This window comes from Saccoglossus kowalevskii, chromosome 13 (genome assembly GCF_978046115.1).
Source record: "Saccoglossus kowalevskii chromosome 13, keSacKowa6.1, whole genome shotgun sequence".
Classification (NCBI taxonomy): Eukaryota; Metazoa; Hemichordata; class Enteropneusta; family Harrimaniidae; genus Saccoglossus; species Saccoglossus kowalevskii.
Genome location: NC_140653.1, coordinates 14,607,291 through 14,751,469, shown reverse-complemented (window position 1 = coordinate 14,751,469; position 144,179 = coordinate 14,607,291). Strand labels below are relative to the sequence as shown.

The following is a 144,179-nucleotide window of genomic DNA, read 5'->3' as shown; positions in this document are numbered from 1 at the left end:
TTCTCCATACTACCTCTAAGTCCATGACTGAATTTCATATACACGTGGTTCGCCATACTACATCCCAGTTCATGACTGAATTCCATATACAAATGGTTCGCCACACTACCTCTAAGTCCATGACTTCATTCCATATACACATGGTTCGCCACACTCCCTCCAAGCCCATGACTGAATTCCATATACACATGGTTCGCCACACTCCCTCCAAGTCCATGACTGAATTCCATATACACTTGGTTCGCCACACTACCTCCAAGTCCATGACTGAATTCCATATACACATGGTTCGCCACACTACCTCCAAGTCCATGACTGAATTCCATATACACTTGGTTCGCCACACTACCTCCAAGTCCATGACTGAATTCCATATACACATGGTTCGCCACACTACCTCCAAGTCCATGACTGAATTCCATATACACTTGGTTCGCCACACTACCTCCAAGTCCATGACTGAATTTCATATACACGTGGTTTGACACAATACCCCCGAGTCCATGACTGAATTCAATATACACTTGGTTCGCCACACTACCTCCAAGTCCATGACTGAATTCCATATACACTTGGTTCGCCACACTACCTCCAAGTCCATGACTGAATTCCATATACACGTGGTTTGCCATACTACATCCCAGTTCATGACTGAATTCCATTTACAAATGGTTCGCCACACTCCCTCTAAGCCCATGACTGAATTCCATATACACATGGTTCGCCACACTACCTCCAAGTCCATGACTGAATTCCATATACACATGGTTCGCCACACTACCTCTAAGCCATGACTGAATTCCATATACACATGGTTCGTCACACTACCTCCAAGTCCATGACTGAATTCCATATACAAATGGTTCGCCACAGTACCTCTAAGTCCATGACTGAATTCCTTATACACATGGTTCGCCACACTACCTCCAAGTTCATGACTGAATTCCATATACACATGGTTCGCCACAGTCCCTCCAAGTCTATGACTGAATTCCATATACACATGGTTCGCCACACTACCTCTAAGCCCATGCCTGAATTCCATATACATTTGGTTCGCCACACTACCTCCAAGTTCATAACTGGATTCCATGCACACGTGGTTCGCCACACTACCTCCAAGCACATGATTTAATTCCATTTACACATGGTTCGCCACACTCCCTCCAAGTCCATGACTGAATTTCATATACACGTGGTTTGCCACATTACCACCAAATCCTTGACTTTATTTCATATACAGGTGTTTCGCCACACTACCTCCAAGTCCATGACTGGATTCCATATACAGGTGTTTCGCCACACTACTTCCAAGTCCATGACTGAATTCCATATACATTTGGTTCGCCACACTCCCTCCAAGTTCATAACTAGATTCCATATACACGTGATTCGCCACACTACCTCCAACTCCATGACTGAATTCCATATACACATGGTTCGCCACACTACCTCTAAGCCCATGCCTGAATTCCATATACATTTGGTTCGCCACACTACCTCCAAGTTCATAACTGGATTCCATGCACACGTGGTTCGCCACACTACCTCCAAGCCCATGATTTAATTCCATTGACACATGGTTCGCCACACTCCCTCCAAGTCCATGACTGAATTTCATATACACGTGGTTTGCCACATTACCACCAAATCCTTGACTTTATTTCATATACAGGTGTTTCGCCACACTACCTCCAAGTCCATGACTGGATTCCATACACAGGTGTTTCGCCACACTACTTCCAAGTCCATGACTGAATTCCATATACATTTGGTTCGCCACACTCCCTCCAAGTTCATAACTGGATTCCATATACACGTGATTCGCCACACTACCTCCAACTCCATGACTGAATTCCATATACACTTGGTTCGCCACACTATCTCCAAGTCCATGACTGAATTCCATATACACTTGGTTCGTCACACTACCTCCAAGTCCATTACTGAATTGCATATACACTTGGTTCACCACACTACCTCCAAGTCCATGACTGAATTCCTTATACACATGGTTCGCCACACTACCTCTAAGCCCATGACTGAATTCCATATACACATGGATCGCCACACTACCTCCAAGTCCATGACTGAATTCCATATACAAATGGTTCGCCACACTACCTCCAAGTCCATGACTGAATTCTATATACACTTGGCTTGCCGCATTACCCAAGTCCATGACTGAATTCCATATACACATGGTTCACCACACTACATCTAAGTCCATGACTGAATTCCATATACACATGGTTCGCCACACTACCTCTAAGTCCATGACTGAATTCCATATACACATAGTTCTCCATACTACCTCTAAGTCCATGACTGAATTTCATATACACGTGGTTCGCCATACATCCCAGTTCATGACTGAATTCCATATACAAATGGTTCGCCACACTACCTCTATGTCCATGACTTCATTCCATATACACATGGTTCGCCACACTCCCTCCAAGCCCATGACTTCATTCCATATGCACTTGGTTCGCCACACTACCTCCAAGTTCATGACTGAATTCCATATACTCATGGTTCGCCACAGTCCCTCCAAGTCTATGACTGAATTCCATATACACATGGTTCGCCACACTACCTCTAAGCCCATGCCTGAATTCCATATACATTTGGTTCGCCACACTCCCTCCAAGTTCATAACTGGATTCCATATACACGTGATTCGCCACACTACCTCCAACTCCATGACTGAATTTCATATACACTTGGTTCGCCACACTATCTCCAAGTCCATGACTGAATTCCATATACACTTGGTTTGCCACAGTACCTTCAAGTCCATTACTGAATTGCATATACACTTGGTTCACCACACTACCTCCAACTCCATGACTGAATTCCATATACACTTGGTTCGCCACACTACCTCCAAGTCCATGACTGAATTCCATATACACGTGGTTTGCCATACTACATCCCAGTTCATGACTGAATTCCATTTACAAATGGTTCGCCACACTCCCTCTAAGCCCATGACTGAATTCCATATACACATGGTTCGCCACACTACGTCCAAGTCCATGACTGAATTCCATATACACGTGGTTTGCCATACTACATCCCAGTTCATGACCGAATTCCATTTACAAATGGTTCGCCACACTCCCTCTAAGCCCATGACTGAATTCCATATACACATGGTTCGCCACACTACCTCCAAGTCCATGACTGAATTCCATATACACATGGTTCGCCACACTACCCCTAAGCCATGACTGAATTCCATATACACATGGTTCGTCACACTACCTCTAAGCCCATGCCTGAATTCCATATACACATGGTTCGCCACACTACCTCCAAGTCCATGACTGAATTCCATATACAAATGGTTCGCCACACTACCTCTAAGTCCATGACTGAATTCCTTATACACATGGTTCGCCACACTACCTCTAAGCCCATGACTGAATTCCATAAACACATGAATCGCCACACTACCTCCAAGTCCATGACTGAATTCCATATACAAATGGTTCGCCACACTACCTCCAAGTCCATGACTGAATTCTATATACGCTTGGTTTGCCGCATTACCCAAGTCCATGACTGAATTCCATATACACATGGTTCACCACACTACATCTAAGTCCATGACTAAATTCCATATACACATGGTTCGCCACACTACCTCTAAGTCCATGACTGAATTCCATATACACATAGTTCTCCATACTACCTCTAAGTCCATGACTGAATTTCATATACACGTGGTTCGCCATACATCCCAGTTCATGACTGAATTCCATATACAAATGGTTCGCCACACTACCTCTATGTCCATGACTTCATTCCATATACACATGGTTCGCCACACTCCCTCCAAGCCCATGACTTCATTCCATATACACATGGTTCGCCACACTCCCTCCAAGTCCATGACTGAATTCCATATACACTTGGTTCGCCACACTACCTCCAAGTTCATGACTGAATTCCATATACACATGGTTCGCCACAGTCCCTCCAAGTCTATGACTGAATTCCATATACACATGGTTCGCCACACTACCTCTAAGCCCATGCCTGAATTCCATATACATTTGGTTCGCCACACTACCTCCAAGTTCATAACTGGATTCCATGCACACGTGGTTCGCCACACTACCTCCAAGCCCATGATTTAATTCCATTTACACATGGTTCGCCACACTCCCTCCAAGTCCATGACTGAATTTCATATACACGTGGTTTGCCACATTACCACCAAATCCTTGACTTTATTTCATATACAGCTGTTTCGCCACACTACCTCCAAGTCCATGACTGGATTCCATATACAGGTGTTTCGCCACACTACTTCCAAGTCCATGACTGAATTCCATATACATTTGGTTCGCCACACTCCCTCCAAGTTCATAACTGGATTCCATATACACGTGATTCGCCACACTACCTCCAACTCCATGACGGAATTTCATATACACTTGGTTCGCCACACTATCTCCAAGTCCATGACTGAATTCCATATACACTTGGTTTGCCACAGTACCTTCAAGTCCATTACTGAATTGCATATACACTTGGTTCACCACACTACCTCCAAGTCCATGACTGGATTCCATATACACGTGGTTCGCCACACCACTCAAAGTTCATGACTGAATTCCATATACATGTGGTTTGCCACACTACTCCCAAGCCCATGATTTAATTCCATTTACACATGGTTTGCCACACAACCTCCAAGTCCATGACTGGATTCCACATGCACGTGGTTCGCCACACCACTCCAAGTTCATGACTGAAGTCAATATACACATGTTTCGCTACACTACCACCAAATTGTTGACTTTATTTCATATACACATGGTTCGCCACACTACTTCCAAGTCCATGACTGAATTCCATATACACATGGTTCGCCACACTACCTCCAAGTTTATGACTGAATTCCATATACACATGGTTCGCCACACTACCTCCAAGTCCATGACTGAATTTCATATACACATGGTTCGCCACACTACCTCCAAGTTCATGACTGAATTCAACATACACGTGGATTGCCATACTACCTCCGAGTTCATGACTGAATTCCATATACACGTGGTTCGCCACACTACCTCCAAGTCCATGACTGAATTCCATATACACATGGTTCGCCACACTACCTCTAAGTTCATGACTGAATTCCATGTACACATGGTTCGCCACACTACTTCCAAGTCCATGACATAATTCCATATAAACAAGGTTCGCCACACTGCCTCCAAGTTCATGACTGAATTTCATATACACGTGGTTTGCCATACTACCTCCAAGTTCATGACTGAATTCCATATACACGTGGTTCGCCACACTACCTTCAAGTTCATGACTTAATTCAATATGCACATGTTTTGCCACACTACCACCAAATTGTTGACTTTATTTCATATACACATGGTTCGCCACACTACTTCCAAGTCCATGACTGAATTCCATATACACATGGTTCGCCACACTACCTCCAAGTTTATGACTGAATTCCATATACACATGGTTCGCCACACTACCTCCAAGTCCATGACTGAATTCCATATACACATGGTTCGCCACACTACCTCCAAGTTCATGACTGAATTCAACATACACGTGGATTGCCATACTACCTCCGAGTTCATGACTGAATTCCATATACACGTGGTTCGCCACACTACCTCCAAGTCCATGACTGAATTCCATATACACATGGTTCGCCACACTACCTCTAAGTTCATGACTGAATTCCATGTACACATGGTTCGCCACACTACTTCCAAGTCCATGACATAATTCCATATAAACATGGTTCGCCACACTGCCTCCAAGTTCATGACTGAATTTTATATACACGTGGTTTGCCATACTACCTCCAAGTTCATGACTGAATTCCATATACACGTGGTTCGCCACACCATTCCATGCCCATGATTTAATTCCATAAACACATGGTTCGCCACACTACCTCCAAGTCCATGACTGGATTCCATATACACATGGTTCGCCACACTACCTTCAAGTTCATGACTTAATTCAATATGCACATGTTTTGCCACACTACCACCAAATTCTTTACTTTATTTCATATACACGTTGTTTGCCACACTACTTCCCAGTTCATGACTTTATTCCATATACACGTGGTTCGCCACACTACCTTCAAGTTCATGACTGAATTCAATATGCACATGTTTTGCCACACTACCACCAAATTCTTGACTTTATTTCATATACACGTGGTTCGCCACACTATCTCCCTGTTCATGACTTTATTCCATATACACGTGGTTCGCCACACTACCTTCAAGTTCATGACTCAATTCAATATGCACATGTTTTGCCACACTACCACCAAATTCTTGATTTTATTTCATATACACGTGGTTCGCCACACTATCTCCCAGTTCATGACTTCATTCCATGTACACGTGGTTCGCCACACTACCTCCAAGTCCATGACTGAATTCTATATACATTTTGTTCGCCACACTACCTCCAAGTCCATGAATGAATTCCATATACACATGTTTTGCCACACTACCACCAAATTGTTGACTTTATTTCATATACACATAGTTCGCCACACTACCTCCAAATCCTTGACTGAATTCCATATACACATGGTTCGCCACACTACCTACAAGTTCATGACTGAATTCCACATACACGTGGTTCGCCACACTACCTTCAAGTTCATGACTGAATTCAATATACACATGTTTTGCCACACTACCACCAAATTGTTGACTTTATTTCATATACACATGGTTCGCCACACTACCTCCAAGTCCATGACTGAATTCCATATACACATGGTTCGCCACACTACCTCCAAATTCATGACTGAATTCCATGTACACATGGTTCGCCACACTACTTCTAAGTCCATGACATGATTCCATATAAACATGGTTCGCCACACTGCCTTCAAGTTCATGACTGAATTCAATATACACGTGGATTGCCATACTACCTCCGAGTTCATGACTGAATTCAATATACACGTGGATTGCCATACTACCACCAAATTGTTGACTTTATTTCATATACACATGGTTCGCCACACTACCTCCAAGTCCATGACTGAATTCCATATACACATGGTTCGCCACACTACTTCCAAGCCCATGATTTAATTCCATATACACGTGCTTCGCCACACCACTCCAAGTTCATGACTGAATTCCACATACACGTGGTTCGCAACACTACCTTCAAGTTCATGACTGAATTCAATATACACGTTTTGCCACACTACCACCAAATTGTTGACTTTATTTCATATACACATGGTTCGCCACACTACCTCCAAGTCCATGACTGAATTCCATATACACATGGTTCGCCACACTACCTCCAAATTCATGACTGAATTCCATGTACACATGGTTCGCCACACTACTTCTAAGTCCATGACATGATTCCATATAAACATGGTTCGCCACACTGCCTTCAAGTCCATGGCTGAATTCCATATACACATGGTGTGACACACATCTTCCAAATTCATGACTGATTTTCATATACATTTGGTTCGCCGCACCCCCTCCAAGTTCATGACAGAATTCCATGCATATTGTTCAGTACACTCCTCCCAATTCCATCACTGGATGCCATATAGTGATTCGCAAAAGCCGCAAGTTCATGACTGAATGCAACATAAGTGGTTCGCCACACCCCTCCAAGTCCATGACTGAATGCGATACTAATACCATAGATCGATCTCATTTGATGTTCTCTTCAAAGCATAAGAATTACTGAAAGTGTAATTTATGCAAAATATCTGATTAGTCATATATAATTGTTTGTTTATCATTAGGATGACAAATAAGATATTTATAAGACAAGTCTGAGGTGTGACGATAGTAAATACAAATATTGTAAGACGTGTTTCAAATAATTTAAAGGGCAAAACATTTATTATGTATTTATTTCTTAAAATTTATTGTTGAAGTAGACACAAGTAATAAAGTATTTGGCTATTTTATCCATTACTAATTATTTTGTTGATGAATCAAAACATGCAAAAAAAATATATATTTTGGATAGAATATTTTCATTCTTAGTATTCACCAGAATTCATTAGTACCTATTAAGGTAGCTTGCAACCATTAAAAATACTCAGAAATCCTTGAAATCCAGCAGGAGGGATTGCGTCACTGTAATGTTCAAAATTCTGAAATAAAAATATATGGTCACCGAACAAAGTTTTCCATAAAACGACCTCGAAAATTGATCAAAAATGTGTTTGTTTTTTTAATTAGTTTTTAATTAGTTCCTATGGCAAAAATATTCCATCATATTGCAAAAATGTCCGGTGACCTATGCTAAAGACTGATATGTTGTGTTATGTTAGTATAAGTTATTCATGGAATAATATCTCTACATAGAATCTTATAGAAGATGTTCCAAAATGGTCGCTTTTTAGATTATTTCGCATATGTTTCCTTAGAAAAACATCTTTCTTACTCCGTAACAACTTTATATATAATATAATTAAAGGGCGGTAGTCGTCGTGCCGCGTCCTGTTCGATATGGGACTCATAGCGACGTATACAACGCATGTAAAATACATTGTTTATTTACATGAAATTCGAACACGCGCTGCGCGACGACCACCGCCCCTTTAATAATAGGGAGAAATGAAACAATTATGTGGTTTCATATAATAATGCAAATACAACTGCAATGCAAAAAAACAACGTATAGAATAATCACGGGCAACGACAGTATTCTTCTGTGAGATCATATTTCGAAGGTTCATGGGAAATATCGCAGGATACAAAAATAAAATTGATGGCCAATTACAAATTTGGAAATTGGAAATTGATGCTAGATTCTGGGAAAAGGAACCCCATAAAGGAACCCTCCAAGTCCATGACTGAATTCCATATACAAATGGTTCGCCACACTACCTCTAAGTCCATGACTGAATTCCTTTTACACATGGTTCGCCACACTACCTCCAAGTCCATGACTGAATTTTATATACACTTGGTTTGCCGCATTACCCAAGTCCATGACTGAATTCCATATACACATGGTTCACCACACTACCTCTAAGTCCATGACTGAATTCCATATACACATGGTTTGCCACACTACCTCTAAGTCCATGACTGAATTCCATATACACATAGTTCTTCATACTACCTCTAAGTCCATGACTGAATTTCATATACACGTGGTTCGCCATACTACATCCCAGTGCATGACTGAATTCCATATACAAATGGTTCGCCACACTACCTCTAAGTCCATGACTTCATTCCATATACACATGGTTCGCCACACTCCCTCCAAGCCCATGACTGAATTCCATATACACATGGTTCGCCACACTCCCTCCAAGTCCATGACTGAATTCCATATACACTTCGTTCGCCACACTACCTCCAAGTCCATGACTGAATTCCATATACACATGGTTCGCCACACTCCCTCCAAGTCCATGACTGAATTTCATATACACGTGGTTTGCCACATTACCATAAAATCCTTGACTTTATTTCATATACACGTGGTTCGCCACAATACCCCCAATTCCATGACTGAATTCCATATACACTTGGTTCGCCACACTACCTCCAAGTCCATGACTGAATTCCATATACACGTGGTTTGCCATACTACATCCCAGTTCATGACTGAATTCCATTTACAAATGGTTCGCCACACTCCCTCTAAGCCCATGACTGAATTCCATATACACATGGTTCGCCACACTACCTCTAAGCCATGACTGAATTCCATATACACATGGTTCGTCACACTACCTCCAAGTCCATGACTGAATTCCATATACAAATGGTTCGCCACACTACCTCTAAGTCCATGACTGAATTCCTTATACACATGGTTCGCCACACTACCTCTAAGCCCATGACTGAATTCCATATACACATGGATCGCCACACTACCTCCAAGTCCATGACTGAATTCCATATACAAATGGTTCGCCACACTACCTCCAAGTCCATGACTGAATTCTATATACACTTGGTTTGCCGCATTACCCAAGTCCATGACTGAATTCCATATACACATGGTTCACCACACTACATCTAAGTCCATGACTGAATTCCATATACACATGGTTCGCCACACTACCTCTAAGTCCATGACTGAATTCCATATACACATAGTTCTCCATACTACCTCTAAGTCCATGACTGAATTTCATATACACGTGGTTCGCCATACATCCCAGTTCATGACTGAATTCCATATACAAATGGTTCGCCACACTACCTCTATGTCCATGACTTCATTCCATATACACATGGTTTGCCATACTACATCCCAGTTCATGACTGAATTCCATATACACTTGGTTCGCCACACTACCTCCAAGTCCATGACTGGATTCCATATACACGTGGTTCGCCAAATAAATAAAAATATATGATCACCGAACAAAGTTTTCCATAAAACGACCTCGAAAATTGATCAAAAATGTGTTTTTTTTTTAATTAGTTTTTAATTAGTTCCTATGGCAAAAATATTCCATCATATTGCAAAAATGTCCGGTGACCTATGCTAAAGACTGATACGTTGTGTTATGTTAGTATAAGTTATTCATGGAATAATATCTCTACATAGAATCCTATAGAAGATGTTCCAAAATGGTCGCTTTTTAGATTATTTCGCATATGTTTACTTAGAAAAACATCTTTCTTACTCCGTAAAAACTTTAAATATAATATAATTAAAGGGCGGTAGTCGTCGTGCCGCGTCCTGTTCGATATGGGACTCATAGCGACGTATACAACGCATGTAAAATACATTGTTTATTTACATGAAATTCGAACACGCGCTGCGCGACGACCACCGCCCCTCTAATAATAGGGAGAAATGAAACAATTATGTGATTTCATATAATAATGCAAATACAACTGCAATGCAAAAAAACAACGTATAGAATAATCACGGGCAACGACAGTATTCTTCTGTGAGATCATATTTCGAAGGTTCATGGGAAATATCGCAGGATACAAAAATAAAATTGATGGCCAATTACAAATTTGGAAATTGGAAATTGATGCTAGATTCTGGGAAAAGGAACCCCATAAAGGAACCCTCCAAGTCCATGACTGAATTCCATATACAAATGGTTCGCCACACTACCTCTAAGTCCATGACTGAATTCCTTATACACATGGTTCGCCACACTACCTCCAAGTCCATGACTGAATTTTATATACACTTGGTTTGCCGCATTACCCAAGTCCATGACTGAATTCCATATACACATGGTTCACCACACTACCTCTAAGTCCATGACTGAATTCCATATACACATGGTTCGCCACACTACCTCTAAGTCCATGACTGAATTCCATATACACATAGTTCTCCATACTACCTCTAAGTCCATGACTGAATTTCATATACACGTGGTTCGCCATACTACATCCCAGTTCATGACTGAATTCCATATACAAATGGTTCGCCACACTACCTCTAAGTCCATGACTTCATTCCATATACACATGGTTCGCCACACTCCCTCCAAGCCCATGACTGAATTCCATATACACATGGTTCGCCACACTCCCTCCAAGTCCATGACTGAATTCCATATACACTTGGTTCGCCACACTACCTCCAAGTCCATGACTGAATTCCATATACACATGGTTCGCCACACTACCTCCAAGTCCATGACTGAATTCCATATACACTTGGTTCGCCACACTACCTCCAAGTCCATGACTGAATTCCATATACACATGGTTCGCCACACTACCTCCAAGTCCATGACTGAATTCCATATACACTTGGTTCGCCACACTACCTCCAAGTCCATGACTGAATTTCATATACACGTGGTTTGCCACAATACCCCCAAGTCCATGACTGAATTCAATATACACTTGGTTCGCCACACTACCTCCAAGTCCATGACTGAATTCCATATACACTTGGTTCGCCACACTACGTCCAAGTCCATGACTGAATTCCATATACACGTGGTTTGCCATACTACATCCCAGTTCATTACTGAATTCCATTTACAAATGGTTCGCCACACTCCCTCTAAGCCCATGACTGAATTCCATATACACATGGTTCGCCACACTACCTCCAAGTCCATGACTGAATTCCATATACACATGGTTCGCCACACTACCTCTAAGCCGTGACTGAATTCCATATACACATGGTTCGTCACACTACCTCCAAGTCCATGACTGAATTCCATATACAAATGGTTCGCCACACTACCTCTAAGCCCATGACTGAATTCCATATACACATGGTTCGCCACACTACCTCTAAGCCCATGACTGAATTCCATATACACATGGATCGCCACACTACCTCCAAGTCCATGACTGAATTCCATATACAAATGGTTCGCCACACTACCTCCAAGTCCATGACTGAATTCTATATACACTTGGTTTGCCGCATTACCCAAGTCCATGACTGAATTCCATATACACATGGTTTACCACACTACATCTAAGTCCATGACTGAATTCCATATACACATGGTTCGCCACACTACCTCTAAGTCCAAGACTGAATTCCATATACACATGGTTCGCCACACTCACTCCAAGCCCATGACTTCATTCCATATACACATGGTTCGCCACACTCCCTCCAAGTCCATGACTGAATTCCATATACACTTGGTTCGCCACACTACCTCCAAGTTCATGACTGAATTCCATATACACATGGTTCGCCACAGTCCCTCCAAGTCTATGACTGAATTCCATATACACATGGTTCGCCACACTACCTCTAAGCCCATGCCTGAATTCCATATACATTTGGTTCGCCACACTACCTTCAAGTTCATAACTGGATTCCATGCACACGTGGTTCGCCACACTACCTCCAAGCCCATGATTTAATTCCATTTACACATGGTTCGCCACACTACCTTCAAGTTCATGACTCAATTCAATATGCACATGTTTTGCCACACTACCACCAAATTCTTGATTTTATTTCATATACACGTGGTTCGCCACACTATCTCCCAGTTCATGACTTCATTCCATGTACACGTGGTTCGCCACACTACCTCCAAGTCCATGACTGAATTCTATATACATTTTGTTCGCCACACTCCCTCCAAGTCCATGACTGAATTTCATATACACGTGGTTTGCCACATTACCACCAAATCCTTGACTTTATTTCATATACACGTGGTTCGCCACAATACCCCCAAGTCCATGACTGAATTCAATATACACATGGTTCACCACACTCCCTCCAATTCCATGACTGAATTCCATATACACTTGGTTCGCCACACTACCTCCAAGTCCATGACTGAATTCCATATACACGTGGTTTGCCATACAACATCCCAGTTCATGACTGAATTCCATTTACAAATGGTTCGCCACACTCCCTCTAAGCCCATGACTGAATTCCATATACACATGGTTCGCCACACTACCTCTAAGCCATGACTGAATTCCATATACACATGGTTCGTCACACTACCTCCAAGTCCATGACTGAATTCCATATACAAATGGTTCGCCACACTACCTCTAAGTCCATGACTGAATTCCTTATACACATGGTTCGCCACACTACCTCTAAGCCCATGACTGAATTCCATATACACATGGATCGCCACACTACCTCCAAGTCCATGACTGAATTCCATATACAAATGGTTCGCCACACTACCTCCAAGTCCATGACTGAATTCTATATACACTTGGTTTGCCGCATTACCCAAGTCCATGACTGAATTCCATATACACATGGTTCACCACACTACATCTAAGTCCATGACTGAATTCCATATACACATGGTTCGCCACACTACCTCTAAGTCCATGACTGAATTCCATATACACATAGTTCTCCATACTACCTCTAAGTCCATGACTGAATTTCATATACACGTGGTTCGCCATACATCCCAGTTCATGACTGAATTCCATATACAAATGGTTCGCCACACTACCTCTATGTCCATGACTTCATTCCATATACACATGGTTCGCCACACTCCCTCCAAGCCCATGCCTGAATTCCATATACATTTGGTTCGCCACACTCCCTCCAAGTTCATAACTGGATTCCATATACACGTGATTCGCCACACTACCTCCAACTCCATGACTGAATTCCATATACACTTGGTTCGCCACACTATCTCCAAGTCCATGACTGAATTCCATATACACTTGGTTTGCCACAGTACCTTCAAGTCCATTACTGAATTGCATATACACTTGGTTCACCACTACCTCCAAGTCCATGACTGAATTCCATATACACTTGGTTCGCCACACTACCTCCAAGTCCATGACTGGATTCCATATACACGTGGTTTGCCACAGTACCTTCAAGTCCATTACTGAATTGCATATACACTTGGTTCACCACACTACCTCCAAGTCCATGACTGGATTCCATATACACGTGGTTCGCCAAATAAATAAAAATATATGATCACCGAACAAAGTTTTCCATAAAACGACCTCGAAAATTGATCAAAAATGTGTTTTTTTTTTAATTAGTTTTTAATTAGTTCCTATGGCAAAAATATTCCATCATATTGCAAAAATGTCCGGTGACCTATGCTAAAGACTGATACGTTGTGTTATGTTAGTATAAGTTATTCATGGAATAATATCTCTACATAGAATCCTATAGAAGATGTTCCAAAATGGTCGCTTTTTAGATTATTTCGCATATGTTTCCTTAGAAAAACATCTTTCTTACTCCGTAAAAACTTTAAATATAATATAATTAAAGGGCGGTAGTCGTCGTGCCGCGTCCTGTTCGATATGGGACTCATAGCGACGTATACAACGCATGTAAAATACATTGTTTATTTACATGAAATTCGAACACGCGCTGCGCGACGACCACCGCCCCTCTAATAATAGGGAGAAATGAAATAATTATGTGGTTTCATATAATAATGCAAATACAACTGCAATGCAAAAAAACAACGTATAGAATAATCACGGGCAACGACAGTATTCTTCTGTGAGATCATATTTCGAAGGTTCATGGGAAATATCGCAGGATACAAAAATAAAATTGATGGCCAATTACAAATTTGGAAATTGGAAATTGATGCTAGATTCTGGGAAAAGGAACCCCATAAAGGAACCCTCCAAGTCCATGACTGAATTCCATATACAAATGGTTCGCCACACTACCTCTAAGTCCATGACTGAATTCCTTATACACATGGTTCGCCACACTACCTCCAAGTCCATGACTGAATTTTATATACACTTGGTTTGCCGCATTACCCAAGTCCATGACTGAATTCCATATACACATGGTTCACCACACTACCTCTAAGTCCATGACTGAATTCCATATACACATGGTTCGCCACACTACCTCTAAGTCCATGACTGAATTCCATATACACATAGTTCTCCATACTACCTCTAAGTCCATGACTGAATTTCATATACACGTGGTTCGCCATACTACATCCCAGTTCATGACTGAATTCCATAAACAAATGGTTCGCCACACTACCTCTAAGTCCATGACTTCATTCCATATACACATGGTTCGCCACACTCCCTCCAAGCCCATGACTGAATTCCATATACACATGGTTCGCCACACTCCCTCCAAGTCCATGACTGAATTCCATATACACTTGGTTCGCCACACTACCTCCAAGTCCATGACTGAATTCCATATACACATGGTTCGCCACACTACCTCCAAGTCCATGACTGAATTCCATATACACTTGGTTCGCCACACTACCTCCAAGTCCATGACTGAATTCCATATACACATGGTTCGCCACACTACCTCCAAGTCCATGACTGAATTCCATATACACTTGGTTCGCCACACTACCTCCAAGTCCATGACTGAATTTCATATACACGTGGTTTGCCACAATACCCCCAAGTCCATGACTGAATTCAATATACACTTGGTTCGCCACACTACCTCCAAGTCCATGACTGAATTCCATATACACTTGGTTCGCCACACTACGTCCAAGTCCATGACTGAATTCCATATACACGTGGTTTGCCATACTACATCCCAGTTCATTACTGAATTCCATTTACAAATGGTTCGCCACACTCCCTCTAAGCCCATGACTGAATTCCATATACACATGGTTCGCCACACTACCTCCAAGTCCATGACTGAATTCCATATACACATGGTTCGCCACACTACCTCTAAGCCATGACTGAATTCCATATACACATGGTTCGTCACACTACCTCCAAGTCCATGACTGAATTCCATATACAAATGGTTCGCCACACTACCTCTAAGCCCATGACTGAATTCCATATACACATGGTTCGCCACACTACCTCTAAGCCCATGACTGAATTCCATATACACATGGATCGCCACACTACCTCCAAGTCCATGACTGAATTCCATATACAAATGGTTCGCCACACTACCTCCAAGTCCATGACTGAATTCTATATACACTTGGTTTGCCGCATTACCCAAGTCCATGACTGAATTCCATATACACATGGTTTACCACACTACATCTAAGTCCATGACTGAATTCCATATACACATGGTTCGCCACACTACCTCTAAGTCCAAGACTGAATTCCATATACACATGGTTCGCCACACTCACTCCAAGCCCATGACTTCATTCCATATACACATGGTTCGCCACACTCCCTCCAAGTCCATGACTGAATTCCATATACACTTGGTTCGCCACACTACCTCCAAGTCCATGACTGAATTCCATATACACTTGGTTCGCCACACTACGTCCAAGTCCATGACTGAATTCCATATACACGTGGTTTGCCATACTACATCCCAGTTCATTACTGAATTCCATTTACAAATGGTTCGCCACACTCCCTCTAAGCCCATGACTGAATTCCATATACACATGGTTCGCCACACTCCCTCCAAGTCCATGACTGAATTCCATATACACTTGGTTCGCCACACTACCTCCAAGTCCATGACTGAATTCCATATACACATGGTTCGCCACACTACCTCCAAGTCCATGACTGAATTCCATATACACTTGGTTCGCCACACTACCTCCAAGTCCATGACTGAATTCCATATACACATGGTTCGCCACACTACCTCCAAGTCCATGACTGAATTCCATATACACTTGGTTCGCCACACTACCTCCAAGTCCATGACTGAATTTCATATACACGTGGTTTGCCACAATACCCCCAAGTCCATGACTGAATTCAATATACACTTGGTTCGCCACACTACCTCCAAGTCCATGACTGAATTCCATATACACTTGGTTCGCCACACTACGTCCAAGTCCATGACTGAATTCCATATACACGTGGTTTGCCATACTACATCCCAGTTCATTACTGAATTCCATTTACAAATGGTTCGCCACACTCCCTCTAAGCCCATGACTGAATTCCATATACACATGGTTCGCCACACTACCTCCAAGTCCATGACTGAATTCCATATACACATGGTTCGCCACACTACCTCTAAGCCATGACTGAATTCCATATACACATGGTTCGTCACACTACCTCCAAGTCCATGACTGAATTCCATATACACATGGATCGCCACACTACCTCCAAGTCCATGACTGAATTCCATATACAAATGGTTCGCCACACTACCTCCAAGTCCATGACTGAATTCTATATACACTTGGTTTGCCGCATTACCCAAGTCCATGACTGAATTCCATATACACATGGTTTACCACACTACATCTAAGTCCATGACTGAATTCCATATACACATGGTTCGCCACACTACCTCTAAGTCCAAGACTGAATTCCATATACACATGGTTCGCCACACTCACTCCAAGCCCATGACTTCATTCCATATACACATGGTTCGCCACACTCCCTCCAAGTCCATGACTGAATTCCATATACACTTGGTTCGCCACACTACCTCCAAGTTCATGACTGAATTCCATATACACATGGTTCGCCACAGTCCCTCCAAGTCTATGACTGAATTCCATATACACATGGTTCGCCACACTACCTCTAAGCCCATGCCTGAATTCCATATACATTTGGTTCGCCACACTACCTTCAAGTTCATAACTGGATTCCATGCACACGTGGTTCGCCACACTACCTCCAAGCCCATGATTTAATTCCATTTACACATGGTTCGCCACACTACCTTCAAGTTCATGACTCAATTCAATATGCACATGTTTTGCCACACTACCACCAAATTCTTGATTTTATTTCATATACACGTGGTTCGCCACACTATCTCCCAGTTCATGACTTCATTCCATGTACACGTGGTTCGCCACACTACCTCCAAGTCCATGACTGAATTCTATATACATTTTGTTCGCCACACTCCCTCCAAGTCCATGACTGAATTTCATATACACGTGGTTTGCCACATTACCACCAAATCCTTGACTTTATTTCATATACACGTGGTTCGCCACAATACCCCCAAGTCCATGACTGAATTCAATATACACATGGTTCACCACACTCCCTCCAATTCCATGACTGAATTCCATATACACTTGGTTCGCCACACTACCTCCAAGTCCATGACTGAATTCCATATACACGTGGTTTGCCATACAACATCCCAGTTCATGACTGAATTCCATTTACAAATGGTTCGCCACACTCCCTCTAAGCCCATGACTGAATTCCATATACACATGGTTCGCCACACTACCTCTAAGCCATGACTGAATTCCATATACACATGGTTCGTCACACTACCTCCAAGTCCATGACTGAATTCCATATACAAATGGTTCGCCACACTACCTCTAAGTCCATGACTGAATTCCTTATACACATGGTTCGCCACACTACCTCTAAGCCCATGACTGAATTCCATATACACATGGATCGCCACACTACCTCCAAGTCCATGACTGAATTCCATATACAAATGGTTCGCCACACTACCTCCAAGTCCATGACTGAATTCTATATACACTTGGTTTGCCGCATTACCCAAGTCCATGACTGAATTCCATATACACATGGTTCACCACACTACATCTAAGTCCATGACTGAATTCCATATACACATGGTTCGCCACACTACCTCTAAGTCCATGACTGAATTCCATATACACATAGTTCTCCATACTACCTCTAAGTCCATGACTGAATTTCATATACACGTGGTTCGCCATACATCCCAGTTCATGACTGAATTCCATATACAAATGGTTCGCCACACTACCTCTATGTCCATGACTTCATTCCATATACACATGGTTCGCCACACTCCCTCCAAGCCCATGCCTGAATTCCATATACATTTGGTTCGCCACACTCCCTCCAAGTTCATAACTGGATTCCATATACACGTGATTCGCCACACTACCTCCAACTCCATGACTGAATTCCATATACACTTGGTTCGCCACACTATCTCCAAGTCCATGACTGAATTCCATATACACTTGGTTTGCCACAGTACCTTCAAGTCCATTACTGAATTGCATATACACTTGGTTCACCACTACCTCCAAGTCCATGACTGAATTCCATATACACTTGGTTCGCCACACTACCTCCAAGTCCATGACTGGATTCCATATACACGTGGTTTGCCACAGTACCTTCAAGTCCATTACTGAATTGCATATACACTTGGTTCACCACACTACCTCCAAGTCCATGACTGGATTCCATATACACGTGGTTCGCCAAATAAATAAAAATATATGATCACCGAACAAAGTTTTCCATAAAACGACCTCGAAAATTGATCAAAAATGTGGTTTTTTTTTAATTAGTTTTTAATTAGTTCCTATGGCAAAAATATTCCATCATATTGCAAAAATGTCCGGTGACCTATGCTAAAGACTGATACGTTGTGTTATGTTAGTATAAGTTATTCATGGAATAATATCTCTACATAGAATCCTATAGAAGATGTTCCAAAATGGTCGCTTTTTAGATTATTTCGCATATGTTTCCTTAGAAAAACATCTTTCTTACTCCGTAAAAACTTTAAATATAATATAATTAAAGGGCGGTAGTCGTCGTGCCGCGTCCTGTTCGATATGGGACTCATAGCGACGTATACAACGCATGTAAAATACATTGTTTATTTACATGAAATTCGAACACGCGCTGCGCGACGACCACCGCCCCTCTAATAATAGGGAGAAATGAAATAATTATGTGGTTTCATATAATAATGCAAATACAACTGCAATGCAAAAAAACAACGTATAGAATAATCACGGGCAACGACAGTATTCTTCTGTGAGATCATATTTCGAAGGTTCATGGGAAATATCGCAGGATACAAAAATAAAATTGATGGCCAATTACAAATTTGGAAATTGGAAATTGATGCTAGATTCTGGGAAAAGGAACCCCATAAAGGAACCCTCCAAGTCCATGACTGAATTCCATATACAAATGGTTCGCCACACTACCTCTAAGTCCATGACTGAATTCCTTATACACATGGTTCGCCACACTACCTCCAAGTCCATGACTGAATTTTATATACACTTGGTTTGCCGCATTACCCAAGTCCATGACTGAATTCCATATACACATGGTTCACCACACTACCTCTAAGTCCATGACTGAATTCCATATACACATGGTTCGCCACACTACCTCTAAGTCCATGACTGAATTCCATATACACATAGTTCTCCATACTACCTCTAAGTCCATGACTGAATTTCATATACACGTGGTTCGCCATACTACATCCCAGTTCATGACTGAATTCCATAAACAAATGGTTCGCCACACTACCTCTAAGTCCATGACTTCATTCCATATACACATGGTTCGCCACACTCCCTCCAAGCCCATGACTGAATTCCATATACACATGGTTCGCCACACTCCCTCCAAGTCCATGACTGAATTCCATATACACTTGGTTCGCCACACTACCTCCAAGTCCATGACTGAATTCCATATACACATGGTTCGCCACACTACCTCCAAGTCCATGACTGAATTCCATATACACTTGGTTCGCCACACTACCTCCAAGTCCATGACTGAATTCCATATACACATGGTTCGCCACACTACCTCCAAGTCCATGACTGAATTCCATATACACTTGGTTCGCCACACTACCTCCAAGTCCATGACTGAATTTCATATACACGTGGTTTGCCACAATACCCCCAAGTCCATGACTGAATTCAATATACACTTGGTTCGCCACACTACCTCCAAGTCCATGACTGAATTCCATATACACTTGGTTCGCCACACTACGTCCAAGTCCATGACTGAATTCCATATACACGTGGTTTGCCATACTACATCCCAGTTCATTACTGAATTCCATTTACAAATGGTTCGCCACACTCCCTCTAAGCCCATGACTGAATTCCATATACACATGGTTCGCCACACTACCTCCAAGTCCATGACTGAATTCCATATACACATGGTTCGCCACACTACCTCTAAGCCATGACTGAATTCCATATACACATGGTTCGTCACACTACCTCCAAGTCCATGACTGAATTCCATATACAAATGGTTCGCCACACTACCTCTAAGCCCATGACTGAATTCCATATACACATGGTTCGCCACACTACCTCTAAGCCCATGACTGAATTCCATATACACATGGATCGCCACACTACCTCCAAGTCCATGACTGAATTCCATATACAAATGGTTCGCCACACTACCTCCAAGTCCATGACTGAATTCTATATACACTTGGTTTGCCGCATTACCCAAGTCCATGACTGAATTCCATATACACATGGTTTACCACACTACATCTAAGTCCATGACTGAATTCCATATACACATGGTTCGCCACACTACCTCTAAGTCCAAGACTGAATTCCATATACACATGGTTCGCCACACTCACTCCAAGCCCATGACTTCATTCCATATACACATGGTTCGCCACACTCCCTCCAAGTCCATGACTGAATTCCATATACACTTGGTTCGCCACACTACCTCCAAGTTCATGACTGAATTCCATATACACATGGTTCGCCACAGTCCCTCCAAGTCTATGACTGAATTCCATATACACATGGTTCGCCACACTACCTCTAAGCCCATGCCTGAATTCCATATACATTTGGTTCGCCACACTACCTTCAAGTTCATAACTGGATTCCATGCACACGTGGTTCGCCACACTACCTCCAAGCCCATGATTTAATTCCATTTACACATGGTTCGCCACACTACCTTCAAGTTCATGACTCAATTCAATATGCACATGTTTTGCCACACTACCACCAAATTCTTGATTTTATTTCATATACACGTGGTTCGCCACACTATCTCCCAGTTCATGACTTCATTCCATGTACACGTGGTTCGCCACACTACCTCCAAGTCCATGACTGAATTCTATATACATTTTGTTCGCCACACTCCCTCCAAGTCCATGACTGAATTTCATATACACGTGGTTTGCCACATTACCACCAAATCCTTGACTTTATTTCATATACACGTGGTTCGCCACAATACCCCCAAGTCCATGACTGAATTCAATATACACATGGTTCACCACACTCCCTCCAATTCCATGACTGAATTCCATATACACTTGGTTCGCCACACTACCTCCAAGTCCATGACTGAATTCCATATACACGTGGTTTGCCATACAACATCCCAGTTCATGACTGAATTCCATTTACAAATGGTTCGCCACACTCCCTCTAAGCCCATGACTGAATTCCATATACACATGGTTCGCCACACTACCTCTAAGCCATGACTGAATTCCATATACACATGGTTCGTCACACTACCTCCAAGTCCATGACTGAATTCCATATACAAATGGTTCGCCACACTACCTCTAAGTCCATGACTGAATTCCTTATACACATGGTTCGCCACACTACCTCTAAGCCCATGACTGAATTCCATATACACATGGATCGCCACACTACCTCCAAGTCCATGACTGAATTCCATATACAAATGGTTCGCCACACTACCTCCAAGTCCATGACTGAATTCTATATACACTTGGTTTGCCGCATTACCCAAGTCCATGACTGAATTCCATATACACATGGTTCGCCACACTCCCTCCAAGTCCATGACTGAATTCCATATACACTTGGTTCGCCACACTACCTCCAAGTTCATGACTGAATTCCATATACACATGGTTCGCCACAGTCCCTCCAAGTCTATGACTGAATTCCATATACACATGGTTCGCCACACTACCTCTAAGCCCATGCCTGAATTCCATATACATTTGGTTCGCCACACTACCTTCAAGTTCATAACTGGATTCCATGCACACGTGGTTCGCCACACTACCTCCAAGCCCATGATTTAATTCCATTTACACATGGTTCGCCACACTACCTTCAAGTTCATGACTCAATTCAATATGCACATGTTTTGCCACACTACCACCAAATTCTTGATTTTATTTCATATACACGTGGTTCGCCACACTATCTCCCAGTTCATGACTTCATTCCATGTACACGTGGTTCGCCACACTCCCTCCAAGCCCATGCCTGAATTCCATATACATTTGGTTCGCCACACTCCCTCCAAGTTCATAACTGGATTCCATATACACGTGATTCGCCACACTACCTCCAACTCCATGACTGAATTCCATATACACTTGGTTCGCCACACTATCTCCAAGTCCATGACTGAATTCCATATACACTTGGTTTGCCACAGTACCTTCAAGTCCATTACTGAATTGCATATACACTTGGTTCACCACACTACCTCCAAGTCCATGACTGAATTCCATATACACTTGGTTCGCCACACTACCTCCAAGTCCATGACTGGATTCCATATACACGTGGTTTGCCACAGTACCTTCAAGTCCATTACTGAATTGCATATACACTTGGTTCACCACACTACCTCCAAGTCCATGACTGGATTCCATATACACGTGGTTCGCCAAATAAATAAAAATATATGATCACCGAACAAAGTTTTCCATAAAACGACCTCGAAAATTGATCAAAAATGTGTTTTTTTTTTAATTAGTTTTTAATTAGTTCCTATGGCAAAAATATTCCATCATATTGCAAAAATGTCCGGTGACCTATGCTAAAGACTGATACGTTGTGTTATGTTAGTATAAGTTATTCATGGAATAATATCTCTACATAGAATCCTATAGAAGATGTTCCAAAATGGTCGCTTTTTAGATTATTTCGCATATGTTTCCTTAGAAAAACATCTTTCTTACTCCGTAAAAACTTTAAATATAATATAATTAAAGGGCGGTAGTCGTCGTGCCGTGTCCTGTTCGATATGGGACTCATAGCGACGTATACAACGCATGTAAAATACATTGTTTATTTACATGAAATTCGAACACGCGCTGCGCGACGACCACCGCCCCTCTAATAATAGGGAGAAATGAAACAATTATGTGGTTTCATATAATAATGCAAATACAACTGCAATGCAAAAAAACAACGTATAGAATAATCACGGGCAACGACAGTATTCTTCTGTGAGATCATATTTCGAAGGTTCATGGGAAATATCGCAGGATACAAAAATAAAATTGATGGCCAATTACAAATTTGGAAATTGGAAATTGATGCTAGATTCTGGGAAAAGGAACCCCATAAAGGAACCCTCCAAGTCCATGACTGAATTCCATATACAAATGGTTCGCCACACTACCTCTAAGTCCATGACTGAATTCCTTATACACATGGTTCGCCACACTACCTCCAAGTCCATGACTGAATTTTATATACACTTGGTTTGCCGCATTACCCAAGTCCATGACTGAATTCCATATACACATGGTTCACCACACTACCTCTAAGTCCATGACTGAATTCCATATACACATGGTTCGCCACACTACCTCTAAGTCCATGACTGAATTCCATATACACATAGTTCTCCATACTACCTCTAAGTCCATGACTGAATTTCATGTACATGTGGTTCGCCATACTACATCCCAGTTCATGACTGAATTCCATATACAAATGGTTCGCCACACTACCTCTAAGTCCATGACTTCATTCCATATACACATGGTTCGCCACACTCCCTCCAAGCCCATGACTGAATTCCATATACACATGGTTCGCCACACTCCCTCCAAGTCCATGACTGAATTCCATATACACTTGGTTCGCCACACTACCTCCAAGTCCATGACTGAATTCCATATACACATGGTTCGCCACACTACCTCCAAGTCCATGACTGAATTCCATATACACTTGGTTCGCCACACTACCTCCAAGTCCATGACTGAATTCCATATACACATGGTTCGCCACACTACCTCCAAGTCCATGACTGAATTCCATATACACTTGGTTCGCCACACTACCTCCAAGTCCATGACTGAATTTCATATACACGTGGTTTGCCACAATACCCCCAAGTCCATGACTGAATTCAATATACACTTGGTTCGCCACACTACCTCCAAGTCCATGACTGAATTCCATATACACTTGGTTCGCCACACTACCTCCAAGTCCATGACTGAATTCCATATACACGTGGTTTGCCATACTACATCCCAGTTCATTACTGAATTCCATTTACAAATGGTTCGCCACACTCCCTCTAAGCCCATGACTGAATTCCATATACACATGGTTCGCCACACTACCTCCAAGTCCATGACTGAATTCCATATACACTTGGTTCGCCACACTACCTCTAAGCCATGACTGAATTCCATATACACATGGTTCGTCACACTACCTCCAAGTCCATGACTGAATTCCATATACAAATGGTTTGCCACACTACCTCTAAGTCCATGACTGAATTCCTTATACACATGGTTCGCCACACTACCTCTAAGCCCATGACTGAATTCCATATACACATGGATCGCCACACTACCTCCAAGTCCATGACTGAATTCCATATACAAATGGTTCGCCACACTACCTCCAAGTCCATGACTGAATTCTATATACACTTGGTTTGCCGCATTACCCAAGTCCATGACTGAATTCCATATACACATGGTTCACCACACTACATCTAAGTCCATGACTGAATTCCATATACACATGGTTCGCCACACTACCTCTAAGTCCATGACTGAATTCCATATACACATAGTTCTCCATACTACCTCTAAGTCCATGACTGAATTTCATATACACGTGGTTCGCCATACATCCCAGTTCATGACTGAATTCCATATACAAATGGTTCGCCACACTACCTCTATGTCCATGACTTCATTCCATATACACATGGTTCGCCACACTCACTCCAAGCCCATGACTTCATTCCATATACACATGGTTCGCCACACTCCCTCCAAGTCCATGACTGAATTCCATATACACTTGGTTCGCCACACTACCTCCAAGTTCATGACTGAATTCCATATACACATGGTTCGCCACAGTCCCTCCAAGTCTATGACTGAATTCCATATACACATGGTTCGCCACACTACCTCTAAGCCCATGCCTGAATTCCATATACATTTGATTCGCCACACTTCCTCCAAGTTCATAACTGGATTCCATGCACACGTGGTTCGCCACACTACCTCCAAGCCCATGATTTAATTCCATTTACACATGGTTCGCCACACTCCCTCCAAGTCCATGACTGAATTTCATATACACGTGGTTTGCCACATTACCACCAAATCCTTGACTTTATTTCATATACAGGTGTTTCGCCACACTACCTCCAAGTCCATGACTGGATTCCATATACAGGTGTTTCGCCACACTACTTCCAAGTCCATGACTGAATTCCATATACATTTGGTTCGCCACACTCCCTCCAAGTTCATAACTGGATTCCATATACACATAGTTCTCCATACTACCTCTAAGTCCATGACTGAATTTCATGTACATGTGGTTCGCCATACTACATCCCAGTTCATGACTGAATTCCATATACAAATGGTTCGCCACACTACCTCCAAGTCCATGACTGAATTCTATATACACTTGGTTTGCCGCATTACCCAAGTCCATGACTGAATTCCATATACACATGGTTCACCACACTACCTCTAAGTCCATGACTGAATTCCATATACACATGGTTCGCCACACTACCTCTAAGTCCATGACTGAATTCCATATACACATAGTTCTCCATACTACCTCTAAGTCCATGACTGAATTTCATGTACATGTGGTTCGCCATACTACATCCCAGTTCATGACTGAATTCCATATACAAATGGTTCGCCACACTACCTCTAAGTCCATGACTTCATTCCATATACACATGGTTCGCCACACTCCCTCCAAGCCCATGACTGAATTCCATATACACATGGTTCGCCACACTCCCTCCAAGTCCATGACTGAATTCCATATACACTTGGTTCGCCACACTACCTCCAAGTCCATGACTGAATTCCATATACACATGGTTCGCCACACTACCTCCAAGTCCATGACTGAATTCCATATACACTTGGTTCGCCACACTACCTCCAAGTCCATGACTGAATTCCATATACACATGGTTCGCCACACTACCTCCAAGTCCATGACTGAATTCCATATACACTTGGTTCGCCACACTACCTCCAAGTCCATGACTGAATTTCATATACACGTGGTTTGCCACAATACCCCCAAGTCCATGACTGAATTCAATATACACTTGGTTCGCCACACTACCTCCAAGTCCATGACTGAATTCCATATACACTTGGTTCGCCACACTACCTCCAAGTCCATGACTGAATTCCATATACACGTGGTTTGCCATACTACATCCCAGTTCATTACTGAATTCCATTTACAAATGGTTCGCCACACTCCCTTTAAGCCCATGACTGAATTCCATATACACATGGTTCGCCACACTACCTCCAAGTCCATGACTGAATTCCATATACACTTGGTTCGCCACACTACCTCTAAGCCATGACTGAATTCCATATACACATGGTTCGTCACACTACCTCCAAGTCCATGACTGAATTCCATATACAAATGGTTTGCCACACTACCTCTAAGTCCATGACTGAATTCCTTATACACATGGTTCGCCACACTACCTCTAAGCCCATGACTGAATTCCATATACACATGGATCGCCACACTACCTCCAAGTCCATGACTGAATTCCATATACAAATGGTTCGCCACACTACCTCCAAGTCCATGACTGAATTCTATATACACTTGGTTTGCCGCATTACCCAAGTCCATGACTGAATTCCATATACACATGGTTCACCACACTACATCTAAGTCCATGACTGAATTCCATATACACATGGTTCGCCACACTACCTCTAAGTCCATGACTGAATTCCATATACACATAGTTCTCCATACTACCTCTAAGTCCATGACTGAATTTCATATACACGTGGTTCGCCATACATCCCAGTTCATGACTGAATTCCATATACAAATGGTTCGCCACACTACCTCTATGTTCATGACTTCATTCCATATACACATGGTTCGCCACACTCACTCCAAGCCCATGACTTCATTCCATATACACATGGTTCGCCACACTCCCTCCAAGTCCATGACTGAATTCCATATACACTTGGTTCGCCACACTACCTCCAAGTTCATGACTGAATTCCATATACACATGGTTCGCCACAGTCCCTCCAAGTCTATGACTGAATTCCATATACACATGGTTCGCCACACTACCTCTAAGCCCATGCCTGAATTCCATATACATTTGGTTCGCCACACTACCTCCAAGTTCATAACTGGATTCCATGCACACGTGGTTCGCCACACTACCTCCAAGCCCATGATTTAATTCCATTTACACATGGTTCGCCACACTCCCTCCAAGTCCATGACTGAATTTCATATACACGTGGTTTGCCACATTACCACCAAATCCTTGACTTTATTTCATATACAGGTGTTTCGCCACACTACCTCCAAGTCCATGACTGGATTCCATATACAGGTGTTTCGCCACACTACTTCCAAGTCCATGACTGAATTCCATATACATTTGGTTCGCCACACTCCCTCCAAGTTCATAACTGGATTCCATATACACGTGATTCGCCACACTACCTCCAACTCCATGACTGAATTCCATATACACTTGGTTCGCCACACTATCTCCAAGTCCATGACTGAATTCCATATACACTTGGTTTGCCACAGTACCTTCAAGTCCATTACTGAATTGCATATACACTTGGTTCACCACACTACCTCCAAGTCCATGACTGGATTCCATATACACGTGGTTCGCCACACCACTCAACGTTCATGACTGAATTCCATATACATGTGGTTTGCCACACTACTCCCAAGCCCATGATTTAATTCCATTTACACATGGTTTGCCACACTATCTCCAAGTCCATGACTGGATTCCACATGCACGTGGTTCGCCACACCACTCCAAGTTCATGACTGAAGTCAATATACACATGTTTCGCCACACTACCACCAAATTGTTGACTTTATTTCATATACACATGGTTCGCCACACTACTTCCAAGTCCATGACTGAATTCCATATACACATGGTTCGCCACACTACCTCCAAGTTTATGACTGAATTCCATATACACATGGTTCGCCACACTACCTCCAAGTCCATGACTGAATTCCATATACACATGGTTCGCCACACTACCTCCAAGTTCATGACTGAATTCCATATAAACATGGTTCGCCACACTACCTCCAAGTTCATGACTGAATTCAACATACACGTGGATTGCCATACTACCTCCGAGTTCATGACTGAATTCCATATACACGTGGTTCGCCACACTACCTCCAAGTCCATGACTGAATTCCATATACACATGGTTCGCCACACTACCTCTAAGTTCATGACTGAATTCCATGTACACATGGTTCGCCACACTACTTCCAAGTCCATGACATAATTCCATATAAACATGGTTCGCCACACTGCCTCCAAGTTCATGACTGAATTTCATATACACGTGGTTTGCCATACTACCTCCAAGTTCATGACTGAATTCCATATACACGTGGTTCGCCACACCATTCCATGCCCATGATTTAATTCCATAAACACATGGTTCGCCACACTACCTCCAAGTCCATGACTGGATTCCATATACACATGGTTCGCCACACTACCTTCAAGTTCATGACTTAATTCAATATGCACATGTTTTGCCACACTACCACCAAATTCTTTACTTTATTTCATATACACGTGGTTTGCCACACTACTTCCCAGTTCATGACTTTATTCCATATACACGTGGTTCGCCACACTACCTTCAAGTTCATGACTGAATTCAATATGCACATGTTTTGCCACACTACCACCAAATTCTTGACTTTATTTCATATACACGTGGTTCGCCACACTATCTCCCTGTTCATGACTTTATTCCATATACACGTGGTTCGCCACACTACCTTCAAGTTCATGACTCAATTCAATATGCACATGTTTTGCCACACTACCACCAAATTCTTGATTTTATTTCATATACACGTGGTTCGCCACACTATCTCCCAGTTCATGACTTCATTCCATGTACACGTGGTTCGCCACACTACCTCCAAGTCCATGACTGAATTCTATATACATTTTGTTCGCCACACTACCTCCAAGTCCATGAATGAATTCCATATACACATGTTTTGCCACACTACCACCAAATTGTTGACTTTATTTCATATACACATAGTTCGCCACACTACCTCCAAATCCTTGACTGAATTCCATATACACATGGTTCGCCACACTACCTCCAAGTTCATGACTGAATTCCACATACACGTGGTTCGCCACACTACCTTCAAGTTCATGACTGAATTCAATATACACATGTTTTGCCACACTACCACCAAATTGTTGACTTTATTTCATATACACATGGTTCGCCACACTACCTCCAAGTCCATGACTGAATTCCATATACACATGGTTCGCCACACTACCTCCAAATTCATGACTGAATTCCATGTACACATGGTTCGCCACACTACTTCTAAGTCCATGACATGATTCCATATAAACATGGTTCGCCACACTACCTCCAAGTCCATGACTGGATTCCATATACACATGGTTCGCCACACTACCTTCAAGTTCATGACTTAATTCAATATGCACATGTTTTGCCACACTACCACCAAATTCTTTACTTTATTTCATATACACGTGGTTTGCCACACTACTTCCCAGTTCATGACTTTATTCCATATACACGTGGTTCGCCACACTACCTTCAAGTTCATGACTGAATTCAATATGCACATGTTTTGCCACACTACCACCAAATTCTTGACTTTATTTCATATACACGTGGTTCGCCACACTATCTCCCTGTTCATGACTTTATTCCATATACACGTGGTTCGCCACACTACCTTCAAGTTCATGACTCAATTCAATATGCACATGTTTTGCCACACTACCACCAAATTCTTGATTTTATTTCATATACACGTGGTTCGCCACACTATCTCCCAGTTCATGACTTCATTCCATGTACACGTGGTTCGCCACACTACCTCCAAGTCCATGACTGAATTCTATATACATTTTGTTCGCCACACTACCTCCAAGTCCATGAATGAATTCCATATACACATGTTTTGCCACACTACCACCAAATTGTTGACTTTATTTCATATACACATAGTTCGCCACACTACCTCCAAATCCTTGACTGAATTCCATATACACATGGTTCGCCACACTACCTCCAAGTTCATGACTGAATTCCACATACACGTGGTTCGCCACACTACCTTCAAGTTCATGACTGAATTCAATATACACATGTTTTGCCACACTACCACCAAATTGTTGACTTTATTTCATATACACATGGTTCGCCACACTACCTCCAAGTCCATGACTGAATTCCATATACACATGGTTCGCCACACTACCCCCAAATTCATGACTGAATTCCATGTACACATGGTTCGCCACACTACTTCTAAGTCCATGACATGATTCCATATAAACATGGTTCGCCACACTGCCTTCAAGTTCATGACTGAATTCAATATACACGTGGATTGCCATACTACCTCCGAGTTCATGACTGAATTCAATATACACGTGGATTGCCATACTACCACCAAATTGTTGACTTTATTTCATATACACATGGTTCGCCACACTACCTCCAAGTCCATGACTGAATTCCATATACACATGGTTCGCCACACTACTTCCAAGCCCATGATTTAATTCCATATACACGTGCTTCGCCACACCACTCCAAGTTCATGACTGAATTCCACATACACGTGGTTCGCAACACTACCTTCAAGTTCATGACTGAATTCAATATACACGTTTTGCCACACTACCACCAAATTGTTGACTTTATTTCATATACACATGGTTCGCCACACTACCTCCAAGTCCATGACTGAATTCCATATACACATGGTTCGCCACACTACCTCCAAATTCATGACTGAATTCCATGTACACATGGTTCGCCACACTACTTCTAAGTCCATGACATGATTCCATATAAACATGGTTCGCCACACTGCCTTCAAGTCCATGGCTGAATTCCATATACACATGGTGTGACACACATCTTCCAAATTCATGACTGATTTTCATATACATTTGGTTCGCCGCACCCCCTCCAAGTTCATGACAGAATTCCATGCATATTGTTCAGTATACTCCTCCCAATTCCATCACTGGATGCCATATAGTGATTCGCAAAAGCCGCAAGTTCATGACTGAATGCAACATAAGTGGTTCGCCACACCCCTCCAAGTCCATGACTGAATGCGATACTAATACCATAGATCGATCTCATTTGATGTTCTCTTCAAAGCATAAGAATTACTGAAAGTGTAATTTATGCAAAATATCTGATTAGTCATATATAATTGTTTGTTTATCATTAGGATGACAAATAAGATATTTATAAGACAAGTCTGAGGTGTGACGATAGTAAATACAAATATTGTAAGACGTGTTTCAAATAATTTAAAGGGCAAAACATTTATTATGTATTTATTTCTTAAAATTTATTGTTGAAGTAGACACAAGTAATAAAGTATTTGGCTATTTTATCCATTACTAATTATTTTGTTGATGAATCAAAACATGCAAAAAAAATATATATTTTGGATAGAATATTTTCATTCTTAGTATTCACCAGAATTCATTAGTACCTATTAAGGTAGCTTGCAACCATTAAAAATACTCAGAAATCCTTGAAATCCAGCAGGAGGGATTGCGTCACTGTAATGTTCAAAATTCTGAAATAAAAATATATGGTCACCGAACAAAGTTTTCCATAAAACGACCTCGAAAATTGATCAAAAATGTGTTTGTTTTTTTAATTAGTTTTTAATTAGTTCCTATGGCAAAAATATTCCATCATATTGCAAAAATGTCCGGTGACCTATGCTAAAGACTGATATGTTGTGTTATGTTAGTATAAGTTATTCATGGAATAATATCTCTACATAGAATCTTATAGAAGATGTTCCAAAATGGTCGCTTTTTAGATTATTTCGCATATGTTTCCTTAGAAAAACATCTTTCTTACTCCGTAACAACTTTATATATAATATAATTAAAGGGCGGTAGTCGTCGTGCCGCGTCCTGTTCGATATGGGACTCATAGCGACGTATACAACGCATGTAAAATACATTGTTTATTTACATGAAATTCGAACACGCGCTGCGCGACGACCACCGCCCCTTTAATAATAGGGAGAAATGAAACAATTATGTGGTTTCATATAATAATGCAAATACAACTGCAATGCAAAAAAACAACGTATAGAATAATCACGGGCAACGACAGTATTCTTCTGTGAGATCATATTTCGAAGGTTCATGGGAAATATCGCAGGATACAAAAATAAAATTGATGGCCAATTACAAATTTGGAAATTGGAAATTGATGCTAGATTCTGGGAAAAGGAACCCCATAAAGCCTCTAATCTTTCTGGTGTACTAGGAAAACAGAATGCGTCTGTATAAAAACAAACGAATAATTCCGATTGTAAACATTGCCTCTTGGTGGCAGTATTAACAAAACGGGCACTCTCACGCGAGAATCACCGAGAGTTCAATGGGGCAAGAAAGCAATATGGCGGCTGTTGTACCTCAGATTCAACAGAATGATTCGTGGTATCTCTCTTTACTGGGACTGGCTGAGGCTTTCAGGACTGCGAGTCCGCCAAAAATCAAGTTGTGTATCCACTGTCTTGAGTCGATATTTCAGTTCAAGCCGCCGCCTCAGATCGAAATGAGAACGCACGTCCAACTGGGCACGTTATTGTTCACACATACTAAAAACACAGATCTGGCAAGGTCGCATCTCGAAAAAGCGGTGAGTAAACCGGGAATTCTTCATCTCATGAACATCGTTCTGACTTCCAAGTAGTCTTTAATAACTATCCAATCTTACGATGCAATCTTTTCTTTTTTCTACAGTGGCATCTTTCGCAGAGTGTATCCTTTTTATTGGACAAGCGGGTCATATCGGGAATGCAATGTTCATAGCGTAGTTGTAGCAATATCGCGTAGAATCACGGCAACTAAAAACGAAATTTGCATATAATTACCGTCGGCTAACGGCGCATAATTTCGTGATTATACCCGATTTTATTTTTCAAAGTTTATCACCTGTTTTAAATCCGTCCAGTGTCGTCGGTTCCACGTCCGCCCGGATAGTCGGTGGCTTGGCTAATTTTAATTTTATTCAAATTTGACATGTGTTTGAATTTGGCGTTCATTGTTGCGTCAATTTCAAGTAAATGACACCACACTTGTCAGTGTCGTGGATAATCAGTAACTTCGCAGCGCCAGACGCTACTGCATCGAACTGTTTGAGTAATATCAGTTTATAGTAACATTTCACTGTGTAAACAATAATAAAATGCATAATTAAGTCAAAGACAATACCAAATATTATCTACTATATATCATATTTATCGATCCGAACAGCGTTTATTTATTTACTTTTATCAAATAGCAATGTTTTGTCTATGAAAAACTAAATGAGTGACCAGAGGCATGGTAAGTATCTGTATGAACTTTACACCTTGACCTTGTTTGTTACAGAATTGTTTTTATAAGTAATACTAATAATGTCCCTTAATGAAAATTCAGCTAAATTCATTTGATGATGTCAAATTTGAAGCTGCCAGCATTTTAGCAGAGATATATCAACACATGGTGAGTGCCTTGTCAAATCTTTAGAGCCACTTTAAGGTGGTGATCAAAACGAATCACAAGGGAGGGAGAATTTTTTTTCACCATGTGATTCTTGCACATTAGCTATGACTTTTTCTAATATTGAGTAACGCATGTTAATTTCTACATGCACAGTGTGCACATAAAATTTTGAGTTTACTTGCACTAGCTAATAATCTATGTGCATAGTGCAGTGTGCACCAGAGTATTTCGATCCCTGTTGTAGCATTGAATTTGGACCTTTATGATTTGTCGCAATTAATTTCTTGAAATTTAGTCTTTTATGAACGAACTCAAATTATCATTTTGTGAAAATTGATAAAAAAAAATTATATTAAGAAAAAAGGACTACTAAATACTGTAAAATGATTATTATTGAGGGGAAGCACATTTTCTAAAATTTTGAAGGGAATAAAACTACATGTAGCATTTTTAATGTCATTAGAAACTCTTTGGTCATGGTGACCTTTGTGATGTCCTGGGGTTGGATTATTAAATATTAAACTGCTGTGACAGTAAAAAATTACAAGATTTACAATATTTACATAACAAGTTTTACAAGCCAAGCTAACACCACTTCCTATAAAACAAGTGGTGCAAACAGTGCGTTCTATCACTAGGACATAACCACGAACAAAAATGTGTTTAGTTTCTCACCATATTTTGCTGTCATAAAATATCGGATATGTACACATGTCCATTTTTTGTGCATGAATGCGTTAAGTAATTCTATGTGTGTTTTTAGGACGCAAGTACATATTTTTCTGCGTCCATATTCCAATTATTGGGGCATTTCAGATGAATATTTTTGTTATCTCTGTATACCTTGTAGTTGAAGAATTATTGTTTACGTTACAGAACCAACCACAGTTAGCGAAACCTGTGTTACGCAAAGCTATTGGAATATCACAACAGTCGGCATACTGGCATTGTAGGCTTATATTCCAGCTGGCAGTAAGTTGGTTATTATTGGCAAGGATATTTTGGGAATGGCATGGCGTTGGGGTGTGAGGTGTAGGAGGCATGCCGTTGGGGTGTGAGGTGTAGGAGGCATGGCGTTGGGGTGTGAGGTGTAGGAGGCATGGCATTGTGGCGTGAGGTGTAGGAGGCATGGCGTTGGGGTGTGAGGTGTAGGAGGCATGGCGTTGGGGTGTGAGGTGTAGGAGGCATGGGGTTGGGGTGTGAGGTGTAGGAGGCATGGCATTGGGGTGTGAGGTGTAGGAGGCATGGCATTGGGGTGTGAGGTGTAGGAGGCATGGCGTTGGGGTGTGAGGTGTAGGAGGCATGGCGTTGGGGTGTGAGGTGTAGGAGGCATGGCGCTGGGGTGTGAGGTGTAGGAGGCATGGCGTTGGGGTGTGAGGTGTAGGAGGCATGGGGTTGGGGTGTGAGGTATAGGAGGCATGGCGTTGGGGTGTGATTTGTAGGAGGCATGGCGTTGGGGTGTGAGGTGTAGGAGGCATGGCATTGGGGTGTGAGGTGTAGGAGGCATGGCGTTGGGGTGTGTGGTGTAGGAGGCATGGCGTTGGGGTGTGAGGTGTAGGAGGCATGGCATTGGGGTGTGAGGTGTAGGAGGCATGGCGTTGGGGTGTGAGGTGTAGGAGGCATGGCATTGGGGTGTGAGGTGTAGGAGGCATGGCGTTGGGGTGTGATTTGTAGGAGGCATGGCGTTGGGGTGTGAGGTGTAGGAGGCATGGCATTGGGTGTGAGGTGTAGGAGGCATGGCGTTGGGGTGTGAGGTGTAGGAGGCATGGCATTGGGGTGTGAGGTGTAGGAGGCATGGCATTGGGGTGTGAGGTGTAGGAGGCATGGCGTTGGGGTGTGAGGTGTAGGAGGCATGGCGTTGGGGTGTGAGGTGTAGGAAGCATGGCATTGGGTTGGTAGCGTTACATACATTGATTTACATACATTTTTGAGGCTTAACATGAAAATATAGGACCGGATTATACACAAGATTTCAATGAGACTTGAATGAAACCTAATTATGGCTAAACTGGGAAAACTAAGTCACTTGAGTTGGTGTTAATCATCTAGCATAAAGTTAAAAAAAAAATCTGACCTGCCTTACCTACATGTTTTTGTTTATTTATTTGTGGGCAAGTCTTCAGTTGTTTAACTTATGTCAATTTCTTTCTTCCAGCAAATCCATACATTTGAAAAGGATTATATATCGTCATGCGAGTTACTTGGTCTAGGCGCTGACTACGCTTGCATGGCAAACTCGGAATACACACGATGTCTCTTTCTACTCAGCAAGGGCATGGTAAGTGCTTTTCTGCCGTTGGTATATATATACAAATGTTTCACATAGTTGGGGTGCTGTGGATATCTCAGAACTACAGTATTTGAGCAACACCACGCAATAATTGCATTTGTAACATTTCGCCTTGGATTTGAATAAGTAGCAGAACTGATACAAGAAAATGTAGATTTACCATGCTCAGTCTATTCGCTCCCAAGCATGATGAGTGGCAATGAATGATTAACATGAATGCGATGAATAAGTTACACGAATAGTATAAATACACAAATCTGGATTACAGGCAAATGTCGCACTGTATACCATCCCAGTGTCATTCTGTTCCCATTCATCCTATTCAAATCTGTTTCATGGAGCCCCTAAACGGTTGTTTCAAATATCACACTTTCTTACATTGTGGGAATAGCATTTCATTATTTGTTTAAAAAAATCTTGTCTTTAAGTAATGACTCTTCATTTCCCTGGTAAATTCATGATATTTAAACCCAGTGATACGCTCTAAGTACTCTGTATCTGGTTAAATAGCCCAAACAGCTGTTTCAAGTGTCCCAGTAAAATAACTCCTACATATGTAATTGTTAAATAATCACATTATTCTTCAAATTTGTTTGCAGCTTTTATTATTAGAAAAGAAATTAACAGAAGTTCATCAAGTGTTGTCAACGTGTGGAGGATTAATTGAGTCTTGTCGGAACAATCCGACACACCAGGAATCACTCAAAGTATTTTTCCTAGTTCTACAAGTCTGCCATTTTCTCGTAGCTGGGCAGGTACGTCATTGAATTTTAAACTAGTAAAATAAAACACAACAGAAAGGACACCTTTCTCTTTTGTGTTAAATAATTGATTTGAACAGTGCTTCTTTAATTTCTTCTGTGTGCTGCCCTCTATGGTCAGATTCATAAACTGTATTTATTCTTTGTTTACAGGTGAAAAGTGTCAAACCATGTTTAAAACAATTGCAGCAATCGATACAGGCCATTACAGTCTTGCATTCAGACGACGGTGAGTCTTCGAAGAATTTTGAGAATCGTCCTGGTCTGTACATGCTGCTCATTCATTTCATTTTCCATGTTCAATTGATATTGTTCATTTCATTGTATGAAGTGAATTCTGATAAGGCATTCATTAACATATTTATTATTTACTGTAGAATACTTTATTTTCGCTACTTTCGCTGAAGGGATGATTCCGTGAAAATAAAAACCAGCGAACATACTTTTTTCCCCTATATTTCACATTAAACTTGTCAAAATTCAGTGAAAATAAATTCCATACAAAAGGCCCAAAAAGCCTTTTCAGCGAAAATGAATTCCAGCAAAAAATTCCACAGTATTTATTGGACCTTCTTGTACGAGGTTATGCTGGTAAGCCTCACCTCAGTGTCCCCCATTTTGTTCAAACATTTTGCCATTGGGAAATTGTGTCTATTTCATCCAAAATAGGATTTCATAGAAAAATACCTGAAAACGTTGCTTTACAATTATGGATCTGATGGTATATTAAAATCACATTTGCACTGAGGAAAGTTTATTATTATTATACAAAAGCCAATTATCATATATTTTGTAATATTATCATGCTAATCAGAATATCTTGATTTCAATTCATAGAGCCACCCTCCAGTAACCCAGCTGATCTGTTTCATTGGTTGCCAAAAGAACACATGTGCGTACTGGTATATTTGGTAAGTGTTTTCTTGTACATTTATTTATCCAAACCTTCAGCATACCAGCATGTTTGAACTGGTTTTTGATGTGATTGAGAAAATTTTCGCTATTACATTATGTGCTGTTTTCCTAATTTACAATTTTATTTTATTTTGTTTTGTTTGAATTTCCAAGATGTGTGACACAAATCACACTGGTCAACTTGGACCAGTTCTTGGATTCACAAAAATCCTACCTACCTACCTACTTACTTCTGATCAATTAGCTTACCTCTCTTCTGATCCTTAGCCCTTTTCAGCGCCCTCAGTGTTGGACTTCAATTGTTTTTACTCTGATCATTCAAATCTTTGTGTCCTTTGTGTTTGACCTAACTTTTTATAGTGTCCTCCTTGGTCATTCATATGTCATGTCTTTTCAACAGCGCCCTCTGTGTTCAGCTTAACTTCAAAATTACCTCTCTGTGGATTTACATGATCATGATTAGTTTGATGTCATTAGGCCAGACTTTTTTTATTCCTTGTTTCTCGAGTTTTTATAAGGCAATTTTTCTGAAGAGGGCGATTAGATTAGATTTGTGTGATTCTCAAAGAATTGTAAGTGAGATCATTGATCTGAGAGAAGAAATGAAATAAAATTTTATTCCATGTATAACCTTGTCTCATCTGCGCGAGACTTCGGTAGTTTGATCATGATACTCCCACGAAAATGCAACTTGGATTTGTTATGCGGTGGGCGGTAAAAAAATGAAGATAAAAATTATATTTTTTTAGCATTTTTTTGCGCTTACAAGTCGACGGGCACGAGAAATTACGCTGAAATAAAATTTTATTTTTATTTCATTTTCGGCACCTGTTCGGCGGGTTCGCGAAACAAGGGATAGTAAAAGTCTGGCCTTACTGAAACGAGGCTATGTGCATTCACCGTAAAGGGCAATAATATAACACAATAAACATTGCCCAGAGTTTGATTATTCTGACTGAACCTAATCTAACAAGCAAACGTGATTGGTTAATCACAAGCAAATGCACCCCTGGTTATTCAAATTTTGCCTTTTCAACAGCGCCCTCAACTTTGTCCTCTTTGTTCATTCAAATGTCACATCTTTTAAACAGCACCTTCTGTGTTCGGCAAGCAAATTTTGACAGTTCTGTTCAAATTTTTATATCCATAACATTCTGACTATATATATTGTTTTCGTTACGTTACTAGGTGACAGTAATGCATTCAATGCAGGCGGGGTATATGGACAAAGCCCAGAAGTACACAGACAAAGCCTTGCTCCAAATTGGCAAATTAAAAATATTAGATTCCCATCCAATACTGTCAGCATTTCAACTTATGTTACTTGAGCATATTATTATGTGTCGGCTGGTCTTGGGAAATAAATCATTGGCAATACAAGAGGTATGGGTTGTTTTCTCATGCATTGTGTCTGCTGTGGTAGTATGTGCCTGATCACTCGGAGAATCAGTCACTGCTCCATAGCTGTTGTTATATGTTCAAAGATAATTCTACTGTTTTCCCTGAACAGTATTTGGAATTTTTCTGTTATGAAAATGAAGAGTGACTCTTCAGTAACTAATATCAACGAAAACAGAACCAGTTCGAATTGCCGGTCTGCTTTTGTAAATGGCTGTGCATTACAGCATAAGATCCTGTTTATCACAAGAATTTTGTGCTCATTCTCCATCAAATACAGGTCATATTTTATGATCTAAAGTCTGTAAATGTATCACAGAGTGATCTTCTGTTTAGCAATAATAAGGAGTTATTACCAACCAATTTGAATAAATTACCCACTTTGAAATAAATATTTGTGAAAGTATCAAATTTGGGCAAAAATGTTGATTAAAATCGGTCTGAAACCTGCCATCCATTATCTGTAATCTGCTTCTGTGTGTGGACTGTACTACGACGTGTACATCGTGACAGGAACACACACACAATGTTTAATTGTAGAGTTATAAATATTTCATCGCAAGGGCATAGAAATTGAAAAAATGGCAAAATCTAAGCATGAATCTGTGTTTTAATGTGCCAGGTGAAACTCTAAAAATCCATAAAAAAGTCGCCAATTAAAAACAAAACCTAGCTAGCTGGGTCTAGCTATAACAAATACATTATATATCTGGGTATTATCATTTATTCAATAAATGATATTTATTCAATAAATGATGTCAGCTTGAAGCTAGAATGCAGATAATAGCTAATCTAAGTGATTCTGAAAAATCACTTAGTTTACTGGATAGCCATGAAATGTTAACGAAAATTCTGATAGACCCTGCCGGGAAACTGTCATTTGTCTTAGACACCCTTACAGTAGAATTTACGAACTGTTTTTTTCTGTTTATCTTTTTTAGATTTCCCAGGCATGCCTAGTTTGTCAGCAACAACCAAGACTATTTACATTGCACGGAGCGCAGCTACATACATTACTAGGACTCTACTCAATGTCAATGAATTGTATGGAAAGTGCAGAAGCACAGTTTACTACGGCACTTCGGGTAGGACACTGTCTCCTTATTCCCACCTACCGTGTTTCTTATCTGCTCAGGTTATGGGGTTAACCAAATGAGCGTCAAAGTCGACTTTGTCATTAATAGACAAAATTAAACACTTAATTTTTAAATCTTTTCAAAAATTCCTTTTTTGGTCCAAAATTAACAATAAACATTTGCAAATTGTTGCATCACAGTTTTGGTGAGAAAAATGATGGTATTCATATAAGAATGAAGTGTGGGAAGACTATTTTTATTGTGTTTACAATTTAACAATTTGAATGTTCCAAAACTCGCATATGAATCTACAATATTGATTAAAATGCTGTTTTCTGTAATTTCATAATTGAGTTTTATCATTTTTTTGATGGAGAATTCTATTGCAAAAAATACAGTGTAAGTTTAGTTCACATAATTGTAAAATTTTATCTTAAATGGTTTCACTCCCCTGACTCCCCTGGTGGTCCTAAGAAACTACAAAATGTGGCCATTTTCTCTAAATTAGTTACGGTACTGCATATCTTGTTATATTTGAAACCTGCAAAACGAAAGTTTTTCTAACAATTCAAACGAAAGTTTTGCTCTGTTAATTCAATTGCATAAGCAATATTGCTTTTATTAGAACTGCTTACAAACTGAACATTACATTTATTGTAATACTGCCCTGCAAAATACTTTATTTTCGCTTTGAATTAATTTTCGCTGAAAGGATGATTCAGTGAAAATAAAATCTAGCGAATATAACTTTTTTTCCTATATTTTACATTCAACTTATCAAAGATCAGTGAAAATAAATTCCATACAAAACACCCAAAAAGCCTTTTCAGCGAAAATTAAATCCAGCGAAAATAAATTATTTTACAGTATCATTCTAATTGTAGAGTATTTTATGTAAACACATGCACTACTAATAGAACAAATACAGTAATATCTAATCTTCCATTATTCATACTCTGTATATTATATTGATTTCAGTTAACCTCACAGACAGAATTATGGATTTTTATATCATTAAATCTTGCTATTGTGTATCTCAGGTGTGGCAAACAACATGAGGTAAGAGAGGGTATTTAATATCATCGTCTATTGACATTGTTGGCTTGTAGCGATTCTCTAAAATAGACCATTTCCCGTTCACTGTGAAATCCTGCTTTATGCATGAAATTGAACGTAAAAACAGGACAAACAACGGTCATAGCGCTGTAGCGTGTTGGATTCGACAAATGCGAACATACTTTGGGGGATATTTCCACCCTCAATAATGTTCTGTACATGGTTAATTTCGATGAAGTTAAGGGTATCTAAACAGAATATTCCCCTTTTAAAGATCGGCCTTTTGACTTTGAGCTAGAAGAAATTTTTGGCCTGCATCTTTCAAATCAATACACGAAATCTTGCAGTTGAACAAAAAATCTATTTTACATTAAAAACTAGTGGGTGAAAATTAGGTGGCTGGGCATTCCATTATAAATATGAACAGACATAATGACTATGTAAACTGTTGAATGTTTTCATTTCATCAGTTGATTTTGTGAGTTAAATTTTGTAGCATTGAATATTTCAATAGTGTCTTGAATACGTCACAGAACATCTTTCCAAATTTTCGTTCCCGCAAACATCAAACTGTAATTACGCATTATCAATGCAATATTACAGATTCTATTTTGTACATTAACGTTGATATTTCATTTAATTTCAGACGATAACGTTGCTGGAACGAATTAATCCAGAGAATCTTGCCACAAGTTCGCACAGTCTAAAGGCAGCCGCATTTTACGTCAAAGGACTACAGTCATTCTTTCAAACTAGATATAATGAAGCAAAGTAAGTCATAAATTATTGTTTGATTTTGTAGGACAGTTTAACTCTCTAAACTTCTGCTTATTTTTCACAAAATATACTAATTTTTTTCTGTATTGTGTATTAAAACAATAAATAGTCAATGGTCAGTGCAAAGTTGACAATTTTGGCGGGAAAAATGATTGCTGGTTAACTAATGTACAGTGTTAACATTTGTAGCTGCAGCCCCTGTCAGTGAAAACCGTACACTGAGCAAAACTGAGATTAGCCCTGATATATGTAGTTCATTCAACAATATTTTTTATTTTGTTTTACTTGCAGGAGGTACCTTAGAGAAGCATTAAAATTGTCAAACACGGAAGACCTTAATCGATTGACAGCGTGTTCTTTAGTTTTATTGGGACATATATTTTTATCATTGGGAAATTCAAGGGTAAGTGGCCCCTATTTATTGTCTCTGTCTGTCCATGCGTCTGTCTGTTTAACTCAAATTGTTTAACTTCTGACTGCATGCATACATGTTTCCAGGAAGGGTGACTCTTGAAAAATGGTTTCTTTTATTTCATAGTTGTGTTTTTGACTTTTTGTCTGAGCAATTGTCACTGTAATATTTTAAATCTTAATTTTTGCTACTGTTGAATACAGTGAAAGCATTTATTTGGCGGTATTGAATTACAATATTTTTGTCTTTGATCAATTCCAATGAAACATTGTAATTTTAAATGTTCCTGTGAATTTAATTTAGCAGATTTCACTCACCAGCGAAATTTGAATAAAATTGTATAGTCAATGCTTGATGGTTGACCTCTACCAATACGTGTGAAAATAATTTATTGGATAGTTTTTGTGTCGTATAACTGAGAATGAAAGGGAGGAAGGGATAAGATACACAGATACATTTGGTAATTTACTAGTCACATACTATAATATTTACCAGATCTTCTGTTGTAAGCAGACGTTTTAAGACCAGGTAGTGATGCATGAAATTTCCTCTGTTTTTGTCACTGACAGGAGAGTTTAAATATGGTTATGCCTGCCATGCAGCTTGCCAGCAAAATACCAGATGTCCATGTGCAACTCTGGGCATCAGCACTACTTAAAGGTAAGCAAAATACCAGATGTCCATGTGTAACTCTGGACATCAGCACTAATAAAGGTAAGCAAAATACCAGATGTCCATGTGCAGCTCTGGGCATCAGCACTACTTAAAGGTAAGCAAAATACCAGATGTCCATGTGTAACTCTGGGCATCAGCACTACTTAAAGGTAAGCAAAATACCAGATGTCCATGTGCAGCTCTGGGCATCAGCACTACTTAAAGGTAAGCAAAATACCAGATGTCCATGTGTAACTCTGGGCATCAGCACTACTTAAAGGTTAGCAAAATACCAGATGTCCATGTGTAACTCTGGGCATCAGCACTACTTAAAGGTAAGCAAAATACCAGATGTCCATGTGCAACTCTGGACATCAGCACTACTTAAAGGTAAGCAAAATACCAGATGTCCATGTGTAACTCTGGACATCAGCACTACTTAAAGGTAAGCAAAATACCAGATGTCCATGTGTAACTCTGGGCATCAGCACTACTTAAAGGTTAGCAAAATACCTGATGTCCATGTGCAACTCTGGACATCAGCACTACTTAAAGGTAAGCAAAATACCAGATGTCCATGTGTAACTCTGGACATCAGCACTACTTAAAGGTAAGCAAAATACCAGATGTCCATGTGTAACTCTGGGCATCAGCACTACTTAAAGGTTAGCAAAATACCTGATGTCCATGTGCAACTCTGGGCATCAGCACTACTTAAAGGTAAGCAAAATACCTGATGTCCATGTGTAACTCTGGACATCAGCACTACTTAAAGGTAAGCAAAATACCAGATGTCCATGTGCAACTCTGGGCATCAGCACTACTTAAAGGGTAAGCAAAATACCAGATGTCCATGTGCAACTCTGGGCATCAGCACTACTTAAAGGGTAAGCAAAATACCAGATGTCCATGTGTAACTCTGGGCATCAGCACTACTTAAAGGTAAGCAAAATACCTGATGTCCATGTGCAACTCTGGACATCAGCACTACTTAAAGGTAAGCAAAATACCAGATGTCCATGTGCAACTCTGGACATCAGCACTACTTAAAGGTAAGCAAAATACCAGATGTCCATGTGCAACTCTGGGCATCAGCACTACTTAAATGTAAGCAAAATACCAGATGTCCATGTGTAACTCTGGGCATCAGCACTACTTAAAGGTAAGCAAAATACCAGATGTCCATGTGCAACTCTGGACATCAGCACTACTTAAAGGGTAAGCAAAATACCAGATGTCCATGTGTAACTCTGGACATCAGCACTACTTAAAGGTTAGCAAAATACCAGATGTCCATGTGCAGCTCTGGGCATCAGCACTACTTAAAGGTAAGCAAAATACCAGATGTCCATGTGTAACTCTGGGCATCAGCACTACTTAAAGGGTAAGCAAAATACCTGATGTCCATGTGCAACTCTGGGCATCAGCACTACTTAAAGGTAAGCAAAATACCAGATGTCCATGTGCAACTCTGGACATCAGCACTACTTAAAGGTAAGCAAAATACCAGATGTCCATGTGTAACTCTGGGCATCAGCACTACTTAAAGGTAAGCAAAATACCAGATGTCCATGTGCAACTCTGGGCATCAGCACTACTTAAAGGTAAGCAAAATACCAGATGTCCATGTGTAACTCTGGACATCAGCACTAATAAAGGTAAGCAAAATACCAGATGTCCATGTGTAACTCTGGACATCAGCACTACTTAAAGGTAAGCAAAATACCAGATGTCCATGTGTAACTCTGGACATCAGCACTACTTAAAGGTAAGCAGGTAAAAAAGAGATAACTTGCAATGTCAGCAAGGTGGTAATTCAAACATGTTGAGTGGCAATTATTGCATTTTCTGCCATAACCACATAATATTTCATTGCATTTATATTTGGCACTAAAATGGGATATGTTCTTGTCTTATTAGTACCTGGAGTTTGAGAACGCCCATTCATGCTTCGCTCAAAACCTACCAAAAATGCTATATAGTATAAAACAAGCACATTTTTCTGCTTCTCTGCATCTTTTTGATGGTTACCCATTAGCTGTAATTTGTGAAGCTCCTTTTGAAAACTGCAAAATGAAATTTCCTACTGTAATCTGATTATATGCAACAAAAATATTTATTTAACTTTATTTTATTGGGAGACAAAAGACGAACAAGTCACGTTCCCTGGGATTAAACCTGATTTCACTTACATATTATATTTTTGTAACGTCGTAGATATAACTGGTTAATATGTCACTCAGTGTGTGCCAGCATCAATTCTGCAATCAGATTGTGGGGGGGTTAAGTGTAACACATGTTCTCAGTTGCCTTTCCGAAGGGAGTGTATAGGCATGTACTAAGGATACAAAGATGGCATCATTAATATGCAAGAATAAAATATTATTCTTGCCAGTAAAACTGGTTATTAAAATATCTGTATAAACTACTTAATGGCAATATTTGGTAGCAACATGCGAGAAACCTAGCAACTAGAACCTAAAACATTTAAACTAATGCAGAATTTATCTCTTCCAATCAGATTTATATCAGATTAGCGGTGATTCAATCAGAGAGGGGGAAGGATACCAGATGCATGCCACATTCTCACAACAACTACTCAAGGACCATTTCCAGTCATCACAACAGCCAGAACATAACCTTATACAGGTGAGTATTAAACAGCGCCCTCTACATGAATTTTGAGAAATCTGTTTTAAAGTCATTACTGCTAAAAACAGTTCATGAGTTGTCTCTTTTTATTATCATGCGCATATTCAAAGGTTTAGTTTAGCCTTTTCAATACCACACTTTCTCTGCCAAATTTGCATTTTTTTTTATATTATTCAATATTTCTGGAAATGAACCCTAATTTTGGAGCCAACAGATAAAATTGAGGTAAATTTTTGTTTTTTTGTTCCAATCTTCTGAATGAAAGTTCAGACTATAAACGGAACTGTTTTGTGAATTTGTGATGAAAAGAGGGAACTGGTGGTGAAGGATAAGCTATATGATAAGCCTTATCTGTGCTTGAGCTCAATCAATGTTAGTTGCATGATCAGTGTTCTCCCCAGGATTATTTTTAACAGTTCAGATAATTTACATAATAGAATTAGCATGATAAAGAGTATGCAAATTTAAGTTTTAATTACCATATCTATTGTTATGCTAACCATGCAGGGTCTAGGGCATGACAATTCACATATACATCACATTTATGTAATAAAGACAACTGTAATGAAGTTTCAGATTAATTTTTATTATTAAATCATGGTTATAATCATCGTCATCATAATCGATAGTCTGTTAATTTAATCGAGGACATAATGTGTCCAAAGTACTGCGTGCTTGTATACTGCTTCAATTATTAGTCCCCGTTCAGACGAAGTCCGAAAACGGGGACATATAATTTGGTCTCCGTCCGTCCGTCCGTGCGTCCGTCCGTCCGGAGTCCTATCTCAGAATCCCTTGGACCGATTCCGTTCATTCTTTGCATGTGCCTAGTACTTTATGTGGGACATATGCACATGCAGTGGTTTAGCGATTCGATTCAAAATGGCCGACTGGCAGCCATCTTGTTTTTTGAAAATGTTGTATTTTGGACATGCTTTGTCAGTTTTCATTCAAACTTGGTACATAGATTATACATGTTAGGATACATGTCCATGATGATTTATTTCACAATTGGATCAAAGATGGTCGACTGGCAGCCATCTTGTTTTTTGAAAATGTCGTATTTTGGACATGCTTTGTCAGTTTTCATTCAAATTTAGTACATAGATCATACATGTTAGGATACATGTCCCCGACCGTCCGTGAGTTCCTGAGTCTGTCCGTCCGTCCATCCGTCCGACCGTCCGTGTGTCCGTCTGTCCGTGCGTCAGTCTATCCAACGTCATATTTCAGAATTCTGTGGACCGATTCCGTTCATTCTTTGCATGTGCCTAGTACCTTATGTGGGACATATGCACATGCAGTGATTTAGCGATTCGATTCAAAATGGCCGACTGGCAGCCATCTTGTTTTTTGAAAATGTTGTATTTTGGACATGCTTTGTCAGTTGTCATTCAAGCTTGGTACATAGATTATACATGTAAGGAGGATACATGTCCATGACGTTTTATTTTGCAATTGGATCAAAGATGGTCGACTGGCAGGCATCTTGTTTTTGTTTTTTTATGCGGTATCTTGGATGTGCTCTGTCAGTTTTCATTCAAATTTGGCACATACATGTACTTTATACAGGTTAGGATGCATGTCCATGACATTTTGTTTCAAAATCTGGTCAAGGATGGCCGATTGACAGCCATCTGACTTTTTGGCCTTACTACTATATTTCCACAATTCATGTACCATTTTCATTCGTATTTGGCACATACATCATACATATCAGTGTGTTTCATAATCAGATCAAAGATGGCTGAATAACGGCTGTTTTTATTTTGGCCATATTACTATGACACGAAACACGCGTGTTGATGTAAATAAACAATTCTGTTGTATACACCACTTGGAACTCAAGTTTCAAGGACACGCTCGCGACAACTCCTCCGCTTTAATATGACGAGCACAAAGAGAACTTAACGGGGACTGTGTCATTTTCAATGACTTGTTCACTGTGATTTTATTGCGCTATTTTTGCTGACAAGTACAATCTGCTAAATTAAACTTATGTGAACATGTAAAATAACAATAAAACAGATTGTTTCCTTGACAAATTCATGAAATATGCAGTGAATATGCTCAAAACATAAAAATAATGAAATTAATTAAATTTCGTACAACTACAAAGTCTGCACAACATACCTAGATAAAGTAAAGAAAAATATTGCGGTTTAAAGTTCGTCCGGACTTCAAGCCCTTGATATTAAGTGGTCCAGCACTTTCACACTCCAACGATCAAAATTTGTTTAGTTGCTATCAAATTATCGTTCGTAAAAAAAATACCTCACTTGTGAGACGTGCTTTTGATACAAACAGAAGATTGTGATCGACTCAACACAAAACTGCCGCTATTTTGTCTTCCTTGTCCTCGTTCGATAAAAACAAAAAACATGCATATTTATTAATTATTTAATGAATGCATATTTTGTTTAAAAATATCAAACGAGAATAAAAATTGAGTAAAATAGAAACTTTTATTTGAGAAAAATGGAAACCACACAAAAACAAACGTGGAACATAACTGTCTGCGAGTTGTGTGCAAATAGATTGTTTACAAATTAGGACTTTCTGTAACATTGTGTAGCTCCAATGCGTAAAACAGAAAATTTATATCCTGAATATTAAAAACTGACAAACTTCCTTGCCGTTGTTGTCGGGTGTTTGCCTTATCTATAGATAAGTTTAGCCACTTTGAATCTAAATTGCTAGACGCGGGGGATTCAGCCTTCCGTTTCTCTGCTCGTGGCGTCGCAACAGTGATGAAGGTCAGTACTGGGTTGAACCATGAATGTACTAACACCTTTCGATTGTTGGGGATAAAGAATTGTTTTCTTGACACAGACTACCTAGTGGACTCTTTTTTTTGTTGGTGACAAGAGGTGTGAGACATGAACGGTGCCACACTTTAGGTGTCTCTTTAACATTGTCGACTTTCTGAGTGTGTACTGCAGTCGATCGCTAAGGTGTCGATCACCACTAAAAGTACCTTTGTTTTGAGGCGTGGGCGTTGACAATAGCGAAACAATGCGCCATGGTAAACAATAGAAAAAGGTTGAAAGTGAATTAAATCTGATGCACATTTTAAAAATAAATAAGACATTCAAATTTTATTGTTTTCGGTGTCAGATGTATAAAAATAATCATAGCTGGAACTGAAGCCCTTCAAGATAAATGTCTCGCGATATTATTAGGAGTTTTTGAATCAGAAATAGGGGTTTAGCGCACTTCCAGAAATGCGTGTAGCTGCAAGTACCAGTAAGTATTCTGGTCTTAATTGTACCAAATGCTTAAAAACTTACTGGCTGCTACAATAGGTGATTATCCGTTCACTGCAAGACATCGCATAATGCACAGACCAAAAGTCTGCTGTAAATGTCTAATTATTTTGATTTTGAACTTTTGTTTTTTAAGAATTTCATGTAAAAAATTTTATCTTTCAGAAGGGAAATATGGAGCAGAGATCCTTCTACGTCATCAAAGTTGACCCTTATCAAATGTGTATAGCACATTATTACCGTGGAAATACTCCCAAAATATTGCCAAATCCCATGCAATGTTTTAAAAAAGATACGAGTCTATGGCCTTAGTTTGTTCTGTAAGATTTGCTTTAATGTATAACACAGGATCTCGCAGTGAACAGAATTTTTAGGGTGTTTTCCGAAACTATTTCGTCAATGTACCACAATTGTATGTTTTCCCCACTAACATTTTGTAAATTTCATTTTGTGTCTAAATGAGGGAAAACTTGTATGCCCAATATCTTTTCAGTCCCAGTTTGGACGCAGTCTGAAAATGGAGACTTATGTTTTGACCTTTGTGCGTCCATGCGTCAGTGTGTTCGTGCATGCGTGTGTCCGGACCTGTATCTTAGAAATGTCTGGACTAATCACAATCCAACTTCACACATACATCATACATGATATTATACATATGCACATTAATTTGTTTTAACGATCTGATTCAAGATGGCCGAATGGTGGCCATTTTTGTGCTAAAAAATCATCAAAATCAAGCATTTATGGATGGATTTTGTTTAAACTTGTTAAATTTAGGCTCATCTAACAAACTTGAATTTATTTGCAGTGGACGGAAGGTCCTTGTCCTGTTCAGCAACCTCCTGATGGTGCAAGTACAAGTTTATTATAGATGCAATCTTCTTCCTTTGCCGTGCTGTACATATTAACGCCTCCAAGTTCAGCGCCTACTTAAAGCCACCAACTACAAGTCTAGTCTCGTCACTGTGACATCTTCAGGAAAGAAAAGGCAACTGTGTTGACTATTTTCTTCATATAATAAACTTTTTTTAAAACTATTTTGAGGGTTGAGACGGGCAGGGTTTATTTTTTAATTGAAGATATTTATGGGGTACGCATTATTGTGATGTAAAATCAAGTTAGTAGAACTAAATTTCCCATTTTTCACTTACGTCTCGCAGTTTTCAATTATGTCAGTGATTTATGAGCAGCATCAAAGTACATGCCATTGTTGAACGGTTTTGTATAGTGCCCTCTAGTGGCCAAATGTAACACTTTCTACCCTTTTTACATGTGTGGCAATTTGTTGTCGCATGACATATTTGTATTTATTGTACATAGTTTTATGGTCCTTGTTGTCTGTGACAATTGTGTAGAAAAGAGTGTTTAGTTCAAAATCACAAGGACAAAGTATATTTTTATGACATCAACTAGTTGTGAAAAAAAAAAGATTATGGTATTTTACATGTTTCATCTTTTCCTTACTCTTTCGTAGCTGGCCCTGCTGTAAATATGGTATATATTTGGGTCGGGAACGTCAATTTATTTCGATTGTTGCTAGTATTTCAGTCAAATTTTGTCTTATTCAAAGATCTATTGCAATTTGCTAGAGATTTTTTTTTCTCAAAAATAATTTAATATCACTTTTTTTTTTAAAGATATTGTTATCTGTTTAATTCTCGCTGATACCAAAATTTTCACTTCCACAAAATTTCAAGTCCTCTCCTGATTGGTGCATCATCGTCGTCATCGAGCTGAGTCGCGTTCGATATAGAACCCCTAGCTACATACACAACACGTGTAATAATGCCTACATGTGCTGTGCGACCACCACCGCTCGTTAAATCGCCAGTTTTATTTTTTACACATGTTGTATATGTCACATGGAACGTATATCGAACATGACTCAATGATACTTTAAAACTGTGTACAGTGGTTCAGCTCTTTAGCTCTAATATTTTTGAGGTCAACATTACTTTTATTATAATTTCAGCAGAGTGTTTTCGTCACTGATCCTCTTTGATCTCATCTGCCATGTGATAATAATTAATGCAACGGTTTATTAGATAAGGATATGTGAATTAGATGTTCATTTACAATGACATGCGATGCGATGAAAAACTTATTTTATGCACGCTTTACATGAATTATTCTGACTAATGGCATCGCGCGTTACGAAAACAAAAATGTGCAAGGTTATTCAATTGAAAAATCAACAACAATAATGAATATATTCTGCTCCACAAGTATGCAAAAATGCAAGAAAAACATCATGAGACAAACACGTAACTATTTATTTCACAAATGCATTTGCATAATTGTAATTCTAGAAATGTTCATTTGATTTGGTGAACATCTCGCAATTTGCGCGACTTCAAACGAGATCGCATATCACCCACGCTGGCATATCTTTATCTTATACAATGTTGATGAAACTAATACAGCAGCAATTTCCTGCCTTTAAAAACTTTGACGTAATGCATGTAAATTGTACAGCCTTATCACATTACTCTACGATACCCAGATAAAAATGATTGTTATGCTAATTCTATGAAAGAAACAAGTTGATGACTGGTATCTACAATGTTAACATCAATCATGGACAGAGAAAAGACCCAAGTACGTTTGTGTTAAAGAATCTGGTTACGAAAAAAATCACTATATGCCATCATTTATGCTGTGTGCGGACGAATTGAACCAAAAAAAGTTTTGAAACTGTATGTCACATATCTGTTTCATATACATGTAGCTGTTTTCATCAGAAAACAGTGAAATATAGGTTTTATTAATCCAAATAACTAGATGAACCCATATTTCACTGTTTACTGATAAAAAACAGCTGCAAATGTCAGATCATGTTTTGTAAAATTATTTAATGATATTGCAAGTGAAAAAAAAGACTAAATGAAAAATTCACTAAACAAATTACGTTTCAAATTTAGGCTTTAAAATTTGATTTTTGATGTTTCATTTTTACGTTGCTGGGGAAATGTGATGTAGTGTGGTGACAATCAATGTCAATAGTACGTGATTTTTCATTCACTGAAAACTCTCTTTTTGTGTGAAAGGAGCTGACCTTCTGCAAAAATCAAATGATTTGATTTTGAACTTGAATTTTTTTTATAGCTCAATGTCGAAATGATGATCGTTCAGAGTAACAGCCTTACTTCATCAAAATTCACCATCATCAAATAAGTACTGTAAAATACTTTATTTTTACTGGAATTTATCTTCGCTGAAAAGATTTTTTAGGTGTGTTATATGGAATTTATTTTCACTGATTTTTGGCAAGTTGAATGTAAAAGATAGGAAAAAAGGTATATTCACTGGATTTTATTTTCACTGAATCAGTCCTTCAGCGAAAATTAATTCCAAGCGAAAATAAAGTATTCCACAGTATAGCACATTTTTAAGTATGGAAATATCCCCCAAAATACTTTCTAGATTGTTGAATGCATGTGACGTTTTAATGTCCTTGATTTCACTCATTGTATGAAATTTCACCAAAAACGAAAAATGTTTTTATTATCACACATGGAGCCCTTTGATCTGACAATAAAATATGGCCTGACATTTGAAAAACCTGTCCAATATGGAAAATATTTTTACAGATTTTAAAAACCTTAATCCAGCATGGTTAAGTGTTTTTAACAAATGTTTGATTCACTGATCGATATTCTTCGTACTTGGCATGTTCTAGCAGGCGCTCCACTGAGAACGTGTATTCAATCATTGGTGGGGGGGGGGGGTGTTTAAAATTTAAAGGGGCACCTTCCAGCTAAGCCTAATCTCACAACAAATTTACTTTCTGGATTAACAATGGATAACAAAAGATAGATTAACATTGTAAACAACATAAACAATAGTGTCCCATGATTCTTTGGTGCAATCCAAGGGATTAAGCAGTTCCCCTATACTGCATTACATTTAGAATGTTACATAATAACTTTATGTCAACGATATGTTCTATTAACCACACAGGAATATACAAACCTTGTATCAATGTGTGAAGTTTGATACAAATTTAACACTTTTCAAAATCGTAACTAAAAGTTATGAGTTGTCATGATCAACAACTTTGCATTGCTAGTTTTAAATTGAGCGTATGTAATTTACTCAGTGATCTTGGTATTTTGACTAGTTGCTTCACAACTCGTAAATTTGTTGCAATATCACAAGGATTATTATGTAATCACTCTTCACTGTAATTCAAAGAACAATTGTTAATTGCATGAATTTTGCACAACTTAAAAATACATTTCTGTTTATGAAAAAAAAATCATTGAAAATCATCAATTGAGGGACGGTGTCTGAAGTAATTGTTGGAAAAAAATTCATTTGCCTTGTTAAGTTGTCAATATTTTGTAAAATATTGATTCATGTTCATTATTTGTATGCGACTAAATGAACAAAACATAAATTATAAAATTATACATTTTTTTAAGTTTAATTAAAAAAAAAAGTATACTTCATATTTTTATAGATATATATATATTGACAGTGATTACTTACGATGAACCAGAATGACAGTTATGGGAAAAAAAAAATATTCCAATAGTTACGTTACATTGCATCTCTGTTTTGAGTGTGGCCTTAAACACTTGAATAAATGTAGTCTTTTCACGTGTGACAAATTCAAACTTCAACATCCCACTAACCCTTCGCAAGTTCCTAATGGGAATTAACTTTTGTAACCAGTAGCTAAAGATAAACCATTTGAAAATACTTCATCGTCCACAAAAATCTAAATTAAACATCAGGAAAACAGGTGTAGATATAACCAGTAGATGTTGCATGATGAGAAGTGTTTTTCAATTTGTCACTTGAGCAGTAAAAAGTAGACCCTCTTCTCTGTATTATTTTAGATAAACGATAGAATTCACCTTGGCTTATGTGCTGTGCTATTTGTCCTGGCTGAACATTGAATTAAAAAAAACAAAAAAAACGCTTTTCCTGTTACCTGATCAATGTGTCGATTTTTACATTTCAACCCCTGTCTCTTTTTGTGGCCACTGACTGGTTCTCACTTTCTGTTTCCACAAACGCTTCACACAAAATTGGCTGGCTCACAATCACAAAAAAAAAGGGGTCAAGGTCAACCTTCGTCACATTTTGCAAAATAAACTTGTGTAAATTCATTCATATCAAGATCTTTAGACAACAGGAAATTATATCCTTTTGGTCTAAAATTATAAAAAAAAATATGAGTAAATTTACATTGGCAGAAAAAAATTGATCAATTAGTTCACTAAATTAAAACATTTTCACTGACTGATACCGATTCAAATATTTTCAGCATAAAAAGAAAACAAACTCCATTATTTTGGTTTATATATTAATGTATCTAACGTTTTATCCTTGTAGATGACCCAACCAACCATGTACACTGGCCCAAACTTGACAATACATATTCAAATTAACTTGTATTTCTTATTAAATTTATTGTATCAATGATTATTAGTTAATTGCAATGTTTCTGCTGTTTTTCCTGAATTTAAGTTTGTTTTTGTTTGGTTACCAATATGTATAATTGTTGTAAATAATTTTGTTAGTACGTTGTTAACGGGTCTCTAAGCGATAAATCAACAATGGGGGTCATCAACTGTACAGTGGATTGTTGTCGTATTTCACCCAAACATCCAATCTTTGTTCTTTCCAACAGTCAAGAAAAATGACCTGAAATAATTAAAGCTATTTGAAATGAAATATTAAGATTTTGAAGTTAAAAATTTTAAATTAGACATTGCTGCACCAAGGAAAAAAGTACCAGGATGTGTGACCTTTTAGGGGTCATGCATATTTTCATTCTTCACTGTTTCCAGGTGATATGTAAACAATTTTTTTTTTAACAACTTCATTTCTGCTAACTTGAGTGTGTTCAAACTGTTTTATTCTCGCCCAAGAATGTGACAAGAATGTTGCGTTACTTCAAGTTCATATTTACGGTATTGTGCATGTCTAATGTATCAAAAACGAACGTTGGAGTAGCTTAATTAGGGAACAGCTGTATGACTTGAAGGCTGTGTACATCTCTCTTCTTAGAATAACCTTACTGAGTTGGGGTCTGCTATTTTTTAATAATAACAAAACACGAGAAGTCACTGTTTCATACCCCAAATTGCTATACTGTTGACACAAAAAACCTATTTCATTGATTTTTTATAAATATTTATAAATTTCAATGCCAGTTGAAGCCAATCAACGAGTGCAGTTAACAATGAAGTCATTTGAACATGTTTCAATTGGCCAATAGACATCTTTCATTTCTGTTTAAATTGTGACATTTATAAATGTTTATAAATGTTGTGTCAACAGTAGGAGTTAATTCTCATTGCATAAATTCTTTACAAATTTGTTTGAAATTATTTTTGCTCAAAGTGATAGAAAAGCAACAATCAAATCAGACAAAAAAATGTTTTTAGAAAGCTATTTTTGCATGCATTTGGTGCATTTTACTATTGTCCCGAACGTATAAGGCTGTGAAACCTGAACCCTGTTTTTTTTTTGCATTGTTGATTCCTAAAGACACTGTAATATTTGTTAAAATAATCCTAATTATCATTTTTTGTATATCTTTCCATTTATCAAAGAAACTTTTGTAAGTTTTTCTTCATATATTTATTGCTGCCAGCTGTCTTTTTCTTTTTTTGATTTTAGTTAATACATTCAGTAATTGTAATAAAATTGACAATTTTTTCATGAAAAAGTTTGCCTTCCATGGATTGATAACTTCTGTTGTAAATGTGTGCAAAACTTTTTTCAAACCAATTATATAAAACAACAATGTTAACTAGTATCTGAGAATGATGCAAGAATATCATCTTTCGATACTGAGACAGCAGCCGAAATTATTTGCTTAATATTATTTATAAGGAAGGAAGTAAAAATGGCATGTTTCATGTTTATTTCATGTGATTCCGATCCATCTGTGTAATATCGTACTTCTGATACATGATTTCAGTACAACGGGTAACCATGACGAATTCTGGATACTTGAAGAATTGCTTATAGTTCCATGTAAGAAATTCTGAAGACATGAAAATAATTAAATTTCCAATGTGATTCAATAAATTTTTGCTGAAATATTTAGCTGTTTTTTAGAATATTAAATTCGGCAACAATTTGAAAGGATGAAATGTACAGTAATTTGAAATCTACAAATGTAACTGGTATGTGTAATACAAATAAACAAAGCAGTGTTGAAACATGTCACATGACCTCAGTAATATATAAACCTGTTGTAAACAGGCGTTGATGTCATGTGGGCGGAGCCAGCGATGGTCATGTGACCATTGACACATCTGCATAAAGATGCTGCAGAGGCTCATGGGTAATAACCATTGATTGCTGAGGTGAAGCAGGTCATGTGATGAAGGCATGTTACACTTGACGTCATTTGCATATGAATATCAGTTGCAAATGTGCTGTGCCATGCCATCTAAACACAAACAAAGGAGAAATGAGTCGTAGAGACACAAGCATTTTCCTTTGTGTTGCAACTACATTCAATCTTTTTTTCTCGTATGTGATAAGGCAATGGTAATGATGCATGGCAATCACTGTAACATCTTTCCTTCTTACACCGTGAAGAGAAAAATCTACAAAATCTGACGCCTGAATATAAACCAGACTTCATTTATTTTTTTCCCCTGACAACCAGAATTTAAGTGAGACATACTATAATTTTGCAATACTTTATGTCAGTGTATTATAGTCATTTGTCTAATAAAATACACTACTTTAATTATATCAATGTCCTTAGTGAATAAAAGGATGTAAATGCTCTAGCACCCATCCACATTCTCCACCCCAAAACTGGCCTGGCCATGGTAATTTTATTCTCTTTTTTTTTCTTTTAAATCTTGGTCCAATGCAAAATTGTGTATCAACACAGATTCTACAAATTTGTCTTGAAAGGAATTATCATATAAAACAATGAAAATGTCATGACTGGACCAGTCTACATCACCCCCACATCCCCACCACCTGACTCCAAGGTTCTTCTGAAAGATGCATACAACTCAAGCAAACCAATGTGATTTTTACCCTAAAAAATAATTGACTTGAATGGCACCTTCCTAATACTTTAAATCGCTTTGATGGTTTCTGTACTTTTTCACTGGTCATTCAGCAACAAATTTAATCAATACCCAGTGTTTTAGAAACATTTAATAGTTTGCGAAATTGATAATTAAATATTAAAAAAAAAAACTTTGATACTGTACATGTATTTGTTGAAATGCATAAAAGATAACTGGAACTTTAAAAAAAAAAAAACTATATAAAAGTCAGGCATTAGTTTGATAGTGCTAGCTTAGGGTGCATGCATAAACAATAGTAGGTTTTGCTTTTATTTTTTTTTAAACATGAATAGTTCATGATTATAGTTCAGAAATCAAAATTTTATTAAATGGTTTTAAACTACACAATTTTTTTTTTTGATTCCCATGTATGAACTGCTTATTTGCACGTTTTTGCTAACGCAAGTAATGTTGCGAGTTGTAAAGGAAAACATTTCTAAGACATTTATTTCTAAACAAGATTTAAATAATCACATAGATGGAAAATATGTCGGCAGAAAAAAATAATAATAAACAAACTCGAGATTTGTGGGATTCTGCAGCAATGAAAACAAAATTAGACATGGCTGATTTTTTTTAATTTGGTGGTTACCAAGGCAACAAAATTGATACACACATTGAATTACAGAATCAGAAACCAAGTCCACTTAGTCATCTTCTGCAGTAGGCGGAGTTACGATGAAAGCAAAAGATGCTTAGAGGTGGGTTTGTATTCCCACAAGCTGTCATTTATGATAATTAAGTACATAAAAAATAATCATTTTTAGAATTGATATCTGACACCCAATTATCCAACACAGTCTTGGAAATGTGCCCCATCCAGGAATCACCAACTAGCCACTCTCTGCAAGTCCTGTAATTGTTGACAAAACTGTGATGTAAGCAGATGTTCAGACACAACAAGAACAACAGTTGATATGACAACATGGTGATGTCTGACAGTTAGCTAGGCCTGATTGGATGAGTTACACGGTCATGTGACCCATCATTCCATATTAGGTCATTACCACATGTTTACAAGTAAATAATTTGTTTTCTTTACCCCTGATGTCCACTATTTGAAACCCCGTAGTAAACAGTAAACCACCACACGCCATTTTCTCCCCAAAACGGTCCTTTTTGTGGAAAGATTAGTTGGGGCGCTCCTGGCTTTGTCTTGCCCCTTAATTTTACTACTCGTATTTCGAAATAAGCCCCCTCCGCATCTTCCCGAGTCTGGGTTTTTCGCAGCATCTACACTCAGTACATCTGAGGCCCTCGTGTGTTCGTGATTGGCGAATCAAGTCGCTGGCATAACAATTTTTTGTTCGTCACCTTGAATGGCCAGCCATCCAGCGCCAAAGGTCATCTTTATAGGAAATAGAAATTGACTGACCGGGTGAGTTACTTTTGCTTCGTCTTTGGTAGTTGCGCCCCAATAATAACTAAGAGCAAGTTATTATAACTAATATTGCCAAACTTTCGCAATTGCCGATCAATTTTACATGTGCAACTTGCAAAACTCGCGCCATTTGCCGGCGAGACGGAGCTTTGTACGAGGAGAGCTACGTAATGGTATATCCCAACCTTTGGTGAGAAGAAAATCTTTATGACTAGTAAATTATTTCATTCATCTGAGTACAATATTTCTCACTGTTAGCTTAGTTTACATGTAACATTTTCGTAACTCCAAATTCCAGGAAAATTTATTGGTTTACATTAAGAAATTACAGTTCATAAGTTGCTGGGTCGACATATTAAATGAGCCATTATTTGATCTGATGTAAATTCTCCTTACTCAGAAAACCTTTTCCCACGCAACACACCATACTCTGACTTTTTACTTGGAAATTTCTCGCCGCAAATCTCCAATGAACACGTTAATTACCCACCTGGGTTGGTTTGTAGTATTCGAATCCCAAAACGTGGGCCTGATTTAAGCATTTTAATGCAAGAAATCGCGTTTTATCGTTCAGGGATGAGCCAATATGTTGCCGAAGTATTTTTTCCGGGTGGCGAGGAAACCCATTCATGTCAGTGTTACGACTGTACTCTACGGCAAATCAGTGTTGTTCATTTTTACGCCAACTGTTATGTCAGTCTAAATTTGGTGTCTGCTAAACTTGCCTTCCGTTCTATTATTTGCTGGCTTTGATACATCTGCATCTAGCCGCCATTTAATTGTGTTTTTGTCGGTAAATAACGCTTTTCATGGAATCCCCGACAACAACGCACGTTGCACTAGTACACGTGAGCCTAGTGTCCTGCAATACTACTTTACTTGCATGCAAATTTGCCGGCTTGATACCAAGGAAGTATTTTGCTAATGTAAGTGTCCAATGTTTGATCAGACTGCTCAATTTGATTATGTAAAAACAACAACTTCAACTTCAAGTTCAATTAAATTTGATTATAATTTGCATAAACATTACAAATTAAGTTTATCTTGGTACAGTTATCTTATTACCACATTGGCAACACATTATTACCTAATTAAACAGTTCTCACTAACTCTATTCACTGATTTTCGTTGTTTTTTGTGTGTGTTTAGATTATATGATTGAAACTATATTATTTGGATCCTGTATTTTTAATGCATGCTTTTTGAACCCTGACCCTGAATTTAGTTAGTTGTTTTCCACTTGTAGCAGTGGCAAAGAAAAATTTCCTTGTCCAGGTAATATTTTCTCTGAAATTATCGTAGTTTCATATCTACACAAGTCCTGCACGCTCGTTTTTTTATCCACAATTGTTGCCTTCTGGTTTGAAGGGAACATGTTCATGTCTTTACCAAGGCATATCTTTCAATGATTTAATATAAAGTTACCTGAATGGGAAATGTATGCTGATCTGTATAACAAGTAATATCTTAGGAAATACTTATTTTTTTTTGGTTCGTTAATACATGTAGTTTAATATATTCAATAATTTAAAATCTAAAATAAGGATTAACTTGTTTAAATATTTTTATTGTTGCTATTGCTTTTATTTTGTTGTCCATTTATCAGCTTGCCTACCAGATCCAGCACGTCCTGGCAAGATGTGAATCCATCGACCAATCAGGCTCAACCTTTTCTGAATTGATACCCCACTTTCCTTATTTGGGCACAAGAGACACTTCAGCCAATGGGTATGCAGATAACAGGCTTATCAGGGTTGCAAAAAAAAAACAGTCTTCCCATCATGCTTTGCTTTGTGTTTGTTATTCTAATCGTGTTGAGTGAGCCATAACCCCACCCTTTTGTGATGTGTACAGTTGCCCCCTGCGAAGTCATCAATTATGCTTAGCTTTGTTTTCCTGAGTGACAGGCTGCAGCAATAAACATAACCTCATGCAGGTTGCATATGCAGTAACTTGTTCTGTTTCAACATAATTTATAATAAAAATACAAAACAATTCAAAATTCAAGAAAACTGAGATAGCCAGAACAACACTTGAATTTTTAAAATTGAATTTGTCATATATGATATCAATTCCATATTTTTCTCATCATGATAAATATGGATTGAATTTGGCTCTCTGATTTTTTGAACCTCACTAAACTTTTGTAACATTCATATTGCAGGTCTTACATGTAAAACAATGTCTGACGATGCGAGTGAAAGAGTGACAAGAAGTGGGAGAAGGTCCATGCCCTCATCGCCTACTAAACTATCTGAACGGTGAGTTGTCATGGTAACTGTTTTCAATTTAACAGTGTCCTTGCTAGATTGTGAACTGGGGCTGTCCCTCACTATGCAATGCTCGTCAAAAAAGGTCCTTGAACGACAGATAGAAGTAGGTTATATAAATGTAGGTTTTCACATTAATATTTCCTCACCGAAAAACAATTACTGAAGAAGGGGAATATTCACTGGATTTAGTATTTAATATGGATTTGATTTAGCAGGGATTTTTAATAGGTTTTAAACTCACAGGTTTGTGAAAGAAATGATGTATTCTATTGTCAGCCTTGCATGTTCACTGTGTTAATTTAGCTCATTTAGGCATAAGTGAAAAAAGCCAGTGAATAATTAAGCAATATACAGTACTCGCTACTGTGCATATTGTAGAAAAAGTTATAGCAACAAATCTTTTAAACAAATTATTGTATTTTTACCAGTCACTTGCCAATGGTTACACAAAAATAAAATGTGGGTAAATACAGTATTTCACATATAGTATGTCATAATTTCATGATAAATTAATGCTAGATGACCAGTTGGCTACAATTTTACCAGTTGTCTTAAGAGAAGGCCTTGTTTACACCCCCTCAAAAACACAACTAAAATCTATTTTTAAAAATATGAATAAATTATAATTTGGCACATGCTGTGTGTAAATTAATAAAAGGAATTAACATTTTGAGTGTCTAGAGATTACCAATATTATTTTCAACTCGAACAAAATTGGCCCCCAAACATGCATACTGGGATGTATATGTTTAAAAGTAGTGAATATTCATAAAACCAAATGATCACAAACATCAGGATTTAGTGGGTACTGAAATAAATTCATCTGGGGAATAAATTTGTCTATTCATACAGGAATATCGCAATGTAAAACTTTTGAAAGTGTAGAAAATTTCTAAGCTATTCAAAGTCTTGTTGTACGTAGCTTGTGGTCTTTGTACTGCATGCCTGGATCAATGTTTATAAAGAAAGTTGTACTGGTTACTAATTTTAAACTATTTTCAGGCCACTTCACAAGGTGGATTTTACATGTTGCCATGTACCGGTACTTGTACATTATTTTGTGTAAACTCTGGTAATCTCAACCTGGAATCTTCATTGATGCTCTGAAATTCAACAATGCTACCTCGTGGATCATTTGTTTCCTGGACGAGAAGTTCAGTTTTAGGAAGGTGTACCTTAGTTTAAAATCAGAAATTGTGAAGATAACTTTTTCAAATTAAGAAACCGCTTATGCAAAACTCAGTAGTTATTTCTTATCGTAATATGATTAAATTACTTAAGTTATTCATACAATAATTATAAAAGTAAAAAAAAATGTCAAATAAAAAAAAGTGTTACCTAAATTTTGCATGTTGACCTTTGTGGTTTAGTTGAGGGTGCTCACTTTCTCTTTCTAGATTGTAGGCACATTCTTCACAACAAAATATTAGCTTGTATATTGATGTCCCTCCCATATAATGAAAATTTAATTTGTGAAATTCTCTTATATAACAGTATGAACCAACACTCCCAGCACTTTCTTGTTGTTAACAATTGCAAAACTAATTCAAGAAAAATGTTGTTCCTACATATCTGCTCTATTTTTGTTTTCATTGTTACCAGAAACATACTTTTCTTTGGCCTCAATCAAATATTTCCATCAGTTGTTCATTTTTAGCCATATTTATGATTATCTTTCAGGAGATCATCAGCTGACTCTTCGTCAAGTGAGAGATGTACCCTCACCGGTAAAAGACAAAGAACATGTGATTCTGAAGATGACAATCCAGGCTCTCCTGGAAAGTCTAGTCTGTCTTCTTTAGCAAAAAGGTATAAACCTGAGTATTTGATAAACATATATATAATGACTTCACATTTCAACTGATCCCTGAACAAAACTTGATAGTACTGTCTACTGAAAACTTCCACCTCCAGTCCTATGTGACATCTGGCTTCTTTAATCTGTCCAGTGCCATGTACAAAATAAACTGTACGTGCCTCTCGAGTTTGTACTATCGTGTATAGAGAAAGCCATGATACTGAAGTTCCACATTTTTTAAATTCATAAAATTGTCATATTGTCTACACACTGATATAGGATGTTTTGTGAGAATAAATCAATTTGATTGAATATCTTATAAAACTTTTTGGCAACACAGTACAAAAATGGTCACTGCCTGTAAGGGTAAAAAAAAATAGACTAGAATATACCTGATTAACTTTTAATTCCAGACAAATTGAAGTTTACAAATATTACTTCTAATATGTTTGAAATAATACATAACTTTGACATTGCTTGAATATTAATTTGATTAAAAATTCATAAATCATTTTTTTTTTTTTCCATTGGAATGCGAAATTTGATAGCCTGAGGTCATTAAACATGTCTAAATGTTTAGACTCTCCAGTGAAATTTTTCAATACTAAAAAATATTCTGATAGCAAAATTGAAATAGATTACATTAGTCTTGACAACTTGGTATTGATGTGACAATTTCTTTCTGTTTGAGTGACCGCTGTATCTGCTGCAGCTTCATAAAAGAATGACCTTGAGATGGTGCTGATTCCAAATTTTGAGCTGAGCGACATACTGAGCATTGTTCTTGTTTATGTGTGTGAAAAACCCTCATTGAATTTAATGGGGTAATTTTATTACTATTTTATTAGTCACTGAATTTCAATGAGAATGTTCTGAAAATTTGTATCAATTTTAGAATGCATATACGTAACTATAATTAGTTTTTGACCCTATGCCACAGAAATTTCTATATTAAATGAGAAAAGACGTTCAGCATAGAAACCCATGCATTTAATACAGATAAAATAAAAATACAATTTCCTAATTCTCAAAAAATGTTCAGTGAACCCATAATTTTCTGCATCTCATTGTTGTGAATGCATATTATTATGAAGCAACTACATTGAATTTTTTTAAATGTCATGAAAAGTAAAAATATTCATATTCAGCTGAAATATTTATTGTTTTCCTTAACTCCATAGGAGTGATCCAGACCAGTGTGACGGTCTTCATAGCAGTAAACGTGCCCGTACCTCTGATGATGACCATTCTGTGAGTTCGCAGGAACTTTCATCAAACCGTGAAAATAACGGGGATCATTATTCTGTCCAAAACGTTGATGGAGAGAACTTTATCATGGACGACAGTGATCCTGAAGTTTCATTTAAGGAAAACAGCTTTAGAGTGACTGAGGAGGATGTGAAATCGGATAATGAAGGGGAGGCAGAGACAAATGTGGATGTGGACAAAAGTGATGTTCCTTTAACAAAGGAACCTACCAAAGTGGAAAGTCTTAGTGTGAGTGATGTACTCTCCAATGATGATCAGGGAAATAGTCAAGATTCAGAGAATGGCGTCAAAAATACAGATATACTTGAAAAGGAGCCAGTTAAAACTGGTGATAATGATGTTAAATCAATTTCAGCTGATGTACTTGACATTAATGCAAAGGAGGAAAGTGTCGAGAGTGTTCCCGAGATATCAGAATCTAAAACAGAACCTAAAAATTCAGAGAAGGATTTTGATAAAAAATTGAATGATAAGTCAAAGGAACCAGAGAAAAAGGTTGCCTTGGCCGATGAACAGGAGACTGTGTGTGAAAAAGATGAAACTACAGAATTGAAAGAAACTACATCTGAAAAAGATGAAACTAAGGAATCGAATACATCTGAAAAAGATGAAACTAAGGAATCAAAGAATGTTTCTGTAAAAAATATAGAGGCAGTAGAAAATACAGCAACTGAAATAGGTGATGAAAGTGGTAAAGACAAGGGAGAACAGAAAGATGTTGAAATGATGGAGGTGATAGAGGATGAGTCTTCAGACAAGCCACAAAGTGAATCTTGTAAAGAACCACAGAATTTATCAGTTATCAACGATGCAAGTGAAAATAAGGACGAGGCACACAACAAAGAAAACGATTCCCAATGCGCCAATACAGATAGTTCAGCGGAAAGTGAGCGTATTCAGCGGTAAGTATGAAAAGCCTTCTTATGTTCAGTATGTCACTAACATGGCAGCTTTCATAAAATAGGTGAGCCAGCTGTCAGTTGAGATTGTATCCCTGGTTGATGCATGTTAAGCTTGTCTGTAATCCAAAAGTGAGTGTGTCTCTAACATCACGCTTGGGCGAGTCTGTGGTACCACAGCTGAAGTGACATACATACAAATGTGCATATTTTTGGAACCTATGATTCACTCTTATGCTCAGTAAATATTCATGTTCTGGTCACTGTGCATCAGTTTCATTACCTTGTCTCATAACTTTTTTCACGTTTTTGTGAAAAGTTAATTGTAATGACAAATTAAAATTCAGCAGAATTTTAATAATAATTTTAAAATCAAAATAAATTTACTATAAATGTTATTCCTACCTGGCCTTGCTTTCTCAGTGGTAACATAGTTATCCTTTATCCTGCCAGCCCCATGTCCGTTTACATTCACTTGGCCAGAAAGATCAAGTACTGCTCTAAGGACAACCTAGACTGGCAAAGTCGGGACTTATTTTGGACTCCCATGTGCGAAGCACAAAATGGGAGTCTTTGCGGTTAGTGTGTCTGTATATGTGTCCGTCTGTTCCACTGATATCTCAAGAACCATACATCAGTTTTTGATGAAACTTGGTGCATAGATGCTCTGGGCTAATGCGCAGATTTGATTAGGTTTTGGTAAAATTTCATGCATATTAATTATCTAATTTGCATGATAATAAGCTAATTTTTAGCTGTTCCATGATTGTTCTATTGATATCTAAAGAACCACTTATTGGATTTTGATGAAACTTGGTACATGGATGCTCTGAACTAATGCTTGGTTTTGATTAGTTTTTGGTAAAAATTACCTAATTACTAATTACCTAATTTGCATAAAGATTAGTCAATTTTCGTTTTTTCCACTATCTCAAGTACTAATCATCACATTTCAATGAAACTTGGTACATAGATGTCATAGGACACTGCACAGACCTGATAGTTTTTAGGGTAATGTCAGTGCATATTAATTACCTAATTTGCATAATTAATTTTCAGCTTTTGATGTTTCAACTAGTAAGCATCACATTTCAATAAAACTTGGTACATAGATACTCAAGGACTATGCAGATTAATTGTTTTGGTATAAATATTTGTGCATATTAATTACCTAATTTGCATAATTAGTTAATTTTTCAGCTTTTCCACAGATATCTCAAGTACTAATTATCACATTGCAATGAAACTCGGTACATAGATCCTTTAGGACTATCCAGAGACCTGATTAGCTTAAGGGTTAATAATTGTGTATATTAATTACCTAATTTGCATAATTAATTAATTTTCAGCTTTCACACTGATTTCTCAAGTACTAATCATCACATTTCAATGAAACTTTGTACATGGATGCAGTAGGACAATAGACAGACCTTGATAATTGTGGGTTGAAATCTGTACATATTATTAATTTACATAATTAACCACTTTTAAGCTATCACACTGATATCTAAAGTACTAATTATTCCATTTCAATGAAACTTAGTGCAAAGATGCTTTAGGATAATGTACAAACCTGATTAGTTTGGGGTTAAAATCTGTTTATATTTATTCCCTAATTAGCATAATAATTTATAATTTTTTGGGGTTCCAATTATTCCATTTCAATGAAACTTAGTGCAAAGATGCTTTAGGATAATGTACAAACCTGATTAGTTTGGGGTTAAAATTTGTTTATATTTATTCCCTAATTAGCATAATAATTTATAATTTTTTGGGGTTCCAATCACATTTCAATAAAACTTGGTCTGTTACATTGCGCAGACCTCATTAGTTTTCCATTAAAATCTGTTCATATTAATTTTCTGATATGCATTATTAGTTTTTGGCTTTTCCATCACTATCACTATCTTTGACAAGTAATTTTGAATTATATTTAATGTGTCTCCAATACTCTCAGCACATGGGAGTTCTTTCTAAGCTTTCTTTGATTTGTTTTACAAAAAGAAATAATTAATTGTTCTTTTATTCCTTTTAGCGTGATCGCGAAAACTGACCTGACCAGTAAAGAAATCCCGACTGGACGCATCTGCGGGCATCTGACTGCTATTAATTATTTCATTGATTATTCATGAGTGGGTGGGTGATAGTAAACGTGACCCTTTTAAAGGTTGATTTGATTCGATCGCAGAGATGGGTACTTAAACTGTTCATGCTCACTGAAAACAAGTCCATCTTAATGTTCAATGTATATGCACTCTGATTCGTTGTCAAAGCTAGTCAACATCTTTTAATTAGCATAATCGCCGGAGTAATTCCGCTCCGGTTTTCACTCCAACGCAAGGGGACGCCTGCAGATGCGTCCAGTCGGAATTTCTTTCGCAGTTGCTAGTTTTCGCAATCACGTTAAAAAGGCTGAATTGACAATTAATTATATATTTTTTGTAAAACAAAAAAGAAGTCCCGACTTTGCCAGTCTAAGGACAACCCTGCACTCGCTTGAAACTCCATGCTACGTTATTATTTCAGTAACAATTTTGGAAAGTTAAATTGGTTATCAAACAAAATATCTTTTACCTTTTGGTGGTACAAATGTACCTGCAATATGTGGGAGAAAGCGGATACAGAGTTATAACGTTATAATGTGATGAGGTAGTTTGCACTGTTCAGTTTTTGTACATTTTTGATTACTTGTTCTCAGTTGACCATGGAATGCCAGCTAGAACATGCCAAGTATTTACAACATATAGTTGTTGATCAGTGGAAAGAAGCAGTCTCAAGTATAACATTGAAATACACTGGTTGAATTTTCAATATAATGTTGCGTTAACAAATAGTTTAGGTCAAACTGAAAATATTTGATCTGGTAGGGTATATTAGTATATTGTTATAATTATGAATCTTAATATTGTTAGCAATTTTCAGCATATATATTTTGTATGCTACAGTAATACCATTTATTTTGATGTTTTTAGCATATTCAGCGTGTTTTAATTTCACGAATTTGTCAAGGAAACAATGAGTTTTATTATTTTACATGTTCACGTAGATTTAATTTAGTGGATTGTACTTATCAGCGAAAATCAGTGAATATTTAATGCATTTTACAGTATGAAGATCAGAAATATTGAGTGAATTGTAATAAATTAGCTGAAATATTCACATGTGCAGATATGATACTGTCAAGTTTCAATCTAACTTTAGAGAACACACAAGGTAAAAATTATCAAAATTGTCTGGGTATTATTGTAGGAATAATATAGAGTAAACCAGAGGTCACCAAGGCTTGTAAGCATCAAGGCAATTACTTCTGATGCCTTTGTGCAGTTTAAACCAAGAGTTCACACTCATTTTTTTATTAGCTCCTGTGTCGAGTGGAGCTTGTATGAGTGATTGTCTGTCGTCGTCCGTGTCAATGTTTTACTTTTTCGACTTCTTCTTGAAAACTACAAGCCTGAATGCTTTGATACTTGGTGTATATGTATCTTGGGTAGACCTCTCTTAGGTTTGTTCATTTCATGTTGATATCTTCAATTCTCTAATTTTGGTGAATATTTTTGTCATTTTTGGTAAAAAGTGATATTTTCGACTTCTTGTTAAAAACCGCAAGTGCAATTACTTTGATATTACATATATAGGTACTACATGTGGACCTCTCTCAGATTTGTTCATTTCGTGATGATATCTTCAATTCTCTAATTTTGGTGAATATTTTTGTCATTTTTGGTAAAAAGTGATATTTTCGACTTCTTGTTGAAAACCACAAGTCCGATTGCTTTGATACTATTCATATTGTGCATTTTCTAATGATGTCTTCAGTTCTTTAATTGAAATGTGCATTACTAACAGCGGAGCTATCTCAGCCGATAGGCTGCTTGTTTATTTTACTAGTGGTCACTGCTGCTCTTCAACAACACTGCAGTCAATAATGTTAATTTGTTGATAGCAGTTTTCCACACATAATCACCTGCCAACTAAATTTATTTTCATAATTTTCTTGTCTCTTCTGTTTTCAAATTAAATTGCCAAGAACATAATAAAATTCAGTTTGGAAAATTGGGAAGTTACACTACTCTATCAATTCTGTGAATAACAAAATTAATATTGTGATAAATATTTTGTACTATGTCCAGTGAACATATATTAATTCCCAATAGCATCTTCGTTTGCATGTATCATTCAGCAAATCACTGAGAAACACCTGAATTTTAATTTAGCAAAATGATTGACTTGCAGCAATGCACTTGTGAAAATAATTATGCTCTTGAATTAGTGGGAATGCTGGTTTAATGTCAAGATAAAAATAATTTTTAGAAAGTGGTAGTTGGTAATGTTGGTCCTTAGTTGTTACTCAAAATGAGCAAACATTTGTTTTGAAAATTTGTCCTTCATCAGAAATGTCTAAATGCATGTAGATAGCTGTTACCTAATTACTATTGTTAGGTATTATAAGAATCTATGTCAACACTAGAGGGCGCTGTTTATTATTATCTTTAAAGTGGGTGCCTGCAAATCAGTATGAAAGGTTTCATACATGTAATTGCGACCCATTTTCAAAAGCAATTTTTGTTGTTTTTTTTGTGTTGTATAAATACTAATTTCAGAAATTTGTTAGTTAACCGTCTTTGTCTTTGAATTGGAAATTCAGTGAGAAATTAGTAGTGTGTGGAAAAACAATTCTGATTTGTTTTATTTTGTATTGTTACAGATTGAGAGAAGAAAGAAAAAACTCGTCATCACCAGAGGATATTATAGTGTTGTCAGATGACTCGTCTGGCCCAATGATGAATGGTATCGAAGATGATAGTTCAGATGCATCATCACCTAGACCTCCCAAAAATGGAATTAAAACACTTACCCCTGAACAGAACGGCGAACGTGATAAACTTATTAGACGATTACAAGAAGAACTCAGGAACGAAGAAGCAAAATTACTACTTTTGAAAAGATTGCGTCAGAGTCAATTACAGCCAGCTGTAGTGAAGGATCAGTCAACTGCACAAAGCGGTGTTGCGGGTAAACTGCCAATTCCTCGTAACCCTACTGCTGCACCTCCACCACTAGTACGCGGTGGTCAGGTACCAAAGCAGCAACAACAGGTAATAATGCCACAGCTTGTGAGAGGAAATCAGCTACAGACTTTAAGAACACAAGGAGGAGCACAGGGTCCCCCACCACTCATGCTAGGGCCTCGCAGTGGATTACACATTCAGCAGCCTCAGTTGGTAAGACCACCCATTGTGAGAGTGGGGAATAGCTCTAATCTGGTGACATATGCTACTACTCCCACCACGTACACTTCAATGCAACAAATGGTGCAGTCGCAGCAGATCAAAGTCTCCACACCTATGTCTTCTATGTCGAATGAGTCGCCTGCAAGTCGTCAGGCTGCGGCTAAGTTGGCATTGAGAAAACAACTAGAAAAAACATTGTTACAGATTCCACCACCAAAGCCACCACCACCAGAACTACACTTCCTGCCAAGTGCTGCAAACAATGAATTCATCTACTTAGTCGGCTTAGAAGAGATTGTAAATAGATTAATGGAAGATCCCAATAAGGTAAAAGAGTTCATAGAACCATTTATCTGCACTCAATGTAAGACTGACTTTAGTACAGTCTGGAAGAGAGACACAAAGAGAACCACTGGTGTCGTTTGTGAGAATTGCGTGGTAACAAACCAGAAGAAGGCACTGAAAGCAGAACACACTAACCGTCTCAAAACTGCCTTTGTCAAAGCTCTACAACAGGAACAGGAGATTGAGCAGAGGATGAGCCAGTCTACTGCTTCAACCAACAATTCTACTCACACCACACATCGAGAACACCTACAAAAAGTGCAGCAAGAGCAGATGAGACAACATCAGCAGTTAGTACAGGCTCATCAGCAGCAAATGCAGCAACGTCAGCAGGCGAGGCAGGTGTATACACATATACCTCAGGCTCATCTCCAGCCTGGTATAACATATGCGTATATCCCACAGGTATGTTATATTCAATGCTTTCTGGGCAAAATTCAGGCCTTAATGGTTCTTATTTCACTTACCTAATACTTGCAGCGTGTTAATTCCCCTGTTATTGTACTTGGACAGTCTGAACAAATAAATTCTTGTTCTGGGAATTTATTGCTGTAAAATATACTAGACAGGATTTTTCAAACTATAGCTCCTGACATAGACATTAAGTTATGAGTACCAGCTCCATATTTAAAGATTTGGTATGATTTGGGTTAACTACATATGGAAGCATTTTAAATTTTAACATACATTTGAAGAAAAATTAGGCATCTGACTGGTCCAAGCACAGCTGAGCAAGTTTTTTGTCCGTATCTACTAGATGATTGTAATTCAAAATAATGCAAAGTATGAGTTCATATAGTAATATATTGATGATGTATTTACTTTGATCCCATCAGATATTGCCCAAGTCTCAAGTAATAACTACCACTGCCCAAGCTAACGACAGACAACGAGAATATCTATTGGATATGATACCATCAAGAACAATACAGACTGTAAACTGGAAGCAGTAAATGCCTTATTTGGTGAATTTCTGCACAACTGGAGTCGCTGTTAAGATTTGGAATTTTGACTCGAGACTTGGGAGACGCTATACAGTTCACAAATCCCTTGTCTCTAGATATTAAGATGTTTATAAATAGATATTCGTAATTTATTTATGGTGGTTCAATATTTAAACGCCTGTAGTGTTGGAATCGAACATGTCCTAGTGAGAATTAGGTTTCAGTGACCATGTAAAGGCAAAGAATTCTGCCCACCCTACTTTACAAACAAATTAGCCCATCATTGATTACTGCAGTGATAATTTTCTCTTATTATAATTATTCGAGGAACAATGTTTTCAAAGCAGCATAAACTAAATTTTGGTTGCAATTGTGTGAACTTGTGATTATTATTACTGTATCAAGTGCAGCTTTATTAAAAATAAAACAAGGCAGCTTATTTCACTCTATACTTTTAACACTACAGGAACATTTTCCTTGTGGTCACTGTATTGCACCAATTCTGAAAATAAAATATCTTTTGGTGAATTTCTTCAAATTTGAACAAATTATTGCATTTGTCCATTCACTCCAACACTGTACACAGTGATGTATAAAAAAAATACAAGGTTGCATTGACAAATCAATTTATCCATTATTAAGAACATCTGATCTTGCTTAATCCCCCCCCCCCCCACTCTGAGAAATTGCAAGAGCACCCCTAATTTATGCTCTCATTTCTTGGTGGAAGAAATTTAAGAATTTTTTTTTGGGGGGGGGGGGGGGTTATTTTCATATTTCTGGCTTCAATGTTATGTAGCTCAAATCAGCTCAGATTTTAGTTATTTATTGATACAATTAAAAAAAAAAAACTTGTTACATTTCCTGTGAATGATGGGAGAATTACTGATAAGGTTTCTGTCATTTGTTTATTGCCAAAATAGATAACGGAATTTTTTATTTAGGGCCAAAAACGTTTTTAACCATAAAGACAGGTTATATGCAAAGAATGAGGGTTGTACAATCTTTGGTGACAAACCTATGTTGAATAAATAAAATGTACATTATTCAATACTATATTTACAGTATTGTTAGGTCAATGTATCAATATACCATATTTACTCTATTAGAAGCACATTTCAATAAAATAACATATAAACCAAAAATTGTATTTGATATATGCTGAATCATTGAAATGTAACATTTTTCGACCTTGGAAATTCCTGTAATATTCCCGAGCCCATGTGCTACTAAATGGAGCAAATAAGAAATCAACATTTTGTAGAATTAACCTTTACTGCCCGTTTTCTATATGGAAAATATAAACTAACATCCATACATCCCAAATTTAGATTTTAATGACATTGAATCGAATCATTTGAATAGGTATAATAACAGTACATGCTTTGCATGTGATTTCTGATAATGTGCTTTAAAAATTATCAGTTACAACATCAAGGTTTTGTCTAAATTTAGAGGTTAAAAAAATAGAGTTGATCAAAGAAACTAATGAAATTTTAATTTTTTTTTAGCAAAAAAAAGTTTCATTGAAAAGTCTTTAGTAAAAAATTCTTGTGTAGCCACCAGGTCTACTTTACTGGACCCTCTATGTACTTGTCTGCTGGTGTAAGAACTAGTGATTAACTCAGTCGGGATGATAGGATAGGCTGTATGTAAATCGGTGAAAATTCTCAAAATTGTATACCAGACAACTGTAAAAACAGATGTTTAATTTTTAAAATTGTTTCATTTTTTGTTTCATTATCTTTGTATCAGTCATCGTAGGAGAATGAGGTTCAATTTTATCCAATAATATTTAAAGTTGTATTTTCAAATTTTTTTTAATAGCCTAACTAGAAAATTTCCCGTCTCTGGTGTGCCAGTAAACATTACATAAATGTTTGTATTATACTATTATTTGAATTCTATTCTTTAATAAGAGTACATGCACTTGCCATTACAAGATTCTCAGATTGGCAATGAAAAAAAAAATTCTCCTATCTGGCTAATGCGTTTGATGAATATTCAGGCATTTATTATTCAAAGGTAAGAGCATTGCTGTTGCCCGCTGTAAATTCATTTTCATGTAAACAGAAGTAGTTTCATCTGGAAATTTGTGAACATAAAACCCAGTGAATATGATCAAAATGTTGAACAGTCTATAGAACTATTGTGTTTACTAGCTTGCAGCAGGAATTTTTCACTATAACTGCCAAAAAAGAAGAAATGTACCACAAACCTGGGTTGAGGGTTTGTCCAGTTAATATTTTGGCTATGCTCTAGACATCTTCGTCTTGGTATAGCCAAGAAAACACTACTCCTGCAGTGACATCTTGTGGATATGTGCCCTCTACTAAAGTTAGCAACTTGCCTTTGTTTTTATGATAACCATTAGATGCAGAAACCCAATTTTGCTGTCTGGTCTGAACATCTTGTAGTTATTAAAGTTCCTTGATAGCTTTTTTGCTAGACTTGTTTAAAGTCTTAATATACTAGTACATAGTAAATGGAACTGTGGACTAAAACCAGTAATTAAGGTGTTCCTGAGCTATGCGTGTCAGAACTAGGTGGCTAATTTATATATCTGGAGAACCTGTTAATGTTGGGCTATTGACAAAATGCTCCTGGCCTGTGCGTCTTTCAAATGGCCCAATTGTTGCATTATGGAACAAGGTACCACATCAAAAGCGTCAGACAAAGTATGTTCCATAATGAAGACTTGTGTGCACACACTAGATAAATAGTGGTGAAGTTCGTTTGCTACATTGTTAATTTGCAAATTTCTTATAGCCGATTCAGTGATCTGACAGATGTCAATGCAAGAAATATTCAACACTTCATTGAAGCATGTAGATTCGTTATTGTCTACAAAAATAAATACAATACATTCCTTATGAAACTATTTATTTACAAATTATTTTTCACATGATTCCAGTATTCTTACATGTCAGTCAATGGTTGCACGTTTTCTCTTTCCTCCAATAGCTGAAATAAATAATTAAAACAAATCTGTTATTTTAAGTATTCTACGGTATCTAAACATGACGTTGGCCAATGTAGGGAGCAATCTGTGACATTTGCATAACTTGCTGCTTACCTGTGACGTAACAAACCTCTGCAGTCGCACCAACAGAATTCAAATAATCTATCCACAGTATTTGTTTGGGAGCAAGGCGATCATTGGGACCCTTTACTTCAACAACCTGTAATAAACAATATATAAACATTCCAATATCCTAGGCCCAAGATAGACATTGAGATTGCATTTTTTTTTTCTCTCCTGAAATGTACATTGCTGCTCATTATTGCTTGTGTTAAATCTATCAGAATTCGAGGTGTTTATGATATCATAGCTTTACACTATCACCAATAATGTAAAAAAATGTAACAAAAAGCCCCCAAATTTAACTAAATTTGTTTAATTCTGATCGTGTTGATTTATAACTACAATAGTGAATCTCTTACCGCACCATATTGGATTCAAAGTAGGGTTTAGATGCGATAATGTGTTCCGCTTCATTCAATATGGTGCTGTGGGAGATTCATTATTGTTTGACTTACACGCCAAAGATGGGATGTGAGCTATAATAAATGAGACGCAATTAAGCCCATTATTCAAGTATACATCTCCATCCAAGCACTGTTATCACGTAATAATGGGCTGTGCGGCATCCTTTAGTTCAATTATAAGACCCTGAAACGTCTAAAAATTACACAAAAAAATATACATGCAGTGCTTCATACACTTGAGAAAAAGGTTATCCGTGGTTATCATAAGGTTAGCGACACGGGAGCCAACAAGCAAATGGCATGCAAAAATAACCAAAGAAAGCGATTAGGATTTCTGGAATCATAATGGGTTTATTGTTTAAACTATCCTTACAAATGTGGTCAAACATTGGATATTGGATTTACACTTAATCTTTTTTGTATGTTGTGTGCACATGGTAGCAAATAACCAATGAGAACGTGATGTAATGCACAATATCATAATCTACTACAACACGTAACTAGAAACAAATTATGATTTGTCAACAGAGGGCGCTGTGCAGTGGTGAAATAATGAAAAAAAAAAAGCCTGCACTATTTTGGTGGTGTGCATGTTGAAGAAAAACATTAATTGTTATTTACTGGAAAGGATAGATGTTTATTAATAAGTATTATGCAACAATATAACTAAGTCACATTTCCTGAGTGTTTAATTTTTAAGGATTTTCATCTGTAAAAAGTTTTGTACCGTATTAGTGAACAATTCTCTGTGGTTCTTTGGTAAAAGTACATATGCCTATCAAAAAATTTGAAACCAATGCTCTCAAATTACTTTTAATTATTAAATCAATTGTTTGAATGGTTTACATTACATCATGTCATGAATAATAATTATTGAATCCTTGCCATATACGGTAAAATATTACAATCGTTTACAGTCACAACATTGAAATTGTCTTACCCTGAATGTCTTATTTTCTGTATTCCAAACCACTAAGTCTGGTACACCTCCCCGGCAATGACGATGATCTCGTAGTATGCGTTTCCCAATAGAGCTGATAATATCACCACCCATGCAGGCAGCTAAACCCTATAAGCACAATGTACACAGTTGTATTATATTAGGAATTGCGAAAAAAAAAAATATTTCTGATTGAACTGCTTCTCAAAAATGGGCCAGTGAAAGCACTACAGTGGTGAAATAAGAACCAAGCCACAGCATAAATTAAAACCACGAGAACTTTCCGTTCACTGTGCTAGTGTTGCATTTGCTTTATTACAATCCAATAGCATCTAAAGCATGTGAGCCAAAAAAAAAAAAACTAGTCGTTGATACTTTTTCAAATTTTTTTCAAAGTGATACCAGACATTCTGTTGAAAAGTGTGGATTTATGTGTGAAAGAGAATATTTTCATGCAATTGCCGAAAAAAGCAATAACAGATTCAATTGAAGTTGGAATGGTTAATATGATGATAGTATAGTGGTATGTCAACAGATGTAAGAAATGTCTTCATCATCTATTATAACTGACACTAATATGACAGACATGATACAAACTGGAACCAGTTTATTTTTGCAGAATGTGATTGGTAAAGGCATGTCACAGATGCTGGAACAGCATTTACTAAAACCAAAGCAGTCATTTTGAAATTGATCTTGGAAAAAAAATTACATGCATTAAGGCCATCATGTTCAATGTACATCCTAATTTAAATAAGATATGTTTTATACACAACTAAGTTCCAGTTCTACAATGTCAGAAATATTTGATTTTGATGAATTTTTAGCCACTTTCGAAAACCTGTGCAATTCTGATAGCAAATACGATATGCCGAAGAATCAAGTACATAGCCAAGTGACTGCCAACAGGCATGATCTTGGCATCTGATTCATCACTTTGTTACTTAATTAAAATAACAAGATCACACACAAAGTGATTAGGGGTATGCAATATTAACCTAGAATATACAGTAGTATTCATATTAATGGAATATGTACATTTAGCTATTTACAATCATGCCCCTATCTAGTAAATTTGGCCTAAACCTCAATACAACAATCACTTACCTTTACATGATCTACGTTTGAGAACAGTGTCCAGTCAATCAAACTACATTGTTCACCTTCGTGTGCATTCCATGTTTCGTCTATCATACCATGAATCGTATCAATATCAGATGACTTTATCAGATCTAATCTGGTATCAATCATGTCTTTTCTATTCAGATAGAAATCATCTCTCCGGAAATCTAATGGTCCGGACTGTCGGAAAAAACAGATTATTAAAATGGTATTTTCATTTCAATTCATTTTATTTTTTATCAAGGTGGAATAGGTCAAATGGACCACTTAGCTGCTAAAAGAAATGTGATATGGCAGCATTTAAAGAACAACATACAATAATTATACCAATATTATAAGCACGGTTACTTGGTTTCACAAATCTGACACTTATCTTGACCAATGCAATTTTTTTTCAATGTTTTGTCAACAATTTTAATCAAAACACAAATGCCAAAGGAAATTTTTGTCCATTCAATCCAAATTAGCCAAAAAATGTACATCAAAAATCATAAAATAAGCAAAATGTTGCACTAAATGTTGGTGAGAAAATTATGGTGTTCAAAGGGGTAAACAAAATATCCAGCATATATGTATGGCATACTGATCTCAACTTGCCACATTTTCTTTTTAAAAGTAGATACATAGGAAGGTGCAATCTGGTAGAAAGTAATTGATACAAAGTTTTAGTACACACCCGTTTTAAAAACTCCTGAAACTGAAATATAAATATATCTGGTGATATACAACCTCTTACCTGAAACTGGTATCTAAAGACATCTGGAACACTATCAGTGAACACAATATCCCATGTTAACAGACCAATCAGAGTTGTAAATGTAGACCCCTCACCATGTACACCTGGACAACAAACAATATTAACCAATCAGAGTTGACATTTCAAAATTGTACAGAATCAAATAAACAATTCACTGGTAACACTGATTGGAGAAAAGAGAAAAAGATAGACAGGTCTTGTTATTAGGTTGAATACTGTAGAATATTTTCTCTTGTTCAATATTTTTGTTGAAGGAATGATTCAGTGAAAATAAAATCCAGCGAATATACATTTTTTACTATATTGTACATTCAACCCAAAAATCAGTAGAAGAAAAATTCTATACAAAACATCAATAAAGTCTTTTCAGCGAAAATTAATTCTAGCTAAAATAAAGTATTTAACAGTATATGATTTAAATTGTACTGCAGGAGGAGGTGAAACATTTAAAATTACTGGTTACTGTTTCTACGATTTTCAACCCAGAATTTTGTTACAGATTTGATTATTTTATTTCTAAACATCAATGCGGAAGATATTGGCAGAGAAAGATTCACTAACTACAAATTTGGGGAAACCTTACTTACAAATAATTGCGACTGTCATAATAAAACGATGTCAGTCACACAGTCCTGATATATTGATTCTAAAATATATGATATCTGTATCTATAACACACTTACATGCACATCATCAGTTACATTGACTGTGGCCACAAATATGTATCATACACCAAGCCAGCATGCACAGTTGCCTTAAAATCTGACAACAATCAACTAAAATTGAGAAATCAACACCTCATGCAACACAGCTGTATTATGTGAGCCAATTAGCGGACGATATTGCTGGCTAAGTGTGCGAAACATATTTCTTCTACTAAATTGCTACAAACTTTAGTGACAATCAATACAAGGAACTATCATCTGGCACAAAAAAAACTCATGCATACAGATAGGATATGAACAAATATTAAAAATGTTTTATTTTCGCTGTTCGAAATTTTTTGCAATTTAATGATTTATGGCATTCGTGAAAATCAAAATTTCGGAAAAAACCTGGATTCTGTGGCAAAAGAAATTTTGATTGTACAAAATTGCATGATTTTCAATGACTTTGAAACTCATGAAAATTGGTCTTTTGCAAAATAAAAGTGGTTTACAGTATCGTAAAATCTGTATTAGAAGCCGCATCCCTAATAAAAGTCACACCCATCCTTTTTGAATAATTGAGAATCAAAAATTCATCATTTCTCATATGTGTAGATGCTCTAATTGAAGCCGCATCCCTAATACAAGTCACACCCATTCTTTTTGAATAATTGAGAATCAAAAATTCATCATTTCTCATATGTGTAGATGCTCTAATTGAAGCCGCATCCCTTCTGTTGCATTGTACCATTTTAATAGAAGCTGTGGCTTCTAATACAGATTTTACGGTAGTAAGTGTATCACTCATACCTTCATTGTAGTCAGACTGCTTGTAATGGTGTAAGACAAAATCTTCAACTCTTGGTGTCAGAACTTCCTCTTTCTCACCATTTTCACCTTTTATTTTAATAACATAAAATCTTTCTTTGACGACATCATTTTGTTGAATGTTACCAGAAATTATCACCTGTGTAAAGAAAAACAATGCTTTTCAGCCATTTTGACTTATAAAAAATAAAGCATTGTTAATGACACAGTCCCTGTTGTAATTAGAGAAAATGTTATTCATGCCCAAGATAAAAGAAGATGGCTGCAAGTTTGTCGTACCACAAATTTAGTTGTTATGGACATGTATTGCTACATGCATACTATATGCAATCTAATTAAATATGCAAATCACAGGTAAATTGTTTCTGAATATAATTGTAGCGTATGGTCAGTAATTGAAAGTGAATAATAGACTAATCTAGTATCAATAAAAATTAGATTTATTAAATGACTTCTAAATTTGAAATTTAGTATACATTGTATGGTCACAAACTTATAATTGTATTTGGAATTTTTTATATTTATACAATTTTTGCAAGTATACCCGGTAGTACATGTCTCCAGTATCAAAAGCGTGTACCAGCTTATTTATTATCGTGTTACACAATGATGCACTTTCTAACAATGTTTTCATAGCAGAAAATTAAGGGACTTTACGATTTGGTAGGAACAAGGCACAAGTCACACAATGAACGTGTACCAAGTGACTAACATACATTGTATGTTTGAAAATACACAACTTGGAGCGTCAGTTAAAGTTTATTGACACCAATAGTCATGGTCTGGTATACAAGCGAATATGCATCTCAGGACAAATCTTGAATTCATTGAATTTATCAAATCCAAGATACCACATTTTCGGACAACAAAATGGCTGCTAGTTGGCCATCTTGGATAGAATAACAACTGTATCTGCAAATGTCCCACGTAAAGTACTTAGCACTTAGGTTCTGAGACCGATGAATTTGTAGTTTGAAAGGAGAATAAATATAATTTTTAAAAGGTTTCCGCCATTCACTGTAATGTTACATGATCAAATTTACGAAAAATGTGTGTGGAACGTGATGAAGGTTAAGAAATTAACAAAATAAATGAACCTTTGGAGTTTCTTGCAACTTCTTAATATCAAACTCTTGCAATCGTTTCTTCAACTTGGTATGACTCGGTGATTCACATATTTTATATATTCTCTGCTCTAATGCCAAGCGATGACCAGTTCTCACATGACTGTCTGCGAGTGCAAGCTTTATTACGTCCAATGACTGAAGATATGAGCAGAATACATCAAGAGATCAATGTAGATCTTTAGAGGGCAATAGATTTTGAATAGCCACATCAGAGTAATGCAAATGGCATTGAAAATGGCGTTATCATCAGTGCATGTTGTCCTCATCTGATTTATTTCATGTAATGAATAATGTTCTATGATTATGTTAGTTCTAATTTTGAGTAAGGTCACATAATCTTAACAAATGCTATTTAGCCTCTGTATTACATCATGATATAACAGGCAAGACCCCAATTTATCCGCCCTTGATTTCCCACTCTTGTACACAATTAAGTAGTGTACACTGATAAGATTAAGGTAGAGATGCAGTTTACCTGACACGTATTTTAATTAGTTAACTAGGAAACCAAGATGACTTCCCTTGCCCACAAAACTATATATTTTCGGAAAGCTTATTGTATGAATTTTAAAATTTTATTGGTATTTTTTATTTATGGACACTGTAGTTTGAAATATGCACAAAAATGTGCTTTTTTGGTCAAAAGTGATTTAAAAACAAAATAGCTTCTAAACCATGCTTATGTTTCCTGTTAAAATTGGTTTACGGGTACATCTGTTTACTATGAAGAAAGTGCCGTCTTGAAAACTGTCAATTTTGCAGGGCAGCAGCTCAAATTTCACTACTTCAAGTTTATGCATAAATTAACACCCAGGCTAGTTGTCTGTACAATTGTTCAACCAAAAACAATGCCCCGACGGCGTTTTGAAGATAAACACATTGTCAATCATTCGTGAAAATTTCCAAACAAAAGGTCAAAGCGTCTAGGAGCTATTTTATTTTAAAGTTCTGGGATGTGCACTAAAAAAAGCTGAGATAATTGCTAATTTGCATAACAATTCACTCAGTAAGAAGTTTGCTAATGCTCATATTTAAAATGGCTGTAACAGTTCCAAATTTATATGTATTATCGTTTTGTAAAAAGTTAAATATAGTGCATATTATGGAGATCCCGTCATTTCTTTTTTTTACCATTTATCTTTTTTATTATTTATGTACAGCCTTGCTAAATCTTGCTAAACATTCAAAAGAGTTTTACACCTGTTATCTATATTTTAAAATCGTCCTTTGAGTATGTTCCACTATTCACAATTCTACAAAATTTTAACAGTCTATAGCCAAGACTGTTTGGATAATAAAAAGCAAAAAAAAAAATGTCACTCTCAAGTGCCCATGAACCTGCATCTCTACCTTAAATCATTTGTTTTACCTGAGAATGCTTTTTAAGATGTTGATCTAAATTCAGAGCCAGTCTGTCCCACCAGCGTCCTCTGGCATGGCAACAATATGTCTCTTGGGCAAGAAGCTCTTGTAGCTTTTCAACAGCATCACGGTATCGTCGTAACTTTTGCAAAATTTCTACTCCCAAGGCAAGAATGCGAGTGTAAATCCATGAGGGGGTGTAGCATCTCAAGAACTCTGGAAGACTCTTATCAAATCTTATAAAATAAATTATATGAAATAATGAAGCACAATGAAGTGTAGAGACTAATTTTGAAAAAAAACATTTGCACTTCGGAAAAAGTAATTTGCTATGTCATTTATATGTGGCAATAATATTTATTTAAAGCGCGGTGGTCGCCGCGCAGCGTGTGTTCGAATTTCATGTAAATAAACAATGTATTTTACACGCGTTGTATACATTGCTATGAGTCCCATATCGAACAGGACGCGGCACGACGACTGCCGCCCTTTAATTGTCATTGTTACATGCTGGTGAAATTTTTTTCTGAAAAATATAATGAATTTTTGGCCAAACATTCGGTAAGAAAAAAAAATTTCCTTTTTTTGCACAAAAAATAATTTTGTTGAAATTTTGCCATTTCAACAAATTTGTATTTCTGGAGCATTTGAAAAATCACATCAACCCTTTTTATTGGCATTTTAATTTCAAGTGAAAGTATGCCCTCTACGACCAAATTGACAGCTGAAATTTTTGAGGTCATTGATGTAAATTTTCCCAAAAAATGGTGGCCCATGCGAACTTCCGAGTCCTCTTAACAATTTATTATTTATTAATTTATGCATTTATTAATTTATGCATTTATTAATTTAACAATTGCAGTGTGACTGGAATCACAAACATTACCTCAAAACATCATTATTTTCTTTAAGTTTCTCAAAATCTTTACATGCTTCCAAATACAGTTGTAGGGCATTGTCAAATTCATTGTTACCGAGTGCTGAGTTAATATCACTCTCATGCTGCAATGCTGTCTGGAATCTGAAAATAAAAATGAATTACTAATTTTCATTGAGTGTTAATTTCTTAAAATCTTTAATCACTAACTTCCTTAACCTCTTCAATCTGTAGTTCAATGTTAAATTGGCTGAGTAGGGCTAGATGCACAGTTTCCAGTTGAAGAGGGAGGGGGAGGGGCATTTCCAAACTGCATTATCAGGTGTGTGTGCCCTCTAAGTTGATATGACACTCCATTGGGGCACAGAGATTTGCTATGACGCAACTAAATCACTAACACGTCATTGATATAGTGATCTTAAAAACATCTTCACATAATTATGATATGGAAAAACAAGAGTCACATTTTATAAACAAAATCAGTGTAAAAACAAAAGAAGTCAGGGGTCACCTATGCAGTCGCATACAATTTTTTGTTTGTTAAAACCTCTCAGTCAACAAGCTGAGTTAACTCAATCTTGGGGGATTCTCTACAAAATCAGTGTAAAAACAAAAGAAGTCAGGGGCACCTATGCAGTCGCATACAATTTTTTGTTTGTTAAAACCTCTCAGTCAACAAGCTGAGTTAACTCAATCTTGGGGGATTCTCTACAAAATCAGTCTAGCTAGAGGGCACACTTATTATGCACCCCCCTTCTAAATCCATTGCTGTAAACACGGTTTTTGTTGTAATCAAAATAATTACCTGATTACCGGTATATTATTTCAAACGAAATCTTGATGTGCTATGTTGATTATTTGCTCATCTGTATTCTCATCAACCTCACCACCGATTGTATAAAATCATCAGCTACTATGGAAACGAGTGATATCAGAAGGCATGATATTTCAAAGAAATTGATTACAGAAAAAAAAATATTTGAAATATGACTTACTTTAGAAACTCTTCTCTGCTTCTGAACAGTATAGTAGGTCGGTTTACAGTGTATTCTGGGTAAACCACTTTACCAGTATTAGCCAAGAACAACATAGATCTGAGAAGAAAAAGTGAATTTTGAGCGTTAATGCCATAAGCCGGGAGACTCTGTGTTCAAAGAATTCTAGTGCTAGGAAAAAATCATATTTTTTCTCACTCGAAATTTGTATAATAAATGCGCTTTGCAGCGGTTTGTTAATGTTGCTGTCATTACTTTCCAGAAGTTTCACAAAGTTATATGATTTTCAAAGAACAACAGTTTCAAATGAATATGATATATTGGTGGGCCAATATGTGAATAATCATATAATAAATAAATAAATATCGTCATGGAGACATTAATTAGTGGTTGAATGGCAGTTGTGATTTCAAACCCATTGCAAAATATCTTACAGGAGTGACTGTCCACCACTGGCATAATAGTCTTCTTCATCTGATATATTAGACAAAGAAAACAACAATACAAGGCGTGTGAATACTGCTTTGACATCTCGGATCAACCTAATACAAGATCCCAGTGCTTTCTTTGCTCTGCAAACACAAATTAGAAAAAAAAAATTAACACAACAAATATATTTGAAGATAAAATATGATTTGATTTTATCTAAAAATGCTGATTTATAAAATGGCAATAATGTTCTCAATTTGTCAAAGCTGCTGGGGTCAGAGGTTAATTGATACATAATTGTTGCTAGTAAGGCGTCACATGTCACAGGTCTGTGCTGGGACAGCGTTTACTGTGACGACACAATGTGTGGCGCTATTTATAATTAAAACCTCCTTAGAACTTCTCAGCCAATCAGAATGCTTTCCAGTGTGTTTATACGATAAAGTCTAAGGTTTTTATGTGAGAGCCAAGTTTTGATTTTGACGAAATAAATGTTTATCTTTGATAAGCAGAAAAGACCATAGCTGGGTTTGAACTTGAAATCCAGAAAGCGTATTTGAATACGCACTTAGTTCTTTGAGCTATCATGAATTTGATTGCTGTACCTTTTCAAAATTAACGATGTTATTCCACCGAAGATGGTTCGTTGTTGCCGGCCGTGTTTCAATAACGCCTCAATAGTTCGTTTTCTCTGCATTCCAGCTGTGGGTACTTTCAAAGACTTGGCTAAATTCTTCAAATCAGGAGCAGGAAGTAACTTCAATACTTCATCCACATCGCATAAACCAGTCTCTAAAACAAGTAAACATGGGAGTAGATTTATTTGCATATGATTTGCATATTATTAGCATATTGTTATATATATTCTTATAGAATAAGACTCGTTTCTGACTGTAAAATACTTTATTTTCACTGGAACAACATTTTTTTTGTATATATTCACTGGTTCTTGGTGAATAGATAGATAGAAATCTTCTGTTTCAGTTTGAATTGGGAAATTTCTAAAGGTTTATAAAAATGAAAGAAATAGGTTTGTTTTGATGATAGTATTAAGTCTATAATTGGGGTCAAATTTTGTCAACTTTCACACAATAAACTTATTTTTTTTCTAATATTTTTGAAAATTTTTATCAATACCTGTAGCCAATGGGAATTTATATAAACTCAGTCAAAATCTAACAAATAAATGACAGAAAACACATAAAAATGTGCAAAATATTGCACTGAAAATGAAAGATACTATGACATCATACCTGATTGTAAAAATCCTTGCTTTATTAATTCATGGACCACTGGTTTTAAATCTTCAGCAATTTTCGGATAATCCAGTTTGCTCACTCTAAGCCATGTTGGTTTTCTTTGAAACAGTCTTACATATAACATTTGAGCAGCGACTAAGAGAAAATACAACAAAGTTACTCAAAATAATTACACACTTTTAATGAATGAAGTTTCAAGTACAAATTGTATATACAGTCAAATTCACAACATATTTTCTTAACTAGGAATTTCATAATTATTAATAATTTCCAAAAAAAATAAATAAATAAAAAAAAAATACATCAAATCAGACACTAGATGATGCCATACATCAAAAGTAATAATTCATTTTGAATTAAATGGCAAATTAAATGACCAATTTGAAAATCTTTCAAGCAAGGGTGTGGAAAATTGATTTCTGAGTCATTAAAGTATACTAGTATTTTGTCATCCCCAAAATTAGAATCACTAATTTGCCTTACAAGGCAAAAAGGATGAAGTTCGTACTGTTTCTATAGCTCCCCGAAACAGCAAATACCAGTATCCAAGCTTTTCTCCAAATATGTTTAATAACAATAAAAGGATGGGGGTTGTCATAGTGTCATGTTCAATATGGGACTCATAGCAACGTATACAACATATGTACCTTGTAAAATACATTGTTTGTTTACATGAAATTCGAACATGTGCTGTGCGTTGACCATCTCCTTTTATACTTACTTGTCAAACTTTTAAATTTGTCAATGGATAACATATCTTCTTCGTTGAATAAACAACGATCCTCTTCGCAATTTAGAACTGTGTTCATCATAAGAGAAAAATTCACAAGATAGTATGGCTGATGTGGAACTTCCCCAAAGTTACTGTCGTTTTCATCCTCCTCCTCATCAGCCAGAAAAGTTGTTGTCATAGATACAGATGAAGATTCACATGACAGTGAGGTAGAAGATGATGGACAAGAGTTATTAGATTCATCATTTTGTTTTTTTTCAATTGAGTATTCCTGGAAGTCCATTTTTTCCTCAAACCCCAATTCCTGGCTTGCCTCTGTTGCCATAATATTCTGTGCAAGTGAGCCACCTACTGAAAGTGGTGGTCTATTTTTTAGCTTGACTTTATGTTGAAATGTTTTTCTAGATTTGGTAGGATCAGAGGTGTTGATCTCATCAGTAATTTGAATATCATCTTCAGACCCTTTACTTGTCTCTGATTGCACAGACATTTCTAGAGAAGCCTCACCAGGCAAGAGTGATAGATTTTTTCTATCGTTTTTTGAATCATCTACAATTTCATTTTCAGTAATCCGAGGATTTGTTGGATTGAAAATAGGTGAACATGTTTTTCTTTTTAATGGGAATCTTTTCCCTCGAATCTCAGTTTCAGATTTATTTTTAAAGTATGGACTCACTACTCCAGTACTTTTAGTCTTTGCTGGTAATTTTTGAGGTGATAATTCAATCTCCATCAGATTAACAAACTGGGTTTTCTTGATTTCATCATTATCATCAATTTCCCTGTCATATTCATAAGAACACGATGCAGCACTATCAGTATTGGTAGTAGGAGTTTGATCATCAACTGCTGTTACTAAGCAACTGCTTTCCATTGCTAGGCAACCATCATCAAGATGTTGATTCATCTTGGACAATGGCACATTTTTATTGCACACGGGACATTCAGCAGTTTTTGCCACTTTTTGTTTATTTATAAAATCCATTATTGTTGGTGTCTTATTCCTTGCACTGTTACTAGCAGCATCCCGTTGCAGTGAACTTTCCTCGGAACTGCCCCTCTTCTTACCAAGAGATTGTTGGGTGTATTTTTTTCTACTGTTTTCTTTCTGTGACATCTTACCACAAATCTTTCACTGTAACATGATATAATTACATGTTAGTCAAATTAAAGGTATAAGTGATTGCATTTACACTGCATTTAAAATAATTCAATTTTATCATTTTTCAAGTAATTGTAACCTTGATCACTCCTTGCAAACACAGATAAAACTCAGAAACGCAAGTTTCTGGTCAATTTGTTTTCCGAAATCAAAGTGAGACTAATCCTGATTTAAAACTTACCCTGACAGTGGTATGTGGATTATATTACTACTACAATGTACGACATTGTTACAATTCCCAAGTTTTGGTAAAATGCGAATACATCAAAAACAATTTTCAATGTTGACTAATATATTTCTGACAAGTATTATTTATCTGTGAATATATCCATTATTTAAAGGGGCACCTTCCAGTTAAGCTTAATTTCACAACAAATTTACTTTCTGGATTAAAATAACAATGGATAACAAAAGATAGATTAACATTGTAAACAACATAAACAATAGTGTCCCATGATTCTTTGGTGCAATCCATGGGATTGAGCGGTTCCCCTTTAAGGCGGGATGAATTACTTTCACTTTCCGCACCATAATACTGAGGTATGATGACATACATGATCATGCAGACATGTATTACCATTTCTTTAGAGATACCAGCCAATAGTTGTACACACTATTAAACACATTTGTCGTTCTGCATGCTACACACACCACACGTGAAATTAGTAGCTACGATGTACACGGCACAATATACATGTACTAGTATTACACGCCGTCAAATCTGCTGACATACGGTACATACTTGAATGAAGTGAATTGAAGTCATGTGATCCATTTTGAACTTTAACCTTTAACCTTCCAAGTTTTACTGCTGAAATGACATGTAAGGGAAGTACATCACCTTACAAACTTTGTGACAGCACTGAGTGCTTGCATGGTGAAACGGTTGTCCTAAAATTTTATTTTTAACTTTTTTAAATTGTTTAACTGTAACACAAAATTGAATACAGTTATGTGGGAGTGATATATCGAAGATAAAAATATCTATTTGGAAACTTCGTTTCACGTGACTATTTCCTGGTATAATATAAGAAAATAGTAGGCGACAACGCGAATACCACACATTTCCGACTCGAAGTTCAGACTGCAGCAAAGACCGTGACTGGCGGGATATGCCGGGGTTCACCATTGTAATACGCTGATACGATTATCAAAACCATGGCATCCCCCACTAGCACGGTGCAAGGTATGTGTAGATCCAGTTATTACAATTTCATTGCCATTGTTTTGACCACAGGCGTTCGGTACGTTTCCGCATGAACGCGCTAACATGGTTTCCGGGATAACAAAAAAGTTGTAATAAAAAGGAATCTAGTCAGTCGCCGTCATAGTCACCGCCAACACTAAAAAAAATTAGAGTTTTTTTTTTAAGTTTAGTTACGCAATGACAAAGCTGGAACTTAATCATCAATTGTAGCTATATGTTGCAGACGACGTGGGTTACGCCCCCGGATCGCTGTTGGTCAAACAAGAGCTATTACATTTCTGTAGACATTCATACCCCTCTATATTTATCATTCAAATTCGAACCGAATTTTAAAAATACATTTCAAAAATAGAGTGGTGAAATCCTTTTCGATTTCATACATACAAGATTGTTGAAAGTCCAACATACTGTATAAATAAACTTCAATCCTCCTCGTATGATATTTATTTAAAACATAGATTTTAGAAAACAGGCCTACGGTTGAAATCGATTTTCACTCTCAATTTACTCAATCTCAAACTTTGTAAATTTGTTTTAAAAACTTAACAAGTTTGTAGTCATGCAAATAAGTTTGGTGACAGTATCTCAGGAAACACATTTATGTAATGTAATATAAGTATGCTGTGATTTACAAAGCATTGAGTATAAATCTAATGAAAATGATATTCTAGTCTAAACCTTCCAAAACAATGATGTTTCACTGCAAATGGGAAAGGGGAGGGGAGTGGTCAGCTAGTAAATTGAACAAAGAATCTCTTTTTTGCATCCAATGAAATGTTTACAGAAATTAAATATATGAATGCATTGCAGGAATACTATAGAATTTATTTGGTATTTGAATGCTAAAATAGTGTACCAGTACTGTAAGAACTCTCCACACCACATGACGTATAACAAATGAATGGAATTACAGCCAAAACAAAGTCAGATTGCACTTTCAGTTGCGAGACATGACAAAACAAACGCAGCAAGTGATACATTTTGAAAATACCAAAAATACAAAGTAAAAATACTTTCACTTTACCTTTCTAAGAATTAATGTCTATGATAAAAATACATTCTCAGAACATCGACTTATTTCAGCTTTCATTTTGCTTTCATTTAAAGCTGTGAAAATTTAAATTATTTTCACATGAATTCGTTCAAAAATTGGTGAAGAATACCTCCTTAAAAAATTAGGTCATGATATGTAACACATGAACGAGGAATGTCTCCAACTTTGTCTATACACAGACACAGGGTTACCGTATACACAAACCTGCTTTCTGTTGTGTTCCTTGTGTAACCAGGAGATTTTAAAAAGTTTGTGTTGTTAAAAATCTAGGAGCCAAAATATAACAATTTGTTTTTTGGGAATTGAAACACTTTAATATTGTATTAGAAACTGCCTGTCATCAGTAGCTTACACATGCACTCAGAAACTACATTACTAGTATAACATTCATAATTTGTACATGTACTTTGTACTCCAAGTCAACATACAATATGCTGCAACTGTTCAATATCTCAACAGTGCCATGCTTTGTTTACAGTAGAATAACATATAAAAGGGTTAATTATTCACTGGGTTTTTATTTTGCTTATTTCGCTGACTGGAAAATGCACTAAATTAAAACCCAGTGAATATGTAAAATTTAGCAAATTATCTTAATGATAAAACGATGAATTTTAAACCCAATGAATTTACCTTAAATTCTAAATCAAAGAAATTTAAACCCAGTGAAAATTAATCATTTTACAGTACTTAATGACAAGTTTTTAGTTTATTTTTTCAGCATAATACTGTATACGTCTTTTATTTTTTGCTATTTTTGTTGAATGAATGAATCAGTAAAAATAAAATCCAGTGAAAATTTCTTAATTGACCCTATATTTTACATTCAACTAAATACAAAATCAAGAAAAATAAACTTCAAAATGTCTTTTCAGCGAAAAATTACATAATTATGCTATTTTCAACTTTTGGTACCATCTAGAAAATGATTTTGTACAGTTTTCTCCGCTCTACATGAAATGTTGATAAAAATTTTCAACTTTTTTGATAAAAAACTAAAAGAAATATATAAAATTATCCGTTTTGTCAAAAATGATGATGAAATTTAGCAACAATTTGACATAATGTGAAAACATTTGCATTGGATTTGGGGCGGGAAAAATCTCTGGCACCCAAAGGGTTAAGAACCTTAGTTAGACCATGAACTACTAGTAGATAGCCAAATCACTTCCTGACAATTCATGTACTAAGAATTATTTGAAGGCCAAATTCCACAGTGGGTAATTTCCAGGGTATCTCTTTCACATATATCTTGCCACCAACTGTCAATGTCTTGTAATTGTCACTCACAGTCAAACTGTGTAAAATACACACATCATAATTTTTAGCTCCACTCTGTTGACTTAGTTGACTAAGTTTATACTGAATGTTTGTCGGCATTATGACTTCCTCATGAAAATGGAAAGCCTGCTTGCTTAAAGGGCAGTGGTCGTTGTGCAGCCCATGTTTGAATTTCACGTAAACAATGTATTTTACACGCTTTGTGTACGTCGCTATGAGTCCCATATCGAACAGAGCGCGGCATGACGACCACCATCCTTTAATTGATACTTGAGATATATATGTATTTTATTATGATATCTTTCAAGCCTATAATTTTATTTTTGGTAAAAAGTGTATTTTCAAGTTCTTTTTGAAAACAGCCAGCCTGATTGCTTTAATATTTTATATGTAGCCATGTTGGTTGGACAGATTTGTTCATTTTGTGACAATAATTTTTACAATAAGTTTTTTGTTTGGTTCTCGGCTGTTTACAGATGGATTTTGTTCAAACTTGGTACATACATTGGACAGTATAGGACCTTGATGCACGTCATCTTGTTTTTCAGATTGGATTCAAAATAGCTGGCTGGTGGCCATTTTTTTTAATAAATGTGGTTCTAGTGCCATATCTCTGACATAAATTGACTGATTATGTTAAAATTTTATTTATTCATATTCATGTTATAGATATACAGATTTATTGGTTAGACCATCCGATTCAAAATGGCTGAATGGTGGTAATTTTTGTGCTAAAAAATCTCCAAAAATCATTTCTGGCATTCTTGGTCGTTTATGGATGGATTTTGTTTAAATTTGGTACATTAGACATCATATGTCCCTGATGCACGTCATCTTGTTTTTCAGATCGGATTTAAAATGACCGACTGGCGGCCATTTTGTTTTAATAAATGTGGTTCTATAATTGTTATAATTTCACTTTCTGGTCTTCTATTTATAGCAATTGGATATCAACAAATATGTGTATCCCTCTATCATTACTAATGATATTGTTATTTTTAACCAGAGTTTTTATTGCGATTACATTGTTTCAATCTGATTAAAATCTGATGTATTGTATGGCGTGTATTTCATTTTATATATTTATTTTACTTTTAAAATTTTTTTTAATTATTTTGTATTTTTGTATTTTTTTTAATGTTTTTTGTTATGTACTTGTGATTCGGTATATTTTTAACTATTGCCACATTCGCAATTACCAAAATCAAAAAAAATAAATACAAAAATCAAATAAAATAAAATAAAATAAAATAATATAAATATAAATAAAAAAAAAACTAATAAAAAGAAAAACTAGGATCTTATTTTAATCAGATTGTACATTGTTTATGCTTATTCATATTCATATTTGTAATAATGAAGTTTGTTTTATTACTTTTTGAAAAGTGTCTTGACCATTTTGTCATCTTCCACAAAATAAACCAAAATAAAAAATAAACAATAAAATGTTTCATGTACTGTATTTGCTTTATTACAAGGACATCTCAAAAATAGCACATTAAAACTAAACACTGCATGTATTATATGTTGTACTACTTGATTTTCTTTTATAGCCCTAATTGAAAAAATACTGTCAGCAGTCAAACATGGAGATTGTGAAACTATAGCAGATATATTTTACAATGATCCACAATGTGTTAAACTACTGGAAGAAGTGTTGCCACTTAGAAATAAAAATCAACGGGGTCACGAATTCCTCTGTGATCTCTTACATATAGTTTGCGAATATGGTAATGTGGATATCCTTATGTTGTTCCTTGCCATGGATGTAGATGTTGATTTCACAACTCATAAGGTATTTTACCAACTTATTATTATTATTATTATTATTATTATTATTATTATTATCATTATTATTATTATTATTATTATTATTATTATTATTATTATTATTATTGTTATTGTTATTGTTATTATTATTATTATTATTGTTATTATTATTATTATTATTATTATTATTATTATTATTATATGAAAGATGAGAAGGATACATGTATATTTATATATTTTTTGATACAACACTGACTTTGAAAAGTACAGCAGTAAAGTCACTAAAAACTACAAAACAATAAAAAAAAATGATTAACAGTAAAAGATAAATGGTGGACACAATTTACAAAGTAACATTTACAAATTACTAGATGCCCTAGCAATAGTAAACATACAAAATAACATTACAATACATGTAAAGTCTAAATGTAAATGCCAAGACATACATCTTCAGTCTTCACTGACATGCATATACAGGAGAGATGTGTTGCACCATGCGTCTATGGTATAAGGTCCATGGCTCCACTATGCTGAATAAACCACCCTCAGTTATTTGTTTGTAATCAGGCTCTGTCACTGAAATATCACTCTAGAGATGGCACTTGGCAAAGATCTTTAATTGACAAAAAAGTGATGGAAAATATGAAAATATTGGTTTTACAGAAATGGATGATCTCACTGGGATTCGTTTTGGCACATAGCATTCCATTTCTCCAGTCATCACAGCCACTATTCGTCTGATGTATGTAACCATGGTAACAGTGGATGTGATAATGAGAACAAACCTATTGGGGTGGGATTCTTGAGGATTTTAGTGGTCATTATCATATATTAAGTTGTAAGCAAATAAATTTCAAACATGGACAATACAATGATCAAATTAAAACTATATTTCATTTCAGAGTCAGTAGAAGTGTGAAATGTACGACAGAAAACATACATACAGTAGGAAAAATAATCAACTGAGAATCTAACTTTTAATAATAAAAAAGAAAATAACTATGATGTATAGTATGATGTAAGCATAACTTAACATTTAGATAGCTTTAATCTAGTGGCTTAAAACTAGCTTAACTTGCTTTCAAATGTATCTAAATGGTATAGAGTAATCATCCTAATTATATCTCATCTTGGTTAATACTACAAAAAATAAGTTGAAATTATTGACGGCACTATTATTGTTATGCCCGGATTGTACTGTATGTACCTACTATATTTGTATTTAAAAATATTAAGCTGTGTGTTGTCATACTCTGTTTGATATATCAGATTGAACACAGACACATACTGACTGGTACTGGGTGATAAGAAATTATATATTAAATATATGTATACAGCTGTACACTAAAAAATCATAAAAACAATTGTTTGACCTTAGACAATGACAAAAAATAGACGATGAATCTCTGACAAGTTTGAATAAAGAATTGTACTCTTCAACACCTTCAACTGTTATGGTTAATCATAAATTGCATGGCCATGTGTTCAATGGCTTGTTATGTGTGTGTACAATCATGGAGCTACTACAGATTGATTTTGAAGAGTTGCACTAAACACAATCATGTTATTGAAAGCAAAATAGCATTTTTTTATACTTTTTATTTTTGAAATTTGATTTTTAAAATCATTGAGAATATCTCAAAAAGTATCCCTTCAAATACAATACATAATTGTTTCACCCTACCGATATGTCACCAAGCAACCAATTTAAGATATGACAAAATTACTCTACCAAACTTAGTGTAATTTTGTCTTTTACCTCCAGACATGTTTTTTTGTACTATATTATAACTATAAAAAAATCTCTTAATTAAATAGACAGGTCAATATTTTTCAGTACCCCCCCCCATTTATGTGAGGGTTTGTCATTGACTTAATTAGTCCCCGTTCGGACTAATGTTTTGCCCTGTGTGCGTCCGTCCGTGATCACCTGTATCTCGAACATGCATGGACCGATTAAGTTCAAACTTCACTCATACATCACACATTATATGGGACATATGCACATGCATTTTTTTCATGATCCGATTAACGATAGCCGAATAGCGGCCATTTTAAGGCTGAAAATGCATCAAAATCACACATTTTCACCATTCCGGACCCGGATTTCAGTTATGCATGGACGGATTTCGTTCAAATTTGGTACATACATTGAACATAATAGGACCTTGATGCACGTCATTTTTTTTTTTGGATCGAGTTTGAAATGGCCAACTGGCGGCCATTTTGTTTTAAAGAATTCAGTTCTGGATCCATATCTGAGACATGCTTGGATTGATCGAGTTCAAACTTCACACACACAAGGTACATCATGTCACAAGTATGTATGTGCATTTGTTTCATGATCTCATTAACGATAGCCAAATGGCGGCCGCTTTAAGGCCGAAAATGCATTGAAATCGCATATTTTCACCATTCCGGACCCGGATCTCAGTTATGCATGGACGGATTTAAGTCAAATTTGGTACATACATTAAACATAATAGGACCTTGATGCACGTTATTTTTTTTTTCGGATCAAGTTCGAAATAGCCGACTGGCGGCCATTTTGTTTTAATAAATTCAGTTCTGGATCCGTATCCGAGACATGTCTGGATTGATCAAGTTCAAACTTCACACACACAAGGTACATCATGTCACAAATATGTATGTGCATTTGTTTCATGATTTCATTAACGATAGCCAAATGGGGGCCTCTTTAAGGTCAAAAATGCATTGAAATCGCACATTTTCACCATTCCGAACCCGGATCTTAGTTATGCATGGACGAATTTTGTTCAAATTTGGTACATACATTAAATATAATAGGACCTTGATGCAAGTCATTTTTTTTTTCGGATCAAGTTCGAAATGGCCGACTGGCAGCCATTTTGTTTTAATAAATTCAGTTCTGGATCCGTATCCAAGACATGTCTGGATTGATCAAGTTCAAACTTCATACACACATGGTACATCATGTCACAAATAGATATGTGCATTTGTTTCATGATCCGCTTAACAATAGCTGAATGATGGCCATTTTAAGGCCGAAAATGCATCAAAATCACGTATTTTCACAATTCTGGAACCTGATCTCAGTCATGCATGGATGGATTTTGTTCAGATTTAGAACAATGTGTTGTACATATGCAGGTGCATTTCGATCATGATCTGCTTTGAATGTATATGTCACTCAAATATGAACGGAACGGGGACGTGTCATTGACAATGACTTGTTAATTAATTAATTAATTAATTTCAATATGTACCGGGGTATTACATATTATAGGGGGCTGAGCTTATTTAAAATAATTTCTATTATTTCAGTTTTTTCTTTGTGCGTGGCATACTTGTATGAGTATGGCCACTTTGATGCTCTGTGAAACTTCTTGTGGAGCATGACACTGATTATACCAGGCTATAACCAGAACTTTGATACCAATTTACAAATTCATGATATGTATTGTTACATATTTTTTCAGGGAACTCCTCTGTGCGTGGCATGTGAGTATGGCCACTTTGATATAGTGAAACGCCTTGTGGAGCATGGTGCTGATTATTACAGGGCTTCACCAGAACTTGGAACACCATTGTACATTGCTACACAGAAAAATTACATCAATGTTGTGGACTTCTTAATAGTGAACAACCCAGGTATGGAACTAAATGAATCGAGTAGATAACAAGAAAGTCAGTGCTGAAAAATCAGATGGAACTACATATGACACATGCAGTTACAACATAATACAGATATAATATACTCTTGATAGAATAGAATAGAATAGAATAGAATAGAATAGAATAGAATAGAATAGAATGTAGAAAAGAGTAAAGTAGATGAATATTATAGAAGATTAGATTAGAGTATTGTGTAATAGAATATAATAAATGCAATAGAATAGAAAAGAATTAAGAATAGAATCTAAAAATAGACTATTATACGATGGGAAAGTATAAAATAGAATAGCCACAGTAGTACCCACAGCATTGAGGCATACAGTAGAATAGAATAAATAGAATATAGAAGAACAAAATGGAACAGCTCAGTATAGAATGGACTAAAGTGGAATTACCTTTAGTTACTACTCTTACTCCTGTACATTGTGTTTTGTATTTCAAGATTTAATAAGATTACAAGAGACCAAAGACACTATGTTACATGCTGCCTGTCTTGGTGGTTCGCATGAAATGATAGAATACTGGATAAATTACGGTGCTAATATTAATGGTCAAGTATATGTGTATAAAGATTGGAGAGGAGATGAACCACAAACGCCACTGGAAGCTGCATGTTCAAGTAGGTTTTATCATTAGTTTTCACTTTCACCCACTCAACTTTGTCAACTGCAAAATAGTTATCTGTTCAGTATGTGCATGTTAATTAGGTCATTTGTATATCACCAACCCTTTCACCACATTTGTCAACTTTTGTGACCTTCTACAAAATAGATATATTTGTTCTGTGCATATTGTTCTGTGGTAGTTTTCATATCAACTTTTTTACCATCATTGTCAACTTTTTTTGTCACCTTTCACAAGGTTTTGCTTTTTCCAGTGCATATTAATTAGGTAATTTGTATATTTAAACTTTTTCACCACCATTGTCAACTTTTGTCACCTTCCACACTAGTTTTGTCCTGTCCAGTGCATATTAATTAGGTAATTTGTATATCAACTTTTTCACCACCACTTTCAACGTTTGTTACATATTAATCAGTTGATACACATGTCATCGACCCTTTCCCTGTCATCTACCACAAAATAATCCATTTCATTATCTGATTTGATTCCATCAAAAATGATAATGACCGTTTTAAACCCACATTCTTACTGGGTCATTTAATCACCAAATGAGATCAGTCATGTATATTTTATGACTTCACTGTCAAGTTTAATTACTGGGTTTTTGAACCTGACTAAATGTATATTCACAGGTGGCAGTGTAGATGTTATCCATTTCCTGATTAAAAATGGCGCGGAGATAACAACAGATGTTATCAGTAATCATGGAGAGTTTTTGTGTAATGTCTTTCTTGACTCCAAGTATATACGTAACCGATATGATTCTTGTACTGAGGTCAAAGTGGATGGAACAAAAACAGTAAGAGAGATTTGATCATTTTACAATTAGTTTGATCTGTGGTATCTGAAAGCTAATCAAAACCCATCCATGTATGCAAATTAAAGTGAAAGATTCTTTTTAGGTTACCCAGAATCATGTTGCTAAATGGTCCAATTTAAAGCTTCATGGCGTGTCTGCACACTGGTTTGTAAATATTGCAGAAACACTGGTGGAGATACAGCTTTCTAACAATTCTGGTGTTAAACAACTGCCAAGTGTTTTTCCATGGAGACTTCCAGCATTAGAGTGTGTTTATATCTCCAGGAGTGGTCTGGAATATTTGCCAGATCCGAAAGATGAGGTTATATGTCAAAGGTATGGATCATGTATGGAAAATTTCCAGAAATACTTTTTGGTACACCATGCATTCCTGTATTATATGCCATTGCATTATGTGATGCCATTGCATTATGTGATGCCATTGCATTCTGTGATGCCATTGCATTCTGTGATGTCATTGCATTATGTGATACCATTGCATTATGTGATGTGCATTGCACTATGTGATACCATTGCATTATGTGATGTCATTGCATTATGTGATATCATTGCATTATGTGATATCATTGCACTATGTTATGCCACTGCATTCTGTGATGCCATTGCATTATGTGATATCACTGCACTATGTGATGCCATTGCACTATGTGATGCCATTGCATTATGTGATACCATTGCATTATGTGATGTCATTGCATTATGTGATGTCATTGCATTATGTGATGACATTGCATTATGTGATGTGCATTGCATTATGCGATATAATTGCATTATGTGTTGTGCATTGCATTCTGTGATGTCATTGTATTATGTGGTGTGCATTGCATTATGTGATACCATTACATTATGTGATATCATTGCATTATGTGATGCCATGTCATTATGTGATACCATTGCATTATGTGATGCCATTGCATTATGTGATACCATTGCATTATGTGATACCATTGCATTATGTGATACCTATGCATTATGTGATACCATTGCATTATGTAATACCATTGCATTATGTGATGCCATTGCATTATGTGATGCCATTGCATTATGTGATGCCATTACACTATGTGATACCATTGCATTATCTGATACCAATGCATTATGTGATGTCATTGCAATATGTGATTTCATTGCATTATGTGATACCATTGCATTATGTGATGTCATTGCATTATGTGATACCATTGCATTATGTGATGTCATTGCATTATGTGATATCATTGCAGTATGTGATGCCATTGCATTATGTGATGCCATTGCATTATGTGATGTCATTGCATTATGTGATGACATTGCATTATGTGATGTGCATTGCATTATGCGATATAATTGCATTATGTGTTGTGCATTGCATTCTGTGATGTCATTGTATTATGTGGTGTGCATTGCATTATGTGATACCATTACATTATGTGATATCATTGCATTATGTGATGCCATGTCATTATGTGATACCATTGCATTATGTGATGCCATTGCATTATGTGATACCATTGCATTATGTGATACCATTGCATTATGTGATACCTATGCATTATGTGATACCATTGCATTATGTAATACCATTGCATTATGTGATGCCATTGCATTATGTGATGCCATTGCATTATGTGATGCCATTACACTATGTGATACCATTGCATTACCTGATACCAATGCATTATGTGATGTCATTGCAATATGTGATTTCATTGCATTATGTGATACCATTGCATTATGTGATGTCATTGCATTATGTGATACCATTGCATTATGTGATGTCATTGCATTATGTGATATCATTGCAGTATGTGATGCCATTGCATTATGTGATGCCATTGCATTATGTGATGTCATTGCATTATGTGATGTCATTGCATTATGTGATGACATTGCATTATGTGATGTGCATTGCATTATGCGATATAATTGCATTATGTGTTGTGCATTGCATTCTGTGATGTCATTGTATTATGTGGTGTGCATTGCATTATGTGATACCATTACATTATGTGATATCATTGCATTATGTGATGCCATGTCATTATGTGATACCATTGCATTATGTGATACCATTGCATTATGTGATACCATTGCATTATGTGATACCTATGCATTATGTGATACCATTGCATTATGTAATACCATTGCATTATGTGATGCCATTGCATTATGTGATGCCATTGCATTATGTGATGCCATTGCATTATGTGATGCCATTACACTATGTGATACCATTGCATTATCTGATACCAATGCATTATGTGATGTCATTGCATTATGTGATGCCATTACATTATGTGATACCATTGCATTATCTGATACCATTGCATTATGTGATGCCATTACACTATTTGAATTCCATTGCATTATCTGATACCATTGCATTATGTGATGCCATTGCATTATGTGATGTCATTGCATTATGTGATGTCATTGCAATATGTGATTTCATTGCATTATGTGATGCCATTGCATTATGTGATGCCATTGCATTATGTGATACCATTGCATTATGTGATACCATTGCATTATGTGATGCCATTGCATTATGTGATGCCATTACACTATGTGATACCATTGCATTATCTAATACCAATGCATTATGTGATGTCATTGCAATATGTGATTTCATTGCATTATGTGATACCATTGCATTATGTGATGTCATTGCATTATGTGATACCATTTCATTATGTGGTGTCATTGCATTATGTGATACCATTGCATTATGTGGTGTCATTGCATTATGTGATACCATTGCATTATGTGATGCCATTGTATTATGTGATGCCATTGCATTATGTGATGCCATTGTATTATGTGATGTCATTGTATTATGTGATATCATTGCAGTATGTGATGCCATTGCATTTTGTGATGCCCTTACATATTGTGATGCCCTTGCATTTTGTGATGCCATTGTATTATGTGATACCATTGCATTATGTGATGTCATTGCATTATGTGATACCATTGCATTATGTGATGCCATTACACTATGTGATACCATTGCATTATCTGATACCAATGCATTATGTGATGTCATTGCAATATGTGATTTCATTGCATTATGTGATACCATTGCATTATGTGATGTCATTGCATTATGTGATACCATTGCATTATGTGATGTCATTGCATTATGTGATACCATTGCACTATGTGGTGTCATTGCATTATGTGATACCATTGCATTATGTGATGCCATTGTATTATGTGATGCCATTGCATTATGTGATGCCATTGTATTATGTGATGTCATTGTATTATGTGATATTATTGCAGTATGTGATGCCATTGCATTATGTGATATCATTGCATTATGTGATTTCATTGCATTATGTGATACCATTGTATTATGTGATGTCATTGCATTATGTGATACCATTGTATTATGTGGTGTCATTGCATTATGTGATACCATTGCATTATGTGATACCATTGCATTATGTGGTGTCATTGCATTATGTGATACCATTGCATTATGTGATGCCATTGTATTATGTGATGCCATTGCATTATGTGATGCCATTGTATTATGTGATGTCATTGCAATATGTGATTTCATTGCATTATGTGATACCATTGCATTATGTGATGTCATTGCATTATGTGATACCATTGCATTATGTGATGTCATTGCATTATGTGATACCATTGCACTATGTGGTGTCATTGCATTATGCGATACCATTGCATTATGTGATGCCATTGTATTATGTGATGCCATTGCATTATGTGATACCATTGCATTATGTGATACCATTGCAATATGTGATTTCATTGCAGTATGTGATGTCATTGCATTATGTGATGCCATTGGATTATGTGATGTCATTGCATTATGTGATGTCATTGCATTATGTGATACCATTGCATTATGTGATACCATTGCATTATGTGATGTCATTGCATTATGTGATACCATTGCATTATGTGGTGTCATTGCATTATGTGATACCATTGCATTATGTGATACCATTGCAATATGTGATTTCATTGCATTATGTGATACCATTGCATTATGTGATGTCATTGCGTTATGTGATACCATTGCAATATGTGATTTCATTGCATTATGTGATATCATTGCAGTATGTGATGCCATTGCATTATGTGATACCATAGCATTATGTGATGTCATTGCATTATGTGATACCATTGCATTATGTGATGTCATTGCATTATCCAATGTCATTGCATTATGTGATACCATTGCATTATGTGATGTCATTGCATTATGTGATACCATTGCATTATGTGATGTCATTGCATTATGTGATACCATTGCATTATGTGATGTCATTGCATTATGTGATACCATTGCATTATGTGATGTCATTGCATTATGTGATACCATTGCATTATGTGATACCATTGCATTATGTGATGTCATTGCATTATGTGATGTCATTGCATTATGTGATACCATTGCATTATGTGACTCCATTGCATTTTGTGATGTCATTGCATTATGTGATACCATTGTATTATGTGGTGTCATTGCATTATGTGATACCATTGCATTATGTGATACCATTGCATTATGTGATACCATTGCATTATGTGATACCATTGCAATATGTGATTGCATTATGTGATACCATTGCATTATGTGATGTCATTGCATTATGTGATACCATTGCATTATGTGATGCCATTGTATTATGTGATGCTATTTCATTATTTGATGTCATTGCATTATGTGATACCATTGCATTATGTGGTGTCATTGCATTATGTGATACCATTGCATTATGTGATGCCATTGCATTATGTGATACCATTGTATTATGTGGTGTCATTGCATTATGTGATACCTTTGCATTATGTGATGCCATTGCATTATGTGATACCATTGTATTATGTGATATCATTACATTATGTGATACCATTGCATTATGTGGTGTCATTGTATTATGTGATACCATTGCATTATGTGATGTCATTACATTATGTGATACCATTGCATTATGTGGTGTCATTGCATTATGTGATACCATTGCATTATGTGATGCCATTGCATTATGTGATACCATTGTGATATGTGGTGTCATTGCATTATGTGATACCATTGCATTATGTGATGCCATTGCATTATGTGATGCCATTGCATTATGTGATGCCATTGCATTATGTGATGCCATTGCATTATGTGATGCCATTGCATTATGTGATGCCATTGTATTATGTGATACCATTGCATTATGTGATGCCATTGTATTATGTGATACCATTGTATTATGTGATATCATTACATTATGTGATACCATTGCATTATGTGATACCATTGTATTATGTGGTGTCATTGCATTATGTGGTGTCATTGCATTATGTGGTGTCATTGCATTATGTGATGCCATTGCATTATGTGATACCATTGTATTATGTGGTGTCATTGCATTATGTGATGCCATGGCATTATGTGATACCATTGTATTATGTGATACCATTGCATTTTGTGGTGTCATTGCATTATGTGATACCATTGCATTATGTGATACCATTGCATTATGTGATATCATTGCATTATGTGATACCATTGCATTATGTGATACCATTGCATTATGTGATACCATTGCATTATGTGATACCATTGCATTATGTGGTGTCATTGCATTATGTGATACCATTGCATTATGTGATACCATTGCATTATGTGATACCATTGTATTATGTGATATCATTGCATTATGTGATACCATTGCATTATGTGATACCATTGTATTATGTGATACCATTGCATTATGTGGTGTCATTGCATTATGTGATACCATTGCATTATGTGATGCCATTGCATTATGTGATACCATTGTATTATGTGGTGTCATTGCATTATGTGTTACCATTGCATTATGTGATGCCATTGCATTATGTGATACCATTGTATTATGTGATATCATTACACTATGTGATATCATTACATTATGTGATACCATTGCATTATGTGATACCATTGTATTATGTGATACCATTGCATTATGTGATGCCATTGCATTATGTGATACCATTGTATTATGTGATATCATTACATTATGTGATACCATTGCATTTTGCGATGCCATTGCATTTTGCGATGCTATTGCATTTTGTGATGCCATTGCATTATGTGATGCCATTGCATTATGTGATACCATTGTATTATGTGATATCATTACATTATGTGATACCATTGCATTTTGCGATGCCAGTGCATTTTGCGATGCTATTGCATTTTGTGATGCTATTGCATTTTGTGATGCCATTGCATTATGTGATGCCATTGCATTATGTGATGTCATTGCATTATGTGATACCATTGCATTATGTGATGCCATTGCATTTTGCGATGCCATTGCATTTTGCGATGCCATTGCATTTTGCGATGCCATTGCATTTTGTGATGCCATTGCATTATGTGATACCATTGCATTATGTGATGTCATTGCATTATGTGATGCCATTGTATTTTGTGATGCCATTGATCAGAAATAAATTTGTTTGGGGCAAGTGCATCAACCAACATGTGCAAAAGGGATATTCATCACATATTTAGTAAATACTCAATTATATTTTATTTTCTTGTATAGGTTGAAAGAGTTGAATGTATCCCACAATTTATTGCATTCAGTGCCCATTGCTCTGTTTCAACTGCCCAGTTTGGAAAGACTAAATCTTTCTAATAACATTCTCACATCACTGGGGGAAGGAAATAGCCTCCATGATAGTACTGTCTCATCAGATTCTGCACTTTCAGGTGAGGGATATTTGGTTTGTTTATGAACGCAGGTTGTGATAATAGTGAATAAACAGATTTATAAGATTTATTTGTTTCACTAAAAAAACAATTCTATTTTAAAGTTATTTTAATCATTATTAAAATGTAACAGTCATCATGACCTGTCAGATTAGCTATGAGTTCCATACAATGTGTTAAATGAGTTAAATTACACTGTTTTTTGTTTACATAAAAATCAAATGCTACTGCTATACAGCTGACTTTGTTAATCTGAATTAAACAACCTAATGAATATTCATGATGTGATAGTGACATAATCAACCAGCCTCATGAATATTCATGTAGTGATAATGACATAATCATGATCATGAATATTCATGAAGTGATTGTGATGGAATCAAACAACCCCATGAATATTCATAAGGTTATAGTGATGGAATCAAACAACACCATGAATATTCATGAAGTGATAGTGAGGGGATCAACCAACATCATGAATATTCATGAGGTGATGGTGACATAATCATGATCATGAATATTCATGATGTTGGCTGATTCCATTGCTATTGCCTCATGAATATTCATGAGGTGATGGTATAATTAACCTAAAGTCAACACTGTTTATTTAGATTCTTTCTCTGAAGAAAACACTGACACATGGAATTGCTCAGGATTGGTACATCTTGATGTTTCATACAACGCGCTATATAAGCTACCACGTTATCTGCGAGCAGCTAACAAACTTGAGAGTCTGAATGTCTCTAATAATAAACTGAAGACATTCCCCAGACTATGGTCATGTCCATTGGTAAGTTAATTAAGTCCATCAATTGAATATGTAAATTAAAACAATTTTGCTGCATCAAGTTTTCCTAATTAGATGGCAATTTCGGAACCCAGTTTAAAGGAAAAAAATTACAAATTTTGTAATTTTTCTCAGATTAATATGTGTTTCCCACACAGTATAAATCTTTGTACTCATTCTAGTAATTTCATTTTTAGAATCACCAAGACTTAATAGGTTATCTATAACAAAAAGTTTTTGTCATTCACAAAATTAATCTACATAAGTTCTGTTAGAAATTAAAAATTATTCAAAATATTATAACAACATTTTAGGTGGGAAAACAATTATCAAAATATTACCTAAAATTTTAGCATATTTCACTCATACTTTTTTTTTTTTGGACGCTGATTTTGGGATAAAAATTTTAAAAAAAAAATGTTGGTAATCACAATCAATAACATTTACCAAGAAATGTTTTTTTTTTTAAACAAATATAGTATAGTGATTGTATTTTGACAATTACTATATTAAAACTTTGTAGTTTTTCATTTTAAATTTGATTGTACCTTTTGATTGCCAAATAACACAAAAAATTTTTGTTTTTTACTCTTTTGCACAGGAAACACTAGATGCTTCAAACAACAAAATTACAACCATTCCTAATGACATCAATGTGTATTGGTCAAATTCACTCAGAATACTAGACCTTTCAAATAACAAGCTACAAGAGATACGTTGGGGTGTCTGTCAACTTGTGCGTCTTAGGGATTTATTACTTGCTTATAATCGGATTGATCGGTTGCCAGACCCGACGTACTGGAATGAGAATACTGATCTCAGAAAACTAGTGCTTTCATTCAACAAGTTGGCCAATGGACCAGACCCTGCATGTATTGAGTTAACATCTGGGTAAGTACAAAAGGTATTTTATAATACAAGTACACATATACCATATTGCTTGCTGAATCATTAAAGTACGACTTCATTAGTAAGGCAACAATGGTTTTTAGCTCTTCTACCGGTAGTTTTAATCTAATAACTTTTAACATTTTGACCTTTAAGATTTGATTTTTACCCCTTGAATGCCAAAGCTAAAGCCAAACTTCACTCACTCAAACCGTAATAATTTATTTTCATATTTTTCACTTTTCATATTTTATTTTATATTCATACTTTTCACATTTCATAAAGTATACCACTAATCTATAAAACTCTATGTCTTTTCAGGTAGCCAAATTGTACAAATAAAACCATTGTCAAAATGACACACAAAAACTGCTGGGGAATTTTTCGCCATAGTTTCATGGGGCTCATATCCCCCCAAGATAATATTTTTACTTAGTTATACTGTTATCTATAGTTGTACTTTTATCTAGATGGAGATTTATGTATTTTATTAATACCTCATTAACCATCCATTTGCAGTCATGCTGCTTCAAACAGCTAACTTTGGTAGTTCGCAGCCATGCTGCATCTACCATAACTACTAACTTCTTGCAGCCAACGCTGCTCCTCCACAGTATAGCCGCAGCTTTCGCTGCCTATACCTCAAATTGCAGTCACGCTGCAATTTCTCATTACACTACAGCTCCAGCGGCTGAAGCTTCATTACTAACACAGATTTTTGAGTTGTGTATTATTTCAGAGTTCTTGCGTTCACATGGTGGGGGCTCATGACATGCCCATCCTGGTATAATTCTTGTAAGCCAATGGATTTCGTTGTGTGCCTCCCTGTTTTGCCAAAGTAATAAACTTTATTTTTCATGTGTACCTATCTGTGTTTGTGTCATAAATTGATTTAATAAATTTAATGTGGAGAATTCAATCCATGCATTAATATGTGAATGATCTTGTTTTAATCAAATTTCTTTATAGTTCACCTGGCTGTAGTCTAAGTTCTTCCAGCAGTAGTTCAAGTCCTAGCAACAAGAAAAGGTTTTCCTTTCCACGTATCAGACTTGGGTCCAAATCAAGCACTACGTGGCATTCCGAGGATTACGAAGGTGAAACGAGTATTGAATTCCCGTCACAGTTCTTCACTAGTCTGGATTCTTTATCACTTGATAATAATAGACTCAGATCTGTACCAAAGATGGTGTGTAAAATGGAATCCTTGAGAATGTTGAACCTCAGCAAGTATGACTTTCTATCACTTACTTTAGTTTTAGCTGATTTGGGTGAATCGTATTGATTCAATAAATAAGTTTCAGCCATGGTCTGTTTATTCTAGATTGCGAGAAAAAAATGGTATACAAAATTTAGAAAAAAGTAGACACACAAAGCCAAAAACTCAAACAAAAAAGAGAGAATATGCCAAACAAAAATTTACTTGAAGATGAGGAAAATTTTTTATTGATTTAACTGTCAAAAATAAAACCTTCTTTAGTAAAATCAAAATTTCATTAAAGATGAAAGAGAGTAAAAATCTATTTACATATTTTTAGCATCAGAAGCTGCAGCATGTGTTATTTTTCTTTGACTATTTTGGAAAAATAATAGGCGATTCATTTTGGTCACAGTTAAAAGTTGACTTTTATTCAAAGGGTCAACACTTCAAGGTACGTACGTGCCTGCAGTGAGCACACCGACCATAGCACTAGGAACTGGTCTGTTGCATGACAATTAATGCCAGTCTCATATTTATTTCTCCCTCTTTTAGCAATGCAGGCATTACATACTTACCATTAGAGCTTGGAAACTTAAAAAGATGTTGGAATATGCAATTGCACGGTTTAAATATAACAAACTTGCCAGATACATTACAGCCAGGCACGGAGGGAGTAAGGGTTTCTGATATCTGTGCTCATCTGAAGGCACAGCTCAGGAAATCTGAACCATGCAATAGAATGAAACTGATGGTAGTAGGATTACAGGTAAGCTGATCACAATATAAAACATGGGTGTGCTTGCAGTGGTTTATAGCGTGCTCAACTCATATCAGGTTCGTTGTGGGTTCATTCCTATCAGTGGATAGCTCACTTATGCAGTACAAACTACATTCTACCTCGATCACCAAATATACGGTATTAAGTTTAGAAGAAGGGTGTCTACTAATGAGTATTTCCAAAACAGTGAACGTTCAAAATCTAACCGACATTGCACATTTCAATTTTGCTGTGAAAGTCAAACCCACTGGTGAAATGTCAGTGGCAAATTTACTTTACTGTGCGGTAACGTTATGTTTTCAAATTAAAGTAAATGAACAGGTAATTTGTTTATATTGATTATAAATGTTGTCTGAATTTTTTTACGAGAATATGACTGTTTAGTTGTTCGATCATTGTAAGGTACCTGGATGTTCCACAATCAAGAACGTTAACTGAGTTCTTTGCCTGTTGATCATATTAATGAATGAATGAATGAATGAATGAATGAAAAAATTAAAGAAAGAATGAATGAATATGGAACTGCTGAGTTACATGAAGTATTCATATATATATCGAAGAAATGAAACTTATATCAATAAGAAAGGATGTAGCGCCGTCTGTTGACATGAATATAATTCTTTGAACCTGTGTGTGATTGTTTGTTAATTGATTGCTATTCAGGGTCAAGGGAAGACTACATTATTAGCAGCACTGAAAGGTGAACCACCGCCAAGAGATGAAGAGATAACTGGAGTACACATTGATGAGTGGCTACTCTCAGATCCAAGTAAAGGTGGATCATTGGGATTTCTTAGAGTTAAGGTAAAAATGGAAGTTAGTTAATAGAGCCGAATGTTTAGGTAATACAGAAGGCAGCTGAATATGGTTGGGGCAGTGTTCGTCCACTTTTCCATGACGAGTAACTTTATACTAGGACGCGATAAAACTTTTTCGGGCTGCTATAACAGTCTGCATGACTGTATTACTTACGGATTATTTTTTTGTAATTTTGCCTTTGGCCTTTTGTTAACTATGTCGAGAAGCAAACATTCAATCATTAATAAAAACATTTCTGGATGTCTTAGAATTAGTGTGAAGCCCTGTTATGAGGACCCTTGATTCAAGTCTCAATGGACATTAATCACATATACATGACTTTCAAGACTTCCAGTTTACATGAACAGGTGACATCTCAGAAAGTAAAATTTGAATTGTATGTCGTTAGCTGTGCCTCAAACAAAAACTAGGTTAATGTATTTATAACTGCATGTATGTTGTGGTAATGAAATAACTCAACAAGTCATAATTTTCCTTGTGATTCAACAAAAATTACAGCAAAGTAACTCACTTGGGGTTGAAATTTTTTTTATCCATCTGTGCACATTGTCAAAATTTTCATCCACTATACCATAATCTATGGTTTTAGTTTTAGTAAGATCTTGTAACATGTGACAAATTCCATTTATTTGCATACTGCCATAATGTCATCATGACATAAGGCTAGTCACGATATCATAAATATGGTTCCATATTACTGATACAAACATAATAGATATTATATAATTATTATACATCTGTCACCGTATCGTCATAAGTTACAGCATGCCGTAATTTTGCGGTATTTAATTCTACTTTATATGTATAATTTTTATTGTAATTTAGATTATACATTCAAAGTATGTTGACTCTTTCTAGAATGTTGGTCCTGATGTGTATTTCTCTACATATGACCTTGCTGGTCAGCCAGAGTATTATGTCATACACCAATGTTTCCTGACACCCAATACACTGTACATGGTGGTATGGGATCTGACACTGGGAGAAGAAGGAATAGACCAACTAGAACCATGGCTATCAAATATCCATGTAAGTATATACATTCAAGAATTTCATTATAATATTGGTTTTTGTTATATTTTTCTTAAAACTTTCACAGGTTGATTTCATTCAGGTGGGGGGGGGGGTTATTGATATAATATGTGTGTTTGAATTATTTGAAGCACATATTTTTAAAAGGGAAATAACATACGGTACTCAAACAGAGATCCTTAAACAAATTTTCAATCCTAAGAACACAAAACAAATTATTGACAAAACAATCCATAAGAACAAAACAACTGACAAGTACATAATTTACAATATATAGTCAAATCAGCAAGAGATTTCATACTGCTCCACATGTGCCACCTGTCATATATCTTTCTGAGTCATAATACAATAGTTTCTTTATCAAACCTGTGGACTACGATGACGAGTGTCATTGATGCAATCTAAGATCATCTTTGTAACAGTTTTATTATAATCCACTATTATTATATCTGCCAAAATAACTTTTGAATGTTAGGGCCAGTCAATCTCCACAAAAACCTTGGTTTAAATAGATTTGATGAAAGAAGACAATGTCAAATGAGCAATAAAATATAAAATTGATCAGATGAGAGCAAAAGTTCTTAAAATTAAATTCAAGACACAGATCTAGGTATGAAGCAGAAAAAGCACGCTAAATGCAGCTGCAACATCTTTTTAGAGATGCATTTATGCAAGTAATGGATGTGCAAAATAACTACTGTATCATGATTGATGTGAAGTTGTTAATTCATATACTGTAATTTTGGAAACAATATTTGTATTTTTTCTAAGAACAGAAAAATGCTTGATAATTTTTGACTATTTACTAAGAACCTTGTATACCCACATATTTTGTGAATACTATAACCATTGCATTGAGTATATGGCACATATTAATTTGCATATACGTTTAATATTTATAAATGTGTAAATTCTAAATAACCATATATCTGTTTTCTAGGCAAGAGCTCCAGATTCTATGGTCATCCTCGTTGGCACACACCTTGATGCATTATCCTTGCAAAAACGAAAGGATCTCGAAAACATTAATTCAAAAATTCTGAAACAATACATTACTAAGAAAAGCAAAGGGTTCCCTCAAATTATAAGTGTTCACTATGTGTCCTGTACGACAATGGTAAATATTGATGATCTGAAGAAAGATATATATCAGAGAGCTATATCAGTGACAATCAGTAGTGGGGAGAACATAATTGGTCGAAAGGTAAGGTTGGGTTATTTTACATCCATATCCAACTTGTATGAGTTTTTCTCTCACTTCAAACTGTCTACCTGGGTTTTTTTTTCATTTTTTTAACCCATTGAATGTCATCACTATTTCTACAAAAATCATTATTTTGTTATTTTTTGTGTACAAAAAAATTACACTTTATTATTTTGTGAAAAGGTGACAAGTTGAGTTCAACATCAAAGGATTACAATCGTTATAATGTTTCGAATGTTAAAACTAAGTTACCATATTCGAGCGCATTAAGGACATAATACTCCCCCAAATCTGTCACATGGTGAATTAAAATTACCGTATCATTTGCACTTTTTTCCCAAGGGGGTGCTCGGGTAAGCGCTCACCTCTAAAAAAATCATGATTTTCTGAGTTGAGGACCCTGGGCGCTGACCCGGTTGAGTACGGTAGTAATGAATTTCTATACATTAGGCTTGATTGCTATCAGTGATACAACATTGTAGGCAAACCTGTAGATGTGAGGTTGCTGAAATATAATAGACCTCACCTCAGTTGACAATATTTTTAGTTAGCACAAGACCTAGGCATGATTCGATGATAATTTGTCAAACATTAATTTGTTATTTTCATCAAATCGAGTATCTATTATATCTGTTTTGGTCAGATCATGGAGGTATGTTTTTTACCTCCATGGTCAGACATAGATTCTGCAGTGACACATAAAATGCACTTCTAATAGAGCAAATATGGTACGAGCAAAAGTCATCCAACTCAATTCAGTGGAAATTGTCATTTTTGTATTACTGGTATCCCTATAGTTTTAATAAAAACTAGTGATATCTGGCACATGGTGAAGCCATTGTAATGAAAGTATGATCAACATAAGACATATAGTCTTAACAGTGACTGAAATTGACTTTTACACTCAAAGGGTTAAATGTAAATGACAAAGGCAAATCTATGGTCAAAATAAGATACATTTCAATGATTTTGCATGCAATAAATGCAATTTTATCATCATGTCTATTTACAATGTGCTTTGTGAAGCTGCAGCTTAAAAATAAAAAAATACAGAGTTTTCAAATATTCATCCGTTACTTATATTATTGTGAAGTGTGTTTGTGCAAATTTAAAGCATGGTGGTCGTCGCGTGTTCGAATTTCATGTAAATAAACAATGTATTTTACACTGGTGTTGTATACATTGCTATGAGTCCCATATCGAACAAGACGCAGCACAACAACTGTCGCCTTTTAATGACAGAAGTGAGGATGATTTTACAATAATCTTTATTACAGGTACCAAGAAGCTATATACTGCTCCAGGATGAAGTTGTGAAGGAAGTCAAGACTCTGGCATCCAAGAATCCACCCGACCCTCCTGTCTTGACTCAGGAAACATTTGAAGCCTTAGCCAATCGGATACCAGAATGTGATATTGACACTGCAGAGGATCTTCAGCTAGGTATTGTACATTTCTTGCGTGACAATAAAATCTGACATGTCAAGAAAAATTGCAAAATTTTGTATATTTCAAGTGCATCTTTTTTTAATAAAACTGTGACTGCGACTTACATAAATTATTGTCCTTGTACATACTCACATATTATCAAATTCTGAAATAATCATATCGAAAGACGTTTCACAGGTCAGTGAACTGTTATTTTTTTTCTCTTGGGGGACATCATCTAGGGCTACAATGTTGAATTTTGTAGAAAAAAAAATAGCATTTATACATTTGAACTAAGAAAACCATATACTTTGTGTTATTTGTACATTCAGACATTTTCCGCTCCTATTTGATTTATTTCTATACTTTTACTTCTATTGGTGAGCCCCTGATTCAAAAGGGTTGCAATTTATAAATAATAAATAAATGAATGAATGAATGAATGAATGAATGAATGAATGAATGAATGAATGAATAAATAAATAAATAAATAAATAAATAAATAAATAAATAAATAAATAAATAAATAAATAAATAAATAAATAAATAAATAAATAAATAAATAAATAAATAAATAAATAAATAAATAAATAAATAAATACAGATATTGTTTCAGACAAGAAGCTATTTTGAGGATAAGAAGGTTTAATTCATCTCAGTCATTACGCCATGTCAAAAATTGTTAATAAATTTCTCTTCCCATTTCAGCTGCCAGCTTTCTGAATGAAACTGGAGTTATTCTCCATTTCAACGATCAGATGCGAGGACTGAATACCCTCTATTTCATTGACCCTTCCTGGTTGTGTAAATTTCTGACAAGGGTAATCGCTGTCCGAGCCGTTCACAACTACGTTGATGCCGGCAAGATTAGTATTCAGAAGATGAAGTGGTTATTTCATGACAATGAGTACCCCAAACACATGCTGCCGCAGTATTTACAACTATTAGAAAGATTTGAGATTGCACTAGCATTGAGTAGCAAAGTGTAAGTATATCTTATCTGTGGGTAAAGTTTAAATAAAGTACGCCCTCTATGGTGAAAATGAGCTGTGGCATAAATTTTATACAAATTTTATAATTTTAAATTTTTTAATGCACAAAGTTACAGCATGACCTCTTTTTATTAACATTTTCAAGTTTAAATAAAGTACGCCCTCTATGGCAAAAATAAGATCTAGATTATATGTTACATTTTGAAGTAAATGTTGAATAATGCATAAACTCTTTTGATTTAAATTTTAAAAATATGCCTAATTACATTTTTTGAGGTCAATGATGTAAGCACAGCACATAAATATTGAATAATTAGAAGGTTTTATAATAATTCCTGATAAAACAAATATTAAAAAAAAAAAAATCATAAAACATTCTTATTAGTCCCCGTTCTGATACAGTCCACAAACGGGGACTTATGTTTTGACCTCCGTGTGTCCGTCCGTGCGTCTGTGCGTGCGTCCAGACCTGTATCTTAGAAATGCCTGGACCAATCACGATCAAACTTCACACATACATCATACATGATATTATGCATATGCACGTCAATTTGTTTCATGATCTGATTCAAGATGGCCGAATGGCGGCCATTTTTGTGCTAAAAATCATCAATATCAAGCATTTCTCAGCTGTTTACAGATGGATTTTGTTCAAACTTGATATATACATTAGACATTATAAGATCTTGATGCACATCATTTTGTTTTACGATCTGATTCAAGATGGTCGAATGGCGGCCATTTTTGTGCTAAAAATCATCAATATCAAGCATTTCTCGGCTGTTTACAGATGGATTTTGTTCAAACTTGATATATACATTAGACATTATAGGATCTTGATGCACATCATTTTGTTTTACGATCTGATTCAAGATGGCCGAATGGCGGCCATTTTTGTGCTAAAAATCATCAATATCGAGCATTTCTCGGCTGTTTACAGATGGATTTTGTTCAAACTTGGTATATACATTAGACATTGATGCAAATAATTTTTTTTTTCAGATAAAATTTTCAGATAAAATTTTATTTTTTCAGATAAAATTTTTCAGATAAAATGGCCATTTTGTTTTAATGAATGTGGTTCTTGTGCCATATCTCTGACTTGCTTTCACTGATTATGTTCAAATTTTAAATATTCATTATACATCATGTCATACATAGACAGATATATTGGTTTGATCATCCTATTCAAAATGGCCAAATGGTGGCCATTTTTGTGCTAAAAAATCATAAAATATCAAGCATTTCTGGCATTTATGGATGGATGGATTTCGTTCAAACTTGGTACATACATTAGACATTACAGGTTCCTGATGCACGTCATTTTATTTTTCAGATTGGATTCAAAATGGTTGACTGGCGGCCATTTTGTTTTAATGATTGGGCTTCTAGAGCCATATCTCTTAAATGCTTTGATTGATTATATTCAAATTGTATATATTCGTTATACATCATGTAAGTTATATATATACATGTATTCAAAATGGCTGATTTTGAATGCTGTTCCAGAGCAATATCTCTCAATATGGACTTTTTTGACAATCAGATACAAATGTCAATCATTTTAATGTTAAAAAATCATATTCCTGACATGGTTATATTCCAGCTATATTACTATAAACAAAACTATATATCAAAATTTTATAACTAACGGGGACTGTGCCATGCATGGCTTGTTTTTATTTGGGTTGTCACAATCTGTATATAGTGTTGCACATACTTGACAATTTCACAGCATGAAGCATTCATCTAATGTTGTATATTATCATTTTTGATCTAGTTTGCTAATTCCATCCATGCTTCCAAAAGAGAAGCCTGGTTTCAGTCCTGAAGTACTGCCATCGCTGAAAAGATACTACAGGATGAGTTACATACCAAGCGGTTTCTGGAGTCGACTCATCACGCGACTTATTGTCAATGTTGAAAGACTTGTTGATGGGAACACGACCGTTGCTGCCAGTATGCCTGCTGAATTGACGGGACAAGCTGGTACATTAGGAAAACTATCAAGACAGAATTCTTGGAATGAGTCAAGGCATGTTGCAAAGTCCATGGTTAAGAGTTCAGAACAAATAAATTCTGGTGATATATTTTGGAGTGAACATTTACACTTCCTTTGGCGGCAATAATATTTTGTTAATCGTTTAATTTAAAAAAAAAACACAGTAAGGGAGATGAAAGTGGGAGCCAAAAGTTAAAATCAAAATTAGCCATCAGTAGAGAAATGCATTCAAAATTGTCGTCAAATCTTGTTATCGTCAACAACAATCTTAAGTGACCTGAATGTTATGACATCAGAGCCAGTATCACAAAAAATAGGCAAGAAATATGCTGGGAGAGGCCAATATCAATATTTACGAGTGAGCATGTAACAGCTTTTGACCAATAACTTTTACTGTCTCATACTTAAGAGGTAATAATATTTATTATTATAGGAAACATCGGAGGGGTTTCCAGTTGCTAGACAAGAAGATGATATATTGGCGTGAAGGAATAGTAGTAACTCACAGTAAAGGTCACTTCATTGTAGAGTCGGCTATTCAAACACTACCAACGGCTGGACATCTAAATATTGGTGGACATCAAGGTATTAATATCACTGTAGCCAGTCAATGGAAAGACTACACCGCCATGGGCTTCATTGTGGACCAAATTGACGCCCTCATCACAGAATGGTTCCCTGGTATGTATGTTTGATATTTGTAAGGGGATCTCTGATTGGATGCTTGTTATATGTTGAATGTTTTGTGACCAGTTTGATCATAGGAACACACTTATTTAGTGATACAAATACAGTAGTGACATTTGTTGGAGTGACTTTAGTCAGTGGATTATAGTTTAGCTGATGAATCTGTTTTATAGGTCTAGAAGACAGAGACAACGAAGGAAAACTGATAACACAGCGTCTGATTCCTTGCCCTATCTGCATTGATCAGCTGTGTCAAGATAATGCAGAACCGTCAAGTCTACCTTATCAAAATGCTGAACCGAATCCTTACGAGTTTACCATAGAGAAGTGCGCCATGGTAGCCGTGAACAGCGATGAGATAACTTGCGAACAACATCCGAACACGCCGATTCAGTTAGCAATGCTTGTTCCAGATCTATTGCTGTGTGATTTGCCCAAGAATTTAATGATGACCCGAGAATCATTGGATTTTGAGGCAACTAAAGATACCTGTTTAGGTGTTGGCGGAGCCGCTAAGGTGTTTGTCGGCCGATACAAAGAGCAAGATGTTGCGTATAAACAATTGCACGCCACCCAAGGTCGGACTTTTAGTGACATCTTCTATGATGAACCCCCTGATAGTGGTTCTGATTCTACCAGTTCCAGCAAGAGTTCACACAATAGTGCCACAAGTGATACAGATATTGCAGCACAATCCAAAATTAAAGAGGAAATTGCAGGAATGGCAGCCATTAGAGCATTTAAAGAGCTTCGTGGAGAGGTCTCGCTTCTCTGTAAACTCAATCATCCTAATATTGTGAGATTAATTGGTATAAATTTGCGGCCGATGTGCTTTGCATTAGAGTTAGCCCCCATGGGCAGCCTATCAAAAATTCTCGACGATGAGATGACGAAGCAAAAACGAGGACTTTATTACAATATTCCAGGTTCTTTTTATGGAACATTACTGGACCGAGTGCTGACTTACAAAATAGCACTTCAAGTGATCACAGCGTTTGTCTACCTGCATAGCAAGAATATCATTTACTGCGATATGAAATCGGATAATGTGTTGGTGTGGAGCATTGATATTGATGCACCTGTCAATGTCAAAGTGTCAGATTATGGCATATCTAGGATTAGCTCTCCCCAAGGTATACAGGGTAGCGATGGAACGCCAGGATTTCAAGCGCCGGAAGTCAGGCCAGGAATGGTATACGATGAGAAGGTCAGTTACGTATCAAATTTGCATAAAATATATCGCATATGCTTTAGATGACTTGCCTGATCAGTAATTTATGGATGAATTATTTTTCGAAAAAAACCTATAAACATACAGGTACTATTTTTAGCTCCGCTGTCGACTTTGTCGAGCGGAGCTTATCATATGAGTGATTGTCCGTCGTCGTCCGTCGTCGTCGTCGTCCGTCGTCGTCCGTGTCAATGTTTTACTTTTTCGACTTCTTCTTGAAAACTACAAGCCTGAATGCTTTGATACTTGGTGTATATGTACCTTGGGTAGACCTCTCTCAGATTTGTTCATTTCATGATGATATCTTCAATTCTCTAATTTTGGTGAATATTTTTGTCATTTTTAGTAAAAAGTGATATTTTCGACTTCTTGTTGAAAACCGCAAGTGCAATTGCTTTGATATTACATATATAGGTACTACATGTGGACCTCTCTCAGATTTGTTCATTTTGTAATGATATCTTTAATTCTCTAATTTTGGTGAATATTTTTGTAATTTTTGGTAAAAAGTGATATTTTCGACTTCTTGTTGAAAACCGCAAGTCCAATTGCTTTGATATTTACATATATAGGTACTACATGTCGACCTCTCTCAGATTTGTTCATTTTGTAATGATATCTTCAATTCTCTAATTTTGGTGAATATTTTTGTAATTTTTGGTAAAAAGTGATATTTTCGACCTCTTGTTGAAAACCGCAAGTCCAATTGCTTTGATATTACATATATAGGTACTACATGTGGACCTCTCTCAGATTTGTTCATTTTGTAATGATATCTTTAATTCTCTAATTTTGGTGAATATTTTTGTAATTTTTGGTAAAAAGTGATATTTTCGACTTCTTGTTGAAAACCGCAAGTCCAATTGCTTTGATATTACATATATAGGTACTACATGTGGACCTCTCTCAGATTTGTTCATTTTCTAATGATATCTTCTGTTCTTTAATTGCCACGTGCATTGCTAACAGCGGAGCTATCTCAGCCGACAGGCTGCTTGTTTTTATATAGAGAACACAAAAGTTGTTCCCGACCTCCCTTTACCGCGTCTCTCGACCTCCCTACACTGCCTTTACCGACCTCCCTGTACCGCCACACTCGACCTCTCGGTACCGCATCTCCCGACCTCCCTGCACAGCCTCTCCAGACCTCCGTGCACCGCCACACCCTACCTCTCGGTACCGCCTCTCCCGACCTCCCATTACCGCATCTCTCGACCTCCCTACACCTCCTCTACCGACCTCCCTGTACCACCACACCCTACCTCTCAGTACTGCCTCTCCTGACCTCCCTGCACCACCTCTCCCGTGCTGAAAATAATGTTAGCTTATGACTGTGAGAAAAATAAGCCCATAATTTAGAAAGTTAATAAATAAAACAATGAATCAACAAATTAGTAACATTGTAGAAACTTTTGTATTTAAATAAGGCCACAGTTTCTATGATTGGTTTGTAAAACGAACCAAATTTCGTTCATATCAAATTCAAATATTGCGCATCACAGTTGAATAATAATTCGCACCATTTTGGCAATACCTGTAGTCATGCATATCATTAACGCTGCTGAGAACACGCTTACACACACAAAAACAACCATGTCAATGCAATCTAAAACAGGAATCATAATACTAGTAATATATGTAAGGGTAGTAAAATACAATAAATTTTATAATTGATATTTCAGGATTGAAAAATCAAAATTCAACTTTAACTATAGCACCACATTAAACCTACTGTATGTAAGCTATAGCAAAACATTAATTCAACAATTTTACCATTGATAATGGATCAGGAATAGGGTCAATTTTGTTTGTCATGCAAGTTCATGAAGCAACCATCAACATTGAGATGTCAGTACAGAGGAGCATTGTAAAGCAATTAACACCTCAATCAATACTCTGTGAGACTCTGGTTTGTAGTTTAACCATTTGTGTGACATTTGTCCCGTAACGTTGTTATGCATTTCTCTATAATTCATACTATAATTTTGTGCAAATGTACATTGCCTACAAGTTATAGTTTTTTTTTAATATTTAAAATAAATTATGCACATTTATTTTGTAAAAGATGACTTAAAATGACAAATGTATACTGTAAAATACTTTATTTTCACTAAAAGGATGGTTTATTGAAATTAAAATCCAGCGAATAGTATTTTTTTTTTTATTTTAAACTCGACTTATCAAATATCAGTGCTAATAAATTCCATACAAAACACCCAAAAAAATTCTTCAGTGAAAATTTATTCCAGCTAAAATAAAGTATTTCACAGTATCTAGTCACTGTCACTGTCATAATGTAGGTAATTGTCTTTTGATTCAGAGGTATTTTTTTTGTCTTACCACAGATTGACATCTTCTCCTATGCCATGTTACTTTACGAACTAATAACTGGTATGAGGCCATTCCAGAAGTTGGCACGTACAATAGACATCACCAAAGCAGTCAGAGAGGGCAAGCGACCAACTTTCAAAGAATATTGCATCAATGCTAATTTTCCTGCACTTGAGAAGCTGATGAAGGAGTGCTGGAATACCAATCCCATACTGAGACCTTCCGCTAAAACTATTTCCAGGAAGATGGTATCCGCAAATTTTCTTTGTCAACAGAGAATATTGGAGATGATGAAAGATGTCAAATATATGATGTACTCACCGCCACATATACAGGTACAATTGTATGGATGAACGTAGAATAATGACTTAAATTTGTGTAAAAATGAATTACTTTTTTATATTTATGTTCTCAGGAAAAATAATTCACAACAGGAATTAAAATCCAGAGCAGTATCGTCACTGATGTCAGACTCAATGGAAAGGCCAAAGGTCAAGCATATTGTTACTAACAGATGCAACTTTGGCTGAGCCATGGTTAATTTAATGTTCGTAGTTGTTTGTCCAAGACTGGCCTTGTTGATGGTTGGATTGTATATTAAATTGCCGTAATAATAGAAAGATGGCCACACTGCTTAATCATGTATCGCCAAACATGGAAGTGTTCCCATATTTGCACTAACATTTGATGGGTTTTAACTTTCACTTTAATACAAGTAATTTATATGAAAATTACTACAAAAGAAATAATCCCACTCAAATACTATGAATGAAATATTAACTGAAAGTGAATATTAAGTGAAAGTGCTAATTTAAAATTAAATTCTAAACTAAACCGAAATTAAAACTCAAATAATATTCTCTTATTAGTGAAATTTGAAATTGTAATGTGTTTACAATTTATAAAGCTACTAAACCTGCTAAAACAAAAGCAGGTGAAATTCCTACCACTTGGGGTCACTATTTGATATCCTCGAGACTCGGTTTTAAAACAACAGGTTTGCGTAATTTCAGGGTACGTCGTCGCATGCTGTTTGGTTTTGGTGCGGTGAGAACGAAGACAGACGGTGTACTATAGTAGATACTGAACATGGAATTGTCCGAATGGCAGAGAAATGTCATCCAGGGTCGATAGTTAACTGTGCAATAAAATTGGATAATGCCACCTGGGTTGGATGTCAGGTAGGTTATTGGTCAGTGTTAAATCAGTAGCACTATATTGTAGATATCAGATTAACCTTTTGAGCATTTTTCCAGCTTAAATTTGGGTAAATTTGTTCAAATTCTCCTAATTTGGACCAAACAAACAAAATGTGACATTGCCTCTAGTTTCTTTTAATTAAGAGCAGACTGTGAATGGTGCCTGAAGTTGATTTTAGTGCTCAAAAGATTGAGAATATTGGAAACTTCATACATACCGGTAACTCATTTATGAAATTTTCTAAAACAAATTTGATGTTTTCAAATTATTCTTTAAACAAGCAGCCTATCGGCTGAGATAGCTCCGCTGTTAGAAATGCACATTTCAATTAAAGAACTGAAGACATCATCAGAAAATGAACAATATATATAGTATCAAAGCAATCGGACTTACAGTTTTTAACAAGAAGTCGAAAATATCACTTTCTACCAAAAATGACTAAAATATTCACCAAAATTAGAGAATTGAAGATATCATCACGAAATGAACAAATCTGAGAAAGGTCTACATGTAGTATCTATTTATGTAATATCAAAGCAATTGAACTTTTGGTTTTTAACAAGAAGTCGAAAATATCACTTTTTACCAAATATGACAAAAATATTCACCAAAATTATAGAATCCAAGATATCATCACGAAATGAACAAATCTGAGAAAGGTCTACATGTAGTATCTAAATATGTAATATCAAAGCAATTGAACTATTGGTTTTTAACAAGAAGTCGAAAATATCACTTTTTACCAAAAATTACAAAAATATTCACCAAAATTAGAGAATTGAAGATATCATCACAAAATGAACAAATCTGAGAGAGGTCCACATGTAGTACCTATATATGTAGTATCAAAGCAATTGGACTTGCAGTTTTTAACAAGAAGTCGAAAATATCACTTTTTACCAAAAATGATAAAAATATTCACCAAAATTAGAGAATTAAAGATATCATTACAAAATGAACAAATCTGAGAGAGGTCCACATGTAGTACCTATATATGTAATATCAAAGCAATTGCACTTGCGGTTTTTAACAAGAAGTCGAAAATATCACTTTTTACCAAAAATGACAAAAATATTCACCAAAATTAGAGAATTAAAGATATCATTACAAAATGAACAAATCTGAGAGAGGTCCACATGTAGTACCTATATATGTAATATCAAAGCAATTGCACTTGCGGTTTTTAACAAGAAGTCGAAAATATCACTTTTTACCAAAAATGTCAAAAATATTCACCAAAATTAGAGAATTAAAGATATCATTACAAAATGAACAAATCTGAGAGAGGTCCACATGTAGTACCTATATATGTAATATCAAAGCAATTGCACTTGCGGTTTTCAACAAGAAGTCGAAAATATCACTTTTTACTAAAAATGACAAAAATATTCACCAAAATTAGAGAATTGAAGATATCAACATGAAATGAACAAACCTAAGAGAGGTCTACCCAAGGTACATATACACCAAGTATCAAAGCATTCAGGCTTGTAGTTTTCAAGAAGAAGTCGAAAAAGTAAAACATTGACACGGACGACGGACGACGACGGACAATCACTCATATGATAAGCTCCGCTCGACAAAGTCGACAGCGGAGCTAAAAAAAACTCTTCTTCATTTATAATCATTGCTATTAACTGATAGAAACGTTTTTATTTCTTAGGATGCAATACAATTATAACTTATTAATTAAATGTTAAACCAAAACCGGAATCAAATTACACACATAAAGGTAGTACAATACTTTAAATCAGGAGTAAATAATTTAACATGACAAGCTTTTATAGTTGTTAGAAATGCTGATAGTTTATTCACATTTCTTCCTCAAAACCTACATGTCTGATGAATGCTTTGATACTTGGTGTATATGTATCTCGGGTAAACCTCTCAGATTTGTTTATTTCATGATGATATTTTTAATTTTCTAATTTTGGTGAATATTTTTGGTAAAAAGTTATATTTTCGACTTGCTCTGTAATTGCTGTGATAGGATATATATAGGTACTACAGGTATATTTCTGTCAGATTTGTTCATTTCGTGATGATATCTTTGATTTTCTAGTTTTGATGAATATTTTTATCATTTTTTGGTAAAAAGTGATATTTTTGCCTTTTTGTTAAAAACTACAAGTCAAATTGCTTTGATATACATATATGTACTACAGGTGGACCTCTCTCAGATTTGTTAATTTTATAATGAAGCATTGCTATTCCAGTCAAAAAGGCTGCTTATTTGTATACTTGATAACTGTAGTTTCCAAGGAAGTACAAATTAAACCCATTTTCTGTTCACTGCAATATCTTGTGAATATGTAATAATTACTTTATTAAAATCATATTCACAATGGGGTATTGATCAATACAATAAAGGTATCAAATCAAGGTAATCATGTGTTATGCATGAAATAAAACAAGACAAACAAAGGTCATAGAATTGTAGTAATGTCAAAATTTTGTTGAATTCCCGAAAAGCGAAAGTACCTTTTGGATACATCTACATCTGAGTTTAATCAGCTTCATAATATTATGTATCTTGTTTTTTTCATTAATTGTATTTTAACAGAGTGGAGAAATCCAAGTATTTGGAGCCAGAGATGTTGGTATGCCTCAATGTCTATGGGCTAAAATAACTCGCATACCTATCAAAGACCTTGCTACACAAACATTACAGGTGATTAATTGTCTTACTTTTAATGATATTTTGTAAAGCATATTTAACTAGCTGCTTGACCAGGTTGCTCGAGTTGCAGTGCTTCAAACCCAACACACGCCTGACAGAACGATGTAGTTTTTCACTTCCGTTGATGATTTTTTGTCGATACCAATCAAATTGCAGAAACATCAGATAGTGACAATGATCAAAGAGTAACCATTCACGGCACAGTTTATTTGTTTGTTACCATGACCACCAACATGAATATTCATTGCAAGAAGGCATGAACTTTGCAGATTCGCTGATTCGTTGAGGGCCTACATGTCAACTAGCACATACTCATATTTGGTCTTTTTTGAAAAAATAGACAATTTTTTTCATTTGTAAATTTTTTTGACCGTTTGTAATGGTTTATATTGCCAAACCATTGTCATTAATTTGAATAAAGATGTAACACATAAATAAAAACAAGTCATTGTTAAAGTCCCCGTTGGAATTAGGAGAAATATTATTCATGCCAAAAATAAAGTAATATGAACCAAAAGCATAGTTAGTAATTGAGAGTGAATAATTGGCTGGTGTAGTATCAACATAAATTAGATGCAATATACGATTCTTCCAAAATCGAAATATATGATCAGAAATTAAACAGGATATGTCATTCATGCATTTTTTGTATCCAAACTGAATTTAATTTGTCCAGGCATAGTAGTATGGTCAAAAAGCAAGATTACAGGCAGTCAACCATCTTTGATCCGATTGTGAAACTAATTGTCATGAACATGTATTCTTACATGTATAATTTGAAGAGAAAAAAAAACATGTCAACAATACATTTTGAAAAAACAAGATGGCTGCTAGTTGGCAAAAATGACAACGTACTGGGTGCCCTGCCCTGGGCGAAAATTACATCACCATCAATTACATAACCATCTTGAGGGGCTAAGCCTTTGACTTATGATTTTATGTGTCATTTCCCATAATAGTGTGCGTCACGAGTCATAATTTTCTACAGCCCATACCCCATGACAGATTTCAACAAAATGGCGACTACTCAACTCTTAATTTTTCACATCGTATTTTATGTGATATTAGCCTTGTGTACGAACAATTTTCCCATGCATTTGTGTCTAAAACATTATTTTGCTAAGATTTGGTGATCTTTATGTGGTTACATTTACACCAAAAATGTTTAAAATCACAGCTATTGTCACTTTAAAAGCAATGTTATTTGGTTGTGTATTTGTTGGACATTCAAGATATTATAAATCTTCAAAACATTAGTTTTTTGATGGATGACTAAAGGTCAAAGTACTAGCAACAATTTTTTTACTCTCCCTAGTTGTGCCCGATCTTTATCTTTCACCAGATTTAATGTAACTGTTTAGTTTTAATCTCATTTGTTATTGTTTCTAGAGTGGACAAACACAACGAGTATATGCCGCGCAGGAGCAAGGCATTGTGACTGTGTTTTCAAGACGTGTGGAAGAAAGCGTATCAATGAGAGTCAGCTGGAATGCTCATGACGATCAAAATGATTGGGTTATAGCCAAGATATTGAGTATCGGTCAAGAGGAGGAGGCCTGCAACTGTGTGCAGCTAGTGAAGAACGAGTTATGGGTCGGCTGTGGGAGCATTATTAAAACTGTTAACACCAAACTGCTACTGGTCGAACACAAGATAAGTCATCCGGCACTGGATAGGTTGGAGGTCATTGAACAGATGGATTGTGGGTATGACGGGGTGTGGTGTTCCAATAGCAGTTCCTCAGTTTTAGTGTTGGTTGATGTGAAGACACATCGCGTTACAGAGGTGTTCGAGTGCGGTATTGTCAGAGTTGGTAAAGTGATTAAGAAAACTTTAGATGAAGTTTCATCAGCTGAGGCTAAGCGATTTAGCAACCCATGCAGTGATGCAGGGTCTCAGACTGATGAATTTGAAAGATATTCAAATCTGACCAGTTCATTTCCTCAGAGGGGATCACAAGAACGGACTGGAAGACGCAATGCCATGAGATCCAAAAGTAGTGTTGACATTCGACAAGAGTTAGCTGCTGGGACAGTTTCAGTGATGGCAATCAAAGCTATCAAAGACACATTATGGATTGGGAGAAGTATTGGTGATGTTGTCATTGTTTGTGTCAATCCAGATAGTCGCCATGGTTACCAATATGGCCAGGTTTTGGCGGTTCTGTCAGCTGAATCTATCAAAGGCTACAGGGCTGGTAGTGTACATCAGATCATATCCACGGAAATTGATAGGGTGGTTGTATCCCAAGAGTACCAATGTTTACATGGGGCAAGTACGGCAGCAAAAGATGCATTCCGAATCACTGTCTGGGAGAATTGGGGAACAGACGAGTTGGCACTGTTAGACAGTATTCATCAGAAAATAGAACAGAAAGATGAATGACTCTGGCCAACACAAGTCATACAATGTCAGTAGTATTTACATGTATTTTTTTTTTATGAACATATGTATGTTTGTTAATACAAATGTAATTGTTAGGGCTTGTGCCACTTAAAATAATCACTTTAGTATTCATAAGCCCGCTAATTGAAATGTATTTTTAACATTCAAGATAGATTTGTACCTACAATGTAGTTAAAAAAGTGCAATCTTTTTTTTTTAGCTCCGCTGTCTACTTTGTCGAGCGGAGCTTATCATATGAGTGATTGTCCGTCGTCGTCCGTGTCAATGTTTTACTTTTTCGACTTCTTCTTGAAAACTACAAGCCTGAATGCTTTGATACTTGGTGTATATGTACCTTGGGTAGACCTCTCTTAGGTTTGTTCATTTCATGTTGATATCTTCAATTCTCTAATTTTGGTGAATATTTTTGTTATTTTTGGTAAAAAGTGATATTTTCGACTTCTTGTTAAAAACCGCAAGTCCAATTGATTTGATACTACATATATAGGTACTACATGTGGACCTCTCTCAGATTTGTTCATTTTGTGATGATATCTTCAGTTCTCTAATTTTGGTGAATATTTTTGTAATTTTTGGTAAAAAGTGATATTTTCGACTTCTTGTTAAAAACTGTAAGTCCGATTGCTTTGATACTATTCATATTGTTCATTTTCTAATGATGTCTTCAGTTCTTGAATTGAAATGTGCATTGCTAACAGCGGAGCTATCTCAGCCGATAGGCTGCTTGTTAATAGTTTTGAGAACCAGATATTTAAATTAATCAAAAAAACAAATGTATATATCTTATTTGCACGCGTATCATATACTGAATCTTTAATATATAATTAGGTTTTTAAACAACTGTGGATCAAATGATACTAGTCAATAAAAGAAGATATTTACCAATGCACAAGGAAATTTTGAAAAGTCTATAATTTGTCAAGCCTTCTAGCCAACCAACATCCTGGCACCTTTCTTTAAAATGATTTATTTTTTTTTTTAGTAAAAATTGTCGACCTCTTGATTAAACCAATCTATACTTGTTAAAGGGAGAATGAATGCTATTTATATTTTAGTTTGTACATTAAAAAAGTCAAATCATATATTAAAACACAAATTTATTAGAGCCTCATCCACAATCACAGTGCACATTGTTCTCAAAATAAATTCAACAGTCATTTAAATTTTCTTCACAAATGACATAACATGGTTCAGACTTTCTGCATTGAGATATGTAAAAACTTCATACAAATTATAATTGAAACTGCAAAAACAATTTTTTTTATTCACACACAGAAATATAATGTATATGTGCAACATTACAATAGTTAAATGCATGTACTGGTAGTCATTTTATTTGTTTCAATTAAGTCTCATTCATGACTGCTAAATGTTCATACTTTTTTAAATAGTCAGTAAAAAAAAAAACATTCACTGTAATAGGTAATGTGTTTTTGTTCATTAAATGTTCATAACATTATTTAAACTTTGGTGGTTGGTGTGATGCATAGTATTTAGTTATGGGTCCCACACGTATCTAGTTTTCACAAAATTTGAACATGTGTTGCAGGAGGACCACTACATGTAGCTGCTTTGTATTTGTAACATACCAGTAATTCCTAAAATGTAGAAACCCATCATATAATGGCGCATCTTTCAGTTACTTGGGTGGGATGGATGGATGGAAGCTTCTTTAGAATTTCTAGTACATTCTACAAAAAATACACAAAACTATTTTCTCATTTGTATTGTCTTTGTTAATAAAACTCATATGTTTAATCATTCTCACTTTAATAGTTATCTATAGAAACCAAATACATGAGGTTTATATGTTGAATTAACATGATTTTGTTATACACTGCATGAATCAATATTTAAGGAAAATGTTTTTCAAGAAAGTATGATCTCAAATTCATAATTTGTATTATTTGTAATTTATTCCTTATAAATTACTTTTCGGTTCAAAAATGAGCAAAGTAGTAATGGAATCTGTGGTCATTTTGAATAACAATTGATGACATCAGTAGACATTTGAATAACAATTGTGATGTCAGTGGCCATTTTGAATAACAATTGATGACATCAGTGGCATTTTGAATAACAATTGGTGAAATTTAAAGAATTTAGGATCATTCTGCCACACTGAACACTGAAGTGTGTGTTGTATATGGAGTATCATTGTACATGATTAGATGAAATCTATTGAAAAGATTGCAGAACTATCATACTATAAACTCAATACAATATACACTGTTGAGAAGACTGCACAACATTTGGTTTATAGAATAACCATCATACTATAAACTCAATATACTACTGTATAAACTGCATGACATTTGGTTTTTAGAACAGCCATCATACTATAAACTCAATACACTATTGTATAAACTGCATGACATTTGGTTTATAGAATAGCCATCATACTATAAACTCAATACACTATTGTATAAACTGCACGACATTTGGTTTTTAGAATAACCATCATACTATAAACTCAATATACTACTGTATAAACTGCATGACATTTGGTTTTTAGAATAGCCATCATACTATAAACTCAATACACTATTGTATAAACTGCATAACATTTGGTTTATAGAATAACCATCATACTATAAACTCAATACACTATTGTGTAAACTGCATGACATTTGGTTTTTAGAATAGCCATCATACTATAAACTCAATACACTATTGTATAAACTGCATGACATTTGGTTTTTAGAATAGCCATCATACTATAAACTCAATACACTATTGTATAAACTGCATGACATTTGGTTTTTAGAATAGCCATCATACTATAAACTCAATACACTATTGTATAAACTGCGTGACATTTGGTTTTTAGAATAACCATCATACTATAAACTCAATATACTACTGTATAAACTGCATGACATTTGGTTTTTAGAATAGCCATCATACTATAAACTCAATACACTATTGTATAAACTGCATGACATTTGGTTTTTAGAATAACCATCATACTATAAACTCAATACACTATTGTATAAACTGCATAACATTTGGTTTATAGAATAACCATCATACTATAAACTCAATACACTATTGTGTAAACTGCATGACATTTGGTTTTTAGAATAGCCATCATACTATAAACTCAATACACTATTGTATAAACTGCATGACATTTGGTTTTTAGAATAGCCATCATACTATAAACTCAATACACTATTGTATAAACTGCATGACATTTGGTTTTTAGAATAGCCATCATACTATAAACTCAATACACTATTGTATAAACTGCGTGACATTTGGTTTTTAGAATAACCATCATACTATAAACTCAATATACTACTGTATAAACTGCATGACATTTGGTTTTTAGAATAGCCATCATACTATAAACTCAATACACTATTGTATAAACTGCATAACATTTGGTTTATAGAATAACCATCATACTATAAACTGAATACACTATTGAAAAGACTGCACAACATTTAGTCTTATAGAATATCTACTGTAGAATACTTTATTTTCGCTGCAGGAATGATTCAGTGAAAATAAAATCAAGCAAATATACCGTTTTTTTCTATATTTTACATTAAACTTGTCAAAAATCAGTGAAAATAAATTCTATACAAAACACCCAAAAAGCCTTTTCAGTGAAAATTAATTACAGCTAAAATAAAGCATTTCACAGTATTATACTATAAACTCAATACACTATTGAATAGACTGCATCAAATTTGGTCTTGTAGAATAGCTATCATACTATAAACTCTATTGTAAACACTGCATGACATTTGGTTTATAAAACAGCCATCATACTATAAACTCAATACACTACTGTACCAACTGCATACCATTTGGTTTATAGAATAACCATCATACTATAAACTCAATACACTATTGTATAAACTGCATAACATTTGTGGTTTATAGAATATCTATTATACTATAAACTCAATACACTATTGAAAAGACTGCACAACATTTGGTCTTATAGAATAGCTATCATACTATACACTCAATACACTATTGAAAAGACTGCATTAAATTTGGTCTTGTAGAATAGCTATCATACTATAAACTTAATACACTATTGTATAAACTGCATGACATTTGGTTTATAGAATAACCATCATATTATAAACTCAATACACTATTGAAAAGATTGCATTAAATTTGGTATAATTATTGAATAGCTATCATGCTATTAACTTAATATACTTGAAAAGACTGCCTAACATATGGTCTCCTAGAATAATCATCATACTATAAACTCAATACACTACTGTATAAACTCCATGACATTTGGTTTATAGAATAGCCTTCATACTATAAACTGCATAACATTTGGTCTTTTAGAAAAACCATCATACTATAAACTCAAGACTATTGAAAATGCTGAATAACATTTGGTCTTATTGAATAGGCATACTGTAAACTTAATACACTATTGTATAAACTGCATGAAATTTAGTTTATAGAATAGCCATCATACTATAAACTCAATACACTATTATATAAACTGTGTAACATTTGGTTTACAGAATAGCCATCATACTATAAACTCAATACACTATTATATAAACTGTGTAACATTTGGTTTACAGAATAGCCATCATACTATAAACTCAATACACTATTGAACAGATTGCACAAAACATGGTAGTAATTGTTTCAAATCTTTAAAACAAAGTATGCATAAGGTTTCATATTTGTGGGTCTTATTTATAATTTAAAATATAAGCAAATGGAATCAGTGATCACAGATTCTTAAACCTAGAAAATGTCAATTATATCAGCAAGTGTCAAATAAAGATACACTATTTTAAACTATTTTATCTTGAACTACCTTAAATAAAGGAAAAATAATTCAAGGAAGCCCAACAAAGTCTATGTATAGTTTTCTCTACAAAGCAACTCAAGGAAAATTCACACAGGAAATATGTTGATGAATCATGTGTCATAATGTTCCTAATGTCAGGTGTGCTTGATGATATCATATGTACTAGCAAATGCTGCAGCCACCACTTTAGCAGCAAAGTCATCCACAAGATCAACAGGTCGCATAGTAGTCCCCTTGCAAGGCCCACTGCCCACTGTGTTCCTTCTCGTCACAGGTAAGCTGTCATCATGCTCCACAACTTTCTCAACATTAGCTGGTTTTGATACTTTGACATCTGCTTCTTTAAACTGCAAGTTACAAATTTCTTTCACTGAATTGCATGAGACGACCTTTTCACCATCATTAATACCCTGAGAAGCATCATCTGCCTCGCTTAGTATATCATTGCCAGGTATGTTAACTATACCTTCACCATCCCAATCTTCATCAATGTAATTAGTGGGTGTATTTCTATGAGGGTAACACGTATTGGGCTGATGTTCTGACGTATTAAATGTAATGGTAGATGATTGAAATTCATTGGGTATCTTGGGACTTATAATTCTGTCACCTTCAAGACCAGGTGTGGCTTCTTCGCACCAGATACAATCAGCTGATGAGTCCTCTTTAAACGTTTTCTCAGCCTTGCTACAAACATCTTCACTCTGAACTATCATGATGTCATTGGGTACGACATCCGAGCCCTTGACTTCAAGGCACACAGTGGCATTTCCTGTGTCTGTTTTTGAGGAATCCACAACCGAATGCTTAAACCCATACACAGTCTCAAGATCAATCCTTTTATCACCTAAACTATCTACAGCATTTTTCACTGAAAGTGTGACTTGCTGATGAGTATTCAATTTAGTAGTGATGTTCTCCACTTGAATACCTATTCCAGATGTTGCAGCAGGCTCTTTGTCAATACAAACAACACCATTTATCTTCTCATTCATCAGACTGGCATCACCCTGTAAACTTACTTCATTTCTACTCATGGATACATCTGCAGCACGTATGTCTTCTTTCCTGGTGGAGTCTGTTTCATTTGCCTTACTTTTGTTGCATTTATTACCCATCTGGTATTCATCATATTTGTTCTTCTCCAGCACAGAACAATTCTCGCCAACAGTATCGACCAATGTACCATCAATCTGAGAAGAAGTAACACTCAAAATCTGCATGTCATCTTCAACATTCAAATCAATAACTATGCCATCGCCATCCCAGTCATCATCAGCAACTAAATCAGGTTTACCACCAGAGTATCTGGCCTTTGTCCTGAAAGTGTCATCAACTTCCTTCTCACTCCATAAGTCTACATGAGCAAATTTTTTCAAGGCAGACTTAGATTCTTGCAAAACTTTATATTGGGTGTCAGCATTATATTCAACAGAGTCAGTATTTAATGTTTCCAAGGTAGACCGTGGTTCTGGCAATGCTTCATAATTGGTATCAGCAGCATACCCAGCTTTGAAAATCTTTTGACAGTTCTGTACATCATCATCTTCTACTAGAGTGAAATCTTCACACCAAATGCATTCATCCTCAGATTCGTTATTGATCTGGGCAACATGGTCCTCATCTTTCATAATCGATGAAGCTTCTACTGGTAAATAAGCAATGCTATCAGATGAGACAGCTTTGTTCTTGGTCACAGTCACATTCTCTGGGTTTGTTATAGTGGAATCAACAGCTGGATGCTGAACATCCACCATTACATTTGAATTGGATTCTTCACCATACAAGTAATTAGTGGGTGTATTTCTATGAGGGTAACACATATTAGGCTGATGTTCTGACGTATTAAATGTAATGGTAGATGATTGAAATTCATTGGGTATCTTGGGACTTATAATTTTGTCACCTTCAAGACTAGGTGTGGCTTCTTCGCAAAAGATACAATCAGCTGGTGAGTCCTCTTTAAACTTGTTCTCAGCTTTGCTACAAACATCCTCAGTCTGAACTATCATGTCATCAGGTATGACACCTGAGCCCTTGACTTCAAGGCACACAGTGGCATTTCCTGTGTCTGCTTTTAGTGAATCCACAACCAAATGCTTAAAACCATACACAGTCTCAAGATCAATCCTTTTATCACCTAAACCATCCACAGCATTTTTCACTGAAAGTGTGACTTGCTGATGAGTATTCAATTTAGTAGTGATGTTCTCCACTTGAATTCCTATTCCAGATGTTGCAGCAGGCTCTTTGTCAACACAAACAACACCATTTATCTTCTCATTCATCAGACTGTCATCACCCTGTAAACTTCGCTCATCTCTACTCATGGATACATCTGCAACACGCACTTCTTCCCTGGTGGCGTCTGTTATATTTGACTTGCTTCTGTTGCATTTATCCTTCATCTGGTATTCACCATCTTTTTTCTTCGCCAGCACAGCACAATTCTCGCCGACCAATGTACCATCAATCTGAAAAGAAGCAACACTGAAAAGCTGCATGTCATCTTCAACATTCAAATCAATAACTATGCCATTGCCGTCCCAATCATCATCAGCCTTTGTCCTGAAAGTGTCATCAGCTTCCTTCTCACTACATAAGTCCACATGAGCAAATTTTTTCAAGGCAGACTTAGATTCTTGCAAAACTTTATATTGGGTGTCAGCATTATATTCAACAGAGTCAGCATTTAATGTTTCCAAGGTAGACCGTGGTTCTGGCAATGCTTCATAATTGGTATCAGCAGCATACCCAGCTTTGAAAATCTTTTGACAGTTCTGTACATCATCATCTTCTACTAGAGTGAAATCTTCACACCAAATGCATTCATCCTCAGATTCGTTATTGATCTGGGCACCATGGTCCTCATCTTTCATAATCGATGAAGCTTCTACTGGTAAATAAGCAATGCTATCAGATGAGACAGCTTTGTTCTTGGTCACAGTCACATTCTCTGGGTTTGTTATAGTGGAATCAACAGCTGGATGCTGGACATCCACCATTACATCTGAATTGGATTCTTCACCACACAAGTAATCTACAGAATCTTTCACTGTGGATGTAACTAATTTAAGAGCAATCATTTCAATGGTGATGTTTTCAAATTCCTTAGGCATACCAGGTATGTTAGCCAATGTCTTCACAGCACTTGTGTCATTTAGGGCATCCCCAGTCACACTGGTAACATCTTCAGTCAACACATCCTTTCCATTATCCAGATTATTTGTTTTCTTTTCGCTTTCTGTCAACAGCACAGAACTTTCCACAAGTTCTTTTTCTTCAGCTGTACCGGAAGTACTGGTAACAACAGCACACCCATCTCTACTGTTGGCTCTCAATGTTGAAAAGACAACACTGCCCTCCTGTGATTCTCTTAGATAATTCAACACACTTCCTTGTGTGGAAGTTGTTTCCACTGTATGTTCTAACAATCTTTGATCATGATTAATCTTTTCCACATTGGACACATCTGGTTTAGTTTCAATCATATGGGTGTCATTGACAGCAACAGAAACTTTAAAATCATCAATATAAGACACACTTAAGCCTCCATCATCAGAACAAGTATTCCTACACATCTCCCCAGTATCATCACCATAGTTACCATTTTCAATCGCTAGTTCTCCTTGATCATCAACACGGCCATCATTTGGCAAAAACTCGAGTGTCTTCATGGTAGATACTTCTTCAGTACTTTCTATCTGTGTTGATTCACATGTTTTGGGCAAAATACTTATCATTCTTCCATCTACACTTGCAGTGATTAGGATGTTTTCCTCAATCTTCAAATTTGGACTGCCGTCACTCAAAATATTGTTCTTTGTGTTAGGGAGGTTGGCCTTTTTATGGGGAAAACATGGCTTTGTGTTCCATGATTCAATAATTCCAGTAGAATCTGTTGTCCGTGATAACTCAGGTGAATATGTTTCAGATGAATAATCTAATAACGGATGAACACTCTCATTACTTTGCTCTGTAAATTCTGATTTGCAGCAGTCAGAAGACTCAGTCTCGTCAGGGCTCTTTAGACCATTGAAACTCATTTCCCCAACTAACTTGGGCATGTCATCAGAATCCACATCCTCTATAATTCTAGCCATAGCAGGTTCAATAGATTCTGCTTTTGTCGCAAAGCCATGTTGATGAATTTCACCATTATAGCAACTTTTCTCTGCTTTCTCACTTTTGTGCTGGTTATTTCCAGCATGATCAGTTGTTTTCCATTCTGACCTGATGATATTCCTAGTATCTGTCTGGCTCATATTCTGAACCACTTGAGATTTATGATCCAAAGTTTGCTGCTTCTTCCAGTGATATTTTTTATAGTCATGACAACTGGAAGGGGATTTTTGGCGAGTATAATCTCTTCTTTGGTATGAATTACGATTTTGCTGAAAACCAACAGAGTTGTAATTACTTCTTTTATCAGATGGACTTTTCTTCTTGAAGTCACTCTTCCTAGATGTGAAACTCTTATTATATCCTCCATTGCCATAGTCGTTTCTGAATGAACTGTTTTGCAACTTCCCAGAAGGAAACTTATTTTGAGAGTATGCCGCTCCTTCTTTGTCATTCTTACTTCCCCCTGCCTGACTAAAAGAACCTGATGAATTCATTTTGCCACCCTGTTCATACTTCCGTTTTTGACTAAGCCTAAGTGAATAAGACTTATTTTCTACAACACATGGATTGGATATTTTAAATCTTGATGAATGTATTAAATCATTCTTTAGACTATATTCATGATTTAGTTTCCTGGGACTCTCTACATCTACTTTTACTGGTGCTGGAATAATCACTGAATCCTGAATAACTATATCATTCTTGTTAATGTCAGTAATACATTTATTTAAAAGTATCTTCTCGCTTTCAGACACTTTTTCAAAGAAAGGCTGATCAACATGACCTGTATCTGTAGCACTTATTCCTGCTAAAGGTGGCAGATCAGAAATATCAAGTTCTGTATAATCCTTACCCTGTGATATCTCCTCTCCAATATCGCTGTGCTCAGCCTCAGACAATAATTGACTATGCTCAATTCCCAGAATATTTTCTAAACTTGCATTGTTCCAAAGTCTTTCTTGAATATCTCTGGGTTCTTTTTGTTCTTTTATATAGCTTCTGAGTACCCCTTCTGAAGGATTGTCTTTCTTATATGAAATGTTATCTTCATTCAAGGAAGGTATTCCTTCTGGAACATTATCATCTGTTATTGTTACTTCTTCTAAGGGCGAGAGTGGCCCGACTAAGATAGGCATATCCAAAAACTCTTCAATACCATTCACACAAGGTCCTCTTTCCACAGTATCTGCTTCTGGTAAATAAATACCACTTCCTGGTAAGTCAATGATCCGTTGCTTAGCAACTACACCATTTGCAACCTCATCTCTTACTTCCAGTAACTCCATATTGACAGATTTTTCAGATTCTGAACACCATACTTCAACTTCTACAATATGTGTCTGAGCAATGAGATTAGACAACAGTTATTATCATATCCATGAGATTTAAAAGTTTCCTGATGAAAACAGAGGTACAAGCAAGTCAATCACAGTGAGAATATTATTGTCAAAGGGGACAATAATCAATTATGCGCTTTACGAATTCAGCTGCGAGAACAAGACGTCTGGCATTTTATATGTCATTTCCAATTTTAAACTGTTTCTGTTTATCATTTTCTGTTGCTCCCAAATGACAAACTGTTTACAATCAATCAATATATGACCATTATCATTAAGTCAATACATGTAAACTAAATGAATATTTTCATGTTTTTGAGAAAATCTGCTCACCTTGATTGTCTTGTGATCCACATGTGCTGTTAACAATTTATCTTTGATCAAATCTTTGAGTTTCTCTTCACCTTTCAACCCATTAACTGGTACACCTGTGACAACAAAATAATGACAGAGATAAATTGATAAGATCACATAGAAAGACGACAATTTTGATTTTAGTATGTGTACTGTAGAATACTTTATTTTCGCTTGGAATATATTTTCGCTATTTTCGCTGAAAGAATGATTCCGTGAAAATAAAATCCAGCGAATATACTTTTTTTTCTATATTTCACATTAAACTCATCAAAAATCAGTGAAAATAAATTCCATACAAAACGCCAAAAAAGCCTTTTCAGCGAAAATTAATTCCAGCAAAAATAAAGTATTCCACAGTATTTTTCGCTAGCTTAAAGCTCACCCCTACATAGCCAAATAAAAGAAGAAGAATGAAATCAAAGAAATTGTAGAAAGAACTTTTATGCACTGAGGGAATTAAATACATGAAATAGTTTCGCTGTGTGAGAAACAATCACCCAAGCAAATTTATATTGATTGGGGCACCTATGTTCAAGTTTCAATGAAATTGGCTAATTGTTATGCAAATTAAATAATTAATATTCACAGATGTCGACCAAAAGGTAATCAGATCTGCATATCATCACTATGTATCTGTACATCATGTTTCATTGAAAGAGTTCTTGATATTTTAGTTGAATAAATAATTATGCAAATTAGGTAATTAATATGTGCAGATTCCCACCATAATCTAATCAGATCTGTGCATTATCCAATGTATCTATGGAAATATGTTGAATAGTTGATATAAAATCGAACAGCTACAAAATATATAATTATTATGCAAATTAGGTAATTTATAAGCACGGACATGTCAAATGCTTCAAACTGAATTTTGCAGACAAAACAACCTTGCTTAATGGTACAAAAAACTTATTTTTAAGGACATTGACATTGCTGAACCATTCAAATAAAAAAGTGGAAACCTCAGTTGGTGATTTGACCTTGATGCATGGTGATTTGACCTTGATGCATGGTGATTTGACCTTGATGCATGGTGATTTGACCTTGATGCATGGTGATTTGACCTTGATGCATGGTGATTTGACCTTGATGCATGTTGATTTGACCTTGATGCATGGTGATTTGACCTTGATGCATGGTGATTTGACCTTGATGCATGGTGATTTGACCTTGATGCATTATTATAGTAGTTTACCATGTAAACTTTTATATACTACCATTTTGTTGATATTTATTTATTTATAACATTCCACTGTTGCATTTTTTTTAAAAATTTACAAAACATACGATTACAAATTACTTAGAATATTCTTAGCAGTTCCCATACCTCTTAGTTTGAATGGGACAGCCTGTGGTGGCAATGTCCAGAAATCATCATCTATCAATGGGACGACTTCATTAGTAGGTTTCACTGCTATATTACCATAATCTACATAGAATATCTTGACACTGTCACATGGCAACAACTGATCTATCCAGCATCTGGAAATGAATCCAGCTATTAAATCATGTATGTAGCAAGAAGTTGATTCAACATTATCTAAACAATTTGCAAGAAAAGTATTGGGGGGTTTTTAGGTGTGAACAATTCTAATCAACAATGAAGTAATCATAATTACATTAAAAAAAATTAATAACACAAGTTACTCTGTACTGTATTAATCTCAATGTACCTTATATAGAACATGGATTGTATAAAAATTCCTAAAAATAGTGAAGCAGCAACATATCTAAGCAAAATTTGCCAATGTGTTTCTCAATTAATACTACCAGAGCTGTTTTGCAGAGAGCACTAAGGTTTGTAGAAAGAACAGTGGGGATGCCAGGTTCTCAGAGGGAGCTACAACTAGGGTAAGAGTTTTGCAGAGAACTATAAGAGAACCAGGTGTGTATAAGATACTATAAGGGTGATAGGTTTATAAAGGGTTGTATGAGGGGCACTAGTTTTGCAGAGTGGCATATGAGGGACACCAATTTGCAGAGAGTGGCATATGAGGGACACCAATTTGCAGAGAGTGGCATATGAGGGACACCAATTTGCAGAGAGTGGCATATGAGGGACACCAAATTGCAGAGAGTGGCATATGAGGGACACCATTGCAGAGAGTGCCATATGAGGGACACCATTGCAGAGAGTGGCATATGAGGGACACCAATTTGCAGAGAGTGGCATATGAGGGACACCAAATTTGCAGAGAGTGGCATATGAGGGACACCAATTTGCAGAGAGTGGCATATGAGGGACACCAAATTTGCAGAGAGTGGCATATGAGGGACACCAATTTGCAGAGAGTGGCATATGAGGGACACCAATTTGCAGAGAGTGGCATATGAGGGACACCAATTTGCAGAGAGTGGCATATGAGGGACACCAAGTTTGCAGAGAGTGGCATATGAGGGACACCAATTTGCAGAGAGTGGCATATGAGGGACACCAAATTTGCAGAGAGTGGCATATGAGGGACACCAATTTGCAGAGAGTGGCATATGAGGGACACCAAATTTGCAGAGAGTGGCATATGAGGGACACCAAATTTGCAGAGAGTGGCATATGAGGGACACCAATTTGCAGAGAGTGGCATATGAGGGACACCAATTTGCAGAGAGTGGCATATGAGGGACACCAATTTGCAGAGAGTGGCATATGAGGGACACCAAATTTGCAGAGAGTGGCATATGAGGGACACCAAATTTGCAGAGAGTGGCATATGAGGGACACCAATTTGCAAAATTAACTATGAAGGTCACAAAAATACGAATGCTCCAGATTTGTATCTCACTAGGCAGCCTTACCTGTACCATGTGTTTTCATAAGCTGCCATGCACCTTGTATGGTTTGGTCGCAATGTACCTCTTTTATCTAGCAATTGTAACTTTTCAGTTAAACCATGCAATTCAGCTAAATAGGATGTCTGAAATGATAAAGATAAAAACTAACAATCTAATTGAAAAAAATATTGTTGACTTTTCAATTTAATGATTGATTAAAATTGATGATGATGTTGATGATGGTGTTGATAATGACGATGATCGACATCACAACGATGATGATGATGATCTATCAGAGTATACTCACATCATCATAGTTGATGATTTGCCCCCAGAAGTGAACATCATCACTAATCTCTGTCACTACAATACCAAACTTCTCTGGTAATTCTGTGAACGCATCTCTACCACCGCATTCTGTTAGCATTTTTGTATAAGTCTTGTATCTCATCATTCTGTCAAGCGAACTTTGCCTTGGTGATGTTAATACCCCACTTACGTCAGCCATCTCTTCAGTTCCGTCAAATAATCGATGCTTGGGCAATGTTAGTCCCCGATCAATTACGTCAACAGTGCTTTCGGCTTTGTCAAGTGAACTGTACTTTGGTACTTCATTGGTTACATCCACAGTGTGTGATTTTGCTTCAAGACAATTATTACATGCCCCATTCAGGTTAGCATTTTGGTCACAACCTGCAACACTGATATCCTTAGGAAAGATACCTTCCGGTGCCGAGCACAGACGTGGAATTTCATCACACAAATCAACAGATGTTAGTGTTGTATTGCTGTAACCAGATTCAATGACAGCCCTTCTCGTCTTTACAGAACTTGAATCCAATGGTGAGTTTTGAATAGCTGCTGAATAAAGATAGTATGTCACATGGGTGCCAAACACTAAACAAGCCACTTGCACCAAAGGCATGTACCTAGGAATCAATTATATTCCAGCCCCTCCAATTAAATAAAGAAAATTCCATTTGTCATTGTGACGCATTTTGTGTAATTTGATATTTATAAACGTGTGTATTTTTTTGTATGCCAATAGACGCTCACGAGAGGGCGTTAATAATGATCGAATTTACTGGAGCTCAAGGAGTCTTTGTTCACTATAAATGTAGGTCACAGGTCAATTTCAATTAGTCGTCTATTATCACCGAGTCTGGACACATGGCTAATCACCAACACCTTGCCACGTGGAGGCATGCAGTTGCTTCGTTACGAGTTCTCAAAGACAGATTGTTTCACGTCAAGCCGAATTGAAGACAATGTACAGTTTCACTATGTCATTCCATGGACGTTTGTAAGAACTGCATCCTCTCTCTCTCTCTCTCAGCAAGATTTACAAGAACTCACTGCCGTCCAGCAATCACGTCGCAATTGTTCAAGCCGAAGCCAGCCGAAGATTAGGCCACATGTTGTTTGCGTCGAAAAGATCGACTTTTGAAACTAGGTATTTTAGTGTCCATATCATTTTATGACTCCAGGCGACTGTAAATGTATTTTCCTTGCGTTGTCTAATTTTGTGTGTCTTACCACACTGTTATTGTATTATGCTGAATTTGTGAATTTATTGTTCATTTGAATTAATGTCTTTTGATACCTCATGAGCGCACTATATTTATTTACACGAATACAATAATAGAATTTGACAATATCCTGTGTTCGTGTCGTTTCTTGTTGCGAACCCCTTGTTTGGGTTTGGGTCAAAGGAAAGATTCCAGTCTGTCCGTCATCGGACTTTAGACCCAAACTCGGCCGTAACAGTCATGCACACTTTTAAATGAATTACAATTATAATACTATTATAATAATTCATCTCTGAATTATTACCTTGCCCTGATTTTCTTCGGTCATCTGGCTGGAATTGATTCTTTGGCGCAAGTTTCTCAGTCGCTGGTCTGACATTAAACTGATAACCATCTATAACCTTTCCATTGATCTCTGTGATAGCTTTCTCGGCTTCATGTATATTACGATATCTCACAAAGACAAGACTGAGAGAAGACACACATGGAAGTTAGGTACGTAATCTTGACTACGTTGACTAGGTGTTACAATAGAATTAAGCATGTGAAGTTACCATGATCTTGTTGAGAGTGCGAGTTCTGTTCATAGGATTTTTTACATTTGGTTCACGCTACACACGACTATCCACTACATTGTACATTTATTATACAAGTATTTGAATCAAGTGGTGCAGTAATTCATGAAGCTATTTTAATCAACATAAACATGTCAGAGATGTGGATCCAGAAGCTGATGCTTAATTATGATAATTTTTTTAACATTAAAATGAGTGACATTCAGTCATCTTGTATCTGATCATAGAACACTTGTACATATTGAGAGATATTCCTCTGGAACAGCATTAATTAAGACAACATAGTTTAACTCTGGTAACCTTGCCCTTTGTTATATAATGTTATTTTTTTATCATAGTTTGAATCTGATCTGATGTCTAATGCAGGTACAGTTTGAACAAAATCCATCCATAAGCACCAAGATCCAGTTCTGGAATGCCAAAAATGCTTGATTTTTGGTGATTTTTTAGCACAAAAATGGCTGCCATTTGACCATTTTGAATCAGATAGTCAAACCAATATATCTGTATATCTAGATGTATAATGAATATATAAAATTTGAACATAATCAGTAAAAAGCATGGCAGAGATATGGCACTAGAACTGCATTCATTAAAACAAAATGGCTGCCAGTCGGCCATTTTAAATCCAAACTGAAAAATAAAATGGCGAGCTTCAAAATGCCATAATGTCTAACGTACATGTATGTACCAAGTTTGAACAAAATCCATCAATAAATGCTTGATTTTGAGGATTTTTCAGCTCAAAAAAGGCTGCCATTATGCCATCTTGAATCAGATCGTATGATGTATGTGTTTAGTTTAAATTTAATTGATCCAGGTATGTCTAAGATATAGGTCTGAACGCATGGATGCACAGACACACATAAATCAATCAATAGGTCCTCGAAAGGGGACTAATGAACCTCTTGTGGGAAATAGATGTATACTAGTCCCCTAATGGCTATGCAATATGTGCGTACTATGAGTGCTCTAGCAAACGCAACAATTTTAAGTGAATGAGAATCATAATCCGGCTGGTGTAAATTACAGAGAAATCGCTTACCTTTTGAATTCAGAGCACTGTACAACACTACCAACAGCTAAGAGGTAAGGCTTTAAAATCTACAAAATCAATGAAAACAATAAGTTATGTTGATTTGATTACACTGGTTTTATTTACTTAAAGTGTTTATGCATAATTTACTACCATGTCATTGGAATTAGAGTGAAAAGTCAATGTTTGGCACCTTACACAACATAATATGTTTACTATTATTTCCATTATATTTTATTTTGATCAAGATGAGAAATTATGTCTATTTAGGCCCAAATTAACATTGAAATTATAAAATATATTAAATATATTTTTTATAATTTCTTTGTAAATTTTTGTTCAAATTGAAAAATTTCTTACTTGCTATAAGTTTTAAAAAAAATTGAAAACAAAATGTAAAAAATTATGTAGCTTTATTTTCTGACAGCTGACAAAAATTTAATTTGGCATTCAAGAGTCAAAGGTCAAATAGTTACAACACCAGAAATGCAATTTGTGTACCTGTTTAATATTGAAACCTGTATTATAAATTGTATTCTCAGAAAGAAGAAGAGAAGCGTAAAAAAGTATTCATAAGTAGTGAAAACTCTCAATAAATTGCAACAT

At 36.0% G+C, this 144,179-nt stretch overlaps 4 protein-coding genes across 6 annotated transcripts; 3 read left to right on the top strand and 1 right to left on the bottom strand.

Annotated features, from left to right (window-relative positions):
* The first annotated feature begins 33,939 nt into the window (after nucleotides 1–33,939).
* On the top strand, nucleotides 33,940–57,002 carry LOC100366864 (MAU2 chromatid cohesion factor homolog). The gene is made up of 16 exons (XM_085506952.1): nucleotides 33,940–34,212; nucleotides 34,317–34,334; nucleotides 34,995–35,060; nucleotides 35,937–36,032; nucleotides 37,216–37,338; nucleotides 37,950–38,105; nucleotides 38,265–38,340; nucleotides 38,949–39,022; nucleotides 40,215–40,409; nucleotides 41,366–41,509; nucleotides 42,479–42,559; nucleotides 43,203–43,327; nucleotides 43,625–43,736; nucleotides 44,315–44,405; nucleotides 46,921–47,048; nucleotides 51,126–57,002. Exons 1-16 carry the CDS (start codon nucleotides 33,952–33,954, stop codon nucleotides 51,186–51,188), a joined length of 1,809 nt encoding a protein of 602 aa, XP_085363078.1. The 5' UTR covers nucleotides 33,940–33,951; the 3' UTR covers nucleotides 51,189–57,002.
* Nucleotides 57,003–59,464: 2,462 nt separating this feature from the next.
* Nucleotides 59,465–73,065, top strand: LOC100366712 (uncharacterized). Of its 2 annotated transcripts, none has more exons than XM_085506950.1 (6): nucleotides 59,465–59,755; nucleotides 61,923–62,019; nucleotides 63,712–63,840; nucleotides 65,011–66,000; nucleotides 70,703–71,978; nucleotides 72,410–73,065. In XM_085506950.1, the coding sequence occupies exons 2-6, from the start codon at nucleotides 61,940–61,942 to the stop codon at nucleotides 72,524–72,526; spliced, it is 2,592 nt and encodes an 863-aa protein (XP_085363076.1). In that variant the 5' UTR covers nucleotides 59,465–59,755; nucleotides 61,923–61,939; the 3' UTR covers nucleotides 72,527–73,065. The 2 variants fall into 2 exon arrangements, with proteins under 2 accessions (XP_085363076.1, XP_085363077.1); XM_085506951.1 differs by lacking the exon at nucleotides 59,465–59,755 and adding an exon at nucleotides 59,931–59,948.
* Nucleotides 73,066–75,383: 2,318 nt separating this feature from the next.
* On the bottom strand, nucleotides 75,384–89,023 carry LOC100366559 (fanconi-associated nuclease 1-like). 2 transcript variants are annotated; one of them, XM_002736359.4, is made up of 15 exons: nucleotides 88,799–89,023; nucleotides 87,071–88,217; nucleotides 86,344–86,484; nucleotides 85,696–85,882; nucleotides 85,096–85,233; nucleotides 84,662–84,760; nucleotides 83,676–83,810; nucleotides 82,797–83,025; nucleotides 81,398–81,562; nucleotides 80,283–80,439; nucleotides 78,805–78,908; nucleotides 78,054–78,248; nucleotides 76,947–77,075; nucleotides 75,594–75,699; nucleotides 75,384–75,481 (listed from the first exon to the last, which is right to left on the bottom strand). In XM_002736359.4, the coding sequence occupies exons 2-15, from the start codon at nucleotides 88,197–88,199 to the stop codon at nucleotides 75,444–75,446; spliced, it is 2,952 nt and encodes a 983-aa protein (XP_002736405.2). In that variant the 5' UTR covers nucleotides 88,200–88,217; nucleotides 88,799–89,023; the 3' UTR covers nucleotides 75,384–75,443. The 2 variants fall into 2 exon arrangements, with proteins under 2 accessions (XP_002736405.2, XP_085363075.1); XM_085506949.1 differs by having other exon boundaries at nucleotides 88,822–89,023.
* Nucleotides 89,024–89,402: 379 nt separating this feature from the next.
* Nucleotides 89,403–128,805, top strand: LOC100366408 (leucine-rich repeat serine/threonine-protein kinase 1-like). Its single transcript, XM_078010637.2, has 23 exons — nucleotides 89,403–89,430; nucleotides 93,340–93,581; nucleotides 97,018–97,189; nucleotides 97,656–97,832; nucleotides 98,470–98,636; nucleotides 98,740–98,972; nucleotides 105,206–105,372; nucleotides 105,984–106,162; nucleotides 106,761–107,050; nucleotides 108,038–108,277; nucleotides 108,801–109,014; nucleotides 109,690–109,830; nucleotides 110,704–110,874; nucleotides 111,818–112,081; nucleotides 113,359–113,524; nucleotides 114,218–114,494; nucleotides 116,282–116,623; nucleotides 116,937–117,184; nucleotides 117,364–118,397; nucleotides 120,767–121,087; nucleotides 121,766–121,933; nucleotides 124,516–124,623; nucleotides 126,022–128,805. The coding sequence occupies exons 1-23, from the start codon at nucleotides 89,403–89,405 to the stop codon at nucleotides 127,015–127,017; spliced, it is 6,345 nt and encodes a 2,114-aa protein (XP_077866763.1). The 3' UTR covers nucleotides 127,018–128,805.
* Nucleotides 128,806–144,179: the final 15,374 nt, after the last annotated feature.

Excerpts from the sequence above, each read along its gene's own strand:
- LOC100366559 (XM_002736359.4), bottom strand. The coding sequence starts at position 88,199 with ATGTCACAGAAAGAAAACAGTAGAAAAAAATACACCCAACAATCTCTT. Across the intron at positions 86,485-87,070 it reads CAAATTTAAAAGTTTGACAA|TCGCTGCTCAAATGTTATAT; the intron begins GTAAGTATAAAA and ends ATTTTCTCTTAG. Across the intron at positions 75,482-75,593 it reads AGAGGTTTGTTACGTCACAG|CTATTGGAGGAAAGAGAAAA; the intron begins GTAAGCAGCAAG and ends TATTTATTTCAG.
- LOC100366864 (XM_085506952.1), top strand. The coding sequence starts at position 33,952 with ATGGGGCAAGAAAGCAATATGGCGGCTGTTGTACCTCAGATTCAACAG. Across the intron at positions 41,510-42,478 it reads AGTTTACTACGGCACTTCGG|TTAACCTCACAGACAGAATT; the intron begins GTAGGACACTGT and ends TATTGATTTCAG. Across the intron at positions 42,560-43,202 it reads GGTGTGGCAAACAACATGAG|ACGATAACGTTGCTGGAACG; the intron begins GTAAGAGAGGGT and ends ATTTAATTTCAG.
- LOC100366408 (XM_078010637.2), top strand. The coding sequence starts at position 89,403 with ATGGCATCCCCCACTAGCACGGTGCAAG. Across the intron at positions 105,373-105,983 it reads ATCAGATTCTGCACTTTCAG|ATTCTTTCTCTGAAGAAAAC; the intron begins GTGAGGGATATT and ends CTGTTTATTTAG. Across the intron at positions 114,495-116,281 it reads CTAGCATTGAGTAGCAAAGT|TTTGCTAATTCCATCCATGC; the intron begins GTAAGTATATCT and ends TTTTTGATCTAG.
- LOC100366712 (XM_085506950.1), top strand. The coding sequence starts at position 61,940 with ATGTCTGACGATGCGAGTGAAAGAGTGACAAGAAGTGGGAGAAGGTCC. Across the intron at positions 62,020-63,711 it reads CCTACTAAACTATCTGAACG|GAGATCATCAGCTGACTCTT; the intron begins GTGAGTTGTCAT and ends ATTATCTTTCAG. Across the intron at positions 71,979-72,409 it reads CATATGCGTATATCCCACAG|ATATTGCCCAAGTCTCAAGT; the intron begins GTATGTTATATT and ends TGATCCCATCAG.